The sequence below is a fragment of the Sabethes cyaneus genome, chromosome 2 (genome assembly GCF_943734655.1).
Source record: "Sabethes cyaneus chromosome 2, idSabCyanKW18_F2, whole genome shotgun sequence".
Lineage (NCBI taxonomy): Eukaryota > Metazoa > Arthropoda > Insecta > Diptera > Culicidae > Sabethes > Sabethes cyaneus.
The window spans coordinates 161,359,879-161,504,057 of record NC_071354.1 but is presented as its reverse complement, the minus strand read 5'-3'; the positions used below and the strand labels follow the sequence as shown (position 1 = coordinate 161,504,057).

Genomic DNA, 144,179 nt, shown 5'->3' with positions numbered 1-144,179 from the left:
TATTTCAGTAAATCAGTTCAGGGTAATTAAACACATTGTTCGATCTCATTTTTGGCATGATTTCGTTGTATCTGAAATTGATTCAGGTGATTGTTTTTTAAACTGCGATTTTGCGATCTAGCATTTTTCTTCTATTAAAGATAACTGTTTTTGCATTTAATACAAATTCATGTACCAACCTGTACCGACCTTCTCCGATATTGTTTGTTATTGCTCTCAATTCTAGACATTTTGTTTTAAAAAGGCAGCCAATTCGATTTTTCGAGGTTTTAGCAATACCAACACTTTTCAATATAAAGCTTAGATAATTTAAAATGGAAGACGTTCGAATGCGTGTAATTCTTTAAGCATTCTTTCAATCGAAACACTATCTAAGGATAAAATAAAGTTAATAATATTATTATTGATAAAACAACTTAAACAAATCCTTCAAACTTATTTTGAAGAAATCTTTTCACTTTACTAGGGTCATCTATTGACTAGGGTCATCAGCCGACGCACACCTCGTCTTGCCATGGTTTTGGCCAGCCGGTTACACCAATTCTTCACATCTAACCAATATCGCTAGTGACTGCTCACTTCATCTCCTGCGTTCTCTTCTTTATCGTCGAATACTTCTCTAATACGCCTTACTGAATTTCAAAGAGAGCGGTTGTAGTCGCGAGTGCTCTGAATTAAATCGCGTTTTTGACGTAGGACTACGTCTTTGTTTACTATACTGTGACTGGGTAGCACTTTGTGAAAATAGAAATGTAACGTTTGAATGAAAGATTTCAAATGGTAATAACTACTAAACTACTGAACGCAACTAAACAATTTTGATGTCGTTGGAAAGATAAAATAACCAGCAATTTTATGGAGGGGGTAAGAGACCAGTATTCAGGAGGGCGTAAAAGGGGGGACTCCTATACAAATGGAATTCAAATTTTCTCATAACTCTAGAACTAATCAAGCAAATGTAACCAAATTTGGCATTTGGGGATTTTAGAAGGCCAAAATTTGTTCTATGATGAATTGAGACCCCTCCCCCTCTTTAGGAGGGGGGCTCCTATACAAATAATATACAAATTTTCTGATAACTCGAGAACTAAACAAGCAGAAGGAACCAATTTTGGCATGTGGGGGTTTTTGGAAGTAAGAATTTTTTCTATGGTGTACTGAGACTTCTTTCTCTTCTAAGAAGGGGGTTCCCATCCAACTGATACAAATTTCCTCATAGCTCTAGAGCCAATCAAGCAAATGGAACCAAATTGGGCATGCGGGGGCTTCAGCAGGCAAGGTTTTTTTTCTATGGTGAATGGAGACCCCTCCTCTCTTTAGGAGGGGGGCTCCCATACAAATAATATACAAATTTCTTCATAACTCTAGAACTAATCAAGCAAAAAGATCCAAATTTGGCACGTGGGGGTTTTTGGAGGCATGAATTTATTTTATGATGGTTTGAGACCCCTCACCCCTGTGGTAGGAGGATAAGGACTCTCATACAAATAAAACAGAAATTTTTGCGAGTGTGCCATATTTTGTGCTATGTAACAAGCGGTTAGCTGTGAAAGTAATCTAGTAGAACCTTCTCGGAGCAAGAAACAGTGAATCGATGCCGCTAAGTAACGTGCCTGTTGCAATTCAAGTCGAAAGACAAGAACATTCGAATGGCACGTCATATTTGCGATGAACGTGCTTTGGCTTTAATGTTATTTGTAACCAATGGCCCTTTTAAAGGCCATAAGCGAATTAAAGTAAGATTATTGAAACATGTCAAGCTACGCATAATCATATTCAATACAATAATCTGTGGGCTGGTCATTCATTACTATTTCACGCTTTATGATGCACACAAGTGATTTTTAAAAGAAATCTCTATGTCTCAATGGTTGCAGGCGTTGTACTTATGAACCCCCCCCCCCCCCCCTCCACGTATTTTCAAAGCCACCATTGCATTCAATGAAGAAGCTCTTCTCTTTTAAACATTCACTTAAACAATGATTCTTATAAACATACATATGCCAGAAATCAAGTTTACATTAGTCTTTGATCTAATGATCTGGTTTAGTCCTACGTCACCCTTTCGTACAATCCTTAGGGCTGTATAGCTTGTAGTTTTTTTACTGAAATTCAGTACAGTGCTATGGGATACAGATATAATCACGAATAGAGTGCCATTGCTGCCTATTAATGGTCAAATATCGTGATTCCCGACGCAAATAGTCCCAGAATCTAGTGCTTTAGGTTGAACAATATAGTACGGCTTACTAAGAAAAGTGCGTTAATTTATGTATGTGTAAGCGCAGTCGCTTAAAGCGCTGTTTCTCACTGATTATGTTTCATTCTTATTGGAACGATGAGGGATTGAAAAAAAAACAATATTGCGAAGTGTGTTTATCTGGTATTTGGTGACAAGTTTTGATCATAAAATCCATCATAGGGGTGTAATTAAACTTAAATTGTTACTTAAAAGCTCAATTGCCGGGATATATGAGCAGTTTATCGTATCGGTAGCGAGATAGAAATAGTATCGAATATCCGTGTTAGTCAGTGCTAAGAGATTTCGCGGGTGTTTTAATGAAATCACACCGAAACCGCGCGTAGCTTTCAACGAATTACATTATCCATTCAGCTGAACTTTTTTTATCTAGCTTCCCCCTTCTACTAACAACAATTCCTTTCCCGAAATGCTTGTGCAGATTTCCATCGTGGCGTCTGTATAGATCAGCATTCAGGAACCTAAAAAGGGTGCACAGTGAGAAATAGTATGCTGTCCCAAGTAGGTATACTTTTCCAGCCATCATTTTGCAATTTTCATCGGTCCTGGTCAATAACGGAGTAGCAGTACACGGGCGGTATTCTATGCTTATACTTCCCAGCTAACACAAACTCGTATATCAATGTACGAAAATTATCGTAAATATCTCTTAACAAATTCGAAATCGTAACTAAAGCTTGATAAAGTGGACCCAAGATGATTTTTCAATCGTATATAATGATAATAACTGACATACATACGATTTTCAGCACAAAATTTTATAGCATTAATCGGATATTATCGTGTATAAATACTAATATAGTCGCAACACTTATAATTATTCCTAATCACGTATATCGCCTCCAAAATAATACGGATATGCCAATTTTGCACGTTAAATACGATTTATTAGCTTGTATATCTGTACGCAATGCTGATTTTTGTCTTTTATCCCTTTAAGCACGGCGGGTTTTAGTTACGATATTTTTGTTTTTGGATCAATATAAGTTTTTTTTATCTCTCGAGATACCAAAACCAGTGTTTTCTACACATTGCAATAAATGTTTGCTAAATTTAGCAATCTACACAATTGTGTGGGTTCGGCCTTATCTTATACCATTGCACTATGGGCAAAAACGAGTCGAAAAAACGGACGCAATTAAGATATGGCCTGCAGGTTGATAAAATGTAGGTGATCTTATGTAAAATTTTCCGGAGAATCGTATGGTGTCCACCGCTTTCCTGTTTGTCATCGGGAAGTGCCCCATTTTGCTCATTTTCCCCTATTTTTAACATTTTTTACCCTTTTTGGACTATACCAAGCCAGGCTTTGAAAAAACAAAACATGAAAACCTAATTATTTTGTGTAAAGAAGTCCACAGAATTCAATAGGGTTGGCCCCGTTTAGTTTAGAGCGAGATCATCGCTTCGAGGCTCATAGAGTTCAGTTTCTGAAGCAGCGGAACGGTGGTTACGTAGCTATGGAAATACACGCAACTTTTTGCAAGTTAAGTTTTTACTAACCTTAATACAACAAATACACCGGAACGTCCAGATTGGCTTAAAAACATTCAAATGTTGATCCAAGAATTTGTCTTAGAAAATCCCGTAGTTGAATATATCATTTGCCACACTTCTTTATTATTTTACAATTTATAAATGACCGGTATAGGTTCCGGTAGTACTCTAAACGGAAGTTCCGTAGTGTGGAGCATGAACGAATGCTCTACAGTAGAAATGAGATGGCAGTAGCAGATTTCGTTTTATTTCATCTGTTACTTATGACGTGAAAAAATAATCTCACTGCGATCTGGAATATCTCCGGGAAAATAGATCCAAAATTTGCTAGTATATTTTTGCATTCAAGGTCAATCTAAGGTGGTTCTTTGAAGATAAGTTGTGAAAAAATCGATCAAAAAATAGTAAAGATAGAGCCAAAAGTGTAACGCAAGTACACTAATTTTTGAAGTCCCGGCGAGAACGTAAAGGTAAAAGTAGGTATACAATAAGGCCGAACCTACACAATTGTGTAGGTATGAAAAACAATGTGCATAAGTATGTTGTAAAAGTTATTTCCCGTAAATTTTTAATTACACCAATTAGAAATACTTATTACCATTAATTTTTTATCCAAGCAATTTCGAAATATGGATTCAATAAGAAAATAAGACAGATAAAACTTTTTGCTGTTTTCACAAGATTTAGAAGATTAGACAATAATTAATCCAAGCACAAAAGAAAACTTCTTTTCAGTTATTTTCTATTTTTTCTACGAGTTACGATGTTTACACAAGAGATTGGTGCCATATATGCAAAAGTACGACGTTTAGAAAGGAAAGGAATTTTTTTTTTAAGTAATCACGTCTCACCTACACAATTGTGTGGGCTCGGGCTTAAAGGGTTATATACATATAGCTGGGTTATGCTTATGCTTATTATCGTCAAATATTTCTCTGTTGAACAAAACTGAGGACAATTTGGCGGATTTCACTCTTTTGGGATGAAATAGACTAAATTTCCGTTGAATTTCGTTCGAATGACAGCTGTCTAAAATTTGAAACTTGCCCATCGAATGCAATTAGTTTCATCGAAAAATGTTTTATTTTGTAGAAGTTGAGGCAATTTGAATTTTGTCCACATTTTGTCCATCCCGATCATTTTGTCTAACCTCTGTACAGGGTGAGTAGTAATAACTATCAATAAAGTGAATAGTCACTTGCATAAATTTTAATATTCAGTATATTTCGTGTGAAGTATATCCTTATCATTTGTTTTAAATTAGTCCAATTCAAATCTTTCTCCCTTTGCTTTAATAACCAATCTCAATCATTACATTACAGCTGGCACGCATGATATCCTGAAGCATTTTATCCCAAATCTTCACCAAACGTTGCTTGAAAGTGTCTACAATCAATCCTTTGGTAGTCGCTAGTTTACCTAGCATGTAACTACTCACAAAAAAGTCGAGAGGATTCAAATCAGGCGAAGAGGCAGGCCCCTCTTTCGAAGAAATAAAATCCAGAAAATTGTCTTCACACCAAGCTTGAGTAGCTTTTTGCGTGGTGAGACGGTGCAGAAGCCTGTTGCAAGCAGTAAGGTGCATTCTTATAGTATTTTTTGACGATGGGAAGCTAATGGTTCTTCAACACACTATCGATGTAACATTTGATGTGAATTTTAAGACCAGGTTGAATTGCAATGGAACCTTGAGAGAAGGAACCATTCTACGTACAACTGAAGGGAATATACGACATCTAGATCGTCATTGAGATAAGAATGCCCAGGTGCTGGGAAGCAATGTATAGACCGGTGATAGAACCCCATAGCCTGTACACCGACACGAACCATAATGGTCAACGATGTATACACCTTGTAGCTTCCCAAGGCCTGGTGATCAGAAGCACTTTCTTTCCCTGCGAAGATATCCACAAAGCCACCTGGAGATCACCTGACCAATGATCCTTGAACCGAATCCACCAGATCCCTTAATTAGTAGCATTAGGGCGTCGCGAGACAAGTCGACGAGTGAACTATGCGGCGATGCAAAATACATACTCGATATTTAATTTTATATTTATTAGTTTGCTTTTCTTATTAGTGTCCTGAGATGCAAGTAAAGCAAAGCTTTGGGTATAAGACATAGCCCTTCTTTAACGACAGACTTCGCAGCCGGTTATTAGAGTACAGGACAATTACAGGGCGAGTGTAATGATCCTATTAAACTCTAGCAGTACCACACAGCCGAGATTAGCACATACGATGACTGGCTTGCTACATTAGCATCGTACCTTGCTGCTAACAGGGCGATGGGATATAGTAAACATTATGATATATGTCTCCAAAAGACTGAGTAACACTTTTTGGAAATGCAAATTAAATAATAAAGATACTAAAAAGACAAATGACTGAGCATGTTTTAAGATCAGTTTTGAATATACTTTCACTTTAATTATATCTCGGTTGCCAGTTTTTCCAACTTTTTATTGTAAAGCAGTACGAAATATGGCTAATTTTTACCTAAATCGTTCATTAACTCGCTCTGTATAGAAGATACGTGTTCACTATCTTCTGCAAAAGTGTGTGGTTTTAATAGATGCAAATGTTTATAGAACATTATTTTTCCCTAAATCTTATAGTTTTGAAGCTACAGTGAAAATTCCGATTTTTGGGGGTCCGTCATGAAAGACGCCTAATATCTCAAAAACTGTGATACTTAGAGGAATAATGTTTTCAACAAAAACCTTTATAATCAGATTATCTAAAACTGTCTAGAACATGCTATAGCTCTATATCATCAAATTAGAAAGTTAAATTTTGCAGCGCCACCTGTGTTTGAGTTCCGAACTAATACTAACCACCAGTCGTTGCGTCTATTGATATACGAAAATTCTTCCGAAGACGCCATATTGAAAAAAATACTATGAAAAGAGTTATTAAAAAAGTTCACGATTCCAGAGCAATCAAACCACTGTGCGATGGCCGGTTTTTCTCCGACATCACCAACGTACACGCTCCACGGGGTGCGGATATAGACTCGGACCATTACCTAGTAGCAGTACATGCGCGCTCAAAACTATCGACGGTTTATACCTCGCGACAAAGCCGCCCTCCTTGCTTAAACATTCGACAATTAGACATCCCGTGAGTTGCCGAGAACTACGAGCGGGTACTGGATGAAGCTGTACCTTCTTCTATGGAGCTGAATGCTCAACCTTCGAAGACGGATGGAGTAGAACACGCTCGGCGGTCGATGGGGCCGTAACCGCGGTGCTAGGTGAGGAAACTTCGAGCGCACGAAATGATTAGTTTGACGGGTAATACCCACAAGCGATGGAGAGGAACAGAAGAGCTTGGGAAAACAATCTAAGCATTGCGACGAGGGAGTATTTGCCCGAATCTCAACGAGCGCGGAGCGAGTTGACTAAGATCCTGAGAAGGAAGAAGCGCCAGAAGGAGGAGAGAGATCGTAAAAAGCTAGAACAACTATTCCAGGATAATGACACACGCAAGTTTTACGAGAAGGTGAACCAAACTCGTAAGGGCTACACACCGCAACCTGATATGTAGATCGAAGGAGGAAATCTAATCGCAAACAAACGCGATGTAGTCACCAGTTCGAAGCAGTTCTTTGATGAAGAAGACGCAATGGAAGTTAACCTAGGAGTGCCTACAAACGATAACAGCGTGCCGGCTCCCGATCTCGAAGAGTTCCGGCGAGAAATCGGTTATCTGAAGAAGAATAGAAACTCGTCAAAACTTTACAACAATGGTCAAGAACAATTAGCAACGGCACTTCCCTGGATAATTTCAAAAATTTGGAAGGAGGAGAAACTACGGACGAAGGGGATGAAAGGTGTGGTTTGTCCCACCCTGGTACAATGAAAGTTTTGTTACACTCTTGTGATGGTTTTTATGACCAAAATTGATCTTAAATACCATTATCAGAGTGTAATAAAACTAAAACGTTACTTGGGCATTTTCAAAAAAAGCGATCGACTAGATTCCTGTAATTACTGTGGCATTACGCTGTTCAACACCGCCCAGTAGGTGCTCTCCCAGATATTGTTACGTCTTCTATCCCCAATAGCAAGAGAATTCGTAGGGCTTTATGGAGGCCCGTGCTACTACGGATCAAATCTTAACTCTCCGATTAACAATACGTGTTTTGACCGTATAGCGAATAATCGCATTACGCCAAAAAACACAATCGTTCCTGAATATCCATTCGATCCCATTTGTGCCCAGAAACCACAACCCGACAAATCTGTCTCAGTGTCGCCCAATCGAAGATTTCTTTAGGATTTTGAGCTCCCTGATGTACAAAAGTAACTGGAGAGCCACGAATTGCAAACAGTTGATTGGTAGAAGCAAGAGATGTACTCGCAAAGTTGACATGACGGCCGTACAGCTCTCCTGTTCCGACATCAAACGGAAGCTTCACCCAACAGCCGATTACGGACCATTTTCAAATGTTCACTAATTTTTTTTCAACAATGAACAATGTAGGGTATGTTGCTGCTTCGTCGGAATTGCCTATTCCCGTCCTACCCAACACAAATTATTAAAAATGTCAGCGATTTTTATAACTAACAATGCCAAATTAGTTATTCCCTAATATTTTAGTTTGTTGCCTCTCATACGCGATCAATCAAAGTGAGCTGAGATCTATTTGAATGCTTTTTTTCATTAAAGAATTCCTAGCAGCCAAATTTCCAACGTTTTTTCGTGCGACGAAGAAGAAAATGTCGACTAATCGTTTCAATTTCCGTCATTCACAAAATGAAAATAACCCACGCAGCGCATTGTTGTTATTCTGCAGCCGGGAAAACTTACATGCTGTCCTATACAAATACACGCGCCCTAGCTGATTTTTAATTCGGACGATGAAAAATTTTGATGGACGGATTTTCAAAGTTCAAGTTTCAAAGTTCAAGTTCAAAGTGATTTCAAAGTTCACGGATCGGAAGGTAAGCGTGTTTTAGTCAAATCAGCACAAGAACTTTTGTAGTGTTCATTAAATCCACCTAAGAAATGATGAAAATTAGAGTGGCTCTCCTTACTACGACGGGAATTAGAAATAAACCCTATCTTTAATTTCAGTAAATCAGATCTTCTTCTTTTTTGACAGGTTAAGAAATAAATTCCAAAATTTTAGTTGCCAACCGTTATATTGTGAAATAACACGTAATTATATATTATTTGGGATGTTCTATTTACGTGCATGCCAAAAGACGTAAATTTACAGGATTTTCTTCTAAATGTATGGATTTATTATACGAGTACTACTATGGATACCGTACTATCTATACAAAAAAACTCTATGCTCAAGCTTTTTCAACGAACAACTCATATGCATTTTATTCACCGAGGAATGCAAACATTGCAACCATATTTGTATAGCAACATCTACTGCACGGGAAGAGCAAATATTTAATTCCGAGCGGAGTTGAAAGAAAATCAAATGCTTCAAAGACATTGTTGATAAATTCAGTACACTCAGCGCTCAATGAAAACTTACGAGCAGAGATTCTAAACTGTACCGATAATAGGAATAAAATCTTCCGACAATCGTTCTGCCGTCTCACCAAACTCTTTCGCAATCTGTTTCACATTTTGCTCTAATGCAAGGCAACATCCTGCGCCATACTGCCGGAGCACGTCAGTTCATTGCATTGCAAGCTGCACTTTTCCCGCTTTGCTTTTCTCAGTATGTATGTTGCCCGCATTGTCGATACCATGAAAAAATACTAACTATTTATGCAATCTACTGAAGCAATCTACATTAAATATGTTTAGCACAGTCAATGTAACATACTTGAATGGCTCAACCTTGTTGTGGTAGCCAGTAGTGGCCGGCCGGACAGCCCAGTACCCACCTAGTCCTGTCGACTCGTGCTATGAATACGCTGGGATTTTGAAAAAGCGTGCATCCAGAATTCTGTACATGTCCTGTACTATAGCCGAACGAATTTTGAATGAACTACTGGAAGATAAATCGGAAACGGTTTCGGACGTTTTTCAGCTTGCTGTTGCTTTGTGCTGTTAGAAATTTTGTGTGTAAGTGTGGCCTGCATAGATAACGAACCCGTGTGATAGAGGCCACAGCACATAAACTGAGTATGTTAATCGATGTGCCAAGAGCATATAAACCGGTCGTTTACGAGCGAAAGGTGATGCTAAAATCTTGATAGAGTAAATTATTATCTGACTGCATAAATTTGCGTCTTTAATAAAGTGCTCGCTTGCTTTAATATCGACTTGGAATGGAACGATAATGTAATTATTCCTGCAAGGAAATTGGAAAATCTGACTACCAGTACGAGTCAATGTAATACTGAACTATTTTACGAGGCATACGCATATTTCATTCGAATGGCTTGAGCAAATAGTCCGATTGTTACTTGATTTCAAAAACCATGCAAAAACTGAACAACAAACTATATTCTTAACGACTTTCTTATAGGGGAGTGTAGTCGTGGTTGGGCCACGTTTTGGAATTCGCCCATAACTTTCGTTTCAAAACGAATTTAGGTAATCTAAATACATCGTGCAAAGGTCTAAGAATAAGGTATATTTCCGGAAAGTTTTGAACAGATTGCTTGAAAAATAAAAAAGTTGTAGCCATTTACGTGAAGACAAAAAATGTTGTCATAGTCAGGTCATGCTGTACAGGTTGGGCCACCGCAGAAAATCTAAGACATACGTATTGAAATTCTATATAGAGACATGAAAAGAATGAATTCCGTGAACAACGGCTGATATAGGTACAAAACGCCTATTTTTAATGCATTTTTGCAAAATATTGGCGATCTTGTAAAATCAATATTGCTACAATCGCCTTTTCCGAAGTGTACAACTACAATGAAAAAAAAACAACAGAAATCTAGGTTTTTATTATATTAATTTTGCTTTATTTCATCACATTTTACGTGACTGACATTCTCTAGCGATTATTGCGCTTCTGCGCTTAAAATTATGGTGGCCCAACCATGACTACTCAAGTGGCCCGACCTTTACAAATAGCGCTTTTCTAGTATTTCACCTTAGCCTTCCCAAACACCTTACTGGAGGGGATTTTCCTATAGTCTTCGTGTGCTGCACAACACACTTCATACATTTTCAAAATTTATCTCGATAATTGCATTTCATGAATCATTTCTTGAAGAAAAGTTCATTGCGCCTGGAAAACTTTTTTTGTAAGATTTAGTCACTGAATTCAGTACAGGTGTTTTGAATACACGATTAAACTCACAATATTGTGAAAAGTTAGCTATCACAGTAAGAAGTTTTATAATGGTTGTATCATAGATATTATGAATTACTAAAACTGTAAAATCGTAATGGCCCGACCATAACAGTGGCCCGACGATAACGACAATACCCTATATGGAAATCTGTTTGGCAACCATATTATACACAAATCTATGATCTGTTCAATTGTGTAAATAATTTACAGCAAACCTTTTTCGTGTAATTAAAGAATTGTCGTAGCTGGAGTCAATCCCAGCGTAGAGGTTAGCATTCACGCCTCTCACGCCGAGAACCCGGGTTCAAATTCCAACCCCGCAGAAGTCACGAATGACCTAAGTTTTTAAAGTTATTAAATAATCAAACAAATAAACTGTCATAACTAACATTACTTCTTTTCTAATTATAATTGCAGGTTAGTACAACATGTGAAATCTTTCTGAATACACAGACATGATGAAAACACAGCGTGAGTAATGGTAAATGTATCGTAAACAGATAATCATACTATATACAAGAGCCTCACTGGAAAAAGCTAAACAAATACAGCCAGTAAATTACCGCCATCCGGGGTGAGATTGTGCCAAAAAAGCATATGTTTTTGTTCTTTAGCTCAGTATACACACAATTTAGGAACTAAGTTGATTTCAAACCTGTCAATATATACTAAATTGTTCAATTAACAACTACCGTAGAGATGCTTTAGTTACAATGAAACCTAATTTTAGTGGAAGTGCATGAACTTTGGCACAATCTCACCCCTTATAGGGGGTGACATTGTGCCAAAAACAAAGTTAAGCTAAAAACCTAAACAGTGAACATTAGCATGTTTATTAACAACTCACATAAATGTCAGAATAATGTAGTTCATATGGTGCCGTCCAAGAACTAAGCGGACTATTAGGGGCAGGGGGTCGGCCAAAAACAACGCATCATACAAAAAGTATGAACGAAAATAGCCCGGGGAGGTTTGAAATAACTATAAATGGGTCAATGGACAGCCTTTATATAGCCAGTAGCGTTTCTAGGGTTAACAAGGGGGAGATATATGAAGTGGTGTATCCTAAGGGGGCACACCTATTTGATCATTTAACAAAAGTAACCATTACTTCGTTCGAGAACTCGCGGCCGCAGAACATGTGGCCTATCACACCCTCTCCCCCTCCTTAAAACTGGCAGTTTATACACGGTATAATATATTCGTCTTATATTAGAGTGTTTATTCAAAGAATCTGAAATTTCCAGAGAAAAAGTAAATTTAGTTTAAATTATTTATCATAGGTCTGATGCTGTGTGCTCCAAAATGGATGATGCGATCTAATTTATCAAAATATTGTGCATAATAGTAAAGAATGTGAGTGTACTTGTGTATACTGACGTATTTTTGTTGTATATGTGAAATCCACAAATTGGATCGATCATTATGGCTTGGCACAATCTCACCCCCGTGAAGCTCGAAAAGTACAAAATTTCGAAAAATATTATTTTCGTAATCAAAACTTATCCAACGCATATTAACCTTTCAATACATTGTAAATGATTAGTTTATATACTTTCAAAATAGCAAGTTGCTGCGATTTCTTGTTTGGGTTGGTTTATGCGGGACATTTTTTACAAGCGTTTTTTCCGAGTATTTTTGATCGCGAACTTTGAAACCCTGTATAAGCTAAATAATTTGCTAGTATTATCTGTGTTCCATTCTAAGTTATGAATAAATATGTTATGTTCATCATCATTTTGAATACAGTGGTATTCCGATTATATCTACACCTGGTTTAATCTACACCCGATTTTAGGTACCCCCGATTTTGTCTACCATTTTGACCCGGTTTTATCTACCTTTTTTTTAAATTGTCATTTCAACCATGCGGCATGAAAATTTGGAAGATTTCATGCATTTATGCATAACAGAGAATATTTCTTAGTTTACTATATGGCATCTGTGGTATGTAATTATACACAAAATGCGTATAATAATGCTGAAGTCAAATACGCAAAGTAACTTCCATTTATTTTGTAACGCATATTTTTAACATTTCATAATGATCCTTTGTGCGATTTTTCTATACCGTAACGCTAACGGGCACACCCCGTCTCCGCTAAGAACTATGGTTGTCACCTTTCTTTCCTTAAATATTCTAATCTTTTGAACCATTGAACCGATTTTAATAATTTTATTACCAAATAAAAGGTATTTTAATTAGCTTTTCAGAAAAAAAAATCAATAAACTGACGTTCGAAGTTTTTTATGATTGCAAAAACATTTTTTGTAGGAGCCTCTTCAAATTACTTAAAACATTTAATATATTCGTTTTTTATTTTTTCATTACACTTTCAATCAAACTAGTTGTTTACATTCGATATCAAAAAACAGACCTGTGACATTTTCAGTTTTTGAGATAGGGGAGAGACGTCTACAGTGAGACACTTTTTTTCCAAAAATTTTAAAATTGTTTTGGTGATAGTTACCAACGAGGTCTTCAATCCATTTGAAAGGTATATCCTTCTAGTTGTCTGAAAAAAAGTTTCAGCCCTTTTGATTAAAAGATAAAATAGTTACAAACGCAAATGTGAAGGTGTCTTTTTGGCTCACTGTTCCCCAGTAGGTGGGAAGAGTGAGACAACGAGTATTGAATATTGAGACACATATTAGAATTAAACCTAAACCATATTTTTTGTTTACAAAGAATAGTTTAGAGGTCGTACTGTTTATTTTGTGCATAAAGGATAATGTATCCTGTTGTGCATTATTGAAAATTCCGATTTTTCTCACATCTACATTTATATTCATATAAAGGTCAAATCCTGGCTATCTGACCTTCAACTTACACTTCAGAACTCATTTACAATCAATTTATATGGATTGAGTTACAATTCAACACAAAAATTTTTTTTGAGAATTACCCACATCTGTCTGTCTCACTGTTCCCAATAGGAATGTTTCATAAGAAATAGTGAAATAGTGGTGTTAGCAAACAATTCGATGGTCTTATATTTTTTATTTTTATCTCTCATTCCTATGAGATGCACTACATGGCATTTAATTTGGATTAGTTATGCGATTTGCCGTTAAAAATCACCTGAAAATGATTGCAATAAAATTTACTTTGACCCCCCCAAAAACGACTTTTGTTGAAAAATATACTAAAAAATTAACAAATTTTTCTCAAACTGTATTATGTGATATAGATTCACAAACTTTACTTTGCAGGAAAATATCATGGATCTTGTATGTTTTATAGCGAAGCTATTCCCGATGTCTCACTGTTCCTGTTGTCTCACTGTTGACTACTCTCCCCTACTCCTTTTGAAATTAAGATGCGTCCATGCAATGGACTCGCATGGCGTTTTATTTTAGAGACGCATTTCTTCCCCTTTTCTATCAAATCCCCTTTTATTACAAGTAAAAACAAAAACCATGCGTCTCCATTGTATTCTCGACACTTTACGAAAACTTATGAGTTTCTTTGGTCTACACACCATGGAAACATAAAAAGTGAATGTTTTCAATGTTTTTGCGGTAATAAAAAAAGTTTGGGCTTCAGTCCAATATTTTTTTTCTGAAAAGCTCATTAAAATACTGCAATTGCTATTAACATTATTTATATAGGTTCAATGGATCAAAAGTTATGAATTTTTAAAGAACAAAAGGTGGAAAAATGGTAACTTTTGGGACGACACACTGACTTAGAAAAGAGAACCCTAAGTGCCAAATAAAAATACGGATCTAAAATTTACTACAAATGAATAAGTACACAAAATTTGAATAAAATCGGAGCAATTTTGAATTTCGATATGTCTTTTTTCATAATATTGCTGAGTTGGCATTATGGCTAATGGTTGATATGAATCAAATAAGCCCTATACGTAAAATTACGCTGAAATCTATACCTATAAAGAAGGATTTCTGTCTGTCTGTCTGTCTGTCTGTCTGTCTGTCTGTCTGTCTGTCTGTCTGTCCTGTGTTCCTTATAGAATCAAAAACTACTGAACCAATCAGCGTAAAAATTTGCATGTAGAGGTTTTTGGAGGCAAGAATGTTTTCTATGATGAATAAGAACCTCTCCCCACTTTAGAAGGGGGGGCTCCTATACAAATGAAATACAAATTTCCTCCTAACTCGAGAACTAATCAAGCAAATAGAACAACATTTGGCATGTGGGTGTTTTTTTTGGTGACAAGAATTTATTCTATGGTGAATTGAGACTCCTCCCCTCTTTATAAGAGGAATTATAACTCCTCTCCCCTTTAAGAGGGGGGACTTCCATACAAATTTCCTCATAACTCGAGAACTAATCAAGCAAATGCAACCAAATTTGGCATGTGAAGGTTTTCGAGAGCAAGAAAATTTTCTATGGTGAATTAGGACCCCTCCCCACTTTAAGAGGAGGGGCTCCTGTACAAATGAAATACAAATTTCCTCATAACTCGAGAACTAATCAAGCGAATTGAACCAAATTTGGCATGTGTGTGTTTTTGGAGACAATTTTTTTTTCAATGATGAATTGGGACCCCTCCCCACTTTAGGAGGGGGGGTCCCATACAAACGAAATACAAATTTCCTCATAACTCGAGAACTAATCCAGCAAATGGAACCAAATTTGGCGTGTAGGTGTTTTTGGAGGCAAGAATTTTTTCTGTGATGAATTAGGACCTCTTCCCACATTAGGAGGGGGGGCTCCAATACAAATGAAATACAATTTTCCCCATAACTCGAGAACTAATCAAGCAAATAGAACCAAATTCGGCATGTGGAGGTTTTAGGAGGCAAAAATATTTTCTACGGTGAATTAGGATCCTTCCACACTTCAAGAGGGGGGGCTTCTACACAAATGAAATACAAATTTCCTCATAATTCGAGAACTAATCAAGCAAATGGAACCATATTTGGCATGTGGGTGTTTTTGGAGGCAACCATTTTTCCCATTATGAATTGGGACTTCTTACCTTTTTAGGAGGGGGGGGGGGCTCCCATTCAAACGAAATACAAATTTGCTCATAACTTTAGAACTAATCAAGCAAATGGAACCAAATTTGGCATGTGAGAGTTTTAGATGGGAGAATTTTTTTTCTGTGGTGTATTACGACCCCTTTCCCTTTTAAGAGGGTGGGCTCCCATACAAATGAAATACAAATTTCCTTATAATTTGAGTACTAATCAAGCAAATGGAACCAAATTTAGCATGTAGGAGATTTTTGAGTCTTGAATTTATTTTATGATAGTTAGAGACCTCTCACCCCTGTGGTAGGGGGATATGGACTCTCATACAAATAAAACAGAAATTTTTGCGAAACTCAAAAACTAATCCAACTCGAGAAATTCGAGACTCTTCCATAAAACATTAATCAATAACAAGACCACAAAAACTATCATTCATTCAGGACGAGCCGGTCGCGAGTGTTGCCGGTGACCCGCCGTCGGAAGCGCCGCCCACTGGGGGGCTTGCAAAACTCGAGAAGTGACAAAGATCATCCGAGATTCATGATTTATGTACAACACAGGTTAATTTGTGGCAATACGAAGTTTGTCGGGTCAGCTAGTATTACATAAATTGAAAAAAACGATTAATAATAACAATTTTTTTTTTTTCATTTAAATTATTTTGGAGCAATTTATTTTTCCCCAAATTTGTCTACTTTCCAAATATATCTACCAAAAATTTTCGGATGGGTAGATAAAATCGGTAAACCACTGTATAATAAATTTTCACAAATAAACATTTTTGGTTTTTGGCACAATCTCACCCCCGTGGCACTATCTCACCCCGGACGGCGGTAATTTAAACAGGAATTGTTACAAAGAACGGTAACCTATCGGACCGTATGCGTCAATAAAATTAGTTCAGAATTATTTATATCAGCAGCAGCTCATTGATTCGTTTTCTCCCATCATATACCGTAATTCCTTTACTGGTTTATTCCCTACCTCTGAAGTCAAAACATTCGCTTCCAACGTAAAATCCCAATCGTGTTTCAAGCGTGATGCAGCCGCGACCACTGATCCCTGCTTTGAAGCGTATGCCAAGCTCCTTTGTGCAAATCCCCTTTAAGCACACAACAATTGTCGAGTAAAGCCATGTTTGGCTTCCTTGGTTCAGCTTCCTGTTCGGCTGCAATTTATTGACTTATTTATGAACTTCACAAAAGATTTACAAAGTCATCAAATGTTTACACACCGTACTTGACAGGGAATGATACCATCAAAAAGTTGGTTTCATAATGTTCGCGTTCCACTTCCCAAATCCTCATCGCCATCAGCGAGCGGCATCAGACCTGTGTATTGCAAAAGTCAACTGCTCCTGGCTGCTTTCCGCCCTTCCACCCAACACCACAACCAAGCTAAACGGACCTGAAGGCGAAAGCAGATTTAGGCTGTGTGAACGCGCGACGGTTTTATGGAGATCAGCCTGCGGAATTTATTCAAGAACGACTCTTCCTTCCTGCCTTTTACGGCGGTCGGCGACGGTAAACTTCCTTTCCACCCATCCCAACTGCCTTCCCCACCCATCATCAGCTTCTGTTCTTCGTCGGTGACAAAATGCGTGAAAAAGCGGAACAACCTCGCGCAAAACATCGCTCTAAAATGCCCTCTCAAGAACAGAACCCCGAGGATGGCAGCGACGAGGCATAAACAAACATAAAATTTTATGAAGATATTTGGAAGGTTTATTTATGTACGGCACCCCGTCGGCATAAGTTACCACAATTGAATAAAACTCAAGCCATTTGCAAAAGGTTGAAAGGATTTCTTCCCGCTACACGTCATCCGCTGCTACGCTTTGAACGAATGGCACGGTGGGAAAATTGTATAAAGATGTTATCGCTTATCAGAAGATACGTTGTTTTGCTGCTTAGCCTGTCACTGTATGTTTTTTTTTCTGTGAGTTTGACCTACTGTTCGGGGTGTTCAGCTGTTCGCATTATCGGAAAAATCAATGCCAACAAACTTCGCTGAGACGGAGAGAGGGGGTAGTCCGGGTGGGGTAGGGAGTTGGCACCGCCGGAAGGACCACATGTAGGCATTCATTTTACGGTAGTTATCCTCGACCTAAGGACGGTAAAAGTGTGATTCCGGATATCGGATAGCTGTCTCTTGCAGTTGACACCTTCGACCACAACGCCGCAGACGAAGATCGATATCGTGGAAGATATTACCTAGATTGATGTTTCTTTTCTGATCGTATAATTTTATTGAAATAGGTTGGGAATGTTGAAAAGCGGAAAATTGAATTTAGGACGGTTACAGTCTTCGTCGGGAATGTTGGCGGTGGAAATTTGGGCTAACGATAGTAAATGTTCGCTATTACTGGAGACATGCCACGGGACATTATCAGTGCATACAAAAGAAAACTTTGATATACAGTAAAATTTTATGATAATTGTACAGAGGGAACTGCGCGGAAAACATACAGACATTCTATTGATCCAACAGAGACTGAATTTTCATTTTAGTTAAACATGGTCAACGGATTTATACTGTTGTTATATTAGAAAAAAAGATTTTGCAGTTTATAATGGTTTCCAGCGCCTGACTAACTCAATAAAAATAATGTTTAGCGAATAGTGAAGGTTCTATTGTAAGAGCTAGATAGCAGTGATTCAATGAGTTAATAACTTCATGATATCATGATATCATGATACCAAGAATTCATGATTACATGACGTCTATCTTCTCGGTGGTAGATGCAAAGGGAAATTATATAAAAATAATTACTGTCGGCGGAGGAACATGTGTGCATGTATGGAATGGTTGGACTAGAGACTATCTAAGAGAAAGCTGCGGCTGTAGTTTAATTGCCAAAACACTCGGGTACCAACCGAGAGAGTGTGGGTAGCACTCTCATCTGCCATTGAACGACCCAATCTATTTTCGGCCTCATATCGAAATTTCCTAGTTTCATCCAGTTTACCATTCTTCTCGCCAAACGCTCCTTGACTTTACAAAAAAATTTCGTGACAGAGTCAGAGACAAGTAAAATAGGAAAAACTGTAATGTAATGTCTAAAAAGCGGTAAACAATTTTTTTTAACTTTCGATTTTCTCTTTTTGGTAGTTTTCTGCATGAAAAATAATAACGTGTACATGAAAAACAAAAATAGATTTGGTTTTCACGTTTGCAATTTAAGTAAAATGCTTAAATCGCTTAATTCTTTTTGCTTTTTTGGACTCAAAATTGTATTTTAAGTTCTACTTAAAGTTAGATATGAAATTGGACTTTAAATTGGACGTAAGACCGGAGGTAAAATTGGAATTAAATTGAACTTGAAATTGCTCTTGAAATTAGACATGAAATTGGACTTGAAATTGGTCCTAAAATGTCAATTGAAATGGGTCGTATAATTGCACTTGGAATTGGATTTCAAGTGGAAATTGAAACTGGAATTTGAATTTGAACTTAAAATGGGACACTAAATTAGATTTCAATTGGACTTGAAATTTGATACAAGAGATCGGAGGTGAAATTGGAGTTAAATTTGACTTAAAATGGGACATTGAATTGTACACGGAATCAAACTTAAAATTACACATGAAATTGAACTTGAAATTTCACCTGAAACTGGGCATAAAATTGCACTTAAAATTGGATTTCAAATCGGAGTTGAAACTGGAATTAAATTGGATTTGAATTATGATTTAAAATGGAATACTAAATTGCACTTGAAGGACCGGTCAGATTACATAAATGTTTTAAAACGACCAGAAATATAAGATGTTTTCGAACGATTGATAGCTGTAAACAACACAAAGCAGCAAACTTTGACTCCGTTTTTCTCGAAATCAGAATTTTGTCACTTGATTCGGCCGGACTATACCCCGACCCATTGCACTTAAAATCACTTGAAATCAGGCTTGAAATTGGCTTTCAAATAAATATTTAATAAATATTGAAATTGGAATACAATATGAATTTGGGCTTAAAATGGGACACTAAAGTGGACTTCAAATAAGACTCCAAATGCAGTTGATATTGCACTTGAAATTCTGCAATTGCACCCTAAAATGGGATATTCAATTGGACACTAAATTCAACTTGAAAACAAACTTCCAATTATTTATAAAATTGGATTTGAAAATGCAATTGAAATTGGATTTCAAATCAGAGTTGAAACTGGAATCGAAATGGATTTAAAGTTGGATTTAAAATATGACACTTCATTGGACTAAAAATTGGATCTAAAATTACACTTGAAATTGGGTTCGAAATCGCGCTTGAAATTACTTGAAACTAGGTTTATAATTGGATTGCAAATCGGAATTGCAATTGGAATTGAATTTGAATGTGGATTTAAAATGGGACACTAAATTGGATATAAAATTGGCCCTCAGTTGAACTCAAAACTGTTCTAAAAAATTCTGTAATTGCGCTCGAGATCGGAGGTAAAATTGGAATGAAATTAAACTAACAAGCCAGTCGTCGTTTGTTCAAATCTCGGCTAGGCGGTGCTGCTAGATAGAGTGAGTAAAATTGTTGCACTAGCTCCGTAACTGTCCTGTACTCTCATAGCCGGCTGTGAAGTCTATCGATAAAGAAGGGTCAAGTCTTAGTAAGGACGTTTAAGTCCAATGCTTTTTTTAACTCAAAATTGGACTTAAAGTGGGACATTCAATTGGAAACGAATTCTATTCATCTCTTCGAAATTAAGTGGAAGTAAGAAAGCGTGGACCTTCCGTACCAACACTTTCTATATTATATACTAACAGTCGTTGGGAGTATGTTTGCTAATAAAGGTTAAATGATACTTAGGACACTCAGGGATGAACTAATGGTATTTAGACCAGAAGTCAGGCTGCAATTGGCCAAGAATATAGCGCCACCTTTGACAATAGATTAAAAACGCCAATCATCGAAAGTGTTCTTCTTCTCCAGCAGCATAGAGCCAGGGTGGCTCGTGCTGTTTCAAACACTCGTCTCCATTCAACTCGGTCTTGGGTCACTCGTCGCCAATTTCCTAGTCGTCTCAGAAGTCGCAAATCGCTTTCGACCTGGTCGAGCCATCGTGCACGTTGGGCCACCCTGTTCCTGGTGTCGGTGGGGTTGTTGAAGAGGACTATTTTCGTCGCACTGTCGTCCGGCATCCTTACGACGTGTCCGGCCCACCGTAGCCTGCTAACTTTCGCTAGATGTACGATGGAAGTCTCCCCAAGCAGTGCCTGTAGCTCGTGATTCATACGCCTTCGCCACTCTCCGCTTTCAGTTTGTACTCCACCAAATAATGTCCGCAGCACTTTCCGCTCGAACACGGCAAGGGCGCGTATGTCCTCCGTGAGCAGCGTCACGGCTTCAAGTCCATAAAGAACTACCGGTCTAATAAGAGTTTTGTACATTGTTAGCTTCGTGCGGCGGCGTACGCTTCCTGATCGTAGCGTTTTACGAAGGGCAATGTAGGCCCAATTTCCCGCTTGGATGCGCCGCTGGATCTCTCACTAGTGTTGTTGTCCTCGGTCACCAGCGATCCCAAATACACGAACTCCGCTACCACTTCTAGTTCATCGCCGTCAACGGTTACCGTCCGTGGGAGACGCGCGTTCATTTCCTTTGATCCTCCTCCTTTCATGTATTTGATCTTCGACGCATTTATTTTTAGCCCAATTCTCATACATTCCGCTTTCAGCCTGGCGAATACTGCCTCCGCCGTCGCAAAGTTCCTGGCGATGATATCGAAGTCATCTGCAAAGCCTAGAAGTTGGCTACCCTTGGTAAAAATCGTGTCACTTGTTTCGATGCCCGCTCGTCGGATCACCCCCTCAAGAGCGATGTTGAACAGCCTGCAGGATAAACCGTCACCTTGTCTCAACCCTCGCCGCGTCTCGAAGGGACTCAAGAGTGTCCCAGAAATGCGTACGACTCGATCCAATGTAGCTCTGATCAGTCGGGTCGGTTTGTCCGGAAATCCGTGTTCGTGTATTATCTTCCATAGCTTGTCTTGATCGACTGTATCGTATGCTGCTTTGAAATCAATAAAGATGTGATGCGTGGGCACATTGTACTCCCGACATTTCTGCAAGATCTGTCGGATAGTAAAAATTTGGTCCGTAGTTGCGCGAGCCCCCATGAAACCCGCCTGATAATTCCCAATGAAACCTTGTGCTATCGGTGTCAACCGGCGTAACAGGATCTGAGAGAGTACCTTGTAGGCGGCGTTTACCAGCGTAATACCACGATAGTTGCAGCAGTCTAGCCGATCACCCTTTTTGTAGATGGGACAAACCACTCCTTCTATCCATTCCTCCGGTAGCTTTTCCCAGTGTAGAGCCTTTACTAGCGTTTCTCCGCCATGTTTATATAACTCTGCCGGTAGACGGTCCTTCCCAGCGGCTTTATTGATCTTAAGCAGCCCGATATCTCGTTTGATTTCTTGGAGATCAGGTGCTAGGACATTACTATCTTCCATGGGCGCTCCTAGGTTAATTTCCGTTCCGCCTCCTTCTGCGATTTCGCCATTAAGGTGTTCTTCGAAGAACTGCTTCCATCTGTCGACCACCTCGCGCTCGTTTGTAATTAGGTTCCCTCCCTCGTCCCTACACATGTCAGGTTTCGGTGTGCAGCCCTTCCGAGTTTGGTTCACCTTCTCATAAAACTTGCACGTGTCATTAGCTCGGAAGAGTTGCTCGAATTCTTCACGATCTCTGTCCTCCTTTTGGCGCTTTTTCCTCCTCAGGATCGTGGTCAACTGGTTCCTAGCTCGTCGGTATTTGACCAGGTTCTCTCTAGTGGCAATACTTAGATAATTTTTTCTAACAGTTTTTTCCCCTCCACCGCTTGCTTGTTGGCATTCCCCATCAAACCAATCATTTTGTGTATTCCGAGGCTCAATACCTAGTGCCTCTCCGAGGCCGGCTCCGGCCGAGCGTATTCTGCCCCAACCGTCTTCGAGGTTTGAAGCACCTAACTCCTCGGAAGAAGGCAGTGCCTCATTCAGTACTCGCGCGTAGTTCTCGGCCGCTTGTGGGTTATCTAGCTGCCTGATGTTCAGCCGAGGAGGGCGGCTTTGACGTGTCCGGTATACGGTGGACAGCTTTAAGTGCACATGTACTGCTATTAGGTAATGGTCAGAATCAATATCCGCACCCCGTCGGGAGCGTACGTTCGTGATGTTAGAGAAAAACCGGCCCTCTATGAGAACATGGTCAATTTGGTTCATTGTACGTTGGTCAAGTGATCTCCAGGTGGCTTTGTGGATATCTTTGCGCGGGAAAAGGTGCTTCGGATCACCAGGCCTCGGGAAGCTGCGAAGTTTATACATCGTTGGCCGTTATCGTTCGTGTTGGTGTGCAGGCTATGGGATCCTACCACCGGTCTATACATTTCTTTCGTACCGACCTGGGCGTTCATATCCCCGATGACGATCTTGATGTCCCGTGATGAGCAGCTGTCGTACGTTGCCTCCAGCCTCGCGTAGAACGCTTCTTTCTCATCGTCGGGTCTACCTTCGTGCGGGCAGTGCACGTTAATGATGCTATAATTGAAGAAACGGCCCTTTATCCTCAATGCACCCATTCTCTCGTTGGTCGCCTTCCAATCTATCACGCGATCCTGCATTCCGCCCAACACTATAAAGCCCGTTCCCAGTTCGTTGGTAGCCCACCGCTCTGGTAAAACTGGGCCTGTCCGCCACGGATCTTCCATACCTTCTCTCCTTTGCGACAGATTTCCTACAGAGCTACGATGCCGAGTTTGCGGGGTTCAAGCTGTTCAATCAGCACCCGCTCGCAACCTGCGAAATTTAGCGATCTGCAGTTCCAAGTACCGAGTCTCCATTCGTCGTCCTTGTTCCGTCGCCTAGGTCGATGCCGAATATTCCGCTCCGAATTTGCTTGAATTTTGTTAGTTATTTTATTTAGGTGTGTAGCCGTACTGGGACAACACTACCAAGTCTCGCGATGGGGCTGCCATTTTATAGTGCCGAGACTCACTATATCTCCTTCCCGGTTGGTATACGACCTTAGTTTCCACCAGGGTTGGTTACCCGATCTCCGCTAAGGTTGCTCGTATTCCGGCTGGTACCACGAGGAGGTCGCGATCGGAGCTGCTGGATAAGAGGCTAACGACCACTATGGGGTCTATATTCCGCATTATCCAGCCATCAAAAGTGTTAGCTTGTATAATATTCATACAGTAGATAATAATAACAGAACAGATATTAAATGGTTTACCTAAGACTACAGTTGTAAGAGCCGGAGCCGAAATCACACAATCACGTACCCGCTGACTTGCGCGTTTAAAGCAAAACTAGTCATCATTAACTTTTCAAAATATTTTTATAGTGAATATTTTGTTTACGTAGTATGTGTTAAGTGAATATTTCGTGAATTTTATGAAATAAAATGATTAAATATTTCATTTACTGTAAAAAAAATTGCAGTAATATATTTACATAATATAAATAATCGTACAAATACAGTATAGTACATAATGTAAATAAAATTTAAATAATAGTTCTTCTAGCCAAGTACCACACAAGCCAATAAACCATTTTAAAATTCCCTAAATCCTCCACCGTTCTAACGAAACGGTTCTTGGCTTCGAACTTTCAATCCGCCTGTTACTCCATTCCGTAATGGCCCATTGCCGGCAAGTCGATAACTCTTCTCGATTCTTAATTAGGCTTGCACATGTATACAATTGAAATCAATTATTCGTGTTACATGCCGGCGCTAATGAATGCGTATTAATAAAGCATATAATTGAACCAGAGTACGTTGTAACCATAAATATAATTAACCAATTATTTAAATTCCTTAATTTCCTTGCACAATCAAATTAGACCCGGCGAACTTCTGCTGCTAAACACCGTCGTCTGTGCCGGATGTACAGCAGTTAGAGGAGAAAATCTCCACCTCAAACGCTTATACGTAATCCAGTTACAAAGCGTAAATATGTATGAGTTGCTAAAATATAAGTCATAAAGTGATATATGGTTTCGATGACAGTAACATCATAATCATAATCATTATGTTGCTCACATACTGCGTGACATCGCTGGATTCCGCACTGGCGCCGGATCAGCAGCTGGTGCTGAAGCCGCTAAAGGCACCATGGAAGCGGCCACGTACCGTAGCAATACCGACTCATTCCACGTGTTCCCTCGTTTCGTTCGAATGTGAAGAAGTGCGACATTTTCAACTCATGGAGGGTTATGTCTTTGCAGGGCACGGTATGATCTGTGCTGCATGTGGAGAACATGTGGGTATCGCGAAACTCACGTGTGGTGGGTTATTTACGAGCTTTTTATGTCGTACTGATATTGTCTTATGCTTGTACTTTATGGGAAATGCTATCTTTTCACTTCGCCTTGATTAAGATTTTCAAGATGATACCAAAAACTGCTCGGCTAGGAAAACACCGGAGCCCAGAGGCAGGAAAATCGGTGGGATTTAGCCGTTGCCGTTATAGCGATAGCACCTGGGCTCACGTGAGAATATGTACCAGGAAGGTGGGAAAAGATTATGAGGATTTTATCTGTCTCGTTCGTTATTTTATGATACCCGTTCATATGGATGGTATCAACTAATCTGGTGGAGTTAAACAACGTCTCTGGTGAGGAAGGACTGCCATGTGGATGTGTACCTACGAACTTGTATGCTGCGAAAGAGCTGATTCGTTTTCCCTCGGGATGAGACATTGTTGGCAGATAAATCTTTGTTTATATTTTTAATCATTCTCAAGTCTGTCGCATTATGTGCTGAAGGTAGGTACGACGTGACCATCGTTATACCAGGTGAAATATAGCAAATTGTTGAAATTATTTTTCGGAAGAGAACATTTTAATTGAAGCACTTTCCCGGACGTGGAGCGCTGATTTATTGGATTATTTTTCTTCAATGAAAAAGAGGATGCAGCTTTTTTCTGTCGATTGCACACAATTAATATTTTTCATTGATAGAATTGATCTGTTGCTGAATGGCTGTTTAATGCTTGTTGCTTGTGTATTTGAGTTACCGTATTCAGGGCTGTCTAGCATCACCGTCAAAACACCATAGTCAGCGACGAAAACCAAAGTACTGCCGTCTCCATCAACGACAAAAAACCGACTGACTATTTCTGGAGAAAAATAGTCACCTTCTATCAAAGCAGTGACGAAAAATATTTTGACCGTACTTTCTCTTGATAAGTCGGTTAGTCGGCCGTCAATGATCAAAACCTGCATAATTTAGTCAACGTCGCGCGTAATATGGTTAATGACTAAGAAAAATCATGTATAGTCGGACAATTTTTTACCTGCGATTAAATTTAGTAAATATGTATATTTTTAGAATGGGGTGATAACCCTTGCAATATATACTTTTTTAGAATGCGGGTGACGACTAGGAGTCGAAAATCGATGTTTGACGCCATTTTGAAATCCAAGATGGCGGACTATTGATTAGCATTTTGCATGAAAACCCTTGCAATATATACTTTTTTAGAATGCGGGTGACGACTAGAAGTCGAAAATCGATGTTTGACGCCATTTTGAAATCCAAGATGGCAGACTATTGATTAGCATTTTGCATGAAAACCCTTGCAATATATACTTTTTTAGAATGCGGGTGACAGCTAGGAGTCGAAAATCGATGTTTGACGCCATTTTGAAATCCAAGATGGCGGACTATTGATTAGCATTTTGCATGAAAACCCTTGCAATATATACTTTTTTGGAATGCGGTTGACGGCTAGGAGTCGAAAATCGATGTTTGACGTCATTTTGAAATCCAAGATGGCGGACTATTGATTAGCATTTTGCATGAAAACCCTTGCAATATATACTTTTTTGGAATGCGGTTGACGGCTAGGAGTCGAAAATCGATGTTTGACGCCATTTTGAAATCCAAGATGGCGGACTATTGATTAGCATTTTGCATGAAAACCCTTGCAATATATACTTTTTTGGAATGCGGTTGACGGCTAGGAGTCGAAAACCGATGTTTGACGCCATTTTGAAATCCAAGATGGCGGACTATTGATTAGCATTTTGTATGAAAACCCTTGCAATATATGCTTTTTTAGAATGGGAGTGACGGCTAGAAGTCGAAAATCGATGTTTGACGCCATTTTGAAATCGAAGATGGTGGACTATTGATTAGCGTTTTGCATGAAAACCTTGCAATATACAGTTTTTTGGAATGCGGTTGACGGCTAGAAGTCGAAAATCGATGTTTGACGCCATTTTGAAATCCAAGATGGCGGACTATTGATTAGCATTTTGTATGAAAACCCTTGCAATATATGCTTTTTTAGAATGGGGTTGACGGCTAGAAGTCGAAAATCTATGTTTGACGCCATTTTGAAATCCAAGATGGTGGACTATTGATTAGCGTTTTGCATGAAAACCTTTGCAATATAGTTTTTTGGAATGCGGTTGACGGCTAGAAGTCAAAAATCGATGCGTCGAAAGATGACGAATAAATGATAAATGAAAATGAAAAAGAAAAAAGTTAGAAATTGACTACATGTTATAAATCAACGATTGCAACTTTTTATCCATGCGGCGCAAGTAAGTTTTTGGCGACCTGCGGTAAGACGTAATCTTACGGCAATAAAAATATCATTGTTTGAAATATTCTATAACCGCAAACTTTTGTTCATGAACACACTTTGGGCAATACTTTTTCTAAAATTAAAAAAGAAGAAAACATATTCAATTTAATTCTACTATGTATATTTTATTCACGACAGATACGTATTTCGCCTACGACTTTCAGGCTTCCTCAGTGTCTGTTTTCGAACTTTATACGAAAACTTTTTCGTCATTTAAAGTATGTATGCGGAAATTTACTGATATTTAAGCATACCCAGGCAACCAATAAGCATTTCCAATGCAATTTGAAAGCAAGCCGATAAGCATTTAAGTTGCTTTAAATGCTACTTAAATGCTATTTTGGCAAAATATGCGGCTACTTTACTGCTAGCCCTCTTATAGTGCTGACAATGCTTTTTTGCAGCATGCCAATTTACAACAGTTATGCAGTCAAAAAGCTGAAAAACAACAACCTGCAGTATAATACGCCAGGGATGCTAATAAACGACTGATCTACTGCTTATTTTAATGCTTATTGGTTACCTGGGTATTTTTGGAAGTAAAATATTTTATATTGCCAACAACGGATACTTTTGTTGCCAAAATCGAATCATGCCAAATTCGAAATTCCACTGTATATACTTTTTTAGAATCCGAGTGATAGCTAGAAGTGGAAAATCGATGTTTGACTCGACTCGACTGCTCGACTCGATTATTCGACTCGACTGGACTGTTCGATTCAACTACTCGACACGACTGCTAGACTAAACTGCTCTATTTAACTACTCGGCTTGACCATACGATTTAATTAGAAAATCACCAAGTTATAAACGTTCGAAACCTGACGACTTTAAGAAATAGATTTTTTGGAACGACCCTTATCACAGCTACCTTTCTGAAAGACGTAGTCCTACGTCAAAAAATGTGTGGGTATGGTACATTTCGAACAATATTTTTGATGACGTTGTTGCCCTATATTCGATTTTGGCAACATGGGTGACACGCATTTGTTGCTAAATTCTAAATCCGACTGTATATGTATAGATACATATTTTCAAGACAAAAACTTGATATTGTTCGAGGTAAGCAGAATTTAAACTGCTGAGCTCGAGCAGTCCAGATAAGCAGTAAAGTCCAGTAATGAAGTCGAGCAGTCCAGTCGAATACTCGACTCGAGCAGTCAACTCGAGTAGTCAAGTCGAGCAGTCGAGTCACACAGTCCAGTCGAGTAGTCATCGAGCAGTCCAATCGAAAATTCCAATCGAGCATTCAAGTCGAGTCAAACATAGTTTTTCACTTCTAACCGTCACTCGTTTTTCAACAAATTATAGATTGCAAGGGTTTCATGCAAAATGCTAAATAATAGTCTGCCATCTTACATTTCAAAATGGCGTCAAACATCGATTTTCGACTTCTACCCGTGACGCGGATTCTAAAAAAGTAAATATTGCCAAGATTTTCATGCAAAATGCTAATCAATAGTCCGCCATCTTGGATTTCAAAATGGCGTCAAACATCGATTTTCGACTTCTAATCGTCACCCGCATTCCAAAAAAGTATATATTGCAAGGGTTTTCATGCAAAATGCTAATCAATAGTCCGCCATCTTGGATTTCAAAATGGCGTCAAACATCGATTTTCGACTCCTAGCCGTCAACCGCATTCCAAAAAAGTATATATTGCAAGGGTTTTCATGCAAAATGCTAATCAATAGTCCGCCATCTTGGATTTCAAAATGGCGTCAAACATCGATTTTCGACTTCTAGTCATCAACGGCATTCCAAAAAAGTATATATTGCAGGGTTTTCATGCAAAATGCTAATCAATAGTCCGCCATCTTGGATTTCAAAATGGCGTCAAACATCGATTTTCGACTCCTAGCCGTCAACCGCATTCCAAAAAAGTATATATTGCAAGGGTTTTCATGCAAAATGCTAATCAATAGTCCGCCATCTTGGATTTCAAAATGGCGTCAAACATCGATTTTCGACTTCTAGTCGTCACCCGCATTCCAAAAAAGTATATATTGCAAGGGTTTTCATGCAAAATGCAAATCAATAGTCCGCCATCTTGGATTTCAAAATGGCGTCTAATGTTGATTTTTTAACTCTGACAATTTTCCCATTCTAAAAATGTCATTACTGTATAGGATTTCATGCAAAATTACCAAAATAACTTAAATTGTAAACCGCCATCTTGCATATCAAAACGGCGTCAAACTTCCAATTTCGAACAAATGGTAAAATGGCATTAAACAATCCATCCATCCGTCCATCTAATAGTATCCCCGGTTCCAAAACATCAAATTAGGAACCTTTTTACTTCTTCCAAATAAATAATCGGGCTTTATTTTGTCACTGACAAAGACGCATGGAAACGACTATTTTTGCTGCGCGACTATTTATTTTTGGTTATAGTCAAACGTCGCTTACTAAACTGACCGTCACCTACCCTGGATGCGTCCTGATTTTATTCTAACAGATTATAGTCAGTGATTTTTTGTCACTGACAAAAAATGCTTGGGACTGACTATTTTGCAGGGTGACTTTTTGTTTTTGGTTTTCGTTTAGCGTCAGTGACAAAACTGACCGTTACCAGCCCTGACCGTATTTAACCGACAGTGCCACTGGAAATGAGTTTTTGCAATATGATAAACGCTGCAAGCCTTTATTCAATTCATCCTGCATATGATTTTAATTTGATATTTTTCTAGGGAGGTGGATATGTTTTTTATTAATTTATGTGTTTCACACTTTGCAACGCGTAGAGTGGTGAAACAATCCGTACCTGAGCTCGAAAAATCGTCATAAACAGAAAATCTAATTCAGCATTTTAAGGTTGATTGAAATTCGATGATAATTAAAGGGCTTTGCTGTAGCAATGAAATGACGAAAACAGATTGATTCTTGCCTAGCAGAGCGCGAAATATATTTTAGCCATTCTATCATGCGAAAAGTATATAACCTGATTTTGTTTGTAAATATATAACTTTAGGGCAATATCAGAAAAAAAAATCCCTTTAATAGCGCAAATAAGCTTATCTGTTGGTAGTACGAAAAGGTTTACCAAGTAATGCTCCGTTTCTTGCACTTTTTCAGTCCTAAACAACTTGTAAATGAGTATAGTAAACAAAAGCTCAGCAATTAGATTTGTTTTAAATCTGTTGCCAATTATTTAAACCAATTGTGTTACACTTGGGTATATCAATACCTTAACTACTTCAGCGACTGAGGACCCGTTATTCTGACACATGATTTTGATCCATTAAACTTCGCATGAATCAGCCTAACCAGTTTCGTCAGCAAATCATGTTCTAGCATTATTTGCTACAGCTCATTTCGTTTGACTGAATCGTACGTCGCCTTAAAATCCTCAAACAGATAATGAGTCTGTAAGTTGTACTCCCGGAATTTGTCTAGTAACAGACGCAGCGTAAACATCTAATCCGTTGTAGAGCGTTCATCACGAAAACAGTTGGATATTAACCGACGAAGTACTCTGCTAATGGTTTCAGTCTACAAAATAGGTTATGGTGGAGCACCTTAGGCAGTATGAAGGGAGCATAGTACTTTTTACACCATATTTTTGCCTTATTTCAAAAATTTATTTCTCGATAATACGAAAAGCCTATCGAATCAGATTTTTTGCATTCAAAACATTACATTTAATACTAATATTTACAATTTTGTTTTCATATGAGAACTTCTTCCCCTTTCCCTACGGCTCCTTGAAGATAGTCATTCAAAAAAAACATGAATTTATCCGAATTGAAAAATTCCCAAACGGCATTAAATTATCTCGTGTTTGACCCATGATTTTTTAAAAATTCGAACGCATAACAAAATGGCGGACATTCAAACATAAAAGTAAGGTTTTTAGTCGAAAAAGTTGACTTTAAACATTTCTAAAAAACACATAGATTGCAATATAAAAAAGGATGGGTCAAACACTAGATAATTTTGTTGGCTTTCAAACAAAAAACAGAATCATGAGAATTGCTTGAGCCGTTCTTGATATATTTATGGTACCAACTTTGAAAACCTGGTTTCGAGAAAAACGGCGTTGAAGTTTTTATTCGCTGTGTGCTCCAGACATACGCAGTACAAAAAGCGGTAACTTTGTCAATTTTTGGAATTCATCCAAACGACTTCAAACACATATGATCAAAATGTTAATCTTTCGAAATAATCAATAAAAAAATTTCGGTTTTTACAAATCGAAATAGTACTGTGCCCCCTTAAGCAATGTAATGCCTCGACGGTTTCCAGCACTCTTCCACCACTTGCTCTTGCACCCAGATTCTGACAAATAGCTAAAATAGCCGCTTTAATGGCCAAATTCTGGATTCTGTCTGGTCCTGGTGCCTTGCTCACCTTTGGGGATTTAACGATCTCAATGAGTTCCTCGTTCGTAACCGTCGCTTTCTTCCCGACCTTTGAACCACCGTCACCCACGTTACTTTGGATGTTCGGCATGAAGGCCGACCATCCTACGCTATGGTCTGAGATACTGGAACGACGGCCGAGGGACGACTCAGTGGCCCGAGACCAGGGCCTTGGCTCGTGGCAAGGAAAGAGGCCCTCTATGATCCGCTACAGCATCTCTGGCGAACGCTCTGCGGCCGTCATCACGCCCTTGGTCTTTACCATTACGACTCCGTAGCCATCGCCCCACGGGTTCGCATTGGCACTAGCGCATGAACTTTCGAAGCAGGCTCGTTTACTAGCTTTTATCCCATTCTTAAACGCTGCGCGTGCAGCAACAAGTGCTACTCGACCTGTCCACCAGTAAGCCGGTGACCTACCATACCTAGGTCGGCCTTTCCCTAGGTCGGCATGGCAACGTCACACGCTCGCGACTCGCGTTTATTAAACAAATTAATAAACAAATCACCGCACTCTCTTCGGATCACTTCCACAAATACTTCGGGATCGAAGTACCGTGAACGCAGGTAATTCCGATCACTCAACTAAAGTAACCGATTTTTTAAAGATTGAATTAAAATGTATAGCTCATTGGCAAGCTTTGATCATGAGGATTCCCATAAACTATGGTTTTTGATTCCATCTTCTAAAAATCGACTACTTTAGTTGAGTGATCGGAATTAGGCGCCAATCGAAACTACCCGCGTATTACGTCTTCCATCCACGGGTGGTTGGAGTGTCGGCTCTACACGCCGTCTGCCGCCTCGTTATCTAACCGACACCATAGCGGACCACCTAATGGTCACTATGAGTGTAGCCATTGTCTACCCTCCAGTCTCCTATCAGACCAGGACTGCCGAATATCACGTCGATAATAGACTCTGCACCGTTCCTACTGAAGGTACTTGTGGTACCGACGTTGGCCAGATCGACGTTGAGCTTTGCCAGAGCCTCAAGCAGAATTCGACCCCTATGGTTCGTGCGACGACTTCCCCTCTCTACCACCCAAGTGTTAAAGTCGCCCGCCACAACCACAGGGCCTTAAACCAGTCAGCACAACTGATACTCGGCAGGGATGGTTCGATCACTTTGACTCAATTTTGATTCATTTGACAGTAGCGTCGTAACCAAGCAAAATTTGGCAAATTGATATATGGGACATTTGTAGATAATAACTAGATCTACAATTTTGCTCAATAAAGTGGTGCTGTATCTTTTGTAGTTACGGTGCTACAATGCTAGTACCGCATTAGTAACTAAATGAACGTTCATTTAGTTACTAAAGAGGTACTAGCATTGTAGCGCCGTAACTTTAAAAGTTACAGCAACACTTTATTCTGCAAAATTATAAATAATAACGAGTTCTACAAACAACTCATACATAACTTTGTCAAATTTTGCTCGGCTGAGACGGTAGTGTCAAATGAATCAAAATTGAGTCAAAGTGATCGAACCATCTCTGATACTCGGTCTACAATCCGCGTAAACTGCTCAATAGACCAAATCGGCGGAGCATAACAACTGCAGTAGAACACCCACCCACTTTGGCAACCGCAAATCCCTCGTCTGCAGTTGACACAACCTCTTGAACCGGGAACTTGAGATGGTCGGGTCTCGGGTTTTCAGTCTCGAAACCCGAAAAAAACCTGAACCCGTCGGGTTCGGGCTTCACGCTTTCACCAGGTGTCGGGTTCGGGTCGGGTTCGGGTTTGGCAAAAAAAAAATATTCGGGCTCGGGTCGGGCTTTTGGAAAAAAATAAGTCCGGGTTTCGGGTTTGGGTAATAAGAAACCGAACCATCTCCACATTCAGTTCTTGTAAAAGTATTATTTTAACATAATAAAATAAGCAGTACTTTAATGATATTTAGTATGACTCAGATATCCGCTACACAGCTTTTTAGATGGTTTAGTGTTTTCAGATTTAGATCGAGTTTAGACTAAAAGTTATATATTCCAGAATTCGCCAGAATTCGTTAGTTGGATCATGCCATAACTGCGCCCAAACTAGTTGGGTGGACTGACAGAAGACTAGAATTGTCTGCTATCATAAATTCTATTCCGATTTCCAAAAAGTTTCGTGCCTTGGAATAGTTGTAAGTTTAGCAGTCTTTAAAACACAACATACCGTGCAGCAGAGCTACCACAAATTCAGATATTTGTGCGTGCATAAATTTGGGACCCATTAATTTTTTCAGTTGCTGTGATTTCTGGCTCTACTTACTTACTTTACTTTAGTGGCAACGGTCCGTTACCGATCCTGCGCCGAACGAATTATAGTCCTCCAGTACCGTCGGTCCTGGGCTGCCGTTCTCCAATCCCCACGAACACCAGCTGAACGTGCATCGTCTTCGACAGCACACACCCACCGGGTGCGGGGTCTGCCTCGGAGTCTACGGCCTCTTCCTGGTTCTCTGCTGAAAATAGTTTTGGCTACTCTTTCATCGGGCATTCTGGCCACGTGTCCTGCCCACCGCAGCCTGCCACATTGCACTACCGTCACTATATCAGCATATTTGTATACTTGGTACAGCTCGTGATTCATGCGTCTGCGCCACACTCCATTTTCCATTTTGCCACCAAGTATAGATCGCAGAATTTTACGCTCAAAAACCCCAAGCACTCGCCGACCAGCTTCCTTTAGCGTCCATGATTCGTGTCCGTAAAGGGCCACCGGGAGGATTAGTGTTCTGTAGAGCGCCAGTTTTGTGCGAATTTGCAAACTACGGGACTTCAGCTGGCTACGTAATCCGTAGAAAGCCCGATTCGCGGCTGCAACTCGTCGTTTCACTTCGCGGCTTACATCGTTGTCACATGTCACAAGTGTACCAAGGTATATAAATTCCTCCACTACTTCATATCGTTCCCCATCTAACTCCACCTCGGCACCAACACCACTTGAGCTCCCACGTTCCCTACCAGCAACCATGTACTTCGTTTTGGCGGTATTAATGGTAAGTCCCAATCTCGCAGCTTCCCTTTTAAAGGGCCTAAAGGCCTCTTCTACTGCTCTACGGTTGATTCCGATGATATCGACGTCATCCGCAAAACCAAGAAGCATGTGAGATTTCGTGATGATAGTTCCATTCCTTTCCACGTTTGCTCTTCGTAATGCACCTTCCAAGGCAATGTTGAATAGCAGGTTAGAGAGTGCGTCCCCTAGCTTCAGTCCATCCAACGTCACGAAAGCAGCTGAGGTCTCACCCGCTATTCTAACGCATGATTTGGATCCATCCAGCGTCGCACGAATCAGCGTAACTAGTTTCGTCGGAAAACCATGTTCTAGCATTATCTGCCACAGCTCATTTCGTTTAACTGAATCGTACGCCGCTTTAAAGTCCACAAACAGATGGTGTGTCTGCAAGTTGTACTCCCGGAACTTGTCTAGCAACTGGCGCAGGGTAAACATCTGATCCGTCGTGGAGCGACCCTCACGAAAACCAGCTTGATACTCGCCGACGTAGGAGTCCGCTAACGGTCTCAGTCTGCAGAACAGGATACGGGAAAGCACCTTGTAGGCAGAATTGAGCAATGTAATTCCTCGATAGTTTTTACACTCCATTCGATGTCCCTTTTTGAAAATTGGGCAAATGAGGCCATCCAACCACTCCTCCGGCATTTGTTCTTCCTCCCAGATCCTGACAATGATCCGGTGGATTGCTTCGTACAGCCGCTCGCTCCCCGCTTTTAGAAGTTCAGCCAGGATACCGTCCTTCCCAGCAGCCTTACCGTTTTTCAGCTCACTGATTGCCTTCTTAACCTCCTCCTGTGTTGGTGGCTCCACAGCTTGACCATCGCTTACAATTTCTATCCTGTCCCTGCTGATCTCCTCATTTACCTCTCCATTCAATATTGTCTGGAAGTGCTCCTTCCACCTGGCTGCTACCGCCGTTTTGTCGGTAAGCAGGTTGCCAGCACTATCATTGCACATCACAGGCATGGCAAAATTCCTGCTTCTCACCGTTTTATAGAAACTCCGTGTGTCGTTGCTGGCGTATCGCTCCTCTGCGCCGGCAAGCACGTGCTCCTCGTACTCGCGTTTCTTTAGACGATGGATTCTTTTTTCCGCAGCTCTAGTCTCTCTGTATCTCTCTCTGTTTTGACGCGTTGCCGCAGTGAGCATGCGACTCCTGGCCTGGTTCTTTTCGTCTGTCACTCTCTGGCATTCGGCATCAAACCAGCTGTTACGCTGTCTTCCACGCGTCGTGCCTACCACCTCTCTCGCTGTTGTTTGGATGGCACCATGGATGTCCCTCCACAGCCCATTTATATCTTCTTCTTCTACCTGCTGTTCTGCGATTCGCTGGTGAAGCTTCCTGGCGTACTCCACTGCAACGCCGTCTGCCGTTAACCGCTGGATGTTGAAACGCAGCGTCCTTTCAGTGCGAGCTTTCGCCGTGTTCGACAGCCTTGCGCGAATCTTACTCACTACGAGATAGTGGTCAGAGTCGCTATTTGGTCCACGAAAAGACCGTACATCGATAACATCCGAAAAGTGTCGACCGTCAATCAAGACATGATCGATCTGAGAGCTAGAGTCTCCATTTGGATGCCTCCAGGTTTGTTTCCGAATATTCAAACGTGGAAAGTAGGTGCTACAGATGGCCATCCCTCTGGCCGCGGCAAAATTTATGAGCCTCAGACCGTTATCATTGGTCGACAGATGCAGGCTATGTCTTCCAATAACTGGACGGAAGAATTCCTCCCTCCCGATCTGCGCGTTTGCATCTCCGATGATGATTTTCACGTCGTGTTTTGGGCACTCTCCATAGGTCCTCTCAAGCTTGTCGTAAAACTCGTCTTTAGCATCATCGGATTTATCATTTGTCGGTGCGTATAAGTTGATTAGGCTATAGTTGAAGAATTTGCCCTTAATCCTCAACACGCATATACGGTCATCTACGGGCCTCCACCGGATAACTCGTTGCTTTTGTTTTCCCAACACTACGAAACCGACTCCATGTTCAGCTTTCTTACCGCCACTGTAGTAGATGTGGTACTTAAAAGAAGTGCCTGCAATAGGGTCTACTGCACGGAACTCCCTTTCTCCGGAATTTGGCCACCGAACTTCCTGAATAGCAGCGATCTCCACTCCGAGTTGATGCAGCTCTCGAGCAAGCAAGCCAGCCCGTGCCGGTTCATGGAGAGTTCGGACATTCCAGGTACCAAGTTTCCAATCGTTATCCCTTAATCGTTTCCTTGTCCCTTGCCGTGTCCTATACCGATTGTTCCGTCCTGAATTTCTTTGTTCGTTGTTCGTGGTAATTGAGTTTTCGGTATACTACCTCACCGGGGTCGCGATACCTACATCCCGCTGATGGGTCTGCCATCTTAGGTATAGCTTGCGGGATACAGCATTTCATATTCAGCCGCCCGTTACGAGACAGACGCTGTGTGAGCCGCCCCTCACCTGGAGAACAGGCGCTCTAGTTCGCACCTCCTAGCTTAGCTGCTTCAGTAAGTACGTGAAGCATTTCCGGGTAAGGCCATCGACCGTCATCATTTGACTTAGATCTGCGTGGAGGCGCCAGGTGGGAGCTTGAGAGAGCCAGAGCTATGTTTGACGCTCCTTCCAGGTAACTCTCTCCATTTCATACTCATTCTGGCTCTACTAATGTTCCTAAATTTTGAAGTACTTCATAAACTATTTATGTTATTTAAAAGATTAGATCGAGAAAATAAAATACTCCGGAGAAAACGGTAGGGTCCCAAATTTATGCATGCACAAATATCTGTATTTATGGCAGCTCTGCCGTGAAGGGGTCATTTGTCCCATTGCTCTACTATTTTTTTTATCGAGAAAAATATTAACGCTAATCTATTGATAATCGCGGGATTCCCGGTCTTCTCGCGAAAAATACTCGAAGAGGAAGTCGGTATGTTTAGTATAAAAATCAAAATCAAAATAAAAATGTTTGCTACCTTTAAACTAACGTGCTAGTGCTTTAGACTAAGAAATAGCTTTCGGCTATTAGATACCGGTATAACATAATGAAGCAAGATCCAAGCATTTCAAAAGAAACTTTCATGTAAATGTTTCTTTTCGCTTTTTACAGGTTCCATAGAAAACTTAAGAGATATTCCCGTGAAAAGTAAAAGAAACGATTCTAGTGTATACTTTAATTTTTTAGAACTGCCGAAATTTAAATCGAGGTGTGAATTTTATGAAAATTAATATGAAATTCAAGTTCAGGGCGGGATCAAATTTCACATAACATAAAAATTCGGGTTCGGATTGGGTTTTGGTTTGGCCGAAAAAAAAATTCGGGTTCGGGTCGGGTTCGGACTTAGCGAAAAAAATAAATCCGGGTTCGGGTTTGACTGAAAATAAAATTTCGGGTTCGGGTCGGGCTCGGGTTTGACAGAAAATAAAAATTCGGGTTCGGGTCGGGTCCGGGTTTGACAGCAACAAAATTTTCGGGCCCGGGTCGGGTTCGGGCTTGGAAAATATGAAACCCGACCATCTCTACCGGGAACCTGCTTGTCGTCCATATAGCCGCCGTCCCGAACCTATGTGAGACCCAGTTGCCATTTGCGGCAGGGACGCGATATGGGTCCGAGATGATGGCAATGTCCGTTGCCGACTCAGAAACTGCTTGGTGTAGCAGCCGCTGAGCCGTGCTGCAGTGGTTCAGATATAGTTGTGTCACTTGCACTATGAACGTGGCTTGACTGCCGGCACACCGGGCGAACATCTTGGACCTCCCGTTACATGCGTTACGTCCCGTTTACCGGTACAGATCAAGCACTTGGAAGGCTCCGCGCAGTCTCTTGCTTTATGGCCAGCACTGCCACATCTCCTGCACAATTAGCCCGTATCAGGCCACTTGCAGTTCCAGGCCGTGCTCGAAGCACCGGAAGCAAGCCTCCGACTGATTGAGCACGCTTAGTAGGCATACCGACCACCCCACTTTTAGCCTAGCAGCTTTCAGGGCTTCGATTCCGTCCACCAGCGGAAGTCGTATGGTGGCTACCTAGGTCCAGACGGGACCCTTACGCAGGCTAACCGCCTCGGTTGCCACCAGCACTCATATCAAAATCAATGTATATTAATGTATATGTATATGTATATGTATATCAATGTACGAAAATTATCGTTATTGACTTTTAATAAATTCAGGATCGTAAATATAGCCTAATGAAATGCACACAAATTCATATTCTGTCGTATTTGACGATAAGTAATTGACGTACGACTTCCAGTACAAAATTGTATAGCATTATAAAACTAATCGCTTTGAGTCGGATCTTATCGCATACAAAGACTTATAAAGTTGAGTTGTTAATGTATATTTTGTAGTACGTATATGGTCTCCAAATTAGTACGCATATGCTAGTTTTGTGCATCAGATACGATTTTCCAGGGTATATATAAGTACATATAACTCATTTGGTACTCTGATATGCATATGAAAATGTCTACTAGGCTGTACGACCTCACACACATCGGTGATCTCATCCAGGTTTTTAAACTGGAGAGTCATTTCTGGTGTGAGTGCAGGTACCGGCACTCCTTCTCCGAGCACTCCTTCCGCTACCGACTGGAAAGCGGAACTCTTCTTGGTGGCGCCCTTCTTTAACTCCAGGATAATTTCACCAGTGCGTGAGCGGATCGGACTACTATACTATACTATACGAATAAAAACAGTATGTTTAACACATGGTTACTGGCGCTGTTGTGTTTTATACAACGCCTGTGAAACGTTAACTTTATCTCGGTATATCTCGGGACTCTCTCAATAAAGAAAATTACTATTTTCAGCAAGGCAGATTCGCAGACCAAAATATTTCAATCGGTGAAAAAAGTTCCATAAGTTTTTCGCCAAGTAGCGCTGACATTTGGGTGAATTCCGTTCTGTTTTAGCATGCCTATGAATGTAAGTTGGTGCGAGTAATGAAAGGATCGACATATATAGTTTCGTCTAGGATTGAAAATGCTAATAAGTTGGTTTTCCTATATGAATTTATACAAATTTCAGACAAATTGTGTGTATATGCCTTAAAAAAAGACTGGCGCTTGGAAAACGATCATATTTTCCATGCTCAAGCATGTTTATAGCGCTGCTTTTGCATTGTTTCATCTCCGATAGGTGGATTAATTCAGGTTTTTGTTTTATTCTCTCGCAATGTTCAGGTGTTTCAAAAGAATTCGCGCGCATTTTAATGAAAACACACCGAATCCATACCTAGCTTTTGGCGACAAATTAATTAATTCAATCGTATCCTGATTAGTTGCCCCTTCTATTAACAATAATTCCTTGACTAAAGTTTTTGGAGCGTCTTTGTAGAATACGAAACCTGAAATTAACACAATGAGGAATACCTGCTGTCCCAAGCATGGGTTTTCCAGTCATCATGCTGCCGAGTAGCAGCACACGAGCAGTATTTCTTGCCTATGCCTGTACTAATTTTTGAAGTCATTTTTTCGCGATTTCTCAAAACAAGCACACAAGATACAACTGCACATGTTCTGCTCTGGCCTTTTTATTATGACCACTAATATTTTATTTTTAGAAATTTGAAAATTCTAGAATTTTTACGGTAGAACTCATTCATGAAATGGAACGGAACAAATTATATATTGGGTATGTTGACTGTACATGAGTCAAAACCAGTAAAATAATTTATAGCAATAACCCGTCTAACGTAGTTTTACTCAATTATGCAGTTGTGTCTATAACACAACCCTTTTGATTAGTGTCAAAAGCAAACCTAAATAGGTTTTATACTTTTCTTATTCTCAGGTTGTATTTTGCTTTTAAGGCTCAAAAGTTATAAAACATAAATAAGCTATGAAATAATTCCACAGAATTCTTATTGCATCGATTTACTTCGAACATGTCTATTAAATCGGCAAACGAAATAATAAAATGGTTTTCTTTAAAAGAATTCCAAGCCATATTATCTAGAGATACGATGAACAAAACTAACCATTTTCAAGCAATATTATTCCAAAAATCGAAAATCATAATATAAGCTTATTAATACCCAATTCGAAACCAACTAAATTTACCCACGATTATTTGATTAAACTCATGCTACAGCATAAGGACAGGCAACCTTTACAAGTGTTGTTTTAGTTGTGAGCGAAAGTTTACAATTATAACATTTGTCTTGTATAATGTAGACTTTAGTATTGCTTTGAGTAATGAAGATAAAATAATATGTGTGGTCAGGTATACTTCATTGGAACGAGCCCCACCACGAACACCTACACCTCCTGAAGCGAAACTAACAAACAAACAGATTCTCACAATTTCCCACATCAGAACCACAAGCGATGTCCATACGGAGCTTCGCAGAAGATTCGCAGAAATTGCTCTGTTTATAGTACTAAACATGAATATGTTTGAGAATGCGGGATTTGGAATCCCAATCAGATCTTTCAAGCGGTTAAATAACCGTCTTTACTGAGAAACAGGAATCCACGTGATGCTCAAAGTAGGACGTCTGTCAGAAGATTGTTATCAAATTATGCAGTCAATTTTTTTTTTCTTGGAATTTTATTCTCTCATCGCATTCCTTCACTTCAGTGTGCAACTCAAGGTGTCTTTGAAAGATATACTCCATCCGATCCTATACCTGAATATAACAAGACCATTATTCTATGCGTACAAAGTCCTCAAATTCAACATCCGCGTTCTTGCTACGTTCTTGCTCCCGTGCCATCTCCGAGGTGAACATTATTTTGCATTCCTTTCGTTGCCAGATGCTGTCCTTACTTTATTATATAGCATCGATACTTCCTGTATCTTTACACAGTTGGTTCCTGCTGTTGCCACTACATATTTTATGAGAATCCAGCGGCATAAAAAACCCATAAGACTAGCGCACCCTTGCAGGCTTCTGTAGTTTTTACACTGCCAGCAAACAACTATCCGGCTGACGAAGCGCAAAGCAGCAAAGGCGCGAATGCAGGAGCCGGAAAATCTTCGATTGTAGTAAGCGCCCAAAATAAAAGGAAGAGAAAAAAAATCTCCACTCGCAAACCGCAACCACGGAATGCACGAGGAAAACATCGCCAGCACACCATCGATCCGGTTAAGCCATCAGGCCAAGAATGCTCGAGTTGCTGTGCTTCGCCGTGGCTTAAGCGATATTTCACTTTTTCAGGATTCCTTTGGTCCTGTCCGCATCCCCACGCAGCACTTACCCTAAGGCACTCGTGCGAGAAGGGTGAAATTTATATTCAGGAGCTGTTTTATTTTATTGCCGCTGCCAAATAGAGGGGATGAATACGGAAGCATATTGACGGTATCTGTTAACCTAATGCATAGTACTAGCCCGCCAGTGGATTGATGACCCTGTACCGGCAGCCACAAACGGTACTGGGATTCTTCCAGTGGATCGGGCCGGGGCGGTTTAGTTCTTTGCCCAACACTCGGCTCGGCTGTTGACTTTAATGTCGACGCTTAATTTGCCGAAACAATGCGCACTCAATGTTATGGGTACCTACCTAGAAGATTATATCGCGTTTAATATAATCGTTAGTTCATGAAATTAAATTTACGTATTTGTTATGATGAAATACTATCTAAAGTGGGAAAAGTTCGCTGTTGCAGTTGCAGTTTTTATTTTCCAGAGAACCTTTTTAGAGGCACGATTTTAGTCTGACGGGGTGGTGATATATGTAAGGCCAACCAAGGTTTCAACTAGAACTTCCTGCAAATTGGACGAGTTCAAAACTGATCCTATCATTTTTACTACGCAATTTAGTTTACGTGTCATAAAATTTATTGCTACTAGAAAAATTAGATCACATTTATTGATCTAGATTTGATTTGACGGGAGGGTATTTTCTGCCCATTAAGTGATGGCTTTTGTTTTATCGGCCTATGGCCTAGTTCTGGTGGAAGAACACGTGGTTTTGCCATTCTTTGAATAAAAAATAGTAGATTACTTACAGTCTTGAGAAAATAGCTATAACGTATTAAAATTGTATGTCGGCCAAGTATTTTTATTTTATTTTTTTTTGGCAAAAGAAAATGTGAATAGGCAGAATTCAGAAACCTGCTGAAAATACCCTCCCGTACCCTGTTGTTTAGTTTTTCACACATTATTATCAATTCCTACCAGCAGTAATCGTAGATGTTTGGCCGGAAAGAGATTTTCTAAGTTCATCATTATTTAATTTGGACCAACACAGGATGCAATACAAGTACGGCAAGAGTAAACTATCAATCGAATTAGTAAAGCCATTTCCAACATGTATCGTTAGTATCGTATCAATTCACCAACCATGGCCTTCCTGTGTGTATTGCTGTACACTTTGCTCGAATTATCACGAACCGAACCGCAAGTGTGTCGGACTCGTTTCCGGCAAACATAAAACCAATATGTGGCTCTCGCAAAAACGGCTGCTGCATACACATGTCCCATATTAGTTCACTTCAAACCGCACAGCAAAAGCTGCTCTATCGATATCTGAACAAGCGCCATAAATTACTATTATATGTGAATTTAAACAATTAAGACGATTTTCTTCCAAGCTGACTCGGAAAAGCTCCACTGCCAGATAAAAGCAGCTGGCAACCACCGGAACCTGAAGACAAAATCAAAAGAGCACAGTTTGTGCTCGCCCGGGCTCTAAGTATTCCGGATGCGACAGAACAAGAAGCTATCGGCGAACATGCGGTGTAATTTTCTCGCAAAGAGCTAACCGCCATTTAAGTATAGATAAGCACATATCTTACGCCCTTGCTGGCACTGCCACTACCCTTTAGTAGAGAAAGAGACTCCTGAAATAGTGAACGGATCTAGCCGTTTGCCTCGTGTAAGCCAGCGAACATGATGATGGTCGAAGTTGGAAGAACCATTACAGATACCCCACCAGCGCAGCGCAGTGCAGCGGCTCCTCAGTCGTCTTGGCCTCGGTCGTCTGCAAACGCAGTTGCCACCATCTGGAAGAGATGCACTCGACGTGTTATCTCTTCTTTATTATTTTCTACATCTCTCTGTGTGATGAGTATACTTGCACTTGAGGTTGTCAGGTTCTTGCGGTGCCTAACCGCCCCACTGATCAGCTTTAGACACACTGGGCGGCGTCCAACACTTGGTTGCCGAACACAGTGCCAGTGTAAGGATGAATCTAGGCTATGGGTAGCTGCAGCACTATGAAAACGTGTTGAAAATGAACATGTTCAAAGTAATTGTTGGAAAGTTTTTTTTCACCGATGAAGTTTGTTGAGCACATCAGAAAAACATCGTTGCGTTTTGTTGCAATTCGAACGTTGTTTTACTTTATCAACTATCGGTAAGTTGTTGTGCTCGATGGGTCAATAAATGGGTGATGCGGTAACATTAATACTATTTGTACTGGTTGCAATTTGATTTACAGCAAGACAAGACGCGTATTGTATGTATTTTTGTTTATTTTGCTTAGATTCTTCAAGCCAGCTTCAAAAATTATTTAGCAAAGAATGTATAAAATGGGGCGCAAAATATCCTACTTCATGATTATATTTTTATGTGATTCTAGTATGTATATAATGAGGCTAAAGCTGAAATAATTTGAAGCACCGGTTTTAAATATTTAACGAACTTCTAAAAAACATTAAACTAGAAAAGTTATTCACGAAGAAATTTATTAAGTGTTGTTATTTTAATATATCAAAAGGCTTATCGACTGTAAGGTAGTACTTTGTGGAATATCTTTGGCTTTATAGTCAAACTAAAAGTTGCAAAACGAGCATTTGTATTTAACCATTTTACAACTTTATATGTTTACGAAACAGTGAAATGAAGATATCAACAGATTATTAATCTCCGTAGAACGACTGAACTTTATATCCACCCCCATCCAAACATCAAATTCTGCACTTGCTGGAGGCTACTGATTACCTCGAAAAAAAACCTTCAATATTGAATATGCTTTTGACAATCGCCCAGTAACGTTCAACTGCTCGCACTTGGAAAGAGTTTTGTTAGTTAGATGGTGTTTTTTCACTATGTTATTTTTCGAAAACTACTGTAGAATAGATTGGGGGGGGGGCAGGGTAGGAAAAAGCTTATGACTCCTGTACAATTGAAGCAACATCTTCTTCAAAAATTCATACAAATAGATTTCATTTTATTGTCCTTCTAATAAAAAGAGCAGACGATCGCAAGTCACATTCAATTTGAAAGGTTTACTTCTTACTACTGGCAGTAACGATTCGAAATGGCTTTTGCTATATAAAGAATTTCTCTCCACAGTACTCGGTTCTAAGCTACTCGTCGCCTAGCACGTTGATCCCCTCTTCCTGGTACCGATGGGGTTCTTGAAGAGAAGAACATTCACTATACAGTCGTCCGGCATTCTTGCTACGTGCCGTAGTCTCACAACTTTTGCCAGGTGCCAGGTATACTGCCTCCGCCGTCCTAAAGTTTCTAGTAATGATGCCAAGGTCATCTGCGAAGGGTAGGGGTTGACTACTTTTGCCGAAGATCGTTCCTTTCATTTCGATGCCAGCTCGCCGGATCATCACATTTTTATTAGCGATGTTGAATATCATACAGCACAGTCCATCCCCTTCTCACAACGCTCTGCGCGATTGGAAAGAACTCGGGAGTGCCGCTGAAACACACATGTAATACACCACTCACTCCAGAGCAGCTTTGATATGTTTATGCGGCAAACCGTTCTCGTGCATTATCTGCCATAGCTGTTCGCACTCGACTGTATCGTACGCTGCCCTGGAATCCACAAAAATATAATGCGTAAGCACATTGTACTCCAAATATTTCTGGAGGATTTCTCGGAGAGTAAAAATTGGAACCGTAGTAGCTCGGACCCCCATAGAGCCTGCACAATACTGCCCTCCAAAAAATAATCTGGGAGAGCACCTTTTAGGCGGTGCTAATCAGCGCAATCTCGCGGTAATCATAGCAATCGAGCCGATCGACCATTTTGTAGATGGAACAAACCACATCTTCCAACCACTACTCCGGTAATTATTCTTCCTTCCAAATCCTTGAAATTATCTGGTGAAGTCCCGTTGCTTGTGGTTCTTTGCCATTTTTGTAGAGTTCTACCGAGAGTCGGTCCTTTCTGGAGGTTTCGAAATCGGGAGTTGGCATGCTGTTATCGTTTGACAGGCAAGGCACTTCTAGGTTGACTTTCGTTCCGTCACTTTCTGTTAAGATCCCCATGAAATGCCCACGAAATTGATTTCTCATAGAACTTGCGCGAGTCACTAACCTGGAATGGTTGTTCTAGCTCTTCGCGATTTCTATCCTCCTTTTGGTGCTTTTTCCTCCTTAGGGACGTAGTCAACAGTCAACGCCTTATGGGATCGTGGTCAACGTATCGATATCCGCACCCAATAGGGAGCGTATGTGAGGAGCAGATAAATTGACCAGATTGGTTGTTTTTTTTTATCACCTTCTAGTGCAATATTAAAGTGGAGATAGGAAAGACTATCACCTTACCAAAGTTCCCTGCGAGATTTGAATTTGTCCGACAGTTTACCGGAAATTCTCATACAGCACTAAATCCCATCTATCTCAGCCATGACATGTCTAGTCAGCTTCATCGCAAAGCTGTTTGCGTTTATAATTTTCAATAGCTCTAGTCGCTTGACACAATCACATGCGGCATTGAAATCGATGCGTGGTGCTCGGAACTCCTGGCGGTCTGCGGAAATGTAAAGATCTGGTCTATAATAGATTGATCTTGTTCGACCTGAAATCGGCCTAATGACGATGAATCGAATTCGATAGAAAATAACTTGTGAAAGTACTTTCTACGTAGCAATCATGGTTATCTCGATAGTTTTCACATTCCAGCGTTTCTTTTTATGCTACTATATTATTACTGACGTTTACTTACTTTTTACGCGACAATCCGCTTATCGAATCCATGCCGAATTCAGGAACCATCTTCACATTACTCGGTCTTTTGCTGCCACTCTCCAGTCGCCCCTAACACCCGCTGTTCTAGCATCCTCGTCAACAGCGCTCATCCAACGGGTACGGAGTCGGTAAGGGTAAGCGGGGCAAGACCGCCCGCCTAAGCAAAACCACCTGTATAAAAAAAAGTTGTAGCTCAATTTCTAATTTATCTGCTTTAAATGAACAATTGATCTATTACCTACATGTAAAAAATAAAAACATAAATATCTGTAATGATTTTCTATTTTTTATTGCGATTTGGAAACACGTCCAAAAAATAGAGTATTTTTTCCATGCGGGGTGAAACACGCCCACTAACGGGGTAAAACCGCCATAGCGTATAACTTTAACAATATTCAACCGATTTGAATGAAACTGGTGGCATTGGATTCATGAATTTATCTAATTTAAACAAATTGAATCAGTTTGCTATCAAACAATACATAGTTCCCCGAGATTCGCAAGTTCGAAAGAGTGTCCGGCAACCACTCGTATTGGAAGAATATCAGTAATATAGGTACCAACAGTCTTGAAATTGATACCGTGTAGTTTCCTTAGACAACAAGATGGATCGGGTTAGGCATCCTGGAGTCAATCTTTAAGGACTAGAGAGAGGATCTAAGATAAAATATAACAATATGGGTATTAAAGTTCCTGCAATTGATCCGGTAGGTCATTTTTTGACATTTCAAATTGTTCTGATTGATAAAGCAGATACATATTACTTTTCCATTGCTAAGATAATTTGCTATATTTTCATAAAAAATATGTTTATTCCATGTTATTTGTTCCAAGAGGGAGGAATTATTAAAAAAAGCTATATGCGAGAAAACAAGAAAATGTCCATAGCGCCCGCAGGGAAAATTGGCGATTTAGATTTTTCCAAACAGTCTACCAGCTATAAACTAAGCACATTTATATTGATTTATGTAAATCTGAGATTCTTTGGTCCAAACTGTGCAATTATTTTAAAAATCTCCTTATCGCACTAGCATTATGCACGACGGTCTTGCGCCGTTGGTTGTGGGCGGTTTTACCCCCAAATGACCGATTTACACATTTCACTATTTATTTCAACAAAACTGCATGAATAGTTACCTAATTTAGGTACTGTCGGATGAAGACAGGATCAGAGAAGCGATGTGGGTTGGATTTACTGAAAGTTTTAACGTTTTGAATAAAATAAACCCTAAGTTCTGCGGGAACAAAGTTATAAAAAACGAAACGATTATAGCGAAAAATCTATTTTTATTTATTTCTCCGATAGTTTATACGATATTGCTGTACAAGGTATTGTAAAATATTGCGTACGCATTCAGTAATATGACTGTCATCAACATTTAACACCAATTTGAGCAAAGCCCTGTAAAACCATGGTGGGCGGTTTTACCCCGGCGGGCGTTGTTACCCCGTTTACCCTTACGTATTTTAGTCACTTAACAATATCCGCATCTTTGTACACTTGGTATATTTCATGTTTCATGCGCCTGCGCCACACTCCTTCGTCTAATATGCCGCCAAGAATTGATCACATAATCTTACGCTCGAAAACGCCAAGAGCTCGTCGGTCTCTCTCTTTCAACGTCCACGCTTCGTGGCCGTAGAGTACCACCGGGAGAATTAGCGTCTTATAGAGCGCGAGTTTTGTACGGAGTTGGAGGCTTCGGGACCTCAGCTGGCTACGTAATCCGTAGAAGGCCCTGTTGGCAGCCGCTATCCGCCTTTTTACTTCACAACTCACATCGTTGTTACATGTCACTAACGTAACGAGGTAAACAAATTCGTCGACCACTTCAAAAGTATCTCCATCTATCACCATCGCAGTTCCAACATCCGAAGGGCTACCACGCTCTCTACCAGCCACCAAATACTTTGTTTTGGTAGAATTTATGATAAACCCTATCCTCGCAGCTTCCTCCTTAAGATGCGTGTAAGCTTCTTCCACAGCTCTACGGTTAACACCGATGATATCGATGTCGTCCGCGAACCCTAGGAGAATATGAGATTTCGTGATGATGGTACCGCTTCTCTGCACGCCGGCCCTTCGAATAGCACCTTACAATGCAATGTTGAACAGCAAGTTCGATATTCCGTCACATTGTTTCAAACCATCTAACGTCGCAAACGAGTCCGATGTCTCACCCGCTATCCTGACGCTTGATTTTGAACCATCAAGGGTAGTACGTATCAGTCTAATCAGTTTTGTTGGAAAACCATGTTCATTGTTCAAGCATAATCTGCCACAGCTCGTTTCGTTTAACTGATTCGTAAGCCGCCTTGAAGTCTATAAACAAATGATGAGTCTGCAAGTTGAATTCCCGGAATTTATCGAGGATCTGTCGCAAGGAGAACATTTGGTCCGTCGTGGAGCGTCCCTCTGGTATTCGCCAACAAAGGTTTCCTGCAACGGCCTCAGTCTGAGAAACAGGATGCGGGAGAGAATTTTGTATGCAGAATTAAGGAGAGTAATATCACGATAATTGCTGCATTCGAGTCGATGGCCCTTTTTGTAAATTGGGCATATGAGACCTTCCAACCAGTCCATAGGTAATTCCTCCTCAGTCCATACCTTTAGTATAACCTGATGGATTGCACAATACAGCCGTTCGCTCCCGACTTTCAAAAGTTCGGCGGCGAAGCCGTCCTTTCTAGCTGCTTTGCCGTTTTTCAGCTCTCCCGCTGCTCTCCTAACCTCGTCCAAAGTTGGTGGATCCACAGCTTGTCCATCATCCTCAATCGTTATCCTGTTTCTGTTGACCGTTCCATCTTGTTCACCATTCAACAATGCATCGAAATATTGTTTCCAACGCCTAGCCACTTCCGATCTTTCGGTAATCAAGTTCCCCTCCTTGTCGTTGCACGTAACAGGAGTTGGCACGGTCCGGTTTCTGATTTCGAAGATCGTATTAAAGAAGCTTCTGGTATCGTGCCTCTCGAAGCAGTTCTCCGCCTCCGCAAGAACGCGATCCCAGTGCTGACGTTTCTTACGACGGTGAAGTCTCTTTTCGGCAGCTCTAGCACCTCGGTATCTCTCTCTGCTCTGGCGTGTCACAGTTGCAGCCAAAGTGTGACTTCTGGCTCGCTTCTTCTAATCAGTCACTCGCTGGCACTCTGCCTAAAACCACTCACTGGAAGTGGCTGCAGCAGTAGTACCGAACACTTTCCGCGCTGTAGTACTGATCGCATCGTCTCCACTATTCGTTCAGGTTCTCTCCGAGATGTTCACCGATCCGCTCATCAGTCTTCCGAGAGTACTCTGCAGCAACTTCCTCCGCTGATAACCGCCGAATGTTCAGTCGTATCTTCCTCGTTGGGTTCGATTTGAATACGTTGGACAACCGGGCGTGGATCTTGCTTACTACAAGATAGTGGTCCGAGTCGACGTTTGGTCCCCGGAAGGATCGCACGTCTGCGACATCAGAAAAATGCCGACCAGAACGTGGTCGATCTGAGAGCAGGCCTCTTCATTAGGGTGTTTCCAGGTGTGCTTCCGAATGTTCCATCGTGCAAAATGGGTACTACAGATAACCATTCCTCTGGCTGCAGCGAAGTTGATTAGCCTCAGGCCATTGTCGTTTGTGGTCGGATGGAGGCTTACTCTACCAATAACGGGACGAAAGAACTCTTCACGTCCGACCTGTGCATTTGTATGCCCGATGACTATCTTTATGTCATGTCTTGGACACTCTCAATATGTCCTGTCGAGAAGATCATAGAACGTCTCTTTTACGTCATCGGGCTTGTCGTTCGTCAATGCGTACACATTTATCAGACTGTAGTTAAAGAATTTGCCCTTAATTCTCAACACGCATAGACGGTCATTGATGGGCCTCCACCCAATGACACGCTTCATTTGTTTTCCATGTAATACGAATCTGACTCCATGTTCTGCTTTATCGCCGCCACTTTAGTAGATGTGATACTTGAATGTCGTGCCCGCAATAGGATCTACTGCGAGTAATTCACGTTCTCCCGTCTTCGGCCACCGCACTTTCTGAATGGCTGCAACCTCGACCTTCATCTTCTGCAGCTCTCTTGCCAGGATACCCGCGCGTGCCGGGTCAAGTAGAGCCCTGACATTCCAAGTACCAAGTATCCAATAATCGTTGTCCATTTTGTTTTGCCTGGGTCCGGTTGTAGTTCCTTTCCTGAATATCTCCTAGCGAAAGTTGTTTAAGCATACTGCCTTACTGGGGCTGCGATGCCTAGTCTCGCGGACAGGGTTGCTGTCTTGGATATAGCTGGCGAGACACAGCGTTTCATAAGTCGGCGGTCCGCTCCGGATCAGTCGCTATTGTATGCCGCCCCTAACCTGGGATACAGCCGCATACCTGATACGGAAACGGCGATTCACCATGCAGTGGAATCACCGTCGCGAGCCGCCCCTAACCTGGAGTCAGACGCTCACGGCTGGCAAGGCTGTTCCTTTTGCCAACACTCAGCAGATGCATGAGTGACTCCTTCCCTGTCGGTATACGACCATAGCTTCCACCGGGGTTGGTTACCCGATCTCCACCAAGGTTGCTCGTATTCCGGCAGGTATCATGAGGAGGTAGGGAGAGGAGTTGCTGGAAAAGAGGCTAATGACCACTGTGGGGTCTATTTTATAACTGCAGGTACGCGAGGTACCGATATTACGCATTACCCAGCCATTTACCAGTCATTACCGGCGTTATGTTATTCAATTGCTGACAATCCTCGTCCATTCTTTATGCCGATTCAATTCCACAAGGCCAAAGACGTTCTCAGCTACGCTGTTAATGGCTGTTTAACTGGTGCTTTAACAGGCCACAAAAAGGGCTTCATGCAGTTCGCCTACTTTCCGCAGCGTTGCTCCGATGGATAAAGCCATTAGGCCACTTTCCCAGTTTCGGAAGATTTGAACCGCTGCCTAGTAAGTGTGTGTCTCATCGATGCAAATAGAAAGTAGTCGAAAGGAGCAAAGTCTGGTGAGTAAACCGCATGTAAAAGACGTTCCCAACCAAATGACTTAATCGTTTCCTTAACCGATTTCGTAGTGTGTGATGGAGCATTATCATGCAACAAAATCACTTTGTGTTGCCTGTTACGGTATTGTGGACGTTTTCACCCAATGTGCGATTTAAATTGATGCATTTTGTAGGTAGCTTGCAATATTAACGATTATGTAGATCAAACCGTTCTGGTTCCAACAAACACAAAGCATTGTCTTTCGTCCAAAGCGGTTTGCCGGGCAACCGATCATACGTCCAGGCACAAAAGTCGACATTGAAAGCTCTTCAAACTTACGCTGCAGAGTAAAACTAGTTTTATTTCGGGTTGAAATTTTTTGCCAGATGTCAAAACAAGGTAATGTTGCCAATAATACATTTTGATGAGAATCGCATTGGCAGGTAGAATCCCAATGTTGGCCAATTCCTGTTTCATATTAATATCAAGTAGCTTGCAGGCAGCCATGCTTTCGAATCCCACACTCTAGCGTTAGCGTAAACGAGTTATCATATCATCGCTACGCTTCACAGAGAGAGCCCGCAGTGATGTTAGCTCTTCTCAACGTAAAGTAAACAAGATGAAGGTGCCAGTTAGCTATTTTACATATCTTGCAACAAGCTTGGCGCACTCTTTTCGCTTAGATTTTGCTTTTTTGATTACTGCACACCAACCAAGCAGAATTTGAAAAATTGATGTATGGGGCATTTGTAGAATTAGTTATTATCTGCAATATTATTGAAGTAAGCATTGCTTTATCTGTTCTATTTATGGTGCTATAAGGCTGCTACACCATTGGTAGCAAAAAGAGCGCTCTTTTGGCTACCAACGGCATTGCAGCTCTATAGCGCCATGAATACAAACGATAAAATATTCCTTTCTTCAGCAATATTGTAGACAATTACTTGCTGAAGAAATGTTCCATACATTATTTTTTCAGATTCTGCTTGGCTGAGGTGCAATAATCAAAAGAGCAAAATCGAAGCAAAACGAGCATGCCAGGCCTGCCTTGCAAAATTTGCATTTTTAAAGTTTTATTTAAAATTCATTTTATTACGCAGAAACTTCCAACAAAATTCATTCTGATGCCCAAATGAGTTCCTTAAGGTTTTAATTTCTAATCTATTTTAAATAGTAACATAAAATCATCTAAAATGCCGCGTTAAAATAGATTTTCGACGCTTTCGCGCAAAAATGCCAGAGCAAAGTTTGCACAGCAAAATGAGAACTAAAGCTCAAACCCAGGATTATTCTGTTTCAAATAAACATTTCATACGATTATGACCAGTGCATATTTTATCGAAACCGAGCAGGCTTCATTACACCATGTGGCGTTTACTTTGTCACTGAATAACTCGCATTGCCGAAGGGCTTCGGGCGAGAACTTCGTTCGCCGGAGTGACATGAATTTCACCACAAGTCACTGTCAGAAATTGCATTTTCCTACATCCGGCTTCATGCAAAAATAATCTTTCTTCCTTCGGCTGTTCGGCTGTACTACTACTATGACTGCTTGCCGCCTCCCAGTTTCTCCAGCTCATGAGTTTTAGATAGACAATGCTGAATAAATCATTTTGCCTGCTGCTCTGTAAGTTTAAGGCGAAGCGTGCGACGATGCAGGCGATGCGAGATGGTCCCGGTTGGCTGCAACTATACGACATCCGGTACAATGCAGTGGCCCCGGGGGAGTGTAGAACAATGTCTAACACTGTCACTCACATCTGCACATGTGCCAAAGATGCACGATCTGGCCAGGTTCCTTCAGTCTCTTTACGGTAATCTGATTGCTCGTGCACTTTGATCAACGATATGCATGAAGGATCAAGGATACAGAAAAACCGATGATGTGTAGCAATGATAGAGAAAAGGAATTTTACTCGGAGAACCCCTTCTTTTGCAGCAGAGGCAGCATGCTGCGGCCACATCACATCGGAAAATCTTGAACCAACGGGAAAAATAGCATGTTCCAAGGCATGTTCCGGGAAAGCGTAGTGTCTTTAGCCATATAGTAATGTTTAATCTCAAACGATATTGCAATTTATGTCTCTGTCAAGCTTAACTCCGAAGGCATGCTCGGTGTCTGATGGCATTGCATTCGTCTTTAATGCTGTGATTGATTTTAAATTGAAATATTAAACGCTTGTAAGATTTGGAATGACACGTTTTTGTCTGCCTGCTTTCAAAGATGCAGCAATGATAGGATGGGGGAAAGAAAACATTATTGTTCTATCAGGCTACATTGAAATAATTTTAACGAAAGCAGTTTGATTGAGTGACTGATTTAAGAGGTTGGATTTATCTTTCAGTATTTACTGTTTGAGGGACGATATTTTCATGTTCCTGAAATAATTATATAAGTATAATAATTTTAAATTAAATTAAGATAGAAATTCGACTTTGTGGCAGATCAGAGTAGGTTTTTTGCCATTTGGGCGAAAATAAGGAAAATAAGTTTGAATGGGAAAATCCATTGAACTTTAAAATGTTTAGTTTATTATTTTAAGTACATTTTTATCTTGTGCAGATATTTGTAACCTTTAAATTCGCTTAATTATTCTGCTTACAAGAGTTTCTTACATTTCCGAATTACCCTTACGTTTTTGATTCATTTTTATATTTTATTGAAACATTAGAATTCGTTTCTTGACCTGGGTTCGTGCTAAATCTAACACGAAATGCACGATGAAAACCTCAGATTGACAGATCGACTAGTAATCAGTCATTGGGAGTTGTTAATGATTGAATGTGCTACCAATTTCGTACAAGTTATTTTGATAACCGCGACTTATAAATACCAGATGAAGAGCAACAGATATATTCTACACCAAAAACCTCATATACAGTGGTGTAGTAGATACATGCCGATAATCTACTAATTATCAGCTACATTACCTACCGTCATTTTCATTACACCATAACTGCATTCAATTCGAGCAGGTTGACGTTAACTTCATGTACCGATGACAAAATTGGCAATCATTTGATTCGGTTCGCCAATTTCCGTGTTGTAGTATGATATGCGAACAATAATTTATGCTAGCTCCTATGTCAGATTTCAGTAGCTTATTACCGCACTGGAATAGTTCTATTTTGTTCCATCGCTTTGTTCTTAATAATCCTATTTGAAAGGAGCGCGACCCAGGTTGGAAGTGTAATAAATTTACGATTCAAACAGCAGCACAGCTACCGAGCAAGCTTACTACTGCATTGCATTCTCGCTGGCATGGCAGTGTGTTCTGCCATTTCATATCCTATCAGAATACATTGGCTGGCGAGGTTCAAATGTGCACCCCAATGGCGCGATACGTGGCAGCTGCAGCAGTAAAATGCTTTTTTGCGCTTTGGAGCATTTTCAGCTTCCAGTGCATTAAATTATTCATAGCACTTCACTTTGGTAACGAATGGGCGACCTTGTAAGTGAACCCTCTACTTGCCGCACAGCTGAGTCTTGGCAGGGATGGTCATTTTTACCATCTTGTACTTCTTCCATCCAACATATTTAAAAGTGATAAAATCGAGCAGTTTGTATGTACATGATTACTCCCGATGGGAAACTTCCGAGCAACTGAATTGAAAATGCACTCGCCTTGCCTGACGGAACCAGCGAACGGAATACTCGCTGAAGGATCTTAAAATCTTTGAACATCCTGCAGTTATTCACCTTCGTAAGCATGCCCAGCTGTGAACGTGACTTGGCTAGCGTTCGAAAGAAACCCCTCAGACAGAAGATTCAGCATGGTATCCAAACTCTGAAAACAAGAACAAAAAAAAACTTTTGAATCGCGATGAAAATTTAATTCTGTTTGCCAACGTGAAAGGAAATTGCTGTAAGTGAAAATGTTCATCTCTCCGTCCAGCATGATATCATCCGCTTTAACCTAGCGGCTAAAAAGTGCATTGTTAACGACAAGTAAACAGATTAAATGTAAAATTCTATCCACTTTGCACCACCCAGGGCGATGAATATTTTAAACGCGCAGCACGATTCGTTCCATTTCCGACGCAGTAGTTGCAGCCGGTAGTAGTTCGTACTACTGGCGTGGCAATGCAATGGCCACTACTTAGCTATACATATAACTAATACTCCCGAAGTTGCGGCTGCGAAAGAACAGAAGACTAGAACGAAATCCCGTACTTTATGGCGTGCTTGGAAAAAAGCTCAAATCAAATTTACTGGCACCTTTTCGGTGCTCGGCATCGCTCAACTGTTGCACTTGATAAATATTTGAAAGAACTCCATTGCAGTTGAATAGACCATTCTGACGTGATGTTTGCTTCTTTCCGTTTCAGTATTCATGGATGAGCCACGATTCGCACAACCCATCCCGAATGTGACAGTAGCAGTCGGCAGAGATGCTAATCTTCCCTGTGTGGTAGAACATTTAGGTTCCTATAAGGTAAGTTCTCGTTGATTGAAATACACACTTCATTTTACAGGGTAAGTAGTAATAACTGCCAGTGAAGTAAATGGTCACAAAAAAGGATGCTTGCTTAAATTTACTGTTGGGTATATGTTTCATGTAAAGTATGTCCATAACATTTGTCTGAAATTACTCCAATTCAAATCTTTCTCCCTTTGCTTTAATTACCAGTCACAATCGTTTTTGAAAAGCGTTAAAGCTGCCACGTACGATATCCTGAAGCATTTCATCCCAGTCAATCCTTTGGTGCTCCCTAGTTTACCTGGCATGTAACCCCGTGCATAGAAGGATTCAAATCAGGCGAAGAGACAGGCGAGCGACCAAATAAAATCCGCAACGAAGGTCAAATAAAATCCGGAAAATTGTCCTCACGCCTACACAGGTTTAGCTTTCGCCTAGTGAGACGGTGTAGAATCTTGTTGGAAGCAGTATGATTGTGGTGATGCTGTAGCAGAAACATCTTTTTGCCTGATTACAGAACTTCACAATCGACATGTCGCTTGAGCAACTGCCAACATCTTTCGATTCTTTCAACCTTCTGCTTTTTAGTCAAACCCTGCACCCGTTGTTTGGAATCAATCTAAGATGGTGTTCCAAAATATTCTTTATGGTTGATTGAATTTTTTTCGTTTATTCCAAGTGGCTTCAGCTTCTTTAATATATCACACGGCAGACTAATCACAAGTTCCCTTTCTGCGTCCAATTAAACGAATTGAAATTCAAAACAAATTTGCAAGCTGTGTTGACATTTGAATATAGATATAAACAGAACAAGAACCAAGTTTTCCGGAATAGAAAGCGCCGCCTGGAAGAAATGGATTGCGAGGACATGTAATAGCTATATTGTTCTCAGGAAACGCGTAAATATTGATGTGCCCACAATAGGCGAGTGATCGAAGCTATCAAGCAATTCAAGACAAGCCAGCTGGCACAGATGAGTCCGGATAGGTTGACAACCTGTATGTGCCGGCTGATAGTCAAGATCTGTGAAATAGAACAGGTAGGGTAACTGGTGGTAAAATGCCCAGTCGGGGCAAAATGCGCCGCTGTAATATTTCACGAATGACTCACTTTTAAACTGTAATTAAGGTGCCAATCGCTTCTATTTTACATTTCAAACTTGTGTTGAGCATATAAGCTTTCTAAATTACATAAATCCTATGAAAAAACAAAAAAATTATTTGCAGGCTTATTTCTTACAATTTTCGCAACTTTTTTCGTAAGACATTACGCCACCAATAAACAATATTACGTATCTGTAAATGGCTTTTGTTTTGAACAATGGTCTCGGTACCCAGCAGCCAACGTAAAATTGCTCAGTTGAATTATTATTTATGTGATTTAAACGATTTTTTAAACAAGTTCTAGCGGGGCAAAATGCGCCCTGAGAAGCATGAATTTACTTGCAGTGCAACCAAACGTTAATCGATCTAGTAGCCCATACACTTTTAGGCAAACGTCAAAACGTTGGTAAAAGCAAAAGGCAAAGTGTTGTTTTAATTCTGATTCGCTCCGAAAAACCCGGTTAAGATGTCGCGAAGCTACATAAAAAACCCACCGTCGGTCTTGGCCGGAGCCTGCCACTTGCGGTGGTAGTGAAAACCAGTGAAAAACAGTGAAAGACGCGTTGCCGGCAAGGTACCAAGAAAAACCCTTGTGTGATATGTTAGCATCGACCGCTCCAGCGAAGATGGACCTGGCGATTGCAAAACCGCGATCCGGAATAACAAATTTAACAAGTAGATAGGTCCTCACGCTGTTCTGAGTCGTGCCGGATTTGCATTAAAATAAAACAGACAGCGCATTTTGCCAATTTGTTGTGGTGCATTTTGACCCTTTGTTGTGGTTCGTTTTGTACACACCTATGCGCATTTTACCCCTAACGAATCTGAAAACAAATTTTCAAATGCCTTATATAATTTCACGATTTAAATGTGTTTTATTGATTTTTATGCTTCAGGACGAGCATGTTAGGTAAAAAACTGTTCTACTTTAGGGTTTATAATCTAGTTTCTGGAAATGCATTCCACATTGATGAATAATATTATATTCTTCTTAACGTGGGCATTATACCCCCAGTCCCCCTACCGGAGGAGTGAAATAAGGGGGTAATCAGCGGGGTGCTATCCCTATCCTAACGAACGGTGTTTGACAGTCGACTCAACGAAGGGCGCTATTGCAGGAAAAGCGCCCGTCTGACAGGTAAATTTGCTGCCAACCTTGTCGAGATGTGCTGAGATGTTGGTAACAAAAACATGGCACCCATCGCAAGCCCCTGGGGGTAATATGTCCGATATACAAGAAGGATTACAAGTTGAAATGTGGGAACGACTGAGCGATCACTATTCTCAAGGCCGTTTATAAAGTGCTTTCTCAGTTCATCTTTCGCCGTCTATCGTTGCTAGCAAGTAGATTTGTGGAAAGTTTTTCAGCCGGTTTTGTGAACGAGTGATCGACAACGGACCAAACCTTTGTGTTGTGGCAGATCCTTCAAAAGTGTCGCGAATACCAATCCACCAATACCAATACCAATCCCTATGCACAACATATTCACAGATTTCATGGCCACCTATGATACTATCGACCGAAAAGAACCATAGAATGGACGAAAAGGGCTTTCCCGGGAAACTGACAAGACTGATTAAGGCCACGATGGACGGTGTATAGCGCTGTGTGACGATATCGGGCGGGTTTGACCATGTGATACAGGCAGGGGATTTCGACAAGGCGATGGTATTTCCAGACCCCTGTTCAACGTCGCACCAGAAGATGTTATGAAACGTGCGGGTTTTAATATACGGTGCACGCTCTTCAAGAAATCCAGCCAATTTATTTACTTCGCTGACGACGTGAACATTGATAAAAGGACATTCCAGGTGCTGCCGAGCAGTATACCAAGCTGAAACATGAAGCTGAGTAAGCTGAATTAGTGGTGAATACGTCTTAAACCAAGTAGCTGTTAGTAGGAGAAACCGAGCGTGTACTAATCGACGGAGCCCAGTTCGAGGCGGAGACGAATTTGTTTACCTCGCGTCGTTGATGACGTCAGGTTACAACTGTAGCAGAGAAATACGCAGACGTATTCTTGCCGAAAGTCGTGCCTACTACGGACTCCACAACACCCTAAGCTCTAATAAGCTTCACTTTCATACCAAATGTATCATGCAAAAAACGCTAATAGAACTAAGAGTCTTCTACGAGCGCGAAACTTGAATAATCCTCGACAGGGACTTGAAAGCACTGGCCGTTTTCGAACTCCGTGTGCTTAGAATCATCTTTGGTGGTGTATGTGAGAACGGTGTATGGAAGAGAATGATGACCCGCAAGCTGGCACAGCTCTTCGGCGAACCAAGTATCCAGAAAGTCGCTAAAGCTGAAAGGGCACAATGGGTGGGACATGATATGAGAATGTCGGACAATAACCCTGCAAAAATGGTGTTTGCCTCGAACCCGGTTGATACCAGGCGCAGATTGGCTAAACACAAACGTGTACGGAACCAGTTGAAGAAAACTCAGAAGGAGAACAGAAATTTTATTGAATTGGAACAACTATTCCGAACTTATAACACGCGTAATGTCTATGAAAAGGTGAATCAAACTCGTAAGGTATGCGTAAGGACGAACAGGGTAACCTGATCACAAACAAGCGCACAGTGTTTGACAGGGAGAAGCTGCTGTTCGATAAACATCTTGCCGAAATGTCAGGTACCTACATAAGCAGCATACTATTCAGCCGACGAGAACCAGCTATGCAAGATAAAGTACGAACATGAATTTATATGAATATATGGTACTACCACCTGCCTTAGCAGAACATCCGTTCATAGCAATGAGCCTGTCATGTCAAAAAGAGTTGTACATATTCAATGATTGGTCATGCTTCCCAACTTTTGTATGAAGGGCCAAAAGGGAATTGGGATTAGAGAATCTCCTTCCAAGGGTTAAGTCGCCTGAGTAAATCGTTGAATAAACCATATTAATGCAGTATGACTCCAGCAGGTGGGGAGAAGAGCCCGCTCATTATCCACGATGTGTTGTTAATCGGGCCAAGATTAACCCTAGAAAGTTGACTGTTTTACTCTCCCTAGGCACACCACTTCAAACAAGTGTTCTGATGTTCTGAAGTGATCTTCCAGATCCTAGTTTATTTATGAAATGTGGTTTATATGGGCAAAAATAGAACAATCTCGCCAGCAGTCCTTCGAATGGTGTGAGTTTCCATAAGTGCTTCTAATAATTAATTCAATTTTTTCTTCTGGTATCCATGTGCAGTATTAACACTCGTATTGGCCAAAGTTTTCACTATATAGCAGGAGGTGCTTCATAAGCTAAAACCAAAAAAATAACTAAAATAACTTATATTATGCTTACCTATTAGCAAGGTCGTGTGGCTCCGCCATCTGCCTAAAACCGCGGTTTTGAGATTAGGCAGCCGGGAACCACCCAGTATCGCTTGGTTACTCAATAGAGCATTACCGGGTATGGCCACGTGGGGGCGCTAGGTAGGGACTTGGAATAGCTAGAGCTATATTGGACTCTCCTCATTTGCCTTCCCCATTTCATACCCATAAAGTACGAACATGGATTTCCGCACAAATTGACGTGCTTTTCAGGGCACGATGCGAAAACGTATTATTGTATTAGTGCTATATATTGGATCGTTATCTAAGAAAGTACGAACCCGAACGCAATGCTTTGCTCGTCGGCTCGGCACCGATGGTTCAGCGAACCTTCCATGATTTCGTTCTTCGTTATTTTCTTATATCTTATACATTTATATTTTGTGTATGTGTCTGAACTGTTAAAAAAAACTCTGGCTTAGAACTTAGCTCCATACTCGAGCTCTGTACTCTAGCTCTGTACTCTAGTAGTATGGTGAGCAGAACATTTGAACACGGTTGCAGTGTGCTTCGAGCTTTCACAAGTCTGTATGTCCTTGCTTCCGCTACAAGTAATCCAAAGCAAAGCAGCCGCTTTATCTTACTGTATTAGTTTTGGACGGCGTATCAACCAGACATCTTCTTCGATACTTGTAGAGTTCTCCTTTGATTAGGCGGAAGTCCTCTATGCTCGGACACTTAAGGTTTTTCAGAGAAAACTCAATAAATCCCGGCTTTATTACATCTTTTTCCCTTTAATGTGGAGAAAAACAATATTACAAGCAACAAAATTTGTACAGCAAGGTTAAATTTAAAATCAGAAAGTATTATTTTTGTACGAATTAGTTCAAATCGAACACTCATACTTACAGATAACAGATACAGATAGTAGAACCCATATTTACACCGAAATTCCGACTGATAGTTTACATGATAAATTGGAAAAAGGAATTCAGCCATCGCTAACTGGATCTGACTGGATACAAAAGCTAGTTTGGTCGAATGTTTTTTGGAATAGAATATTTACTGAAATTTTTGGAGCGTCTTAGTAGAATACGAAACTTGAAATTAAATTAAAAAGAAAACTTTCCAATTAAATTCTACTATGTATATTTATTCTTGACAGATACATATTTCACATACGACTTGCAGGCTTCCTCAGTGTCTGTTTTCGAACTAGTTCGAAGCTCGAGTTCGAAAACAGACCTTGAGGAAGCCTGCAAGTCGTAGGCGAAATACGTATCTGTCAACAATAAATATACATAGTAGAATTTAATTGGAAAGTTTTCTTTTTAATTTATTCTCAGGAATAGAATATTTGTAAATTAGCCATTGCTTGCAAAATGTGCTATAGAAGATGTCTAATTGAGTGCATTATCATTAATCATTTATTTTTAAAACTGGTGCAGACCGCAACAGACCTAAGCCCTGGTTATATTTTTTTTTTTTGAATCGGTGAATGACAAAAACCTACAATAGTTATTAAATAGAATACAACATCCAGGTAATATATTTGGATCTATCTTGTTATTGATTTCGCACACACTTATTGCCACTATGTCGATCGAAAATATTTCGCAACTGCTCGAACCAGAGAGAACGACTCTAACGGTGACCCAAAAAGCGTTTGATTAATCTTCCAAAGCCACAAAATGCCGCGTTTGCAACTGCATTATGAAACCGCAATTGAAATTTCGCACAAAGCCGCGGTATTACGGTTTCGAGCTGAGTAGACGTGGTTTGGTTACTATTTGGCGTGTTTCGCAATCGACATATTGCAATCCTAGCTTCAAAATCGATTGTGCAATTAAGAGCAATTAAATTGAAGTGTAATCCATCCGCTCATCATTCGTTCCACTTGTGTAACAAGATGAAACTTTACCGCTCGACTGTAATCTTCAGGTCGTGCGATAGAGTCATCCCGATTTGTTCCGTGTATGTGTATGTTGAATTGACTTTCCTTACGGAAGAAGCAGATTAAAAACTTACATGTTCGTTGTCGGTTGTTGTTTGCAGGTCGCCTGGATCCACATAGACCGGCAGATGATACTGACGATACATCGGCACGTAATCTCCCGGATTCCCCGGTACAGCGTGACCTACGATAACTCCAATACGTGGCTGCTGCATGTCAACCAGGCCCAGCAGGACGATCGGGGCTACTACATGTGTCAAGTCAACACAAATCCAATGATCAGCCAGGTCGGCTATCTGCAAGTAGTGGGTAAGTCATCATTTTCATTTAGTTTCGTCTAGACTTTGTGAAAATTATATATTAAAGATTTTTGTAGCTAATAAATTAAATAGCGAACCAGCAAAATTTCAACCGCATTCTTATCTTAAATGACGATGAGTTCATTATTTACAGATGGAATATCATTGATTCATGATCGAAAATACTTGACTTCCAAATTTGTTCACTTCACTTCACTGATTTGTGCAAGACGAAAGTTTCTTCCGCATGAAAATTTAATCATTCCCGTTACATCAAGAAATCACACATATTTAACACAGCTTATCCTCACATGATTACATACGATGTGATGGCCTCGGTAAGCATCCCAACTGAGGGTTAAAATATGTAAGCTTCTTCCTTCGTTTCTATTATTAGATTAAGAGATTGTTATATTTCCACACTGCTGTGCAATAACCTTGTCAAGCCATCTCCACAGAGCAGATACACTTTTTGGCTCGTTTCTTTATGCTATGAACGAGGGAAAGTTTTCCTCTCCAACTTTGCTTCTTAAATTCCCGACGAAGTCTATCCAATTAGAAGTTGTATCGTTTATGTTTCTGCAGTCTACCGGCGACCTATCCTACCCAACACTCGACCGAGTAGTTGCCATTGTTGGGTTCGACTGTCGGCCAACACGTTACCGAGAAGCACGTGGCAATTGCAGCAGCAGCAGCAGCAGCATTGTGCGGGCAAGACAAGACCATGAGCAAGTTATGAGGATTGCAAACCCGTTACTAATGCCGATGCACTGCACCGTTGGGATGAAAAGTTCAATGTAAGGACATTATCTGGAATATAGTCCCGCATACAATGTGGCATCGTACGATTAGAAAGTGGCAATTGTGATGTATTCTATCAGGAGATGTACACACTCGTGTGGCTGTACAGCTGTACGGCTGCAGGAAGGCAGATAGAGAAAGTGAGTTAATCCGATCAACGCAAAGTGGATTGAAATTAGTTTGTCGAGTATGTCAACAACAGTTTAATAACTAGAAAAGAATGAATTGAATGTTTTAATTCGGTATGTGCCGAAATTTGTTAGCAAGCCTCATAGGGCTCATGGAACTTTTTAGTACCTGTGTAACAGTGCGCTTGGAGCGTCCTCTTGAAACAGCTTATTCTTATTACAGCTTGTACGGTATGTCAAAAGCTCCAAGCAGAGCAATTAAGATAGTTTGAAATTTGAAATATGAAAAAGAATACAAGCATGCGAACGTTTTCATTTCGATGTGCTTAGGCAAATCATTCTGTCGAATGTTATCCTGAACGAGCCATGAGATTTATTTTTCCCTGGTCGATATGAAATACAATCACTTGCAGTCAACAGTCAAGGATCTGCACCAGCTCCCCATAGGAGTTCCTCAAATGGCCTACCCCATACTGGAGCAGGTCCTTGGCAATTAAACCCACTTCGCTAACTATACATTGATGCCCACAAAATATCTCGTGTAAAAATCTTATCATGAGCAGTCATTTTTTCCTGCTTGAAATTCATGACTATGGCATGATGCGACGGACTTTACCAGCCAGAGCTATCAATATTCGTCATTGTAGAGTTACAAATAAAAAATTTTTACACTCAATTCTTTCATATTGAGAGTTAGAAAACAATCCAAAGAACGATCCAAAGGATTTTCCCAAACATTTATTTATTTGAAGACTACAATAATGTAATCGAAACGTCTGAGAAAGTTTAAAACCATTTCTGATTTAATGAGTTTGTCAGCTGGTAGAAATCAAATATATTAAAATACTAGCTGACCCGACAAACTTCGCATTGCAACAAATTAACCTGTGTTATACATAAATCATGAATCTCGGATGATCTTTGTCACAATCTCGAGTTTTGCAAGTTTCTGAGGAGTTCAACCTTAGATGATTCATTTTGGCAGTTACGTAACTATGAAAGCATCCCAGGTAACCAATAAGCATCACCAATGCTATTCAAATGTAGGCCAATAAGCATTTAAGTCGCCTTAAATGCTACTCAAATGCTATTTTGGCAAAACGTACAGCTACTTTACTGATAACCTTCTTATAGTGCTGACAATGCTAATTTACAGCTAATTACCGATACGAAGAATTTGAATATAATTTTGGATGCCAATTTACAACACCTATGCAGTCAAAAAGCTAATATACAACAACGTGCATTATAAAATGCCAGATACGCTGATTTGCTGCTTATGTTAATGCTTATTAGTTACCATGAATGGGTAGTTTAATATACAAATTTGCAATGTTTCCTCACAGTAAAGTAGAAAACAACTCCCCTGTCCCCTCATTGCATATCCAGCAAGCGGATAGTAATATTCGCCTTGATTGTACATCATTTCACCGAATATCATTTTGCGAAAACCCTAGAGCGGAATGTACCGTTTCACGGAAAACTTTTTTGTGGAAAGTACCATTTCGTGATCCTCTCCTTACTGGCTGTCGCTCGTTCCAGGAATCCCAGGTAGACCTATGAAAACAAATAAACCTAGACAGTAGTGATTTCTACGGCGAGTTGCTTCCCCCCAATGGGCGGCGCTTCCGACGGCGGGTCACCGGCAACTCTCGCGGCCGTCTCGTCCTGAATGATCTAGTGTTACTATAGATAGTTTTTGTGGTCTTGTTATTGACTAATGTTTTATGGAAGAGTCTCGAACTTCTCGAGTTCGATTAGTTTTTGAGTTTTGCAAAAATTTCTGTTTTATTTGTATGAGAGTCCATATATCCCTACCACAGGGGTAAGAGGTCTCTAACTATCATAAAATAAATTCAAGACTCCAAAATCTCCCACATGCCAAATTTGGTTCCATTTGCTTGATTAGTTCTCAAGTTATAAGGAAATTTGAATTTCATTTGTATGGGAGCCCCCCCTCTTAAAAGAGGAAGGGGTCGTAATTCATCATAGAAAAAATTTCTGCCCCCTAAAAGCCCCACATGCCAAATTGGGTTCCGTTTGCTTGATTAGTACTCAAATTATAAGGAAATTTGCATTTCATTTGTATGGAAGCACACCTTCTTAAAGGGGAGATGGGTCATAACTCGCTTTCTAAAGAGGAGAGGGGTCTCAATTCACCACAGAAAAAAATCTTGCCTCCAAAACCACTTACATGTCAAATTATTTCCATTTGCTTGATTAGTTCTCGAGTTATGAGGAAATTTGTTTTTCATTTGTTTAGGAGCCCCCCCCCCCCTCCTAAAGTAGGGAGGGGTCCTAATTCACCATAGAAAATATTCTTGCTACAAAAACACCCACATGCTAAATTTGGTTCCATTTGCTTGATTAGTTCTAGAGTTATGAGAAAATTTGTATTTCGTTTATATGGGAGCACCCCCCCCCCGCCCAAGAATATTTTCTATGGTGAATAACAACCCATACCCACTTTAAGATGGGGGGGCTCCTATACAAACGAAACACAAATTTCCTCACAACTCGAGAACTAATCAAGCAAATGGAACCAACTTTTGCATGTGGAGCTTTTTGGAGGCAAAAATGTTTTCTATGGTGAATTAGGACCCCTCCCCACTTTGAGAGGGGGGCTTCTACACAAATGAAATACAAATCTCCTCATAATTCGAGAAGTAATCAAGCAAATGAAACCAAATTTAGCATGTGGGTGTTTTTGTAGGCAAGAATATTTTCTATGGTGAATTAGGACCCCTGTCCACTTTAGGAGGGGGGGGGGGCTCCTATACAAATGATAATACAAATTTTCTCATAACTCGAGAATTAATCAATCAAATGGAACCAAATTTGACACGTAAGTGGTTTTGGAGGCAAGATTTTTTTCTATGGTGAATTGAGACCCCTCTCCTCTTTAGAAAACGAGTTATGACCCATCTCCCCTTTAAGAGGGTGGGCTTCCATACAAATGAAATGCAAATTTCCTCTTATTTCGAGAACTACTCAAGCAAATGGAACCAAATTTGGCGTGTGGGGCTTTTAGGGGGCAAAAATTTTTTCTATGATGAATTAAAACCCCTCCCCTGTTTGGGAGGGGGGCTCCCATATAAATGAAATTCAAATTTCCTTATAACTTGAGAACTAATCAAGCAAATGGAACCAAATTTGGCGAATTTATTTTATGATAGTTAGAGACCTCTCACCCCTGTGGTAGGGGGATATGGACTCTCATACAAATAAAACAGAATTTTTTGCGAAACTCAAAAACTAATCGAACTCGAGAAATTCAAGACTCTTCCATAAAACATTAGTCAATAACAAGACCACAAAAACTATCTATAGTAACACTAGATCATTCAGAACGAGACGGCCACGAGTGTTGCCGGCGACCCGCCGTCGGAAGCGCCGCCCACTGGGAGAAGGCAACTCCCCGCAGAAATCACTACTGTCTAGGTTTATTTGTTTTCCTAGGTCTGCCTGGGTTTCCTGGAACGAGCGACAGCGAGTAAGGAGAGTATCGCGAAATGGTACTTCCCACATTAAATTTTTCCGTGAAATGGTACATTCCGCTTAAGGTTCTTCGCAAAATGATATTCGGCGAAATGTTGTACAATCATGGCGAATTATACTACCCGCTTTCTGGCTATGCGATGACCTGTCCCCTGGAGTTGTTTTCTACTTTAGTGTGAGGGAAAATTGCAAATTTGTATATTAAACTACCCATTCCTGGTAACTAATAAGCATTAACAAAAGCAGCAAATCAGCGTATCTGGCATTTTATAATGCACGTTGTTGTATACCCGGTAAACAATTTTGTTTGTATATTTCGGTTGCAACTGAGATATACGAAATCATACCCACACGAAAAAGTTATATTTCACGCCACATAAGAACATATAAGTACCAAAGTGGAGGCAATATACCTGCAAAAATTTTAACAATCATTTCTAATTCTGTCTTGAATTCTATACAACAGTTTTTAGAACATGCAACTCAATACTCCTCAATATACGATAAAGATATAACTTAATGTTACAATCATCTGTACTACTTTATAATTCACTGCCAAGTCGTATATGACGACACGCACGACTGTAAAACAACTTATTGTGCACTTTACTTTGACATATTCTAATCATTATGCAATTCCAATGTAAAATTGACATTCATACGACTTATTGTGGACTTTCTATTACGATCTTGTGTTATGGGTTTTAACTTTTTGACTGCATAGGTGTTGTAAATTGGCATCCAAAATGGTATTCAAATTCTTCGTGTCGGTAATTAGTTGTAAATTAGCATTGTCAGCACTATAAATAGATTATCAGTAAAGTAGCTGTATGTTTTGCCAAAATAGCATTTAAGTAGCATTTAGGGCGACTTAAATGCTTATTGGCCTACATTTGAATAGCATTGGTGATGCTTATTGGTTACCTGGGATGCTTTCATAGTTACGTAACTGCCCAAATGAATTATCTAAGGTTGAACTCCTCAGAAACTTGCAAAACTCGAGATTGTGACAAAGAAGAAGAAGTTAATTTATGGCAATACGAAGTTAACCAACATTATCGTATATTTTTGGTAGCTATTTAAGCCAACATTATGGTGCACCATATTATCATATAGGGTAGAAGATCCATATTTCGCCAGGAGTCATATTTCGCCAGTTTGATGAATCCAAAGCGTTTTTGCATATTTTTGATAGACATAAAAGAAATTATTTGACGAATTGATAAAATTGAGGGCATCAAACTGGTGCTGGGCGGTGAAGTACAGTAGTACAGTTCCGGAAGCAGCTGGAAGTCCACCTTGACGTAAGTCTCATCATCCATGATGAGACAACGAGGTTTCGTTAGCATCTCGGTGTACAGTTTCCGGGCCCGTGACTTTCCCACTGTATTCTGCATACAACATACAATTTTTGTTGCGGCTATAATTACAATTACAATTAATGTTAGATGTAGAAAATCGAAATTTGACATCATTTCCAAATCCAAGTAGCCGATGTTGGCTCACAATATTGCATAGAAAAGTTACAATACTTATTTCGGGAACACCACTTTGTGAAAAAGATGCTAAGACCAAGAAAGAAAATTAGACAGTAGGTCATCAATTTTTTTGCTTATTATCCCCTGATATACTTCAATGATGGTATTGCAGTATAATGCACCAAAATTGATAAAAATATTAAAAAAAAGGTTACCATTTTCTACTTTGAACAAATCTAAGATAAGAAATTAATTCGATTATATAGTCTTACTAGAGGACCCGGCGCGCTTTGCTACGCCGTTCTGAAAAGGGGGTATATGCATAATCCTGAAGATTTGATTAATTGTAATCTTACAACCAAGAGCTTTCTTTTTGACAACCCACGATATTCCTAAAGCATGCCGCAAATTTCTAATCCAACGCATCAGCATTTGTGATTCGAGCAGCAAGTCCAACGTAACGATATGCATAATCCTGAAGATTTGGTTAATTGTAATCTTGCAACCAAGAGCTTTCTTTTTGACAACCCAAGATATTCCTAAATCATGCTGCAAATTTCTAATCCAACGCATCAGCATTTGTGATTCGAGCACCCTTAAAATGGTAATGTTGGCAAAATAGTAATAAATTATCAGTGCAGTTCGATTGAAATCAATTGAAAACTGGTCAGAAACTATAAACTTAGTGTAATCTCAACATTATTTTCATTTCAACAATGTATTTTCTCCTCAATTTTGTTTTTAAAATAAGTATTATATTATCTTACTTTTATTTAATTTGACCCATTATCTAGGCTTCACCGATTTATTCATATAACAATTTTGTTCCAAATTTATCTTATGTTTTTTTGGTATGGACGGAAACACTCGCGAGTTCGATTGCTTTTTGAATATTGCAAAAAATTCTGTTTAATTTGTATGAGAGCCCTCTCCCCTTCCAGAGGGAAGAGGAATCTCAATACGCCATAGAAAAAACTTTTGCCTCCAGTAACCCCCAAATTCATTTGCTTGATTAATAGTCGAGATATGGCGAAATTTTGGTTTTATTTGTATGGGAGCCCCTCCTCTTAGAGGAAGGAGGGTTCTGAATCTACCATAGGAAAAATTTCTGCCTCCAAAAACCTTCACATGCCAAATTTGGTTCCATTTCCTTGATTAGTTCCCGTGTTATAAAGAAATTTGTGTTTCATTTGTATGGGAGCCCCCCCTTCTAGAGGGGGAGGGGTCTCAAACAACCGTAGAAAAAAATCCTGTGTCTAGAAACCCCCACATGCCAAATTTGGTTTTATTTGCTTGATTAATAGTCAAGTTATGAGGAAATTTTGGTTTTATTTGTACGGGAGCCCCCCCTGTTAGAGGAAGGAGGGTTCTCAATCTACCATAGAAAAAATTCTTGCCTCCAAAAACCTTCACATGCCAAATTTGGTTCCATTTGCTTGATTAGTTCCCGAGTTGTAAAGAAATTTGTGTTTCATTTGTACGGGAGCCCCCCCTTCTAGAGAGGGAGGGGTCTCAAACAACCAAAGAAAAAAATCCTGTCTCTTGAAACCCCCACATGCCAAATTTGGTTCTATTTGCTTGATTAATAGTCAAGTTATGAGGAAATTTTGGCTTTATTTGTATAGGAGCCCCCCCTCTCAGAGGAAGGAGGGTTCTCAATCTACCATAGAAAAAAATTCAGCCTCCAAAAACCTGCACATGCCAAACTTGGTTCCATTTGCTTGATTAGTTCACGAGTTATGAAGAAATTTGTGTTCCATTTGTATGGGAGCCCCCCTTCTAGAAGCTAACAACATTCCTCACATCAAACTCAATGTGTATGCCAAGTTTCATCAAAATCCGTCGAGCGGTTTACGAGTCTATACCGGACACACGAACAGCATTTCATTTTTATATATATAGATATATAGATAGATATATTCATAATAATAAAGAATAATACCTGTAACGACAAGCGGTTCTCATTTGTTTCTCATTCAATGCAAACAATATTTCATTATAAGCGTTTCCGTTAGCAATTTTGGTAATTTACGCGCCATACATTTCCCATGTAATGGAGTAAAACTCTCTAGTTGGCGGTTTGGCCAGTGACGATTCCTGTTTGATTGTAATTACACAATACAAGCTATGCAAATTACCATGCGATCGCAGCTTCAAGTTCCAGTTATTTTGCCAAAGTGCATTAATTATTATGCAGCTACCGGGCACCGACCGGGAACATCAATGGAGAATAAATAGGAAACATGTTTAGCAGAATTAGGTCTATCCTGGACGGATGAAAATTCAATTAATTTAGCTATTACAGACCGGATCCATGCGATGATGGGTGGCCCGAGTCGCTAGTATAATGGTCCATAACGGTTTGAAATAGGTCCCGCATGAACCTAGCGTTCGACGACTATACAATTAGTCTCATGAATTCGATGATTCCGTTATTATTTCACGCGACATAAACAATCAGCTGGTACTTATTCAGTCTCTCGGAAGGTGTCCACTATTGATGGTATTAGTTAGTATCAAAATAATATAAACACCCAACTCTTTTGACTATCATATTAAAGATAATTTAAATAATTTCATGTCTTACACGTACTATTTTCAGTGCCTCCAAATATCCTGGATATCGAGAGCACACCCTCGTCGGTGGCTGTGCGAGAAAACCAGAATATCAACATGACGTGTCGGGCCGATGGATTTCCCACACCAAAGATCATTTGGAGGCGTGAGGATGGCCAAAGCATCACCGTCGAACGAAAGAAGAAAGGTAAGACCTTGCCTTTACGCTTTAAGAAGCATCAAACGTTGTTATCAACACGACTTTACCTTGTATGTTACATCTCCACAAAATGACACCTCGGCGAAAGCGTTTGGGAGCAAAAAAAATTGTTAGTCATACTTTTATAGCAATTAACGGAGGTAAAAGCTCTACACCGAGTAGGTACATGTGACCTCAATGACCGCCATATCACTATCATCGTCATCATCATCATCACCATCACCGATGAAAAAGAACATTGCTGGTACAAGTGAGCAAGAACGAAGATAAATCGATTTTTGATTGTTTTAGAAGATACACAAAATAGTTTTCCCAACGATGCTTGTCATAAATGTAGGACTGCACGTAGGGGACAAACATACGGCAGCACTGGCACACCAAAAAGGAACCGCTACACACCCACAAATTTCTGCTTCTCCTGCTAGCAGACAAAGGAAAAGATTGATGCTGGCCAGACCAGGCACTATCGATGAGAAGAGATATCATATAACTTGATAGAAAGTTCATTAAGTTAGGCACACGATGTTGTCGGACAGTGTCTCTTGCCTGCCTACTACAACGATTACGTGAAAAAGAAGTTTAGCCTATTCCGGTCATTTGGGGGTGTTGTTTCCAACGAATAGATGTAATAATGTACGGAGATTGTTTTATTTTCGCTGTGTCTCAAATTGAATGCTGGACATCATCACTCTTATATCAGAAAATTACGCTTGGCTTTTGGTTATGGATTCAAAAATTTATTCAACTGGTAAAAGAAATGCTTCGAATCATAAGTGTTCAAGAAATACAAGAACAAATTCATGAAAACCGGTACAGAAAAACTGGATAAAAGTAATGTATAAACTTTCCAAAGCCCACAAAAAAAAGTGAATCGCCTAAAGAAACGTCAAAAGCAAGCTAGAAATGAGAATATTCCCTCATACGATAAGATTCTGCTTTAACTCATAAAGCAAGGAAGACACTGACAAAAGACAAAAGACAAAAGACAAAAGACAAAAGACAAAAGACAAAAGACAAAAGACAAAAGACAAAAGACAAAAGACAAAAGACAAAAGACAAAAGACAAAAGACAAAAGACAAAAGACAAAAGACAAAAGACAAAAGACAAAAGACAAAAGACAAAAGACAAAAGACAAAAGACAAAAGACAAAAGACAAAAGACAAAAGACAAAAGACAAAAGACAAAAGACAAAAGACAAAAGACAAAAGACAAAAGACAAAAGACAAAAGACAAAAGACAAAAGACAAAAGACAAAAGACAAAAGACAAAAGACAAAAGACAAAAGACAAAAGACAAAAGACAAAAGACAAAAGACAAAAGACAAAAGACAAAAGACAAAAGACAAAAGACAAAAGACAAAAGACAAAAGACAAAAGACAAAAGACAAAAGACAAAAGACAAAAGACAAAAGACAAAAGACAAAAGACAAAAGACAAAAGACAAAAGACAAAAGACAAAAGACAAAAGACAAAAGACAAAAGACAAAAGACAAAAGACAAAAGACAAAAGACAAAAGACAAAAGACAAAAGACAAAAGACAAAAGACAAAAGACAAAAGACAAAAGACAAAAGACAAAAGACAAAAGACAAAAGACAAAAGACAAAAGACAAAAGACAAAAGACAAAAGACGTTAAAACGAAAGATGGAAGACGATAGATGGAAGACGATAGATAGAAAATAACAGGCAAAAAACGGGCGACAGAACATACAAGATGATTGACAGATAACGATAATTGGAAAGAAAAAGACTGAAGACAAAAGATAAAAGATGGAAGAAAGAAGACATAAAATAGATTCAGAAGACAAAAGATGGAAAATATAAGACGAAGGAAGGAAGATAGAAGACGAAAGATGAACAATAGAATAAGTAATACGGAAACGGAAGACAAAAGATATTTTCTAACAAAACAAATTAACTTACTTCACATTATACCTACTGCAAGAGACAACCGATTCGATTTTAACCCTGTCGTTATCTACAGCTTAAAAACTTGCTATTGTTGTTCACTGAGCAATTTGAACCAGTTGAGCAATTCCTTTACGTGTTTAACTTAGTTTTCGTATCGATAATCAACGGTATTGAAATTTTAACCTGTTCGTTCCATATTTTCCAACATTTCGCGTTTTTGAAACGAACGAATATTATGCAACAGTCTCGATCCGAATCCTTATATGTTGCTACAACAATGCACCATCCTTGTTTATCGCGACCGGATCGAAGAAATAACTCGGACAGCATTCTAACATTAATCTCACAACTGACAAACTTACGTCCATTCTCAACTTTTCTCATTAAACATTTTATGATTGGCCTGGCCGCGCCACTCTCGTTCGTTCCGGTTGCATCCCATTCGGTCGGAGTCGTTCCGCTAGAGTGCAATTTCTCAAAAATTAATTGAAAAACCATTCGGCTTCATGGCAATTGGAAAGTAATTAAAACTGAACTAACTGGATCCCGGGGAGCAGCAGCGGCGACGGCCGACTTTTTGGCGGAGGGATTGAATAGAAAAATTCCGGAAAAGATGGTAGCGCATTTTCCCGCCCAACCGTTATGATCCCTCCGACAGTTAGGCAGGCAATAGGTGTAGAATGGGATAAAAAAATTAAACGGATGGTGTGAAGCACAAATCCGCCTCCAATATTTCTCGCTTCCGGAGTTTTGTTTTGTCATTGGTGAGAGGGTGCATTGTATGAAACCGATGGTTCCAGCAGAACGGAAAGTTGGAAACATTTTCCACGTTGGTGCGCTTTCCGAAAAAAAAACAAAAACAAAAACAACACGGAGAGAGGCGAAGGAGAAATATGTGCGATAGAAAAGTTTCGCTTATTCGTATGGGAAATTATTGCGATTTGTTGTACTCGCAATATGGAATGTTTCGAGCGCAACTAACATGCGGTCAGGATAAATTGCTCGGCACGGGAAAAGGCCCTAGATTTCTCTGTCTTTGGTGCACCGTAAATTGTAATAATAGGGCACCGAGGAATGGTGTACGGAAACTATATACAGACCACGCATGAGGAAGAATAATTCATAGTTCAACAATAGTTTTGTGATTTTTTTCAGGAAACCCAATATAACGAATGTACAGTGTAAACTAATGAATACCTACATGTGAAATAATACATTTTCACTCATCTTTAGAATCCTTCAAAAGAACAAGGGCTGTTAATGGATATACTGTTGTAAAAAGTAGCAAATTTATTTTTATAGTTTATTTTTTCCCAACTACTGAACAAACTGCCGATCTTAATCTTCTGATCGCATATGGTTGTCAAATTTGCCTCCATCAGGCACCATTAACTGCTTCAATATTCATTGAAAAATATTACGGGAAGTTTTTCCTCTCTCTCAACAACCCCACAATCGGGAAAACAAAAACATCACCGAACTATAGAGCAAAACATTGCATTAACTTTTCCACTTCATCCCAATCTCGTTCGTCGAGCGGTTACACGTGCCTCCGTAAGATGCGTCTTTTTGCCGTTAGCTAGGCGTATTTTCTGACTTTTCCTCTCTGTTTCCTTTGCAGTGATGGTTTACGACGGCGAAGTGCTACATCTGACGAAAGTGAGCCGAAACGAGATGGGTGCTTATCTCTGCATCGCCACTAATGGTGTGCCACCATCAGTGTCTAAGCGGATTATCCTTGACGTAGAATGTAAGTGTACTTTTCAAGATTTTTTTTCTGTGTATTGCTGTTACCTACCGGTGACTGACTATCTACCAGCTAAGCAACGTATGCCAATGGTTTCCACTCCCTGATAGCTGTTTTACTTTTACCACGGGATAAGTGTGTTATCTCGTTAGGATGTTGCTCAGGGTTCATATTTGCTTAAGCAAAGAAGATATGTGGAGTGAAAACTTTCGGCTTACGAGCAAGAAGCTTGATGAATTAAGATTTCATACTGTTCTGCCGCAAGGTGTTGCATAAACAAGTGGAATTTAAAAGCTTTCGGAAAGTTTTGCACTGCTTATGGTGATCAGATTGACGCTGAACGTAGACTATTAAACTAAGAAGTGCTTTATTTGTTATAGTTTCACCGATGATCTGGGTTCCCAATCAATTGGTTGGAGCTCCGCTGTCAACGGATGTCACGATAGACTGCCACACGGAAGCACATCCTAGGTAAGTGAATGCAGGGAAAAAAGTTTTATCGTTAAAATTAATCACTACAATCTTGCCTCCGACAGAAAATGGTGACGGCACCTCACAATTTTCTGGTTAAATCAGTTATGTACCTACTTATAAAAGTTTCTTCCCATCAACAAATGGAATATATACTCCGTTCGGCATAACTATGCTACCTGTCCATGTATTTGGGATTTGGCTATTCAGTCATTAACTATAAGCAGACATTTATTTGACTTACTTAACACGCCAATGTTTCGATTCCGATTTAGAGCTTCTTCAGAGGTATATGTGTCTTAAAATAAAAATTTTCTTTAATAACGAGACTTTCAGCCATAGACTGGTTCGTCTCAATGTGTCTTAAAAGCAGTTCCACACTAACCTGAAATATTCTCCTTATTATTTATCCTTATTATTCTGCTTCACTTTCACAGACATTGTGCAAATGATATAAATAAAAATAAGTAAGAAGAACATGGTACACATTAATAGTATCAATGAAAACTGAATAATCAAGCAAATAAAATTTGAATGCGCGACAAGCTTTTCCATTTTAAACAGTTGGAATGATTACGGTCGTTCCGTTATCGATCCTGCGTCGCCTGAATTATGGTCCACCGTAACAGACGCTATTTGAGCTGCCCGTCACATGGTCTACGTACAGGTCCTCGTATTCGCGCTCCCTAGCTTAGCTGCTCCACGTGAAGCATTTTCAGGTATGACCATCGATCGTTATCGTTTGACTTAGATCTACGAGGAGGCACTGGGTAGAATCTTAAGAGAGACAGAGCTATATTTGACATTACTTCCAGATAGTTCTCTCCATTTCATACCCAACAGTTTTTCCACATTTTGGTAATTTGTTTTTAGTTATACAATTTTTGTTTTGAACAACTACTACCGTCAAACTCCAAAGGCCAAAGTAGCCCTGGACATTTTGTCAGTATATTTGAACTTCAACTATTAAGAATTTTTAAACCATACGTTAAAGGGTGTCCCACATCAAATTGCGCCGCGGTAGAAACGCTGCAGAAAATTTCTCTGTATTTTCTCTTGAAAATTTGGGTAGAAGTAGTTTAGAGTGTATTGTTTACACTGTATTTTTATCGCGGTCAGTTTTTCGAAAATATTTCGTACTAAAAATTTCGAAAAAATCATTATTTTTTACCTTTGTTTTTATTTTAGATTTTGATTTTGAATTTAGTATCAAAATAAGCGGAAAGACTGCAACGCTTATTTTGATACTAAATCTGGAAGTGGCTGAAAAACGATCATACACATAAACATTCCAGTGCAGCGTATAACAACATCGGCGCAATAAAACACCGCTCCTGGAAAACCACGATTTTCAAACTTTATGTACCTTTTTCTCACAAACTACACAACGTATTGGAACAAACTTTTTTTTATTTTGTTGGTAGTAGCTTGGCAAAGGCTTTTATAACTTTTGAGTGTCGTAAATAAAACACAGCTTGAGAAACACGAAAAAGAAGAAGAAAAGATGGCTGAAAAAATAAAATTTTGTCTTCTTTTTCTTTTTTCTCTGGTTGTGTTTCGTTTACAAACCTCAAAAGTTATAAAAGTCTTTGCCAAGCTACTACCAACAAAACAAAAAAAAGTTTGTTCCAATAAGTTGTGTAGTTTCTGAGAAAAAGGTACATTAAGTTCAAAAATCGTGGTTTTCCAGGACCGGTGTTTTATTCCGCCGAAGTTGTTCCACGCTGCACTGGAATGTTTATGTGTATGATCGTTTTTCAGCCACTTCCAGATTTAGTATCAAAATAAGCGTTGCAGTCTTTCCGCTTATTTTGATACTAAATTCAAAATCAAAATCTGAAATAAAAACAAAGGTAAAAAATAATGATTTTTTCGAAATTTTTAGTCGTTGATGTCCCCTTAACAATTTTATCTAAGGCACACAGTTAAAATTTAGCAGGCTGAAAACCGCTCCAATATAGATTTAAAAAAATGTGGGATGTTGGCACAGAAATTACAAATTTCTTTTGAGCAAACCAATAAGGGGCAATTACTTAAGAAACTCATAACAAACCATAACATTTTTAAAAACCTACGCTGTTATCCACCTGCTGGCAGGACTTGAAAAGGGATCGAATTTAGAATCCAGTCAATCTGCCACTTGCGCTGCTGCCGTCTTATAATGCATGCGGCCCCTTAAGGGGAAACCGAAAGTGGCTCAAACATGGCTGGATAAATGGCTACCATTCGAAGCATGTATTGTTTTGCGCCTTAAAAATGCATCTGTATTGGCAGAGCACGCTTTCGCCACGTAATCAGTGCTTCCAGTGCTATTATAATTTCCTAAAGCTTGTCATTCCATTTATCGATCTGCTATATATCAACCAACGCTCAGCAAAACATAATTGCTAATGGAAAAAAATTAACTGATCATATTGATCATTACGTGTTTATAAAAGCTACCAATGTATAATTTGTTAATATTAGTTAATAGATACAGTGGTTTACCGATTGTATCTATCCATCCGAAAATTTTTGGTAGATATATTTGGATAGTAGACAAATTTGGGAAAAAATGAATTGCTCCAAAATATTTTAAATGAACAAAAAATATTGTTAATATTGATCAATTTCTTCAAAGTTACATAAAGAAATGTGAAAAAATAGTATTTAAAACATATTTTTGTAACATATAAGCATCAATTCAATGAAAAACATCACACATTTTATTATTATTTGAAAATTACTGCTGAGATCTATTAAACGAAACCGAGTTATTGAAAATCGGAAGGTTCGTTCAAAAGATATTCAAACTTTAACACTTAAGCACCGTATATTAAACCGTTAAAACGTGTGAAATCAAAACATATCAATCAAATGTTGATTGTATTCAATGTGTGTGATGTATGTGTGCGTGTATGTATGTATGTATGTATGTATGTATGTATGTATGTATGTATGTATGTATGTATGTATGTATGTATGTATGTATGTATGTATGTATGTATGTATGTATGTATGTATGTATGTGTGTGTATGTGATGACAATTTGCAATTTTTAAATTTGCATTGAAATTCAAGAAAAGTGAGAAACATGTCAATTGTCTGAAGTTTTCAAAGCCTCTTAGTGGAATACGAACTCTGAAATTAAAGAAAAGAAAAAACTTTTACCGACTAAATTCCACTATTTAATATTTATTCGCGACAGATACGTATACGCTTTGAAATAAGACACTGGTGAAGCCTGCACGTCGTAGGCGAACTACGTATCTGTTGCAAATAAATATTAAATAGTGGGATTCAATCGAAAAGTTTTTTCTTTTCTTTGATTTTACATTTCAATTGTCATTTTCTGCACTTGCTGTTACTCACAATTGTACAAGAAAAGCAGAAAGCGAAGAAAATCAGTTAATTTAAGCATGTAGGTGTAGTGGTGTAGAGGATTTCTTTCTTTTCTTTGATTTTACATTTCAATTGTCATTTTCTTCACTTGCTGTTACTCACAATTGTACAAGAAAAGCAAAAAGAGAAGAAAATCAGTTAATTTAAGCATGTAGGTGTAGTGGTGTAGAGGACTAAAATACTAGTGAGTTGATTTTTCCAAATAAATGTATACAAATTTCATACAAATTTTGCGCATTAATAGATGCTCTTTTCAATCCATAGATACTAGAGCTTAGAAATGTTATATGAAAAATAGGAAGTAAACGTTGCACGGTAGTAACTTTGTACGATTTGTTTTCGTTAGTGACATTTTAAAGGACAGATGTCTTATGTCATGTATCATGTTTTAATGAATAAATCAAAAATGACAAGCACTGGAAATCATATCGATCATATTTCCCATTCTCAAGCATGTTTATGGCGCAGCTTTTGCACTATTTTTCGAACTCATCTTGGTTTCCTAACCCTCTAACATTGTAAAAACGATGCGATCAAGCTAATCAAGTCTATCTTTTCATGAAAGTACATTCAAACGAAGCTTAAGTTTTGATTTTCATGCAAAAATTATTATCTGAAAGAGCGCCAGCTAAGAAAAATTTCAATTTCTCTTTTTCATATCTAATGCTCTATTCAGTTATTTTTTCTAATTCAGATATATTGCAAAATTGAAGCCAAGCAAACTAATAGTAAAATTTTGAGATTAATTATTTTGTTGTCGATATCCTTTTTTTCAAAAGCGAAGTATAATAATAATTTTTCTGAACTCTTGTTTTTCAAAGATGCTAACTTTTGAACGCATGGTATTAATATCAAAAAATCTGCTATGAACACATATTTCATATTGTCAATTCAAAACAAGTTTCGAATGTGGCTCTGAAGCCCGAAAGTTAAGGCCGACCGATTATAAAACTAAATAAGGTGTTCATCAAGTAACATAAATGACGTTTACAAGTATTTACGCACCCAAGGAAAGAAAATATAATTGTTCTACGCAATACGTTGTGAATTTGACTGGCAAATAAGGATTTTGAGGAATACGGAACGGATATTTAAAAAACTAGTTAAGTTAATTATAGATGTTCCTGAGAAATTAAATAATGATTATTGTGGCAGTAACCTAGCCTTTGGTCACGCCGCTAGGTGGATTAATTCGGGTTTTTTCTTTGAAAATTCATAACTGTTGATCCATTGAACCGATTTCAATGATGCTAATACCAAATGGAAAGTATTTTAAGGAGCTTTTCAGAAAAAAATGAAATGTTTTTATTATCGCAAAAACATTGAAAACATTCGCTTTTTATGTTTTCATGTTGTGTAGACCAAAGAAAGTTTTCATAAAGTATCGAGAATACAATGGAGACGCATGGTTTTTGTTTTTACTTGCAATAAAAGGGGGTCTTTGACAAAGAAATACGTCTCAAAAATAAAACGCCATGCGAGTCGATTGCATTTTTACATCTTTATTTCTTAAAAAAGAGTATCTCAAAAACTAAAATGTCAGATATCTGTTTTTTGGTATCGTATGTAAAAAAAACTAGCTTGCCATTGAAAGTATAATGAAAAAATAAAACCTTCTTTCCATTCCGGGTTTGCGAGTGATTGCTATACCTTTATTCTATATAGTAGAAAGGCAAAAACGAATATTTAAAATGTTTTAAATGAGTTTAAGAGTATCAAGGCTTCTAAGAAAATGTTTTTGCAATCGTAAAAAACTTTGAACCTCGGTTTATTGTTTTTTTTTCTGAAAAGCTCATTAAAATTCCTTTTATTTGGTAATAAAATTATTAAAATCTGTTCAATGGTTCAAAAGATTAGAATTTTTAAGGAAAGAAAGGTGATAACCATAGTTTCTAGCGGAGACAGGGTGTGCCTAGTAGCGCTACGATATAGAAAAATATCACAAAGGATCATTATGAAATATTAAAAATATGCGTTACAAAATAAATGGAAGTTACTTTGCGTATTTGACTTCAGCATTATTATACCCATTCTGTGTATAATTACATAGCACAGATGCCATATAGTAAACTACAGAATACAGAGAAATATTCCCTGTAATGCAAAAATTCATGAAATCTTCCAAATTTTCATGCCGAAATGACAATTTAAAAAAAGGTAGATAAAACCGGGTAGACAAAATCGGGGGTACCTAAATTCGGGTGTAGATTAAACCAGGTGTAGATATAATCGGAATACCACTGTATTTGGTTGCGCACATATTTCGTTGTACTAGCGATTTCCGAAAAAGCAACAACACAGTATCAAACTTTCGTCACATCAATGAGCTTTTAAAGAGCTTTCAACTTACGCCGCATCGATAAGCTTAAAGTGAAGTAAACAAACAAAACTCAAACGCAGGAATCAAAAACTACGCACAATCCTACGCATTATTTAGTTGCTGCTGCTAATCTTGATTGAATCAGAATGCCTTGATAAAGAATACAAATCATATTTCGGGATGTTCGCATTCGTTGCGGTTGGCTACGGATCAGCTATGTTTATGTTTGCAAGCTCCGCTATTTGACATATATTACCAATACAAATGCAACATTCAAATAAGTGTTTAGGTTTTTAACGGACACATGAGATGTATAGTACAGTGTTTGTCGCACTAACACAATAACGTTAGCCACTTTCGGTTTCGCCTTAACTTAAGAGAAACCAACAGTCGTTCTCCTGCTTTGCGTTCATATCGAAGAATCTAAACTGCAAACTGACTGGAAGCATTCGTTTCTTTTTTTGTCTCCAAATCGGCTACTCACAGTAATAGTTTGTCATCCGTGTGAATACTCAATGGCATAACAGGTTTCATGCCAGACGCCATTATAAATCGCACTGTAGAAATCACTCGACGTGGAGAAGCGCTGTGTGAACAAAGTACGTCTTACCTGTCCAAGGGCCTGCTGGAAAAGAGGCCGATACGCGAGCAATGTTGCCAATAATAATCGCGCACTGTGACAGCTTCACATGACAGCGTTGCCAACACTTTCGTCGTTAAGGGGGAAGTAGAGTGACTATATAGAGTCCTGCATGCACTTCACATACATGTATCTCACAATCCGGAGTCGGTCCGGCGCAAGCAAAATGATTATTTGTATTGGACGGAGTTCGACTGACTTCTTCCATCCACATGTAGTGGTTGTTTTTTGTAGTATTGAATCATACGATAGCGCGATTGGTTTTTGTTAGCGTGGTCGTTGCAGTTAACCTTTGTAGATGAAAACCAGTGCGGTTTTTGAGAGGGCGCTGCACGACGGACCTTGTGACAAATCCTCGATAAATTCCGGGAATTCAACTTGCAAACTAACCATTTGTTTATAAACTTCAAGGCGGGGTACGATTCGATTGAACGAAATTAGCTGTAACGAATTCTACTAGAACATAGTTTTCCAACAAAACTGATTAGGCCAACTCGTACAACCCTTGATCGTTCAAAATCAAGCGTCAGAATAGCGGATGAGACTACGGACTCGTTTGTGACGTTAGATGATGTGAAGCAAGGTGACGGGCTTTCGAATTTACTATTTAACATGTATTGCATTGCAAGATCCTATTCGAAGGACATGCTCACAAGCTTCGCGGATGACATCGATATCATCGGTGTTAACCGTAGATCTGTGGTAAAGTCGTACACGCATCTTAAGGAGGAAGCTGCGAGGATAGGGCTTATCATAAACTTTGCCAAAACGAAGTGTATGGTGGCTGGAAGAGAGCGTGGTAGCCCTTTGGGCTGCGGTAATGATTAATGTAGATACTTTTGAATTGGTCGACGAATTTAATTACCTTGGTATGTTAGTGACATGTGACAACGATGTGAGCCGTGAAGTAAAATGGCGGATAGCGGCGGCCACCAGGTCCTTCTACGGATTACGTAACTAACTGAGGTCCCGTAGCCTGCAACTCCGTGCGAAACTCCCGCTCTATAAGATGGTAATTCTCCGGGTGGTGATCTACGGCCACAAAGCGTAATCGTTGGTGTTTTCGAGCATTAGTGGACAGTGGTCTGGTCACGTAGCAAGGATGCCGGATGAGAGACCAGCGAAAACAATGTTCACCCTACTAACAAAGTTGTTACGAAATAGTTGTGGGAACTAATATATGACCAAATCTGGTATAAATAAGTTGCTGCAACAAAAAGTGCGAAAATTGTGCTACTTGGGCAACAAAGAACCCGACAAAGGTCTCCGACTTTGAAGCAGAGTGATGACGAGGATGCTAGTGAATATTAGAGGCGATTGTGGTAGGCCAAGATCGACAAGCGTGGAGAAGATTCCTAAATTCGACCCAGATTCAAAAAACAGACTATTACCGAAAATGTAAAATAGGTAAGCTTTATCGCATCTGTACGTATAGTATGCGTCCGTATGATATGATAGCCTTCGTTCTAAATATTTTCATCGCCAACAAAAATACTATTTATTATTATTCTGATAAGTTGAATGCCCGCTGTAAACATATTTTGCATTTAAATTAAAGTATTTTTAATAATCCCTCACAAACTAAAGGTAAATTGATCTCAGCTCATTCTAACCAGAATTGTAACTGGCATTCCTTTTACCTAAAATAAAACACACAGGAATCCATTTCCTTTTTTCGGCTACAAATATATTGGTAACGAACATCGCTATGTTTAAAACACGCTCTACAGCGTATTATGGAAACAAGTCTGTACAGAAGATTGCTACCAGAATCCAATATCAGTGCAAGTGTCAATAAATTGTTTCCGAATCTCTATCGTATCAGTAAACACAATAAAGTTCTTACCCGCTCGCTGTCAAAACAGCCCCCCTCGCCATTGTTGAGCTTCTTGCGGGATTCTTTGGACAACCAACAAACTGCCGATAGTTTAACCATCCATTGAAAGTTTCAATTTTTATTTATCCTGGCAGCGGCAAAAAAAGCGAAACTTAAAGAGCGAGAAAATCGCTCTCGTCAAGCCAAACAAAGGGGGAAACTTTTCTACCCACGATCATTCCGCCGTCCAATAGTAGATCCGCCGCTCATCTACCAGCCTCCCCCTACCCGGCCAGTCAACGTTCGGTTGGTCTAGAGTAGAAGACCTGAAAACACTGTTTTCCACTTTTATTGAACTTTTCTCACTTTCTTCCTGCCTGGGAGTAATGTGTTTTTTCTCGCTTATTTTTTTCCGGTACTCGACGGCCACGTTCTCCTCACACACACACTCACTTCCGTCTGCTGTTGTTATCGTTGTTTTGCTGCTAATGCTGCTGCCGCTGTTGCTCCGATGCAGGGCGATCATCTACTGGGTCTACAACTCGGTGATGGTACTTCCGAGTAAAAAGTATATAATCGATTACAACGAAAACTCTTATCGGTAAGTTATTTCGCGCTTGTAATTGAGATTTATTTAACTGATCCCCCGTTGCTGCCGCTGCTGCTGCTGCTGCTGCTTTTAAACACGTCCGCTCGTCAGCTGCAGGATTAAAACAGCAGTTGAGCGGTTTTGTGTTTGCTTTTCACTATTCGTAAAACATGAAGTGGGTCTGTAGGAAGCATTCAACTCCGGTACGATGTTCAGATTTCATCTGTGATTATTGGACATACATTTTCTACCAATTCTGTGAACGTCACTATGAAGATAGTTGAAAATGTTGATTTAATTACAGAGACTACTCTAAAGTGTACATATAGATCCTTAGAGTCCAATACTTTCACTGCAAAATTTTTGAAACAGTTGAAAATAATTACACAAATGAGATGGAAAAAACGATTACATTACCAGATCCCACCAGACAGCACTGCAGCATAAACTCCCGAGCAGCACTCCGGATTGCTCTTTTCATAATGATTGCTAGCGACTGCGACAGCACGGGCTTCGAATCACCTGCAGTAATTTTGCTAATGCAATAATCCACTTTATATTGACGTATTTTCCTTTATACCTTTTTTCCTGATCGTTGCCTTTTCTTTTCTACATGAACTTCAGAGCACACATGAAGCTGACCATCAAGAATTTATCGCTCGGTGACTTTGGGAATTACCGATGCATATCGAAAAACTCCTTGGGGGAGACGGAAGGATCAATACGTGTTTACGGTAAGTGTCGCTACTGCTTCCATTACCAAACATTTCGGACAATTGAACAACCAATAAATGAAGACATCTCGGTGTATAAAAAAGTGATCGTTACTCTAGAATATTGCAAGCAGCAATCAACGAAAATCGAAAATAAAAATTCTGATCATTCAATGGGTTTTTAGCAGAGCGAAAAGTATATTCCGAGCATAACAAATAGCAGTAGTACGCTGTGCTATTTTCCTTTGCACTACTCCACCGTGCGTCTCCACCATGCTACACTCGAACGTGAGCGCATAGTATTTAGTTACAGCACACCAACGTGAACGGTTATCTTCCTGCATACATTTCAAAACAGCAATGCTGAAAATCGAAAGAAATTAACATAGAAATTTTCTAATCAAGTTCCATGCAATTCTTTCTCGTCTCAATTGCTGCATTTCGGACATCGCTATCGTTTATAGAAATTCCTCTGCCGTCGACACCGTCGAAACAAATAACGCACGTAGTGGAACCGAAAGAAGGTAAGTGGATTATTTAAACGACATCGTTTTTGCCTTCTGTTTCTTTGTCCCATCCACCTCTTGGTAAAAACGCACCTTATCAGACTCCCGTTCTCCCAAAACACCTTCCACGATCTTATAGCGGTTCTTTGTGTCTCAATTTCTCTTAATTAATATTAATTCCGACGATTACGTTTCTCTCTTGTTTCTCGCCCTCTCTGGCTGTCATTTAATCAAATCTCACCATACCACCCCGGTACCACCGCCACTGGCGCGACTGATGGGGCCACTTTCAATCTAGCAGCCACGGTACCGCGAAACGAAACCATTAAGGTCGTCCAACCCGAGGTACTATTCCCAATTAAGAACGACGAAAGCTACGCGCAACGTTCCCCCAACGGTATCCCGTTCGAGCGCAAGGGTTTGGCATTCGGACAAAGCTTCTACACCGATATGCCACCGAAAGATTTCGGCTTCTCTCACGGTAAGTCTTGATGGTCCGCTCGCTGCGGCAAAAGGGAATAGTGAGTTTTTGTTATGTGCACTTTTTTTTGTTGTCTTCACTAGCAGCCGACGCTGGCAGTGATTTTCTGGCACAGATCCAGATTTTTTAACGATATTCAGTATATATTTTGTTTGAAAAGTCCATTAACCAAATACCTACCAACCAAATACCTAACAAATTGGTGGGTAATATGAAGCGTTTAATTTTTGTTTTGTTTATCGCTTATAAAGGTTTGCACAACAATAATTACAACTTGATAGATGCTTGTCACTATGATAAATGATTTCTAACAAAGTGATTATATATATAACATTTTTCGAATTACCGCGGTTTTTGCAAAAAAATTACTTGTATTATCATTTATAATTTATAACATTTTTATCTTTCCAAAGCAGAGCAATTGAAGGGGAGCCGCGTGTTAGTCACGGTCATGACTAAAACCACGAGGTTTGGTCGATTTTCACAGGAACGGGGCCTTCCCCCCGAAACCCCGCGCTGAGAACCGCGGCTAACACGCTGGCAGACGAACGGCGTCCACACGCAGTACCTTGTAAGTCACAAGGGCCTGCATAGTGTCGTCGTCCCACCAGTGAACACAAAGTTAGATTAAACTTCTCGGTCGGTGGTGTCTACAGTAGGTCGAGGAAGAGGCACAATTTGTGTCTAAAAATAGCCCAACCCATGTCGCTACATTAATAAGGGGGGTTGTGCAGTCTCCTTTTGTCCAGCGCCTCTGTGGTTCATAGGTACACGGGTACCAGCGAGCCACATGCCCTGACGGTAGTTGTGGGTTCGAATCCGGTTATAATCTCAGATTACAGCTTCGTTCGACTCATGCACCTTCCAGCATTGGACAAAAGGTAGGAGTCAAAATGACTACTTGTCAAGCATAGCTACCAATACCCCCCCCCCCTTCCTTCCCGCTCTTCCCCTCCTTCACCAAAAAATTTTCATTTCTTTCCCCTACCGTCCCTTCATCAATTGTAGAACCATCGTTTTCAAAAAATATTAATGAAATCACGAGGTTTGGTCAAAAAAATTTAACCAAGCATAAATACGGTTTTACAGTGAGATATTTCCAAGATTTTGGAGGAAAAAACAAACCGAATTCGAATGAAAGGATGGAAGGGGTGGTTTTCCCCCACTACAAAGAGGGTGATCAGCTCTACTGCTGCAACTATCGTGGCAAACGCCACCTACAAGGTATTTTTCCAGATCCTTTTATACCAGCTGTCACACACAACCACAGGCACAGATAGGCTTCGTGGAGACTCTGGCAGATCTTCCAAAAAATGCCGGGAGTACAACGTGCCCACGCATCACACGCTTTATTGATTTTAAAGCAGAATGCGATACAGTCGTTCGAGATCAGAAATGGCAAGAATGCTCGAACTTGGTTTTCCGAATAACCTGACGCGACTGATCTGAGCTACATTCGGTCGAGTGATGTGTTGTAGCCGTCGCGGACCGATTCTGATGAAGCGTGTAGCTTAAGCGCCACTCCTTACGGAGGCTACCGCCAAGATTTATTTGCCCGGATGAGACTGCTTGCTGTGCAAGTCCAGTTGGAATCCTTTCTAAGAAAAGAATCCGAATCGGTCAGCTAGGTACACAAGCTTTAACCAAAAACGGGTGCAAACACCCTAGGAAGTCAACTTAACGAACTAACGAGCTTGCCTTCAAGAATTCTCGACCTATTCATCCCTATCACTAAAGCTTTTATCATCACAGGAACTTATAATACTCACCACCAGACAGCGCTGAACTAAATGGAACTGAACGAATGTTGGTATTTAACATAATCATACCACGAGGCGGACGAGATCGACTAAAGGTGAAAACTAGGGAAATCTTTCAGTGTTCAGTCCTACATAACTCTTAGAAGCCAAGACAGATTGCATTTTCGATAACCGGTTAATGTTATATTCAACTTGGGATTAGTTTCTAATTCTAGTATGTACAGCTTTTTACAACATAACGATTGCAAACATTTCTCCTCACTATCCTAGCTAGTGTGCGATTTCTCTCTTTATCTACCTTCCTAACTATATTCCAATCTGTCTTCACTGTGCGGGCATGACCTTATCGAACTTTTATCAATGGATCTTATCCCGAGAGTCAAGTCTCACATGATCAATCTTGCACTCCCGGGAGCGAACGCACAAGCGTTTCGGGGACGGTCGTAAACGCGGCAACAATTAGGTTTAAACCAAACTCACGGTACAGCAGGTAAGTCTTGGTGGGTACCCTCAACCCAAGCGGGACTCAACAAAATGGCCGCCTAGCGGCGTCACTTGCCACGTGGCGTCTTCAATGGCCGGCACTTTAATTACGGCATGCGAGAAAACTGAACGAACTCACCGACTTCTCTCTTCTACTCGATGCGATCTGTAGACGGAATCTGCTGCTGCTGACGGAGCTGGCTGACGATCGGTACGAGCAGCTTCAATCGCCGATCACTCAACGCTGTAGCGGGAGATGGTGTTGGCTGGCAGTGATCGGCTTTGTTAAATCACCGTTCACCGAACACGTGCTGATTTTGCGGCCTCTGCCGCCGGGAGGGAACTGCAAAGGCCGGCCGAAAAGGGTTGATTCGGACCGGCAAGTATAAAGAAAGGCAGGTTTGATCTTCCGGGTATTATCCGTGTGGATTCTTAGCCGACGCTGGCTCGACGCTGTAGTAGCGGTTGACGAGCGATGGGGCAACGTGCGGAGAACACGCTCTCGTGCCGTTTCTCCGATTCTGGCGCTAGAGAAGTTTGAGCCGTCTGGCTCGCAGACAAGAAAGGTCATTAGCCCTATGGTTGGGTCATCGCCCTGCACATGTCTCACCTTATACGCTGCTAGCATTTACCCGAATCGGGTTTCGCACACTTTCTTCGCTTCGCACGTTGCCTAGCTATCTAATCTGAGAATTATAAGAAACTTTAGCACCAGAAAACTTCCCTAATTTTAAGCCTGCTACCTTTTCTGTAGCCAAATTTGAATCGCGATAAATCACTTCCACTATGTTCGGCGGTTGGGAATGAAGTGATCATAAGTTTCATCCTCAGAAAAAATAAGGAATCAAGGTACTTGCGGAAGTACCTGGCCGAAACCTCTTCGGGATTACTCGTTAGTTCCTTAACTTGATCTTTCCGATCGTTTTGGCCTACGCAAGTCATCTAGCCTTCCCTTTTCTTCAACTTGACTCGAACGGTTCCTTTTGAACTCGCGTTCGAAGCAATCTCACTCGGGCCACGTTATATATTTTGCTTCGGCTGCCTAAGGGTTCGCGCTTCATCGACCCGGACGCATGGCTGCTATTAGCTTGGACAAAAACCCAACTGGTAAATTTAGAAGTGGTGAATATTGTATGTGATATTTTGCAATACAAGATTCAACTGTTATACTGGCCATTTTATGGTTTGCTCAATACACCAATTCAATTTCAATACGCTAATTTAAATAGCTAAACTTAATATCTTAACTTTATATTGCTGTAACGTGCAACGGTTACATCACTCCATGCTTAAATTACGAAAATTTAGTTGAAGCAATTCAACTAAATTTTCGTAAGGGGAAATCTTACGAAAAAAAAAACAAACTTACTCTCATACTTAGAATAACGATTATATCTACGTAATAGATTTAATCAAAAGCTGAATCAACATTCGGAGTCATATGTGTTCATCATCAGCCCGAAGGTCGACTCTTCCTCTATTTCCAAACCACGATCAATAACAGATCGTGTTTGTAACTGACCTTCAACGTTGCGAAACTCCGGTCTTCAACGAATGTCTACAAACTTTCTTTACCGTAATCTAATACTTCAAGAATTTTCTAGGTTTTTCTTTGCTATTATGGACGTCATATTCATGACAGTTCGACAATTCTGTTTCCGTGATCGCAAGCATGGCATCCAAAAACCCCTTGGAGCGAAATAAAATCATTACCGTAAACTCCATCTTATTCTCCTCAATGAGAATGAAGATACCCCTCAAACCCTGATAACCAAACTTAAAACAGGCTCATTCAGCTTTGAACAACCTCAATCATTACGTTGAGCACGTGACTTCTAACTGAATTTACCGCAGAAACAGTTTCGTTAAGAATTTATCCTCCCTGAAGCTATACTTCAGGCCAAACACGGACTTTCTTCCCGAAACGCAGAACCCCAAACATATGCATACATTTCTACATCATTTCAAAATGATCAAAAGAAACAGCATAAAAATCCCTAAAATAAATCCCTGAAATATTTCGCCCCTACCTTATGGAAATTTTTCACGCCGCCTCTGCAATCACAGAGACCGAACTGTCAAACAAACGGAAACTCTACCAAAGTGATGAAACTTCTCAAACAACGTGTGTCCGTACTTTTTACTTGTCGCGAAAATAATTAAAAATCTTTAAGAAATTGGATGGAATCTTCGCTTGGATAAACGAAAATGAGGCTATAAACTACGTTACTTACGGGGGGAGTATTTACTTACGAATTCTCCCTCAAAGAACTGAGTATTTTGTGGTTTTATTTCCAGGAGCTGCGTCGTGGGATTTTCCAAACTGGATCATCTTCATTACGCGTAACCTGAGCTATTGCAGATAGGCGCACGATATGCACGGCCGGACTATCGAACTAACAACTGCTAACTTGAGCAGTCGGATAATGAAAAAAATACTCTACTGAAATCAACAATTGGATGCTAAATGTTATCGAAAGCCAAAATAGATGTAATCGAGGTCTGCTCGACGGAAGAATAAGAAGGCTGAGCCCTGATCAATTACCCTGAGTTAATTGACGACGGCAGTGAGCGACATCGACTGCACTCGGCGCATGAATGGAATAACACAATCCTCAGATGTGTTACTTTTGGAATGGATGGTATTTTTGCTGCATCTGAGACACCTCGCTGTCTCGCAAAGAGGAATGCAGCTACGAAGTGTGTTGCAATCAACTCGGATCGAGAAAGATATGAATATTTCGAGTCGACTAGTTTCTAGAAGAGGTGGTTGTTGCCTTTAAAGGGTTTTTGTGCATCCATTGATGCATGGTCCCTTCCGAGGAAGAAGCTACATAGCTGAATTTGTGTTCATTCTCCGGTCGATGGGAAGAACGAGGGTTACCGTTCAAGGCGGTTTGTTGGGGAAAACAGTGTTGTAGCGAGATAGGTGTTGCCCTTTAAGGTGTTTTGGTGCATCTTAGATGCGTTGTTGCCTCGAAAGAAGGCACATAGCTGGGAAGTGTGGTCAACTCAACTCGAACCGAGGAGAAAATAGTTATTTCAACTCAACTCGTTTCGAGGAGGACGTGGTTGTTGCCATTGACGGATTTTTGTGCATTTTTGGTGCTTGGTTGCTTCCGAGGGAGAAGTTACTTAGTTGAACTTGTGTTCATTCTCCGGTCGATGTGAAGAACGACGGTTACCGTACAAGGCGGTTTGTTGGGAAAACTGTTGTATCGCGATATAGGTGTGTTGCCCTTTAAGGTGTTTTGGTGCATCTCAGATGCGTTGTTGCTTCAAAAGAAGGCACATAGCTGAGAAGTGTGGTCAACTCAACTCGAACCGAGGAGGAAATAGTTATTTCAACTCAACTCGTTTCGAGGAGGACGTGGTTGTTGCCATTGAAGGATTTTTGTGCATTTTTGGTGCTTGGTTGCTTCATGTGAAGGTGCATAGCTAACGATAGAAGTTCATATGAGTTAAGAGTCCGGCAAATGGAACTTTTTTAGGTATTTACAGTGGAATACCCCTATTCTCTTCCCTTTCTCGTCCTCTAACTCATAGCAGTGTTCTCCTACAACTCGCTTGACAATTGCGGGGACGTATTTGGGAGCCAGTTTCGCGCAATAGCCCTTCCCCTTATCTGATAGCTCAGTGTTTCGCTTAAGAACTTTCTCTCCCATTGAGTATTGTGGACAATTCGAATTGGATCGCAAGTTATAGTATTTGGAATGCTTTTCGAATGCTTTTTTCAGGTTTTCGCGTACCTCCGAATACAATTTGTCTCTTTCATCGCTATCATGACTATCGCTGCCTACTGTATCTCTTAAATGACGATACTCTTGCCCGTCTGAAATCATATTCCTTCCGAATACCACAAAGTACGGCGTATGTTTCGTAGATTCGTGTACCGAGTTACGAATCGCATTAGCAATCGCCTGGATATTGTTCGCCCAATCTTTGTGATCTTTCTTAATTGTGGCTCTAATTGCTGTGGTCATGACTCGGTTAACGCGTTCAGAATCGTTAATTTGCGGATGATAGCTGGGGGTCTTCCAATGTGTGACGTTATATTTCGTCAGCAGATCTTGGAAGTGTCTCGAAATGAATTGAGTTCCATTATCTGTGAGCACCACTTCTGGTACACCAAATAGCTGGAAAACCATGTTTTCAACGAATGGTACTAATGATTCAGCTTTCGCTTGCCTAAACGGTTGTATTAACACGAATTTACTGAAGACATCCGTGATCACCAATAAGCACGTGTTTTTTGCTTTGCCAGATACGGGTAGGGGTCCAACATAATCCATGGTGATGAATTGCCACGGATATTCAGCGATTTTCTTTTGTATTTTTAACGGTGTGGTCGTATTTACATTCGTCGCCTTGCTTGTCTGGCATGCTTTGCAGCTCTGACAAAAACGCTTGATTTCCGTGCTCATCAGCGGCCAAAAGAAACGTTCTCTTACTGCCGCCAGGGTCTTCTCGTAACCCAGGTGTGCTTTGTCGTGTATCAGCCGAACGATATCAGTTCTTTCTGCTTTTGGTGGATACCGTTTCCAACAAAATCTAGCATCTTCCATCCCATCTGCTTTCTTTACTAGTTTGTAAATTTGTCCGTCGACTATTCGAAAGTCCGAGTAATCCTGCGGTTTCTGTGTAATTTTCTCTATCAAGTCTTTATAATCAGGATCGAGGGCGACTAATGATATTGTTTCCACCGAACGAGATAAGCAGTCAGCTGTTATATTTTGCTTTCCTTTACGATACTCTAGTTCTATGTCATATGACTGAATCTTTAATGCCCATCTTAAAAGTTTCGAGTTCCCCGATTCTACTCCTATCGTAAACAGCCACAATAAACTGCGCGCATCAGTAACGACTTTAAACTTCGATCCTTCTACGAAGTGTCGAAAGTGTTCAATAGCCAATAGTACCCCAAGACACTCTTTTTCGACACTCGCATACCTCTTCTGAGTGCTACTAAGCTTTTTACTAAAATATGCTATTACCCTGGGTTCTCCGTCAATATTTTGAATCAAAGCTGCTCCCACTGCGTTATCTGAAGCGTCTGACTCTATCGTAAATGGCAAATCAAATACTGGGTTGGCCAGAATTGGAGCTGATATTAACGCTGATTTCAGCTGCTGAAATCCTTCTTCTGCCGCCTCGGTCCACTGGAACTTCGTTTGTCCTTTTTTTAACAGGTCTGTGATTGGTGCAACGATTTTACTATAATTTCCGATGAAACGTTGATAAAATCCCGCAAGTCCAAGCAACCGACGAACGTCTTTTACATTCTTCGGCCTGCAGTAGTTCAAAATTGGTTCAATACGTGCGTTGTCTATCGCTACCCCCTCGTTCGTTAATAAATATCCCAAATAATTTACCTGCTTCCTACAGAAGCGAGACTTATCCAGCGAAATAGTTAAATTTCCTTTTCGTAGACGGTCAGCGACAATTCGTAGTAGCCTAAAATGTTCCTTTAGAGTTTTGGTTGCCACCACAATGTCATCCAGGTATACGAACACGTGCGGTTCCATATCGAAACCGATTACCTTGTCCATCAATCTACACATAGTGAAAGGTGCATTAGTCAGACCAAAAGGACACACCTTAAATCTAAATAACCCCTTGGATGTCCTGAAGGCCGTGTAGTCCCTGCATTCCTCTTTCAAGGGGATTTGAAAGTATGCATCCTTCAGGTCAATCACCGAAAAGTATTTAGCACTTTCAAGGCGATGAAAGATTCCTTTCATATCCCTCATTGGGTAAGAGTCCTTCTTGGTCAAAGCGTTTATTCTGCGAGAATCCAAGCACACTCTAAGTTTCCCGTTTGCCTTGCGAACAGGAACTAAAGGGTTGGCCCATTCACTTGAGCACTCCTCAATCGCGTCAATCTTTTTATAACGCTCTATCTCACGGTCCATTTCTGCTTGTACCGATGGTGAACAACGGTATATTGGCTGTCGTCGTGGTTTGGCTTCTTCCCGAAGGTGAATTTCATGCTGTAGCAAACTTGTTCGTCCTAAATTGTTATCTGTCGTGCAATTAAAAGCTCGTATGACTTCCGCCAGTTCTGTTTTGTCCCTTTTCGTCAGCTCATGCTCAGTTTCGATTGTCTCTGGTGTTGCATTCGATGCTTCTGGTAAATCTATTCCTGGTATATCTAAAGTCTCGTCTGGTACTTGCTGTTTAATAACAGGAAATGAGTCGATCGGCTGTATAAAAAAGTGGAAGATGTCTTCTTGATCTGAGAGTGGCTGGATGCTGATTTCTACTATCTCTTCGAATCCGGATTCTCCCTCTATCATGGGTTTTATTCCGAACGCTTTCCAAAAGTCGATTCCCAATATCAGTTTCCTGGTGATTTGTGGAACGATAATCACCGATATAACTTTTGTTTTGTTTCTAAATGTTATAGGGATATTAGCGTAGCCTAAACACGAGTATTGAGTTCGATCTGCCGTGCAAATATGAACTGGTGATTCGAAAATCTTTAGCCCATATTGCTCCACGATTTCTTTTGAATTGGTTACGCTCACGCTCGCCCCTGAGTCCAATAGTGCTTCCAAAGTTGTATCAAAAATTGCTACTTTCAAGTGCGGACACTGGTTAGTTCTTACATGAATTTCAGACAGATTTTGTAACGGATCTAGGAAAGGTTGGGAATTCGGTGTTTTCTGTTCAGGGGTGCTAGATTTCCCATATCCGCTCCCCGGAGTTAGTTTTCCGATTGCCGATTTCCCATCACCTTTTCTTGGCCAGAACTTCTGGGATGTTTGTCGCAATTTCTTACGATCTTCCCTGGGTTTCCGCACACATAACAGAAAATCGTTTTCTGATTTCTACATTCCCTCCAAAGATGCCCAGTGCTGTTGCAGTTCCAACAAGTTACTGTTCTTGCTTCCTGTGAATCATCTGTACGAACTGGACGGGTAATCTTATCGCGATTGTCCGAAGGGTGGCGAAATTGGGCAGTGTTTCTGTTTATAGCGTTTACTTCTTCAGATTCTGTATCGCTTTCATCCATTTCCACGCTATTTACCACATGTCGCGGTCCCAATGGATGCAGAGCAGGGTCACTAGCGTCAATCCTATAATTGACGTGTATCAGTTCCTCAAGAGTGGTTACTGAAAAACAAGCTAATTTGGCCCGATAGTGATGGCGCATGTTCTCCCACACAATTTCGAATTTCCTGCGCCTAGACAGAGGCTTCGTCAGCAATTTATTCATTCTTTCGATCTCTGTAACGAAAGCAATGAACGTCTCTCCTCGTTGCTGTTTTCTGTCGTAAATACGTTGGCGATTTCCCTGCTCTTGGTTAGGGTTGCCAAATCGAAACCGAATGTGCGCCTCAAAAACTGTCCAATTCCACGAAGCATCGTAATATGTAAAGAACCAGTTTGCAGCATCGCCACGTAAAAGTAGGTGAACGTTGCTTAACAGGCTATCCTGTGGAATCCCATTCATATTTGCTAATACCTTCACTTTGTAGATGAAATCTTCAATGGTCGATGATTTCGAATCACCTGTGAAGAAGATGTTCCATTTCTCGATTCGTCGGTCATATTGCATGCGATCGTCGGCCCGTCGTCTGCGATCCGTTGTCGCTTGCGTAGTTGTGCTGTACAAGTCTTCCTCGTCGCTTGTCTCGCTAGGTGCATCGCCGTGCCTCGAAGTTCTGTACGGCATAGTCGATGGTCCGACTCCTTTGATAATTGGTTGCGCAGCATAACTCAACTGATTTCTCTGGTCTCTTCTCATCTGCTGCCCTTCATTTTGCCAAGGCCAGCTCGATTCTACCCGCGGTAGAGCATGGCTTTGTACAAGCTTGTTTCGTGGACCCATTTGCTGTTGTTGCTTAGGTTTAGTCATTTCCATATGTTTTTCTTGTTTTGATAATTGTTCGTTCCTCTCCATACACTGACTCATTTTTATTTTCATATCCTGCATCTCCTTTTGCAATATTTGATTCATCCTGTAAACCTGAGACAGTTCATTCAGTACTCTTTGGTGCTCTTTAACCGAAGGAAGCTTACTTATGTCCTCTGCATGATTATCACCCTGGTTCCCCGGGCTGATTTGCATACTTTTCCTAGATGCTCCCAGACTATCATTTCCGCGTTGACGAACTGGACTTATTACAGGCATCTCCTGTCCTCTCTCGTGAGGCGAGTCTGTGACCAAAATACGCGGAGTCGCTCCCCCTGCTGCTCCCGTTTCTTCGGACGACTCGTGATACTCGGTATGCTCCGGTGGTACTGTTAAATCTTTTGGAGAATGTTTATTTAAGAGCTCAACAATCCCATCAATTATGAAGTCTTTCATTGCCTGGGCCTTATCGTCGGAAGTAGGACAGCGAGTCATTCTCCAGTAATAATGTTTAAGACGCGAAATTAATTTTACGTCCATTCCTTTACTCAAACCATCTCTTATAGCATTCACTCTTGACGAAACCAAGTCGAATTCCTGCTCAATGGTGTATATTGAGATATACTCTAGGTTGTCTTTTACGTCCCTTTTGAAAAGTCTCCTTAGCAATCTTCGCTTCGTGTCTAAATCACTTGCCACCTCTTTATCATGATTCCGTAGTTTGAGTTCATAATCTACCTCATCATTGAGTAAATGATCGGCGAAGGGATATTTACCAGCCATATTCCCGATCTTTATATGATTACACGACCAAGTAAAGTACGTTAGGAATAGTTTTGAATTCGATCACCAATGTAAAGTAATAGATTGTTCAATATAATAATTATATGATGTAAATATTATTAATGTAAGATCAATGATTGATCAAAGAGATACTATAAATATACAATACTAAATTCCTTCCCCAAGTCTCATGAATACTCTTCACACAACATCCGAAAAATACCAAAAAATTCCTTAGATAATTCGTTGTGCTAAAGATGAAAATAAATATAAACTTCTAAGAATATTTTAGCAAGGCCATATAACGTGTTCTACTTCAGAACTAAATTATTTTGCAATACTCAACGATTTTAAATCTTTTGCAACTTGAGCAGAAAATTATACTCCAAACGTAACTTTAACTGAACCGTACTCTCCCTCAATCTTCTGGTTCGAATTTGCGTTGGGCGCCAATTTGTAGCCGTCGCGGACCGATTCTGATGAAGCGTGTAGCTTAAGCGCCCCTCCTTACGGAGGCTACCGCCAAGATTTATTTGCCCGGATGAGACTGCTTGCTGTGCAAGTCCAGTTGGAATCCTTTCTAAGAAAAGAATCCGAATCGGTCAGCTAGGTACACAAGCTTTAACCAAAAACGGGTGCAAACACCCTAGGAAGTCAACTTAACGAACTAACGAGCTTGCCTTCAAGAATTCTCGACCTATTCATCCCTATCACTAAAGCTTTTATCATCACAGGAACTTATAATACTCACCACCAGACAGCGCTGAACTAAATGGAACTGAACGAATGTTGGTATTTAACATAATCATACCACGAGGCGGACGAGATCGACTAAAGGTGAAAACTAGGGAAATCTTTCAGTGTTCAGTCCTACATAACTCTTAGAAGCCAAGACAGATTGCATTTTCGATAACCGGTTAATGTTATATTCAACTTGGGATTAGTTTCTAATTCTAGTATGTACAGCTTTTTACAACATAACGATTGCAAACATTTCTCCTCACTATCCTAGCTAGTGTGCGATTTCTCTCTTTATCTACCTTCCTAACTATATTCCAATCTGTCTTCACTGTGCGGGCATGACCTTATCGAACTTTTATCAATGGATCTTATCCCGAGAGTCAAGTCTCACATGATCAATCTTGCACTCCCGGGAGCGAACGCACAAGCGTTTCGGGGACGGTCGTAAACGCGGCAACAATTAGGTTTAAACCAAACTCACGGTACAGCAGGTAAGTCTTGGTGGGTACCCTCAACCCAAGCGGGACTCAACAAAATGGCCGCCTAGCGGCGTCACTTGCCACGTGGCGTCTTCAATGGCCGGCACTTTAATTACGGCATGCGAGAAAACTGAACGAACTCACCGACTTCTCTCTTCTACTCGATGCGATCTGTAGACGGGATCTGCTGCTGCTGACGGAGCTGGCTGACGATCGGTACGAGCAGCTTCAATCGCCGATCACTCAACGCTGTAGCGGGAGATGGTGTTGGCTGGCAGTGATCGGCTTTGTTAAATCACCGTTCACCGAACACGTGCTGATTTTGCGGCCTCTGCCGCCGGGAGGGAACTGCAAAGGCCGGCCGAAAAGGGTTGATTCGGACCGGCAAGTATAAAGAAAGGCAGGTTTGATCTTCCGGGTATTATCCGTGTGGATTCTTAGCCGACGCTGGCTCGACGCTGTAGTAGCGGTTGACGAGCGATGGGGCAACGTGCGGAGAACACGCTCTCGTGCCGTTTCTCCGATTCTGGCGCTAGAGAAGTTTGAGCCGTCTGGCTCGCAGACAAGAAAGGTCATTAGCCCTATGGTTGGGTCATCGCCCTGCACATGTCTCACCTTATACGCTGCTAGCATTTACCCGAATCGGGTTTCGCACACTTTCTTCGCTTCGCACGTTGCCTAGCTATCTAATCTGAGAATTATAAGAAACTTTAGCACCAGAAAACTTCCCTAATTTTAAGCCTGCTACCTTTTCTGTAGCCAAATTTGAATCGCGATAAATCACTTCCACTATGTTCGGCGGTTGGGAATGAAGTGATCATAAGTTTCATCCTCAGAAAAAATAAGGAATCAAGGTACTTGCGGAAGTACCTGGCCGAAACCTCTTCGGGATTACTCGTTAGTTCCTTAACTTGATCTTTCCGATCGTTTTGGCCTACGCAAGTCATCTAGCCTTCCCTTTTCTTCAACTTGACTCGAACGGTTCCTTTTGAACTCGCGTTCGAAGCAATCTCACTCGGGCCACGTTATATATTTTGCTTCGGCTGCCTAAGGGTTCGCGCTTCATCGACCCGGACGCATGGCTGCTATTAGCTTGGACAAAAACCCAACTGGTAAATTTAGAAGTGGTGAATATTGTATGTGATATTTTGCAATACAAGATTCAACTGTTATACTGGCCATTTTATGGTTTGCTCAATACACCAATTCAATTTCAATACGCTAATTTAAATAGCTAAACTTAATATCTTAACTTTATATTGCTGTAACGTGCAACGGTTACAGTGTGTCGTGCGCATCTCGAAGACACTCGACATTGGCGTGGCTAGGGACCTGAGGGACCAGGTCCCCTCCAGAATGATGTAGGCCCCTCCAGAAATTTTCACCATTGGAATTTGAAAACCGGATAAAAGTTCAGTATATAGGGTATCGGAGGGTATTTCCAGCCCATTAAGCGGTAGCCTGAACAATATTCAAGAATTACGTTGAAACTATATTTATTCGAGACAAGATTTTTATACCAGTTGATAGAATAATATTTACTGAATATCGGCGTGTATTTTGGTCTTAAGAAAACGCTACTGAATTTGAGTTATAGTCGCGAGAAATGATGAAGTCGCTGCGGCTAAATTGAGCCCATACTCTATAGTGGTATCCGTGTTTTTTAAATCCGACCGGCCGAAATAGCCAGCACAGGGATTAAATACTTTTCAAAAACAGATCAAAAGAGAGACCGATGGATAACGTGTCGGTATAGCCTATATACCGGCTCTTTGAAGATAACTAGTTTTGCAGTGACAACAGCTTACTGCTGAAGCTAGTGTATCATTGAATCGTGCATATACATTAGCACCAGAAGCAAGTGGTTGTCACTCAAATACTAGCTATGTCAACACGATAGAATAGTTTCAGGAGTAACTGCCTCACACATTGGTAGTAGTGTAAATAGAGCACCATATGCTGAAATTAAAAACAAAATGCTGCAAGTGCTAGTGAATGAAAATTGATTTATATTTTCATATCAGAAGGGAATTTTTGTGTTCTTCCGTGATAAAAAGACGTAGAATTGTTCTGTGATACCATATTCACAGCTGTTTAGTTTCTAGAATAAGTAAACGTGATCATAATTGTGTCTTGTGTGTTTTCCAAACCATCATCAAGAGCGGATACGCGTAAGCGATTGCTGCTGGTTTTTTCAGCCTGATTACGTGCCAGTGGAAAAACAGTGGTTTCGATGTTTATTGAATAAAATTTAGCAAATTACTTACATTTTTATGAAAATAGTTATAACACATTAAAGTGTATGAGTGCTACAGTCGTTTTTTTGAGTTTTGTTATATAGCGGCAAAGTTTTGATTTGAGAAAGCGCAGCAAAAAAGGTAATGTATGCTGAATTTACTAGCGTGCTGGGAATACCCTCCCGTACCCTATTTTCCCAAAAACTCGATGAACACATCAATGGAGAAGTTGTAGAAGGAGGCGGAACAGAAATAAATCTAGGAGTGTTCATGGGAGATAGTAATGGCCCAGCACCTGATCTCAAACGAGAAATCGGGTTGCTGAAGACCAAAAAACCGCTGGTAAGAACCGTCTACCGGCAGAACTTTGTAACCATGGCTGAGAAACGCTGGCTCAACACTGGATTATTCCCAAGATTTGAGACGAGGAGAAGTTACCGGAGGAATTGATGGAGGGAGTGGTTTCTCTCATCTATAAAAAGGATGATGGGCTCGACTGCTGCAACTATCGCGGTATAACGCTTTTAAATACCGCTTACAAAATCCTCTCTCAGATCCTGTTACGCCGGCTGTCACCGATTGCCTAGGAAATTGCCAGACGGGCTTCACGGGGCTCGTGTAACTGCGGACCAAATTTTTACCATCCGACAGAACTTGCACAAATGTTGGGAATACAACGTGCCCATGTATCACATATTTATTGATTTCAAAGCAACATACGAGACTGTTGATCGAGAGCAGCTATGGCAGATAATGCACGAAAACACTTTTTTCCTGGTAAACCGTGGAACTTTGCGACGGAGGAGGCAGTCTACGTCCGACTGAAAGCAAAATGAAGGAGGATTGGGCTAGAAATAAATGCGTCGAAGAGGCTCAAAGGTAACAAGCGCATGCCTCCCATGGACGGTAACCGTTGACGGTGACGAACTAGAAGTGGTAGATGAGTTCGTGTATTTGGGATCCCTTGTGACCGCGAACCAGGCTTGCTGATAATCGCATCATAACGCCTATTTTTAGTCTTCAAGCAGGAACGCATTCGAAGATTCAATAACGCCTCACTGCTCCAGAATGAAGATAATAATAACACTACAAAGCTTGCAGCGATGTGACTTGCGAGAGAATAATAGGGGAATTGTGTATAACGTGCCCCCCCTGGCCAATGTGCCCCCCCTTCGTTTTTCGCTAAACAAGCGAAATCAAAATGCAAAACCACCCAGAAACCATAGTATTTGATGGAACTAGCCTACTATGCAAGTATGACAGTTGTCACATGCTGTAAAAACAAAACAAAAATAAATTTGTTTTTGAGCAGCTTCCGATGTAACTTTTGGCGTCATTTCCATAAGCTATTTTCTTGTCAAAATCTGTAAATAACCGGTTGTTGCGATTCGATTGCGTAAAGTGAACTTCAAAAAGACATCCCTGCCAAAAATAACGGTATGAAACGCTTGATTTGCTTTAGCATTTAATATTTTTTCAAATAAGTAAAAGCAGGCCAATATGCCCCACTTGCGGTGGTGCAATTTGCCCCCCTTGCAAATGTGGCTAGAAACATAGGTAAACAGATCTAAGTTAAAGCCAATTGCCATTATTTAATTCAATTAGTATCGTAGAGCAACCGCGGTGGGAATAATTTATTACCAACATCCAAATTCTAGGTAATTCAACTACCCGGTACAAAACGCCACAGCTGCAGTATAATGTGCCCCATGCAGAAAAGAAAAAGTGCACCAGAAGGCCGAAACTAGGTTTATTTAACATAAAATAACGATATTTTGCAAAACAAAGGAAATAGTTTTACTTTCTGCAGAATAAAGTTGGTCTGTCACTGGTAGAAATACTCAAATTACCGCATTGGGCATATTATACTGCAGGTGGGGCATTTTACCCCGCGCAAACGAGAAACACCACATTTAGGTGCTTTTATTAAATAATTCCTAGCATGTTTATTCCACAATACTAAATGAAATAAACAATTGCAATTGGTTGTCAGCTTAAATACCAACATATACACATAGTTGTAACGTTAATTTGGGGAAGTATAACGGAGATATATCCATTTATTCTTAGGTGGGGCACATTATACACATTTCCCCTACATAGGCCGAACATTTGTGTTTTATCTTTGCGCTTTCTATTCTTCGCCTTCGGTCCGTTTGCGGTGCGAAGCGTACATGATATTCTTCACTCTTCTTCGAATGCTTCGATCTTCATGAAGAAGCGAACAAAAATTTATCACCGAGGCGATGATTAATAGCTTAGTTTAGTTGGCTGCAGATAATGGATAAAATGTAAAAGCAAACTGTTTCCGTATTTTATTTTTGGAAACCTTAGAAAATAGTGTGTATGTATGTATGTGTGAGTGTACGTATGCGCGAGTGTACGTATGTGTGTACTTAAGAACGTTTTGCACTCACTTTTCTCAGAGTCGATAGACAGATTTGGATGATTTTGGTGACAAATGAAAGATCACTATTGAATTTTATATAAGTATATAAGCAAACGTTATTTGAAAACTGTTCTGTTTAAACCTATCAAACGAAAATAAACTATATTTAAACTTGAATACTTAGGAATGTATATAAAACAGTCAAAACGAGGATAACCAAAACATCTATCAAGTGTCGATTTTATGTATTGATGTATGTATGTGTGCTTGCATGTATGTATATGAGTATGTGTGTATTTGTGGTGTATGTACGTGTGCTTGTAACTTCGCGCAGAATTCGCCAAACCGAACCGGGAATTGTCCGCTAAGCCTTCAGAATTGCCTCGAAGAAATATTCTGAGATGTCAGTTTTGTTTTTAAAAAAGAATAAAACTGATTTTCGAATACGGTCGTGTCAAAAATAATCCGTGAAACGTGCCAAAATCGGTTTGATCTGTAGCTGGTTTATAGAAATAGTTACTCGTAGAATTAAAATAGCAAGAACTAGTTTTCCTATACAAATTTCAAACAAATTTTGCGTTCTTGCAATCAACAAAGACTTGCACTGGACAAACAATTATTTATCTCATTCAATTTCATATTGTTTCCGTAGTTACTGATATTTTACATATATTCATAGAGGACTGAAAAAATGATCATCTATGTGATATATTTTCCTAACCATACGAATATATTTAAAATTAATAAAGGTGTTGATAAAATAAATTAACTGGGTGACGCTAAGAAATGTTTACGCACCCCAGGAAGAGAAATATCACTATTGCACCTAGCACATTCTTGAATTAGGCCATTACAAATACATATTTTATAAAGTTTTTGTACTTCCGGTGTTCGGCCACTGAAGGGGGGGGGAGGGGGGGGGGGGAAACAAGGTGAATTTTTTAATCGAGCAAAAAAAACATGGATTTTAAGAATTTTTATTTAAGGTTTAAACATGAAAACCGAATCTATTCTTGCTTATAATTTATACGTTATTATTTTCTATGCAAAAATATACGAAAAAAGACAAAAACGAGGAAAATTTTTTTTGAATGGTTTTCGGAAATTCCATCGTGCTAGAAGCGTTAATTCAACTCAGAATTTTCTCATCCGTCGGCTCTAGCGTATATTCGTATACTTTATATATCATGGTAAAATATTACTTTCTTCGGGAAAATAGTTTGAGTAATTGTAGCCTGGCCGATAGTATGTAAAATTGTTTTACTTGATTAAAAAAATCACATTTCCCCCCCTCCCCCTTCAGTTGCCTCACGTCGGAAGGACAAAAACTTCATAAAATATAAACAGTGGCATAACTTGAGAACGGCTGGGCCTAAAAAAAAGTTAAAATGACATAACATGATAATGCGTAGCATTCGATTTTGTTCTGGTTTTACAAAAAAAGGAAAATTTGGATATTTTTGAAAAATTTATCAGATTTAAAAAAAAATCGAAAGACATTTTAGAACATGTTTTAAGCTATCTTTAATAAAAATGAGATAAATCTGAGGGGACATGTTTTGATAATTCGAGTTTAATGATTTTTGTCTTGATTTTGAAAGGTTTTTTCTTTCAGTGTGATTTTCCGAAAATATACTTAATTTCCTATAACTTTTCCGTTGACGTCATTTTTAACAAAGAAGTGGTTTCCGAAATACGATATTTAAAAAAATCCCATTTATAAATACGCCCTTTTGAAAAGTTACTCTTGACGAAAATAATTAAGTTTCGTAGAAAATGAATCCTTGTGTGGCATCTAACATATCAGCAAACTTTCATTTCATTAAAAAATATTCGAGACAAACCGTTTTGTTAGTTGAGTTAGAATTGCTCAGATAGTGCACTTATACCCCTTTCCTTCCAAACGAAAACCAACTTTTATTTTGCGCGTTTTTTTCATGTTTTTAAAAAAGTCATTAAACGGTAAAATTTTGACGTGAATTTTCTGGCATGCATAAAACCTTACTCAAAGTATCCTTTCCTACCATTATCTCGATTTTTTCAATTTTGTCACATACACCCCTTTCCTTCTCACCCCCTCAAATCAGACCGGACCAAGTCGCAAAATTTAAATAATTTAAATTATTGACAACAAACGGTTAAGAATTTCCAAAGCGACAATTCACTCTAATCAGAATACATAAATGTTTTAAACAGCCAAAGATACGAAATGATTTCGAACGATTGAAACCTTTAAACTACACAGTAGTAGCAAACTTGGACTTTGACTTCGACCGGCCCAAGTCGCAACATTTAATAAAATGAGTAAATGACAGCAAACGATCAAGAAATTTCTAAGCTACATTATACACTAATCAGACTACATAAATGTTGCAAACAGCCAGAGTTATTAGAAGATTTCGAACGATTCATGGCTATAAACCATACAGAGCAGCAAACTTTGAACGCGTTTTTCTCGAAATCAAAGTTTTGTTACTAGGTTCGGTTTGACTTAACGCCGACCAAATAACAAAATTAAGAGGAAAAGTTTTAGGTTTATCTAGCCGCAATGCAACAAATCTTCTGATTCTGTTTACCATCACAACGAATTTTGCCATTCGACATGAATAACTGGTTTCCCTTGTTTCCTAAAATCATTCATTCATTCGCGAGGAAGAACAAAAAAATATTCTTCATGAAGAATGTAGATGATATCGCTCACTATTGAATGCTTCTTTAGCTGAAGACTGCTTTGTGAATCGCATTAACCCGTAGTTCATGAGTGAGCAATACTTGTTGCCTGCCACACAGGCGATAATTCAGAGAAGAACGAAGAACATGAAAAAGCGAAATATGCCGAATAGCTTCAACCGCAAAGCTGATCGAAGCTGATCTGAGAAGCTTTTTTTCACAGGTCGTGCAACTCTCTGGAGAATAACTAACAAAGAGAGTAAAGCGCTTTCGCGATAATCAGCAAGCCTGCCGCGAACAACACCTTTAGTAAGGAGATCCAGCGGTGCATTCAAAGGGCAAATCGAGCCTACTTTGCCCTTCGCTAAACACTATGTGCAAAACCCTTATTAGACTGGTAGTTCTTTATGGACTTGACGCTGCTCACACAGTACATACGCACCCTTGCCGTATTGGAGCGGAAAGTACTGTGTACGATATTTGATGGAGTACAAACTGAAAGCGAAGAATGGCGGAGGCGTATGAATCACGAGCCACAGGCACTGCTGGGAGAGATTCCCATCATACATCTGGCGAAAATCGGTAGACTACGGTAGGCCGAACACGTGGTAAGGAAGCCGTGACGATAATGCGAAGAAAATAATTCTCAACAACCCCACCGGTACTACGAACGAGGGAGCCTATCGTGCAAGGTGTTTCGACCAAGTCGAAAGCAATACATTGCGTGAAACACTGCTATTTAAACTGCAAATGTATTATTTGCGGTAGCAGAAAGAATGTTCGTAGAAACGTTACACCAGGCAACGAATTTGGCGAATGTTTAAAAAAACCCGGCTGGTATGACCGCTAGAATAGTTCGAACGTGGTGTTCTAAGTTTTGAACTGAAACTGATTTATTCGTTATTCGTTGTTCGTTTCGTTTCTCGTTTATCGAGCCTGAAGCAAACGATGCTTGCGGCTATCAGAAGCAGGGACGTAAAACGTACTGGTTGGTAACGAAAATTTGAAGACATTTACCATTTTTCTTGCTACCAGTCTTGCGACATGTTACTGGTACACAAGCACCGAAAAAAAATGGAAGAACAACGAAAACATCTTTTGTTCTACGTGTCATATACTCTTCAGTATCGGGGATAAAATGTCACCAGTCTTGGATACACTTTTTTAAATTCTCTTTTGCTATTGCGCATGTAAACCAAACATATAGCTTTCCCCCAAACACGGTTTTAAATAAGAAGGTCCCCAAAACATCTTATTCTCTATCACTTCCCCATATTATTCCAACTACAACTGTAAAAAGCGGCAAATGCATGTCCTTTCTACACGATATTTTGTATGAATGGTCAGCTGACATATGAAAATGTTTGCTTATTACTATGTACGTATTCAGGCTAGTCTCGACACTTACAAGAGATAGGCTCTGTCAATGCAGAAACCGTACAGATCGATGGTTAGAGTCTGACATGCTGGTAAATGTAAAGAAAAAATGTTTCGGTCCCTAGTGGGAAGTATGGTATCCAACGCGTACTTCACTGACGAAAGCGTACGGTAAACAACCGTTCGTGCTGTGAATGCATAAATTCTGCTACCTACACACTCGCAAGCGCACATCTTCTTAGCATCTTCCTGCCCACTCCGCTCACGAGGCCAATGCTAATAGCTAATGCTAATGCGTGACCACGAGGGGCACATTAGAATGTATGTATGGATACAGATTTTGCTTTAGGTTCTCTTTTTTCATCCGACGAGCCCTACCTTACCACGTAAGTAAGAGTGCGTGCCCTCGCAAGCAATGCGGTATTAACTGCGGGGCTCGCCTTCAAAGCCTGCATAGCGCAATGTTATAATTCCAGTCAAGTTCAATAGACTGACAATTCAGACAAAACAATTTGAACACCAGGTTTCATTACGCTCCTCGAGCCAGTACTATTCTTATAACTAGCCCTGGTACGAGACCACATCGCCCGTCTGAACTCAAATTCAGCACAAAGGAAGTATGTATTTAGCCTAGGAAATAAACCTATGCCATTTATGGATGTGCATATACCCTAGTGTGCCACATCTTCTCTATAAAATTCAATGAAATGCATCCATCAATATACGAATAATTGATTTTTCCAAGTCAAAGATTCTTCTGAGTATGTGTATGCTTTCCCCATTTTCTTTGAAACTTACTACCACAGACAAACAGACGTAACACTCGTTTTCGATTTTTCGTACCGATTAAACCGTCATTTCAAATTTGGGCTTAGTTGGGAATGTCTTCGCTTTGGTCAAAGGGGCTCTTTTTGACGAAAGAAAGGGGATTCCCCATAAAAAATACTTGCTAGTTCGAGGAATACTCCTGTTACTATTTGATATTTGGGAATGTCGATCATAGATGGTGTTAGTGTTCAGGCTAAATGTGAGGTACGATAATTTTTGTTGATTTTTCTTCCAAGAGTTATGTCTGTTTGTCTGTGTTACTACTTTGCATGCTCCAAAGATTTTTGTAGAGTGTAGAAAAACGTTAAAGATTTAGCAACGAATATTGATATGTAACTAATTCCAAAAGACGAGCTCATGGTATACATACTCCCGTCACGCTCTCTCGCTTATTCGTTTATATTTCGCTGAGTCCGCCAATTACTGCGGATTATCTCAACATTCTGCTGGCTCAATCAACGGACACAATTTCACCGTCAAACAGTTATAGCTGGAAGTGAAAATACCTATTCGAAAACGATATTTTGTAAGTGGAATGCAGTTCAGGGATGCAGCACATGACCGGCACCTCCAGCGTTGCGAATCGAATGGAATCAGGAGTCGAATTGTAAATACACATTGAAATGAAGATATGAGTATTAAATTTCTTCCTTGCCCTTTCTCCGTTTCCATCACCACCGTAGGCTCACTTGATAGAGGCAATCGGGTGGATCAAGCTCCCGAAAGGCGGAAATTCAAATTAACCGGATTGGGATATTAACGCTGATGGTGCAGATTGAGCAATTGAGCCGAATCAAATGTTTCATACAGAAACCGTTTCCGTCTTTCATGTCCGCAGGCTAATTCCAACATAGAGTCTGTTAGCAAAAAAAAAACACACTAAACTGGGTTGGAATTAAAATTAATTCAACGGGTTTTTTCGTTCACTTTTTTGGTGCTTTGACATTTCGGTTTCACACAGTGTCATTAAAGAGCACCATTTTCATAAAAATCTGCTGACGAATACAGCCAGCTGCTGCACCCGTTACTTTCTCGAAGGTGGAAACGGATCTCCGATATGGAAATCCAGGCTAGCGAAAGTTGCATCCCTGAAGAGTTGTAGAATTTAAAAAAAAAAAAAAGAGAAGATTTATGACGGGGCGCTGTAGCGTGGAATTATACAAAATGCATACTATGCTGAAAAACTATGAAGCTGTCTCTTCAGGGTGATAAAGAGGAAGGAGAGACACTCAAGTTAGGTATAAAATATGTATTTTTTGGGTGGAATATGGGTAGAACGGTAGTCCCTGCAGGTATTATCAGTAGTTCCTTCTTAAAGTAAGATAATTTAAAAAAATTACAGGTGGTGTTACGATATGCCGATTTTATAAAATCGGTCAATTAGTCAATAAACACAAGGGTAGGTTTTGAGAAAACAGGCCTTTTGTTTTGTTTGTTTTGGGGAGTAAAATAAAACGATTTAAAGAAAACAAAAGACGATTTATAGAAACCGAATGTTTTTCTAAATAATCCAAATCAATGCAGAATAACATTTTTAAATTTTTTACTACATATATACAGATTATATCTTTTCTGAATTTCAAATCAGCTTATATCCAACCATATCAGACCCTAAAAATGTCCTACCCGCCAAATTAAAAAAGCGATAGACAATTCCCTTGCCATTCTATATTTTTTTAATTTCATTATTATATTAGTTTGACGATTTTTATTCGTAATACGTATTTTTGTCATTACAATTTTTACTTTCAGTTTTACATAAACTGAAACTGCCGACCTGACAATGTAAAATACTCGGCAATACTGAATAATTTATCTAAACAGTTACCCGAACCGGAAAAAGCTATCTCGGATCGATCTAGAATTATGGTGAAATGCTTCTATTTCCAGGTCCCGTTAAATACCCGCAGGGTGTTTCTTGTGCATCTATTTAAAGTGTTTCATGCCGCCTTTCCGTCTTTCCCTAGTCAATTTCTGACTAATCAAACTCTCACCAAGTGAATGTCAACAATTGATCGATTCGGGGCGTACTGCCAACAGAAATCGAAGTCAAATTGTATATTATTATTACTATAATTATTATTTATTGATTACATTCATCACAGTAACTCTCATCATTATTAAAGGTCCACAAATTTCAATTACATGAAATCAACTCTCAACAATCGATACGTCAGCTTTCCTATTCGTTGTCTAAGTCTGACTGCAGTCATTGGCTCATGGTAGCCAATGTGATTTGATGAAACTGGTGACAATGTGATGACTAGCTGATTAGGGGTCGATCCCGGTGTAGTGGTTATCATTCACGCCTCTCATGCTGAGGACCCGGGTTCAAATCCCAATCCCGCGGCATTCTCGATGACCCAAGCTGTAAAAAAAGAACTAGCTGATTGCCCGATCATACTCGGGACCCCTTTGTTTCTCAGCCACTTGTACATCTGTTATTCTAACAAACATTCTCAACTGTAAGAATCAAAATCCTTTTTCTTCATTTAAATGTGTTGACTTCCTCTAACAGTGGTCTGGACATGCAAAAGTGCGAACATTAGCAATTGGGTAAAATATGCGCAATTTTCCAAGGGTAGTGTCTTCAGAGAAGTCTATTTATAATATATAGCGCATCTTTCTGCACTATTACAGTGACCGTGAATTCACCAATTAGGGTGCTACAAACTTTTGTTTTTTTAAATAATTTCAAAAAATAAATTTCTCCAAACTGTGGCAGAACATGCTAAAATAAGCAATTTTGCTGAATATAGTAACTGTCTATCTCTTACGAGATGTGAAATATAATGATATTGACCAAACTCGTGACTTTAGTCATGTCCTTGAAATGCGGTCAGGCATATATTAATATTTTTTTGAAACAATGATTCTACAATTGATGAAGGGACGGTAAGGGAAAGATAGGAGTCACAACGACAACTTGTTAAGCATAGTTACCTATTACCCCCCCCCCTTCCTTTCCACCCTTCCCCTTCATTCCCAAAAAAAAAATCCTTCTTCATTACTTTCCCTTACCGTCCCTTCATCAATTGTAGAATCATTGTTTCAAAAAAATATTAATATATAATGATATGTTAAAAGCGAGCACTTAAAAATCAATTATCAATCAATTATTAATTATCGAACAATCAAACTAATTGTTCGTTTCAGGTCAGCAAAAAAATCTTAAGTTTGGTGCCGATTGGACGTCCCCTCGATTAATGGGAGTACCTCCATTTTTAAAGAAAAGACGTTTTCGTCAAATCCTTTAATTTTCTTTTGCTTGTAACTCTGGAAACACTAGGTTTAGAGAGACAATTCTATCATGATTCCAAAAGAAATTGCCCAAGGAATCCGAAAAAATATGAATTTTTAGGGGCAGTGCTGCCAAATATTTTTAATTTCGATTCAAAAACTACATTTGCATTTTTCTCTCAGTGAGTACAATTTGATTTTAAAAACTCCAACTCCATCATATTCCTCATTTTTTAGATAAGAATCACTCAAAACCACGAGGTGTTGCCGATCCAGAGTTCTAGCGGTTTGAAGAAAGAAACCAGCGATTAGAATTTATTCTTGCTGATCTGAAACGAGCAATCTGACAAAATTGGGTCAAATCCGAGAAGGTCGATTACATGGCACTAGGACACTTGACGTGGAATGACCCATATTTTCTCTGAAGACTGTTTGTCGCTAGAACGCATATTCAATAAGTTATAAAATATATGAAAAAAAAATTCGCGCTATTCCAAATTACTTTTTTTCAATTTTGAGCAACCTCGTGCAAGCCAGACAACTATTAGGTGAAAGTACTACGAATATTTTGTCTATAACAAAAACTATTTCCAGATCTCCAAAGAAATCTCAGAAGCAGTCAATTGAAAAATGTGTCTTTTTTTGGATAATATTTTTTCACGGTCACCCTAATGGTGCAGAAAGATGCGCTATATTTTGTTTATAAACTTCTCTAAAGGTACCATCCTTAAAAAGTAACGCTTTTTTACCCAATTGCTAATGTCCTCACTTTTTCATTTCCAAACTACTGTGAAAGGGAATAAACACATTCAAAATCTTCCACATGATTGTGAAGAACGTGCTGCTCGAGCCAAAGATGCTGATACCTGACATTCAAATGAGGAAAAAGGGTTTTGTTTCTTACACTTTAGAATTTTTGTTAGAATAACAGTTGTACAACTGCTATCGTCCCAAATGCAAGAAAAACGCACTCCATTGCCCATTCGAACCGACCTCCCCCTTGTAAGAGACTATTTCCCCCTTCTGTCGACCTCCCTGCGCTATTTTTTTTATGTAAAAAAAAACTTGTATATCAAGTGTGATGAAGAACGGTCCACGCGTTCCGGAGTTATGGCGGAACATACATTCATACTCACGTTTCTGCAAGATAAGGAAAATATTGTGAATATTGTGATGTGAGTGCAAATTATACTACACTAGAATTCTAATTTCGGCCATTTGTAACTCAATTTGGTCATTGGATGGTTCACCGGGGAAAAATTCAGAGTTTACCTGAAAGTGGTCAATGAGTGATAATTGTCCTGAAAACGTAGATGTTTTTCTAATTTATAATAGATAACAAGGGGGGCGGTTCCCCCCGCAGAAATCACCACTATCCAGGTTTATTTGTTCTCCTGGGTCTACTGAGTACTGACCTCTATTACTTTCCTTCAGTTGACTCCGAACGAGCGATTGCGAGTAAGGAGAGGATCGCCCCTGCGAAATGATACTTTCAACTAAAATGTTTACCGTGAAATGGTACATTCCGCGTAAGGTTTTTCGTAAGGTTTTACGTAACTGTCAAAATGAATCATCTAAGGTTGAACTCCTCAGAAACTTGCAAAACTCGAGATGGTGACAAATGTCATCCGAGATTCACGATTTATGTACACCACGGGTTAATTTGTGATAATACAAAGTTTGTCGGGTCAGCTAGTATTCCATAAAAATACCTACAACATGGATATTTTTAGAATGAGGTTGTAAGTCGAAAATCGAGATCTGACGCTATTTTGAAATTTAAAATGATTTAACAGCTTGAAACATAAACGATTTTGACTTTGGAAATCGATTTTGACATCATTTTGAAATGACATTGAACGATGTTAACATCGAATTTTAACTAGCCCTTTAATATAAAATATTACAATGTTGTAGCTCGTTGTTTCAATCGAACTATCGAACTAGATGACATTTACCAAATATAGCTAGTGTTCTTTTAATAAATTGTTAATGTTACTAAAATGTTATTATGTAAAACGATTTTGATACAGACATCGCTTTCTTTTATTTTCCACAGCCACATCACTGCGATGGAACTGCAATGTGTACTATACGCTCGTAAGGATCGTGAGTATATCGTCATCTCTCACGTACAGTTACTGCATCGTCAACCAACTGTTTCTGTAAATGACACTAAAGAAGCTGTAAAAGTTTATGTAAATTACTGAGAGCTCCAGTAGTTGCTACACTGCGGAGTATCGTATAGCAATTCCTGCACTACCGGAAGGAAGGTGATTCCCTGCCTAGTTTGACCCTACATATCCGTAAGTTTGTACATTTAAAACGAGAAATTCGAAGCAAGTGATACTATAGTCAAATTGCGATGTGAAACCAGCTAGAAGTTATAAACTCTGAAAACAGATTTGCCAACAATATTATCATATCCTCACAGAACCAAATCAAAAGCAAACCTTTACACATCAGCGTACTAAATAGGAGACAAATTTGAAAGCGATCCAAAATACACACACACATCAAGACTAATTGTAAGCAACACTATCAATTAGGCAAATGGAACAACTACTAGAGGTTATATTTTCATTTATTTGAGAAGCTAAAAAAATTCTAGCATACGATTAAAGAAAAAAAGAAACGCTTTTGTTGCAAAAAGAAGCTATTGAACACTAAAACTAAAGAAAAATTTAGAGTTTATGAAACCTAGGACGACTGCGACGAAATGTATTATATTAAAGATATACCGAACAAATCAAATCAGTTGTTGATTAGATGTAACTATTAGGTACGTTAAAAGAAAACACATACATGGAAACGTTGGCACCACACGCGAGATTGCGAGAACAGTATGTACATATACGACTTCTTCTGTAGCTGTGGCCTGAATGCCAGCGAGGCAGCGGTGCCAATTTGTGAAAATATACATTTACAATAGCCAAACTGTGGATCGAGTGCGGACATTTTGAAGGAACCATCAAATAAAACCATAATTCTCAAGCCTGAATATAAATAAAGAATTTCAGAAAATGCTGGACTTTGCTAAATCTTTGTGCAGCAACAGAACGAAAGACAGAAAATCCCTGTAAGAATTGTTTTAAAAATTTTCTACCAAACAAACTCAAGACTATCCCGTCTCATATCGAAAGCAACAGTATTAAACAGTAGTAAGGAACGCTCATATCGTTTAGAGAATGTAAAAATCAGCCGAGAACGCCACAATTCGATCAAATGTATTAATAAACCATATTTTTGTTATCATATCATATGGAGGAATAATACGACGAAGGCAAATAAAAACCAAAGGAAAACATTTGATTTAAATAATCCATGTTTGCTTTTCATTTTGCATTTTGTCTCCACAGCTAGATCCGAAAGGCCCTCACATATGAACACTCGCCGACCGAGTACACGGCTATTGCTCTGTCCGTCCTTTCCAATCACTATCATCATCTGGCCAGGATTAAATGCAATCAGAAAACTAATAATCGAAAAAGCTTTACAATATTGCAACGTTTTATTTTTTTGCCGCATTTCTAACCACTTCGGTAGAAGTCATTTTTGTTTGCTCCCGTCTGTGTCCTCTCTTCTTCGCCGTCTAGGAAATACTACCTCCGCTGAATACACGAACGAACGCTGGTATCATCCGATCCGGGAGCTGACATATTGGAGCTTTTTCTTACTCGCCTAATAAGCATTCATAGCGAAATGTTCGAAAGGAATTGAACCGATTCTTCAAAGGGGGCTCGGGTATTTCTTTGGCTGTCGCTGTGCATGAATGAATTTCATTTCGCGGCGGATTTGACATCATTTCCATGTGCAGCTAGAGGGTCTTGACTCGAACGACATCCTCTAGTCTTGACTCGAACCGGGGGTTGGGGCAACCAAATGATTGCCCACTGTTGGTTAGTGTACACAGGGGACATCGCGGTTCGGTTTTCGTTTTCTGGAGTAGATAAGTAGAAAGACGCGTAAATAGTAATCTTTCTTAATATAAAAATGTGAATGAACTAAAACATATTAAATTTAAATTGTAATATGGTAATACAAAAGCTTCCGAATGTGGCTATGATCGGAAACCGAACTAATGTTGTCGCCTGGCCTGGCAATTGATGATTTCAGCGGTAATGCTGGTTCTATTCTAATGAGTAGTTCAGTATATCGCATATTCATTGGGATATTGTTTGTACTAGCTTGACCATGATTCACAACACATATTATCGAAACAAGTAAGTATAAAGGACTGTGCCTAGGGAAACTACCGAGAGGTTCACGTAGGACTACGAATGTGGGTCCAATTCGACAATGCTTGACAATGCGAAAATGTTCAGCTTGTAACGCAAATTTATAATTTACTGTATTGTATTATTATTATAAATGCCATAAACCATTTATATATTTACATTTGAAGTTAAGTTTAAATATCCCGAATTTCTGCACTCTGTATACCATTTTTATCAGTTTTTGACGTAGGACTACGTCTTTGTGTACTATACTGGGACTGGGTAGCACTTTGTGAAAACGAAAATAGAAGTGTAACGTTTGAATGAAAGATTTCAAATGGTAATAACTACTAAACTACTGAATGAAACTGAACAATTTATATGACGTTGGATAGATAATGGATGGAGGGTTCGAGACCAATTTTAAGGAGGGCGTAAGAGGGGGGGGGGCTCCCCTACAAATGAAATACAAATTTCCTCATAACTCTAGAACTAATCAAGCAAATGGAACAAAATTTGGCATGTGGAGGTTTTTGGAGGTAAGAATTTTTTCTGTGGTGTACTAAGACCCCTATTTATTTTTCTAAGAGGGGGGCTCCCACACAAATGAAACACACATTTCCTTATAATTCGAGTACTAATTAAGCAAATCGAACCAAATTTGGTATGTGGGTGTTTTTGGAGGCATGAATTTATTTTATGATGGTTTGAGGATAACGACTCTCATACAAATAAAACAGAAATTTTTGCGTATGAGCCCGATTTTCTGCTATGTAACAAGCGTTAAGCTATGAAAGTAAACTAGTAAAATTTTCTCGGAGCAAAAGACAGTGAATCAACGCCGCTAGCTTACGTGCCAGCTGCCATTCATGTCAAAAGAAAAGGACTTTCGAATGGCACGTCATATTTGCGATGAACGTGCTTTGGCTTTAATATTATTTGCAACCAATGGCCCTTTAGAAGGCAACAAGCTAGTTCAAGTAAGATTATTGAAACATGTCAAATTACGCATAATCATATTCAATACAATAATCTGTGGGCTGGTCATTCATTACCATTTCAACCTTTATGATGCACACATGTGATTTTTAAAAGAAATCTATTTGTCTCATTGGTTGCTGGCCTTGTACTTATGAACCCCCATCCACGTATTTTCAAAGCGACCATTGCATTAAATATAGAATTGAATTTGAATATTTCGCTCTTCTCTTTGAAAAATTCAATTAAACAATGGAACTAACAGTTTCTTATAAACATACATGTGCCTGAAATGCAGTTTGCTTTAGTCCTTTACCTAGTGCTCTGATATAGTCCTACGTCACCCTTTCGTACAACCCTTAGGGCTGTATACCTTGCAGTTTTTAGATTTTTGGTCCACTAAGAGTTAAACCATTAGACCACAATTACACATCTTCTGATGACTGGCAATGATTTCATATTTTGACAATTTTTGCATGACTTGCAGCCCTAGTCTACTTAGACTTAGAGTAATGGGCAACCACGGTTAAACCGAAAAAATAAATGACTATTCTAGATTATTATTCTAATTTCCACAAAATTTTCGATAGCACCGTTCATTGTGATGATAGATTGATTTGAAGTATAATAGTCTTATCAACTAAGGATAACATGTGGACAACCAGTTAAAATAGCAATTAGCTACCGTCCTCTGCATCTTACTAGTTCCTTTCAACACTCTACTTTACAGCTGTTTGCATCCTTGACAGAAATATAATTGAAACTATGTAAAGAATTGCAAGCAACTAACTGACGCAAAGCTGCAAATGAAACGCTCAAAAACTATTTCCGGATAAGACAGTCGCTTTGACAATTGCTGCGTTACGTCACGTGCACAAATATCCTTCAGCCCTTTTTCCGTGCAAGACAATAGTTCCGAACAAATACTTGCAGTATATGAATGCAATCTGGTAAAAGGAAAGGATAACCGCTCACTTTTCTATGACTTTTCACTTTCAAGACATTGATGTCATTGAGCTAGATTCAATGTTTAAAAATAAAATCGGTTGAAGAAGAGGTGTGGTTTTATACTTTACCAAAAACTGTTTACTTTCAAGACATCAAATTAGAAGGGAAGGGTTTTGCGTTCTGGTGTACTTCCCAAGCACAGATATCAAGGGGGTATAGGTATAAGCGTCGTAAAGCATGCTCAGTATGTTGGGACGGGGGGTTTTGTTACTTTTTCTGTGAAAGAAAACTACACTAAACAGATGGTGTCGAACAGAACTGTCGTCCCTGCCTGTGAATCAAGATAATCACGAAGAAAATGTATAGGGATGCTTGATTTTACTATTTAGCGGTTGAAAATAAAAATTATAGTAAAAACTACATAAGGCTTCGTACACAAATTACGTAACGCTTAGAGGGAGGGGGAAGGGCGGGGGTCGAGTTGGCGTTACTTGTTGTTACATAAGGGAGGGGGAGCCATGAAAATAGTTACGTAACAAATTTATGATTACCAAAAAGGCAGTTGCCAAACGAGGAAAGGACGTGTTGGAGATGTAAAACAGTGAATCGGTTTATACTGATGATAATTATGATACAAAATTATGGTTTGTATCTGATGAACATTATCCTACTAAATTTCCAGTTATTACGGTTCAAGACCATTTCAGCCTAACATGGGCCGATGGCAGATTGTTGTTTTTAATATGAAGCTCTTGCTAATTTGATTGAATTTCTGTAAAAAAAAATTTAAAAAATGCGTTTCATGCCATTTTTATTCAATGTTGAGGTGGGGGGGGAGGTTTTGTTGACGTTAGGCAATTTAATGGAAGGGTTATACCAAGCGTTACTTAATGTTACACAGGGGAAGGAGCGGGTCAAAAAACCCGAATTTTTGCGTTACGTAATTCGTGTACCGCGCCTAATAGCTACATATATTGTGAATCGATTGGGGAGTGATTTTTTTGATTTTAATTATGGCGTGTTGGTCGTCGGGTTACTGGTAAACTAGTTTATTTGCTGTCTAGGCCAACGTTTCAAGGATTTATTTCCTCTTCATCAGGGTAAAAACATTTTAAACTATTTTTTGGCAAGTTTTGTCTAGTAACCCGATGACCAAAACGCCATCATTAAAACCTGAATCGATTGGTATTTAAATCATCCAAATCAATTCATAATTTGCAAAGCTATTAGCATTCCAAATCTTTCATTTTTTCGTGATGCTCGCATTTTTTATTGTTGGAATTACCCCCTATACCAGCTACCTTCCTGAGAGATGTAGTTCTACGTCAAAAAAGAAGGCCTTCAGAAGAGGTTGTTGCTGTTTCTGAAGCAGAACAAGTGTAATTGCCTTTTCTAGCCCTGGGATTTTTTAAAAAACTACAAAGTATACAGCCCTAAGGATTGTACGACAGGGTGACGTTTGTCTATGTTAGCATTATCGATGTATTGATAACATGTTTTTTTTTCCTTGTTGGGGACCTTGGATCACTGCGACCAGTTCTTTGATCTATTGTGGTGTGTCCTCTTTTGCTGTATGCCTTTACTTATGAACAGCTACTACACATATTTAAACGTAATGATACATATTTGTGTTTTGACCGTTTAGAGTGCTGGGATAATATTTATATTCTCAGATATTATTCAAAAACCAAGAAGTGGGCAACAATTGGGTGGTGAACAACAATTGGCAAACTACCCTAGCTGTTATTTTCGATATGTAGGCTACATCAGAATTGTCGCCAATCATGGATGTTTAGTCTGCCAAATTTTTAAAGTTTCACGCCCCTGATAGCCACAGGTACGCAGGTTATCAACACCGATTCACTGTATCCTGCACCGAAAAGCTTTTACTAGTAGCAATCACTGCATTCTACCCCCGCTTGCCATTCGTGCTACTTGTTTGCCTTTGCGTTACCAAATTTTACCTTGAAACTTTACATACATTTTTACTATTAAGCGCATATGAAATTTCTAATAACTACATTTAATTTCCTACAATTTATCCGAATACACCTTATTGATTCCACTTTTCGCTTTCGAGTTGTGGGTATTTCGAAAACTGTTGTTTATATCGGTAGAGTTTTACCAAAATAGATTATGAGATTACAGTGATATCTTTGAAACAAGAGAAAGCGCACAAAAAATTGGGCACTTTCTTCGAAAATCCCAATGCTTCTCATCGATAGAGCGGATATTAAGTTTTATTTTCAAATTTTTGAAAAATTGATAAAATATTTTTCTCAGTGCACATTTTTTTCCATGTTCAGAAATCAATTTTCTACAACTTTGGCTTAGACATATTTTTTGTAAAATCGATAGTTTTCGAGATGCAATCTTTCAAACATAATACACATGAAAATAAATACGGCCTTTTTAAAAATGAGTCTTGAATCAAAATGACCTGTGGAAGGTGCATATTTCCTCCTATCGAACACGTTTGTAAAGTTTCACCTTAATCAGAAAGGTTCAAACTTTGTCATTTACCTATTTCACGTGGAACTGCTCCATACTGACGTGCGATGTCAACAATAACAAATAAAAACGAAAGTGATAGTAACGGAACGGAAGAGAACAATAATAAAAACAAAGGAAAGTTGTGCAGGTTGGCAACATTTTCAGGAACCATTTCAATTTTGTGTGAGTTTCGGTACCAACTTTTCAAAAGTGCCTAACTGCAAAATGTAAACAAACCGAGTAAGAGTTATTTCGTGCTGGACTAGCATAAGGTGTTTGCAGAGTGCATAGGTATTGGAGAGCTGTTGGGCAGGCAAAAGTGACAGCTCCATATAAACTATATGGGCCGGGAAGGGTGAGATTTTTTAAATAATTTAATTTCTTCATTTAAAACAGAAATTACTATTTGCATTATATGTATAGCCAGGTAATATATCTGTTTACTAAATAACAAATCTATTTTCAACAAACAAGCTAAATCGCGGTAGAAATTATCAAAAATGTAACTATTAACTATGTTAGCGGGATAAAGCTGAACAACTATCGATAGCCACGATTACTTTCGGACAAGAAAACAATAAATTATACTAAAATCAATGCTACATTCAGTTATTTCGAACTTGGACTATGCGGCATGCTGCATCAGAAAGCCGTATTTTAGGGTCACCGATTTAATCCAAACTCACTGAAATATTAGTTGCTAAATGTAAACATATATATCGGGCTATATTTCTTGGTTGATATAAACATTAATTGTTTTGAATGGATAAATAGTTTCAGAAAAATGATCACTTTATCCAAGGCGTTTTTGCTGCATCGAATAGGAAAAGATGCAATGTGTGCCTAACAGACGTCTTGCATGTGTGTGTGTAGCAAAAGCCCTATAGGAAAAGAAACCCTCACTCAGTTTGTTTACATTTTGCAATTAAACCCTTTTGGCAAGTTGGGGCCGAATTTCACAGAAAATTAAATTAGTTCCAGAAAATGTTCTCAACCGATAAGCGATGTATTGAAAGATTTCTCTTTTTATTTTTATTTTTGAGTGATTTTGCTACAAAATAGATTGAAAGTCATTCGCATTTTGGAAAAAGCTTTCTTCTACGTTTTTCTACGAATCCGTAAAATTGAAGACAAAACTCGGTTCATAATGCCAGCAGGGGTATAGTTTCTGTTGTTGAAAGTAACCAGATTGAAATGTAATTATTTGATTTAACAAATCCACGAATAATGCTCGCAGAACGATTAAACTTCAAATGACACCAGTTTCATCATAATATTTTTAGCGACAACAAGCAAGCAATGAATCTTGTTGATGTCAAGTAAACTAATCTATAAATGTAAAAATACTGCACGTGAGTATAGTTATTTTTCTTTTGACCTCACAGGGATAGGCTATAAATTCACTCCAGGATGTTGGTTGTTGAACCGGTTTGAATGCTTTTGATGTCTTATGAAAGTTTACTTTTAGGGACGCTTGTTAACTCACTCAATTACTTCAGCCAGTTAAAGCTATTTCAACAATCTTGGATTATGTTATGTTCCTTTTGACCACCATCTGGGTGAGATTGAGCAGTCAAAGCTCAAGTCAAAGAAAGTTTCAGATTGCCATTACCGTGAATTACGTCACTCAAGATCAAAATACTTGATAATGATGGTTTAACAGACAAAAATATTAACACAAGGTAGTAAGCAGAATCCTTATCTTCCGATTGCCATATTTGAAAAACAAATCATGGATGGCGGTACAGAAAAGATAATGTGGAAATTATGGCAGAAGAGCAAAAAATGACTTACATTGTTTCTGAATAACACATTCCCTAGACTTAGCGATGCGGCACGATTCGCTACCATGAACGACATACTTTGTCCAATTGAATACATCTTATTCATCATTCATATTCATCATTGAATTACCATTAACCGCGCATAAGTATCGGAACTTCATAACGAGGATGAATGCATCAATTGAATCACGACGGCCTTGGGTCCGGGAAGCTATGTAGTTGTGTGCCATATCAAAATACGACATCGCAGCCGCTCCGGAATTGGCATATTTCTATCCCCAGGATTAAGCTCGTTTGCAACGGGTATCCGCCGCAAGCATAACGACAGGTACCGGTCGGTACCGGAGCAGCGTCTTTCCCTTTCGAAATATCGGCTAGTGGCGTTGCCATCCCACTTCGATCGTTTTTCTCGTGCAAACACTCCACTCGCTCTATCCATTTTCATCCATTTCATTCCTGCTAATACGTGCCTCGGTGCAGAGAGTTGTGCCGATTGCAATAGTTTTGGACGCCGAGAACTGGATGATATTAAATATGTATGACGAAAAATATCTTATGTCTAAATATATGAAAATTATTATTTTAACGACATTATTATTAACGACAAAGTTGTGCTTTTATTCTACAACACTTATCAATACCTATCTTTACAGCAACCCGGTAACAATGTGACAGCTCCCATACTAATCAAACGTACCTAAAACTGCTGGTTCATGGTTCACGACAGATGTTTGAAAGCGGCGTAAATATCGAAGAAAGAGTTTATTATCATTTGTTTTGGCAAAAAATCCCTTGTGCATATCCAGCTTTTTACGAGCCATAATGGCGGACGCGTTCGTAATATTTGAACTGCATTTTTGACATTTCCCTAATACATCGCACGTTTTCTTTTTGCACATTCCTTTAGTTTTACCGTGAACGCGCGGAAAGAAAACGTGCGATGTATTAGGGAAATGTCAAAAATGCAGTTCATATATTACGAACGCGTCCGCCATTATGGCTCGTAAAAAGCTGGATAAGATCTGAATTGGTTTATTATTTCAATAGAGTATTTTACGAACTGACAACATTATGTCAAGTATCAAAACGTTTCCGTGGTAATGGCAATAGCAGCATAACTGGTTCTTCTGTCATAATAACATGCTCTGTTTGGTTCTGTCATGTAACAGAGTGTTTTTTGTACAACTGCAACGATCTCTATTGCTTGGATTTACTCTTGAATTTTGCTTAACTTGTTCTGTTAACGACAAAATCGATCCAGCAATCATGAAAGAGCATTTCATTTTGAATTAAGCAGCGGATAACTTTCAATGAAACACGCAATATTTAAATACTTTAGAGCAGACAACTCGTACACAAGAGTGACAATCTTGTTATAAATACCGCTTTTTACCTTGTAAACAAATCAATCAAACAACCCACCAAGCATTCAAACAGTTCTACCGAAAACATGAAACAATGCTGAAATAATCAATACGCATTTTTCAAATCGTTGTCCAGACAGCTTTTTGCGTTCACATTTAACGTAACAAAAATTAACATTTCCTTTGAAAATCGAAGGTGCGTCAATTTTGACCGGCACGTAAAAACGATCGTCGCGACATTTTTGACACTGGCGGGTGTTATGGGAAACTGTTAATAACTGTCACTTTGTTACGGGGTAGCTTTACAGACACGCTGGTTTCGATATTGTTCAATTATTCTTTTTATTTTTGTCATAGATTTCATCTTGTTATCTAACGGGTGGCAACTAAAATTTTGGAATATTTTCGCGGCCCTCATGCTCAACAACAAACGAGTTGAGAGAGAAATGAGAGTATGTATGTGTTAGCTGTCTCTCTCCTTTTTTTGTTAATATTTTTTGTTTTGTTTATGCTTGCCCAGTTTTGCTAAAAATGGCGTCGAAACAAGAAGCATTTCGGAAGCGCGTTGTACATTTCTACGAACTGCAACAGAAATCTCGGCAAAAAGTATACGGTACAACATTTAAAAAGCAAATACGTTGCGGCTTCAACTGTTTACTATGTCCTAAGATGCCCAACAACTATTCGCAACCAAGGTAGAGGAAGACCAGCCAACATTATGGACGCAGAAGGACATCGTTCTCTTTCTCGTTTCTTCAACAACAAGCCCTCTGGTTTTGCTATCAATTAAGATGCACCAGACGAATGCTTGGAGAAAATTTTGATCTCGTTTCTACAAAAACATCATACAGATGGACAATACGTGTTTTGGCCGGATAGAGCATCATCGCCTTACGCCAAAAAACACAATCGTTCCTGAATACCCATTCGATCCCATTTTTACCCAAGAACCACGACCCGAAAAATCTGTCTCAGTGCGCCCAATCGAAAATTTCATTTTGAGTTCCTTGATGTACAAAAATAACTGGAGAACCACGAATTGCAAACAGTGGATTGGTAGAATCAAGAGATGCATTCGCAAAGTTGACATGAAGGCCGTACAACGCTCCTGTTTCGACGTCAAACGAAAGCTTCGCCGAACAGCCGATTGCGGACCGTTTTCAAATATACACTAATTTTTTTTCAACATTGGATAATGTATCTTTAACTTCGGTAAATCAGATCTTCTTCCTGTATCTTTTCCTGTCTTTTTTGACAGCTTGAGAAAAAAATTCCAAAATTTTAGTTGCCACCCGTTATTTTACTATTTATCTACTTCCTATTTATGTTATTTTATGTCATCTACTCCCAGAACAATGAAAATGATTTGCAACTAGCAGCATACATTGTTGCTAAGTTGACTAAGCTAGAATGACAGCAATGTAATAAAGCAAGATCGAATCACTCATAGGTTAGAAATTTTCGACTTAATAAAAGTCACATGTTAGTCAAGAATAAGCAGGCTGCAAAAGTGTTATTAATACATACAATGACTGGCAGCACTCAATAACATTCATAGAACCCTATTATGCAAGTTACTCGACTCAGTCACTATCGAGTGTCGAGTATGGGAAAACGGACAGCATAGCGGCACGATGCACGACTGAAACAAAATGGTAGTTAGTTTCTGCGAAACGTTCAAATATATATCTCGTACGTAAGGATTTTTATAAATCGTGGTCCGACGTCCATAGGCGGTAGTGTCCCTGATGCAAGCTTCCACTTATTTTTTTGTGAAATTCAGTGTAGTGCTTTATAGATTAGATACAGATGTAATCGCGAATTAATGGTCAAATATCGTGAGTGTCGACGGAAATAGTGCTAGATTCTAGTATCTTAGGGTGAACAATACAGTACAGCTTACCAAGAATAGTGTAATAGTGTAAGAATAGATCGCAGTTGGTTAAAGTGCTATTTCACACTGCCTGTGTTTTATCTATACCTATAAAAATGAATTTCTGTCTATCTATCTGTCTGTCCGTATGTTCCATATAGAATCGAAAACTACTGAACCGATCGGCGTGAAAATTTGCATGTAGGGGTTTTTGGTGCCAGTGAAGGTTCTTATGATGGTTAGATCCCTCATCCCACTAAGATGGGGCTCCCATACAAATCTATACCTATAAAAATGGATTTCTATCTCTCTGCCCGTATTTTCCTTACAGAATCGAAAACTACTGAACCAATCGGCGTGAAAATTTGCATGTAGAGGTTTTTGGGGCCAGGAAAGGTTTTAGTGATGGTTAGAGACCCCTTCCCCCCACTAAGAGGGGGGGGGCTCCCATACAAATGAAACACAAATTTCTGCATAACTCGAGAACTAATCAAGCAAATGAAACAAAATTTGACATGTGGGTGTTTCTGGAGACAAGAATTTTTTCTATGGTGAATTGAGACCCCTCCCCTCTTTAAGAGGAGGGGTGAATGAAATGAAATACAAATTTCCTCATAACTCGAGAACTAATCAAGCAAATGGAACCAAATTTGGCATGTGGGGGGTTTTGGAGGCAGGATTTTTTTTATGATAGTTTAAGACCCTGTGGTAGGGGGATAAGGACTCTCATACAAATAATACAGAATTTTTTGCCTAACTAAAAACAAAAGAAATTTTAGACTCTTTCATAAAATATTAGTCAATAATAAGACCACCAAAAACTATCATTAGTAACACTAGATCATCAGCTCGAGACGGGACCAGCCGTCGGAAGCGCAAGCCACTGCGGGGGGCAGCCCCTCGTAGAAATCACCTCTATCTAGGTATATTTATTTTCCTAGATCTACTGATGTCTATTACTTTCCTTCAGTTGGGTCAACCTTGCGAAATGGTACTTTCTACAAAAAGATTTTCCATGAAATGGTACATCCCCCACGTAAGGTTTTTCGTGAAATGGTATTCTGTGAAATGGTTTGTTGAAATATTTAAATGCTTTCCGCTTTATTTTATCAGGCTAAGCAATGGGGGAGAGTTGTTTTCTACTTTACTGTGAGAAAAATTTGTATATTAAACCACCCATAAACTCCCCAGAAACTTGCAAAACTTGAGATTGTGACAAAAGTCATCCGAGATTCACGATTTATGTACAACACAGTGGGATTATTTGTGGCAATACGAAGTTTGTCGGGTTAGCCAGTTCTTAATAAAACGAAGAGAATTTTAAAAAAATTTACGAAATACCAACTGACCTGACACCAGTATTTGGATTTATTATCTATATTTGTGTATTATGTCATGCTGTATTAAAGTATGTTGATATAGTTCGTGGTAGTTGCGTGGATAGTTTTTGCTTTTGTCACCATGCATTCGGTACTATGAGAGATGTGGTGTTGTTTCGGGCAGACAGCCTTCGAATTCGTTCTCGTTGTCGATGCTTTAAACTCACGATAATGCCACAGTCTCACGCGCGTAGTTTAGTGATGCTACTATTCTTTATACTGATGAATAAACAATTCTTGATTACTTTTTTGGGTTTATGAAAGCGCTAGGAATAAACTCATTCGTACACTTCAGTATCCATTAATATATATTTTAGTGATGTTAATCTAACATATATTCTAATCATTGTTACTGAGTGGAGACACCTGATAGTTCATCTGATAACGATTCTAACGCTTCGGCATAGATTTGGTCTAAGAGTGCTTCAGTTGAGTGTAAGTATTTTAGTTGTGAAGCTAACTTCTCATCCTACGTATTTTTGTTCGTTTAGTATTTTGTATTATTACTATGCAATATTCGACAAAATCCTTATAGGTGGTTTAAGAAGCATGTTTTCCAAAAACCGATAGATCGAGCTAGAAATAGTAGCAATTGATGATAGTAATGACACGTCTCAACCAGAAAACAGAATGGCCACAGAAAGCGGATTGTGAACTAGGCTGAGCGTAATCACCGTCAAAAATATAACCATCGGTGCACAGCACTAACCGAGTTTATAGGTATCCTTCTCAGAACGACACCACAGCACCGTATTCTGTACTATGGCATACGTGTCAGTTCACGCACGGCATATTGACTCTCTTGGCGCGCTGTCGTGTTTGATTGATGTTTTGCTGATGTTTTATTTGATATTGGCAACCGAATATTGGATTCGTTACCACTTTCGATTATACTACCAGAGCAGAGCGACGAGTGTCGAACCGTGTACAAACATATCTCCCGTGCCGGCAGGGCGAGTTATGTTATGGACGAAAGCGAAACAATGACACGAACGAACGATACAGCCACAGAAGTTACCTCCGACATAAGCAAGCACCTTTGGAAGCACCAACCCGCAATGCATGTTTGATATGGTGGTAGCATATTTGAGGGTGAAGTTTTCTTTACTGCTCTTCAATTGCCCTGATGCTGGCTATAGAGAGGTTGGCAAAAGTTGGCTAAGTGCATTAGCAGAAGAGCACGACTTTTCTCCATGGCGATTGATGGCAAATTGAGATTCTGCACCTTTGAATACTTCTAAGGTAGGTATCAGGCCGGCCTCGCAACCCATAAGCCAATCAAAACTGGATGGTGCTTACATGATTCAAGCATGCTAAACGAATCAATTTTTCTGGAAGCACCTGCAAGTGCTATTTTACTTGACAAGGTACTCCATTTAAAGAGCAAATATTATGACTGGTTGAAAATAATATAGTCTACCTATTTTAACATCAAACTCAAATACGTAATTCAGTGATAAATATAGTCCTTTGTTAGCGAAAGTGTATCTTAAATTACTTTGAAGATTTCCACTGCCAGCTCAGCATAAATCCCCTCCCTCAACCGGCATATTAATTATCACCCAAATAAGGAACAGCTTAGCCCTGACTTAAGCACCGCAATGCTGGCAACGTTTAAGAACACATTGCAATAGGTTTTGCGGTGAGAAATATCCACCTCGGTAGAATTTCCGGGCGTAAACATACTTTGAGACTAAATCCCCGGTCACTCATTACGCGCCGAACGCAAGCAGGACCAGTACCGTTGTCTGCCTGACACTATAACCAACCTGGCGGAGGAGGTATATTATAGTTAACGATAAAAAGTCAGACTCTACCGGGAAGCCCTAGAGAACGGAGTCCGGAAGCCGTATTCCGTGGGATTATTTTATCATTTGTGTATATAATTTCTCCGCTTTTAGCATAAATATTAAACTTTCCTTGGGAGCTTTCGGCATGATACTCCACCGCAGTACGGAAATCTGTATAAGCACAAGAGAAAACATCATGTAGCCACCATTGCCGCCGCGTCCGTTACTGAAGCTGCGTGACACTGACAAAAATGAGCACCGAGGTTAAGGCATGAAGAGGAAAAGGGATCCCACTGTGCTCAAACTATGTTTTCTCTACCTCTGGGATACACTCTCGCACGACATTGGCTAAATGAAGCTAATACGCTTTGTGTAATCCTTTTAATCTCCGCTAGAAAGTTTGTGCTTTTTCTATGTGAACTTATAATAATGCGGATCCAGGCGAATCGGATGTTTCTCTTGAAATTTAAAACAGCATGCGGCACATTTAGTTACCAAAGGCCCATGCTGAGATTTCGAACAGAAACGATAACTTTATGCTTTGAATGATTCTTGTTGGCTAATGTGATAGCATTGGGTGCTGTAGCACTTCTATCACTTTTCGTCGACCAGAAAGAATAAAAATAAATATGGAAAAACCTAAAAAAGTACAAATATTTGAAGGTTGCACTTAATCAACTCGACTAGCCTGACTGCTAAAAAAACACACCATCAAATAATAGTGACTTACATTAAAGCTATTGAGATCCGGTTAAACTGGGGTTTAAATTCAATCGCGAGTTACGTAGGTTGATCCACCCACTAGCGTGCCCACAGCATGAACGAAGATGTGGTACCAAACTTTTGCAAAACACAGTTGACCAGTTTTTCTAATTGAGTTGAAAGAATATAGCTTCAATTTGGATTTAATTTTAATGCACTTAAACTTATCCTCAAGTGTTTTTCAATTCTATTATCTAAATAAAACATCACGATATTGCAATATGTTTTTATTTCTAAGTTAGTTATTTCATTTTTACTTTAATTCAAAACCAATACTTTCTCGATTTTGTGTCCACTCCTCCTACTGAGTGTGGCTTTAATTTAAAAACTTACCTTAGTCTAAGATTTTCTCTTCAGCTTTGGTTGATTTTTCACTTTTTACTTTATTGACTTTTATCGCAATCTACTGTATATTATTTTGCGAGGTATCCTATGCTTATGCTTATGCTTAATCTACTGTCTATTATTTTGTTTTTTTTTTATTTATAAAACCCAATTTAATCCTAAGTATAGTTATGAGGAATTGTGTCATTTTCAGGAAGATTAAGAACGTTTCAATCATATCATGTAGGGTAATGTGGTTATCGTCGGGCCACTGTTATGGTCGGGCCACCACGATTTTTTCAGTTTTAGTAACTCGTGATATTTTTGTACAAGCATTGTAAAACTTCTTACTGTGACAGCTAACTTTTCACTATATTGTGAGTTTCAATCGTGTATTCAAAACACGCGTACTGAATTCACTGATTGGAACAATACAAAAAAGTTTTACAGGTGCAGTTAACTTTTCTTCAAGAAATGATTCATGAAATACAATTATCGGGATAAATATTGAAAATTTATAAAGTGTGTTGTGCTCTATTCGAATGCTATTGAAAAATCCCGTCCAGTTAGGTGTTTGGGTAGGGTAAGGGAGTAAATGCTACAAAAGCGCTTATTGTAAAGGTCGGGCCACTTTTGTAGCCATGGTTGGGCCACCATAATTTTAAGCACAATTTTCGCTAGAGAACGTCAGTCGCGGGAAATGTGATGAAATAAAGCCTAATTAATACAATAAAAACCTAGATTGTTGTTGATTTTCACATTGCAGTAGTACCCATCGGAAAACGCGATTATAGTATTATTGATTTTACAAGATCACCAAAAATTTCGCGAAGATGTTATTAAGAATAGGATATTTATACTTATATGGGCCGTTGTTCACGAAATTCATTCTTATGTATGATGTCTCTACATAGAATTTCAATACGTATTTCTTGGATTAAGAGCGGAGACCCAACCTGTACAACGTGGCCCGAGTATGACAACATTTTTTGTCTTCACGTAAATGCCTATAACTTTATTATTTTTTAAGCAATCAGTTCAAAATTTTCCAGAAGTATAGCTTATTCTTAGACCTTTCCAACGATCTATTAAGATTTTGAAAATTCTTTTTAAAACGGAAGTTATGGGCGAATGTCAAAAAGGCGGCCCAACCACGACGACATTCCCCTACTTATCCAATACTATTAGCGTCTAGATTAGCGACTCCAGGTGAGGGGCGGCTCACACAGCGTCTGTCTCGGAACGGGCGTCTGAATATGAAATGCTGTATCCCGCAAGCTATACCTAAGAAGGCAGACCCATCAGCGGGATGTAGGTAACGCGGTATCGGTGAGGTAGTATACCGAAAACTCAATTACCACGAATAACGAAGAAAGAAATTCAGGACGGAACAATCGGTATAGGACACAGCAAGGGACAAGGAAACGATTAAGGGATAATGATTAGAAACTTGGTACTTGGAATGTCTGAACTGTCGGAGAGCTGCATCGACTCAGAGTGGAGATCGCTGCTATTCAAGAAGTTCGGTGGCCAAATTCCGGAGAAAGGGAGTTCCGAGCAGTAGACCCTATTGCAGGCACTTCTTTCAAGTACCACATCTACTACAGTGACGGCAAAAAAAGCAGAACATGGAGTCGGTTTCGTAGTGTTGGGAAAACAAAAGCAACGAGTTATCCGGTGGAGGCCCGTAGATGACCGTATATGCGTGTTGAGGATTAAGGGCAAATTCTTCAACTACAGCCTATTTAACTTATACGCACCGACAAATGATAAATCCGATGGCGCTAAGGACGAGTTTAACGACAGGCTTGAGAGAGCCTATGGAGAGTGCCCCAAACACAACGTGAGAATCATCATCGGAGATGCAAATGCCCAGATCGGGAGGGAAGAATTCTTCCTTCCAGTCATTGGAAGACATAGCCTCCATCTGTCGACCAATGATAACGGTCTGAGGCTCATAAATTTTGCCACGGCCGAAGGAAAGGCCATCTGTAGCACCTACTTTCCACGTTTAACTATTCGGAAACACACCTGGAGGCATCCAAATGGAGACTCTAGCTCTCAAATCGATCATGTCTTGATTAACGGTCGACACTTTTTGCGTATTATCAATGTACGGTCTTTTCGGGGACCAAATATCGACTCTGACCACTATCTCGTAGTGAGTAAGATTCGCGCAAGGCTGTCGAACACTGCGAAAGCTCGCACTGAGAGGACGCTGCGTTTCAACATCCAGCGGTTAACGGGAGACGGCGTAGCAGTGGAGTACGCCAGGAAGCTTGACCAACGAATCCCAAAACAGCAGGTAAAAGGAAGATATAAATGGGCTGTGGAAGAACATCCATGTTGCCATCGAAACAGCTGCGAGAGAGGTGGTAAGCACGACGCGTGGAAGACAGCGTAACAGCTGGTTTGATGCCGAATGCCAGAAAGTGGCAGATGGAAAGAACCAGGCCAGGAGTCGCATGCTCACTGCGGCAACGCGTCATAACAGATAGAGGTACAGAAAGACTAGAGCTGCGGAAAAAAGAATCCATCGTCTGAAGAAATGCGAGTACGAGGGGCACGTGCTCGCCGGCGCAGAGGAGCGATACGCCAGCAACGACACACGGAGTTTCTATAAAACGGTGAAATGCAAGAATTTTGCGATGCCTGTGATGTGCAATGATAGTGCTGGCAACCTGCTTACCGACAAAACGGCGGTAGCAGCCCGGTGGAAGGAGCACTTCCAGACACTGTTGAATGGAGAGGTCAATGCGAAGATCAACAGGAACAGGATAGAAATTGTAAGCGATGGTCAGGCTGTGGAACCACCAACACAGGAGGAGGTTAAAAAGGCAATCAGTGAGCTGAAAAACGATAAGGCTGCTGGGAAGGACGGTATCCCGGCTGAACTTCTAAAAGCGGGGAGCGAGCGGCTGTACGAAGCAATCCGCCGGATCATTATCAGGATCTGGGAGGAAGAACAAATGCCGGAGGAGTGGTTGGATGGCCTCATTTGCCCAATTTTCATTAAGGGACATCGACTGGAGTGTAAAAACTATCGAGGAATTACATTGCTCAATTCTGCCTGCAAGGTGCTTTCCCGTATCCTGTTCTGCAGACTGAGACCGTTAGCGGAGTCCTTCGTCGGCGAGTACCAAGCTGGTTTTCGTGATGGTCGCTCCACGACGGATCAGGTGTTTACCCTGCGTCAGTTGGTAGACAAGTTCCCTGAGTACAACTTGCAGACACACCATCTGTTTGTGGACTTTAAAGCGGTGTACGATTTAGTTAATCGAAATGAGCTGTGGTAGATAATGCTAGAACATAGTTTTCCGACGAAAATAGCGGGTGTGACCTCAGTTGCTTTCGTGACGTTGGATGGATTGACAAGGGGATGCACTCTCTAACCTGCTATTCACCATTGCCTTAGGAGGTGCATTACGAATGGCAAACGTGGAAAGGAATGGAACTATCATCACGAAATCTCACATGCTTCTTGGTTTTGCGGATGACGTCGATATCATCGGAATCAACCGTAGAGCAGTAGAAGAGGCCTTTAGGCCTTTTAAAAGGGAAGCAGCGAGATTGGGACTTACCATTGACACCGCCAGAACGAAGTACATCGGGCTTTCTACGGATTACGTAACCCAGCTGAAGTCCCGTAGTTTTCAAATTCGCACAAAACTGGCACTCTACAGAACACTAACCCTCCCGGTGGCCCTTTGCGGACACGAATCATGAACGCTAAAGGAAGCTGATCGACGAGTGCTTGGTGTTTTTGAGCGTAAAATTCTTTGCCTAAATAGAAAATTGAGTGTGGCGCAGACGCATGAATCACAAGCTGTACCAAGTATACAAATATGCTGATATAGTGAAGGTACTGCAATGTGGCAGGCTGCGGAGGGCTGGACACGTGGCCAGAATGCCCGACGAAAGAGTAGCCAAAACTATTTTCCGTAGACTTCGAGGCAGACCCCGCACCAGGTGGGTGTATGCTGTCGAAGACAATGCACGTTCAGCTGGTGTTCGTGGGGATTGAAGAACGGCGGCCCAGGACCGACGGTACTGGAGGACCATAGTTCGTTCGGCGCAGGATCGGTAACGGGCCGTTGCCACTAAAGTAAGTATTAGCGTCTTATTCCGTCTATTACGAAAATCAGACCTCTGACAAGACATCATGTTTTCTTAGCAAAAACCGCTCCCAAATGCTGTAAAAAAATGTGCACCTAAACTACGAAGAGAGTTCTCTTATCTAGGGCCTCAAAAAGAGAGGGTTCAAAATTCGTGCTAAAACATATTATTCATGATATTACGATGCACAGACGTCAGTACGCTGGTTAAAACTGTGACCCAAGTTGGCAGTGGAAAATTAGGGCATAAGTGTAAGCGAAGAGCCAAAAAAATTAGACAAGCATCAGTAACGTGGTTACATCTTATAGAATTACGTAACACTTACTTACTTGTATACCTACTTTACTTACATACTTGCTTACTTATCCTGACAAGCTGTTCCTCAGGCGTTGACCTGCAATATAATATTTCGCCAACTAACTCAGTCCATGGCTGTGCAACTCCAATTTCTCGCCTTTCCCACACTTTCCAGGTGCTGCTCCACTTGGTCTAACCATCGAGCACGCTGCGCACCTCTGCATCTGGTACCAACCGGATTCGAGGCGAAACCTATTTGTGCGGGGTTATTATCCGGCATTTTCACAACATGTCCCGAACATTGTAACCTTTCAGCTTTAGCAACTTTCTGGATACTGGTTTCGCCGAACAGCTGCACCAGCTCGTGGTTCATCTTTCTCCTCCATACACTAAATGAATTATATCTGTGCGATAGGAGCAAATGAACACGAAAAATTCTTCAAAATTTCGCAAAAAAAAAAAAGAAATTGAGCAGAAAGAATATCATTTCTACCGAATCGGCTTTTTTAAATATGAAAAAACAAGAAAAACAGTCGATGATCAATTTTTCGAAGAAAACAGAAGAACTCCGATGTAGTCCGTGAAAAACTATAGATTTTTATACAAAGCAATTTTTCAAACATCTTTAGTCAACAAGTATGCAAGCAATAAGAGATTTCAAAAATTTTGACATGTATTTTTTAGAACTATATGCCCTGAATTGGAGACTTTCAATTCTTTAAATATTATTTTTACATGAGGAAAAAAAAATCGACTTCGCCAACCAACATAATGTGTGATTAAATTCTCCATCTGGTTTAATTGGCTGAATTCTCGGAAAAAAATCTATTCCACGCTGAATTTAAGCCGCTCTCGATGCGATGGGCGAAAGGACAAACGAAGCGAAAATAATGTCCTGGCATAAACGAACAGCTTTGGCTCTACAATGAGCACGTTCAACATCATAGGGTTCTTATCAACGCCAGCAAACGGATGAAGAAACGATATAGTTAGCACCGTTACAGCATATTCATCTATACCATATACTGCACCCAGTAGACTGTGCACCCATAAGCCGGTACGAATACACGATAAAGAAGACATTTATTCAAACGACATTTGACATGAGTGAAAATTTATAGCCTGTGTATTGGAAGATTAAACCGGGATGTAATGATAGCACAGGCGTTTATTTACCTCCGAATGCCCAAACACATTTGCTTTGGCTGAAAACTGCAAACTACAGAGTGATTGCACTGCTGACTTTTGTGCATCATACGAACATCAACCGGTAGCCCATCATCATGCGCTTGGCATAGAAAGTAACAACAATTGGGCAGTGTTGCCAAAGAAATATAAATTACAGAAGCAAATATAAAAATATCTCATGCAAGCTTCGATCCTCGTCCACGCGAAAAATTTCCCGGGAAAAGTTGTTCAAAGTTGTTGCCAAACGTACAATTTTTGTGCGTCCATTGTACATGGTAGAAACGTATAATCAAGTTGGTGAAAATACAAAGAAATAAAAACTACAAACAAAACATTAAACAACGATCCATGTCCTTTATAAATAGCATTTTTTTATATTTGAGGGTATTTTCATAAAGTAGTATAAAAACAGTTTCACGAAAAATAACGTACTGGCACCCATTCCAACTCGTAAAAATAAACTACACTAACCGTTTCGCCTATCTTTTACATCCGCAATCTCCGTTGATGGTGAAATAAATCTCTGGCAGCTATAAGCATAGTTTTAATTTGGGGAATTACAGTGTCATTTTAGTTTGCCGAAGACTTCTCTAACAATGCATGGCATATACGATTTTACAGTTTGGCAGCTTCACAAGTTACGTATAAGCATATTTTGTTTCCAGCATCGAAAGAAAGCCTATTCAAGGCAAACGGCCAGGTTCTCACATGTCACTCGTTGCAGCAACGTTCGAAATCTGACCGAAAGGGTTTCCTTTTGGCAGTATGTTCAGTATGTGTGAGCCCCAAATTCAGACACGGTGTCTGCTTAAGCAAAGGTTAAGTTCCTAAGAGGATTGTAGGGCACAGCCTTTACTTTTTTGGATGCAGTTTTCTGCTAAGCAAAATGCGTTTTTGCTGATTCCCGGCATAACTTCAGAGACACCAATGTTGGCTGATATACGTATACATACATACATACATACATACTTGCTCACATACTAGAAGACACCATACTCATGAAATACAAAAAGTTCAAATCTCGGCGCGGGACTCTCACGATACCCGAAGACCAAGTGTACAGCAGGACATAGTCCTAGCGATGGTGACGACGATGGAGCCATGAGTGTGAGCAATGGCCCCGCAGGGAATTCCAGGCATAGCATATGGCTGCAACGGCTGGGCTACACTGTTGCATACATTCCGAGCATTTTCCACGTTATGCTCTTCTCCGGGACAATGGGGGAAAATGCAAAAGAGCAAAGGATTAACGACGGCGTAAATGCATGATTGGTAATTTATTGGCCAGCACTCTAGTGATTTGGGTCCAGAAGAAGAGTGTGATTTATTTTTCCCTTCTTTTTTTGGATCTTCAACTGCGTTTAGGCATTTCTGTTGACTGTTTGTTTGGATTTGCGATAATTAAATGATTATTGCTGAAATTGAAAATCAATTGATAAATGGCTTGTCAGACCACCATCGTACCTTGAAATTAACTCGGAGATAGCAAATATGCTAATATAATAAAAGTAGTACAGTGGGGCAGGCAATGCTGGGTTGGGAATGTTGTAAGAATGCCCAACGAAAGATTAGCTAAAGCTTTTTTCAACAGAAAACCAGGATTGGGCAGCCGGCAACCGCTCTCAGCTGACCATGTAACTCATAAAAGGTCCCATTTGCAACCCTCTATTAAATGTACGGTTCACCTTGTTGTCACATACCACCAGTAACAATTTTAAATCCGCTTCGTTTTATTTGAATTTCATAAAGGTTTTATTGCGGTATAAACCAATACCTCTGGTTTTATCATGGTATTGCACAATACCAAGATGATACTACAAACTACTAAATAACTAGTTATAAAACCACAGAAAAAATGGTTGATAAAGTAAATTTATTCTGCTTGCTTATATTACCGCGATAAAACTAGTTGACTACGCCACATCTCTTATGAACGTACGGGTGGGCGTAGCAATACAATATAGCACACCAAACAAGATCGATCTTATTGCGGTTGTTTGTCAAACCGTAATAAATCTGTTAGTTTTGTAGAGCCACTGAACGGTTAAACCCTGATCAATCAGTTTCATCGCAGCTGTTATGAAGAATATTAAAGTTCAACGCCGAAATCATTTTTTATGCGAGGCCATATATTCAGCTCGCAAACGAAAATTTATCAAAGCAAAGTGTGTTGCAGAAAGAAAGTTATTACCAATTGGTTTGCGTGTCACAAGAAGCAACTGAAATAAATAAAAATAGTAGAATGTAATATAGAAATAGTTTTTTTTTATTTAATGTCAGGTTTATCTGCCTATCATTCCAATATGCACAATAAAATTTAATGGGCATATGCACAACTACGGAGACTGCTGAAAATTTATAATTTATTCTATGGGATATTTTATTATGGTCACTATAACACAAATCGATCAGGATGACCTGACAATAAAACTTCAACTGTTCTGCTCACAGATGTATTTTTAAGTTTAAAAAACTGGCCGAATGATTTAGCTTTTTACCAGAGCAAGCTGTATGCTTTAAAGCTTTAAAGCTTTAAAGGTTGTCAAGCAGCGAAAAGCATAATCGGTTTTATTGCTGCTTTCAGCAGAGCGCGATAAGACTACTTGCGCTTATAAACTGGTGCTTTTAAAGGTTATAAAAACCTTTTGAAGTGTGGGCCACTTCGTCGGAAGGCAGCTGTATAGCGGTCATCAGGAAGTTCTGGTGGAGTTCCTAGTTTTATTAGTGATTTTATAAAATTGGTCGTAAACACCACTAAAGGAACGTAATAAAACATACAATTTTAGTTTTGGCAGAGTTGCAAAGCCTGTACTCGTGTGTTCCAATTTTCTCATACCCGCGATCTCGTTCTAACGAACACACTTGCATGAACATTCTCTTTTGGACTCTCTTTCTTATTGTTCCTTGCACAGCGATGAGTTTTCGCTAGTGAGTATTTATCTATCAACTAGAGACGTCGCTCTGCACTGACGAGCAAGTGAAACCCAGTATTTGTACCGTATCGCTCGCGAGTGCCCGCACTCTTACATACATGTGTAAGTTAAGGTGTAAGATGAAGAAGAAAGTATAAATAAAGCAAAATCTCTATCCATACATCCTAGTGTGCCGATTGAGCTTATGACCTGTTAGCATTGGCTTGCCTCGCGAGCGGGCTGTGTAGGAAGATGCTACATTTCTCCTACGCTTTCGTAAGTTATATGCTACACTTCTCACACACGCTCGCGTAAGAGTGGGCATCGTTTGCTTCTTGCTCGATTTACGACATTGCATGTCACTAATGTAACGAGATAAACCAATTCATCCACCACTTCGAAAGTATCTCCATCCATCATCACTACAGTTCTAGCACCTAACGAGTTGCCGTACATTATACCAACCACGATGCACTTGATTTTATGATAAGTTCCATTCCTGCAACTTCCCGGTATGCTAACGCCTGCTTGGAACCATCACGATGACACATATCAGCGTAACCAGTTTTTATTTTTGAAAGGGAAGAAGTGTCTGATATGAAGAGCGATTAATTGGATGAACTGGAAAATTACGATATAAACCAAAAATATGTTGGGTTGTGAAATGGCAGGTGGGGCTCACCCTCACGCTCTTTCGGTTGGTGCCCGAATGTTTTACTCACTAAATTACTGCCGTCCGTTATATTAGGTTGTCTAATACCTAGTCTTGTTTTATTCTCCCATTTCTCGCATTGCCGTATGCGCATCATACACTCCCATGCGACGATACTATTTTTGTATGACTACTCTTTGTTACTACCGCCGAGAAGATAGACTAATCGGTTTCTTTAGTAAACCATGTTCTAACATTATCCGCCATAGGTCATTTCACTTAACTAGATCGTATATTGCCGGATTTTGTATATTTTTGAGTAAAGTCATGCCACAATAACTGCGATCGATTTGAATCGATTGAAACTCACAGTAACAAAGCGCGTTCAAAGTCCCAAAGTCCGCGTTCAAATTTGATTACGTTTTGAAATTTGAAATGAAAATTTGTATACAAGAGTTTTTGGGGCCGAAGAAGATTCTTATGATGGTTCGTGGCTCCCTCCTCCCTCTGGAAGGGGGGCTTCCATACAAATGAAACACAAATTTCAATCAAACAAGAGAATTATCCAGGTTACTAAAACACAAAATGTGTATTTCTCGGATAAGATGCATGATCTGGTAGAAGTTTGAACCTCTCGCCTTAGTCAAGAAAGAAGGATACTTGAGCTACTGTCAGTGCTATGTTATGCATAAAAAGTTAATCTAAGGTGCAATAGAAAATAACGTTCAAACTGACAGGATACGGCGTAGTTTGAAGTTAAAATGTTTGTCTATGAAATGCTCTACACAGAAAGAATAACCATGGTAGAAACTACCGTTCCAAAGGTTAAATTTAAAACACACACTTGTTTTGTTTCTTTTTCTTTTTTTTTTTCAAAAAATAATTTTGCTTAGTTCTACAATGAAAATATGCTGGTATATAAACATTGCAGTAGAAAATACTATGACTTGTCAAAATTTATGGTAGTTTTCACGATATATTTTTAAAGCCATCGAGTTTAATTAACATTTATTATTTGTTAACAGTAAACAAAATAATAAATTGATATCAGCACAACTGCTGGATACCGGAATTTGAGAAATGACCATATTTCTCACAGTTATTTGGCAATAAATTTTAAGACTTTAAAAGGATTGCCAATTCTAACTAACGGTTTGGCACAGTTTTAAGAAACAAATGTTGTGTGAAAATCCGGTGGTCAGCTTACCATTTCATCATAGCATAATTTTTTCAAAACACTTAACTTCTCAAGCATAAGTTGCATACGAAATTTATAATTTACGTCATTTAGCTCAATTTGTGGCATTACGAAAGTTGCTGGGTCAGCTAGTATAATAATAATTACCTTTTTATAAATTTTGTGAAGAGGCTTTAGAAAATTTAATGTTTTCATGTTTTTGTACTCTACCCAAGCATCCTAAGTTAGTGAAATACATTGTTGTGAAATTAATGTTCCAAGCAGCTCATTAGTTGAAAGAGAGGCAACAAAAAAAGAGAAATTCAATCAATGGACAAAAGTAATTCACTAAAATAGGTATATGGTTACTCTGAGAGATAAATGAATCCAACTATTAACGCAACATAACATGGCAAAATACGATTTATTTTTAGCTTCAAGAACACATAAATTTTGCTCTAATCTCTATTACCTATACTTTCCACCACCAATGGCTTTTAATAAGTAATACTTCGACTGCTGAGTAGGATTATGGTAATATCGCCAAGGGATTTATAATTAGTAGCAGTAGGTTTTAAAATGATACAGATCAGAATTTGAATAGGAATTCTCCAGTATCTAGCTCTAGCTCCCTAGGTGCAACCTATACCAGCGCACGATGATGATCAGCAGGGAACAGCCGGACTTTAATTAATTGCGTCGAGTCGAAATTTACGGCCTGCTATCAGCAGCAGTGATAAACAACTTTATGAATAGAGTTCCATTTACAATGGACAAATTTGCCTCCGGTCTAAACCAGATTACTGAGCTTGACCATTCACGCCCGTCATATGCGTGCACGTTGCGAAAGTGGCCTGGAACAATCAGAACGGCACATTGTGACCTGTTTCCAGCTGCATAATCGAAGTTTAGCACTATCTAATTTATGGTCATGGAGATACGGAACTCCACCACGTGTCCTATTTTCCTACTGCCATTGCCGAACGGGATGCGATATGTATTCCTCACTGTCCGTGCTCAACTCCCAGGCGAGCTGTGCTGTTTTTCGTCAATAAATTTTACAGTGTGATGCTGTAACCCCTAACCTACCGCACATAATCGATTCCCCGTTTGACATTAATTGTTATTGCGGAACAGATTGACGAAATAATAAAAAAGCACCAGCATTGACGCTGCAAGCTCGGGCAAGATCTAAGAAAACAGGCTATTCATCTCAAGCTCAACAGGAAACTCAAAAAGGGAAAAAAATCACACAAGTCTTTAATCTTCCACAAAAACAGCAGATAGATTGAATACACTCAATATCTCGATTTTTGCTCAAAGAAAACTGCTTTCAACAGAGTCTGTTCGGTTATCCGAAGAACATCCCCGAAAAAAAATCGATACAAGCCAATGTATAAATAATGAAGTTTTGCTGCTACTGGAGAAACGACGAAAACTACATGCTGCTGTATGCCTTCGAATCCTTTCACGTTGTAGGATGGCCAACTTCGGGCCGATTTTCAAACAAGCCAATGATTGCAGTAGCTAACAAGTTTTCGTTCTGGTTGCGTTGAGAACCCTCAGGGAGCTTGAACATACAACGAAATTTTGCTTGACTTAACGAAAATGGAATAAATTAATCTTTTATCAAAAAATGCTTGAAGCTTGAAAAAGAAAAAAAAACAAAGCAACAAAGGATTATATTTGGTGAATGACCCTCTAGGTTAAAACCACTCTAATAAAAAAAGGATTATATTTTCAAACGAGCATAGGTATGTAGTTTTCGAAAAAGGTCAACTGGGTTTCATTACTTTAAATTCAAATAGGTATATCTTTTCATCGTACAATTTTTAAAAATTAAAAAATAAATTATTGAAAAGTTGTAAGTAATTCGCTGTAATAATTTGATAGCTTTGAAAACGAGATATATTTATTATAGGCTTTATTTAAATAATTTCCAAGCAAGTCGAGAATGGCTTTACTAGAAAAATTCGTCAATCAGACCCCAAATTTTCTTTGGATTTTTACTACTTTATAGAACAACTTCTACTACTTTCTTATTAGTTTGAAATTTTCCAAAAACAAAATTGAGATAGGGTTGGGGGTTGAAATTGGGGTTGGGATTGAGATTGAGATTGGGATTGGGATTGGGATTGGGATTGGGATTGGGATTGGGATTGGGATTGGGATTGGGATTGGGATTGGGATTGGGATTGGGATTGGGATTGGGATTGGGATTGGGATTGGGATTGGGATTGGGATTGGGATTGGGATTGGGATTGGGATTGGGATTGGGATTGGGATTGGGATTGGGATTGGGATTGGGATTGGGATTGGGATTGGGATTGGGATTGGGATTGGGATTGGGATTGGGATTGGGATTGGGATTGGGATTGGGATTGGGATTGGGATTGGGATTGGGATTGGGATTGGGATTGGGATTGGGATTGGGATTGGGATTGGGATTGGGATTGGGATTGGGATTGGGATTGGGATTGGGATTGGGATTGGGATTGGGATTGGGATTGGGATTGGGATTGGGATTGGGATTGGGATTGGGATTGGGATTGGGATTGGGATTGGGATTGGGATTGGGATTGGGATTGGGATTGGGATTGGGATTGGGATTGGGATTGGGATTGGGATTGGGATTGGGATTGGGATTGGGATTGGGATTGGGATTGGGATTGGGATTGGGATTGGGATTGGGATTGGGATTGAGATTGGGATAGGGATTGGGATTGGGATTGGGATTGGGATTGGGATTGGGATTGGGATTGGGATTGGGATTGGGATTGGGATTGGGATTGGGATTGGGATTGGGATTGGGATTGGGATTGGGATTGGGATTGGGATTGGGATTGGGATTGGGATTGGGATTGGGATTGGGATTGGGATTGGGATTGGGATAGGGATTGGGATAGGGATTGGGATTGGGATTGGGATTGGGATTGGGATTGGGATTGGGATTGGGATTGGGATTGGGATTGGGATTGGGATTGGGATTGGGATTGGGATTGGGATTGGGATTGGGATTGGGATTGGGATTGGGATTGGGATTGGGATTGGGATTGGGATTGGGATTGGGATTGGGATTGGGATTGGGATTGGGATTGGGATTGGGATTGGGATTGGGATTGGGATTGGGATTGGGATTGGGATTGGGATTGGGATTGGGATTGGGATTGGGATTGGGATTGGGATTGGGATTGGGATTGGGATTGGGATAGGGATTGGGATAGGGATTGGGATTGGGATTGGGATTGGGATTGGGATTGGGATTGGGATTGGGATTGGGATTGGGATTGGGATTGGGATTGGGATTGGGATTGGGATTGGGATTGGGATTGGGATTGGGATTGGGATTGGGATTGGGATTGGGATTGGGATTGGGATTGGGATTGGGATTGGGATTGGGATTGGGATTGGGATTGGGATTGGGATTGGGATTGGGATTGGGATTGGGATTGGGATTGGGATTGGGATTGGGATTGGGATTGGAATTGGGATTGGGATTGGGATTGGGACTGGGATTAAAAAATTAAAAATAAATAATCACTCTAAAATCGACTAACAAGAATCGACACAATGACAGAAAATAAATATATAGTTAATCCGATATTCGGCTTTTACGATCAGAAAATTAAAAATATTTAATGAAATTATCAAATATATAATCGATATTCTGTACGCGTACGATTTATTTAAAGAAACTTGGAAATTATGTCACAAAAGTACACGCAGTAGTCTAAAAAGTGGTCACCCTATTAACTGTATCCTTTTTACCAATAGTTTCGACCCAAGGCACGCCGACCAAGAGTTGACTTCAAGTTGTTTCATGAGTGGTCCACAGAGGTTGGTTTCGCTGATGGTTTCCCAAACTGGTAGCTGTGTATGTTGTGCCAGTAACACAATACAAATATCTACGGCTGCAAAGTACCGCTCTGTCGAACGAGTCGCAAAGATGTCAATGCAGCAACATCGGCAGCAATTTCCGAGAAATAATTTATTTTGCTCGCCAGTGTCCTGTCCTCAATATCACTCCCAGCAGTGTATGGCGCCTGATGTCGTTAAGTAATAGTTGTACTGTTTTCTATGTAACGAAACCCGCAATGTACGGGCATGAACAAGAACAATGTAATGTTGAGGTTTCCGGTGCAGCTCGATAAAAAATGTATCTGATTTTGGAGCTCTGCAGAGCAACGAATTGGCTTCAATTGAAGAATAATTTGCATACCTTGTTCAATATGCTTATCTGAGAAAACGGTATATTAAAGGAAGCACTGAAAAACACGTACAATTAAACCTTCGACATCTTGTTAAAACAAAGCATAATGTACAAAAATATTTAATAGCTTCGATATCTTTTATCAACCCATCCAATCCATTGTTTGTCGACTGACACACATGTTAGTTACCGACACAGCTTGAATCGCTACGATGAAGAATATATTTATAATTCGGCACAGCTGATGTATTTGATCAACAGCGAAGCATATGAGCAACGTTACGCAGCATTTAGCCGCACCTCAATCGTTACGTTACAGGTATCACATTTGTCAGAAGTGTTGCGCAAATCGTTGCCGGATCCCGTTTCATCCCGTCGCGGTGCTCCGTGTCCTTACCGTGCGAAACAAGCAATACGATTATGATTATTATGTTACCGTCAACGAACAATATATCATTTCACGGTTTATGCTTTATCATCTCATCCATGTATAGGTAGTGGTTGGTAGACCAGAAACGGATATTTACCAAGCGAAAGCTTCCGAGAATGGTGCAGCGAATTCACGTAGTTCTTTCTGGAATGCGAAGAAGGAATACTAGGAATTCCGCTCTGGTGACAGTAGAAAGGAAGCTGAGAAAACGATAAACATACAATACGGAACGGAATAGGAGTTTGCAACGACGCTCCGCCTGTGCCTCCTCGAAATCTGGAAAGGAAGAAATCGGTTTTATAGAACGATGCCGCATCGGATGAATAGCATTAAAACGATTTCAATTGGTATTCGATGAAGGGCAACAATTTTGATAGGGCACCGCTGGCTGTGTCACCGACAGAGACCCAGGTGCGCTCAATG

The 144,179-nt window shown here is 39.7% G+C and overlaps 1 protein-coding gene across 1 annotated transcript; it reads left to right on the top strand.

Annotated features, from left to right (window-relative positions):
- The first annotated feature begins 53,377 nt into the window (after window positions 1-53,377).
- On the top strand, window positions 53,378-113,031 carry LOC128736260 (lachesin). The gene is made up of 12 exons (XM_053830737.1): window positions 53,378-53,522; window positions 56,038-56,144; window positions 62,564-62,771; window positions 71,269-71,430; window positions 74,975-75,103; window positions 75,481-75,571; window positions 84,246-84,329; window positions 84,942-85,051; window positions 85,495-85,554; window positions 85,838-86,017; window positions 88,265-88,267; window positions 112,922-113,031. Exons 1-12 carry the CDS (start codon window positions 53,378-53,380, stop codon window positions 113,029-113,031), a joined length of 1,389 nt encoding a protein of 462 aa, XP_053686712.1.
- The last annotated feature ends 31,148 nt before the right edge of the window (window positions 113,032-144,179 follow it).

Coding starts and splice junctions, on each gene's coding strand:
- LOC128736260 (XM_053830737.1), top strand. CDS start 53,378: ATGGTCCCGGTTGGCTGCAACTATACGACATCCGGTACAATGCAGTGG. Junction 56,145..62,563: donor AACATTTAGGTTCCTATAAG/GTAAGTTCTCGT, acceptor TGTTGTTTGCAG/GTCGCCTGGATCCACATAGA. Junction 75,104..75,480: donor GATTATCCTTGACGTAGAAT/GTAAGTGTACTT, acceptor TATTTGTTATAG/TTTCACCGATGATCTGGGTT.